The sequence below is a fragment of the Dermacentor albipictus genome, unplaced genomic scaffold, assembly GCF_038994185.2.
Source record: "Dermacentor albipictus isolate Rhodes 1998 colony unplaced genomic scaffold, USDA_Dalb.pri_finalv2 scaffold_52, whole genome shotgun sequence".
Taxonomy (NCBI): Eukaryota; Metazoa; Arthropoda; class Arachnida; order Ixodida; family Ixodidae; genus Dermacentor; species Dermacentor albipictus.
The window spans coordinates 105,823-250,001 of NW_027225606.1; the positions used below are offsets into that span (position 1 = coordinate 105,823).

General features: G+C 47.3%; 3 protein-coding genes and 1 pseudogene across 3 annotated transcripts; 2 read left to right on the plus strand and 2 right to left on the minus strand.

The window, feature by feature from the left end:
- The first annotated feature begins 292 nt into the window (after positions 1-292).
- LOC135912226 (uncharacterized) lies at positions 293-67,827 on the plus strand. Its single transcript, XM_065444603.2, has 12 exons — positions 293-452; positions 18,323-18,425; positions 22,791-22,917; positions 32,449-32,502; positions 32,706-32,760; positions 41,230-41,283; positions 41,492-41,546; positions 45,569-45,622; positions 45,835-45,930; positions 48,515-48,622; positions 49,535-49,722; positions 67,624-67,827. The coding sequence occupies exons 1-7, from the start codon at positions 293-295 to the stop codon at positions 41,494-41,496; spliced, it is 558 nt and encodes a 185-aa protein (XP_065300675.1). The 3' UTR covers positions 41,497-41,546; positions 45,569-45,622; positions 45,835-45,930; positions 48,515-48,622; positions 49,535-49,722; positions 67,624-67,827.
- LOC135912199 (ribosome biogenesis protein NSA2 homolog) lies at positions 30,117-31,697 on the plus strand (annotated as a pseudogene).
- LOC135912200 (tigger transposable element-derived protein 6-like) lies at positions 38,333-39,342 on the minus strand. The gene has a single exon (XM_065444579.2). The coding sequence runs from the start codon at positions 39,340-39,342 to the stop codon at positions 38,359-38,361; it is 984 nt and encodes a 327-aa protein (XP_065300651.2). The 3' UTR covers positions 38,333-38,358.
- LOC139053003 (tigger transposable element-derived protein 6-like) lies at positions 59,461-61,783 on the minus strand. The gene has a single exon (XM_070530139.1). It carries the CDS (start codon positions 61,132-61,134, stop codon positions 59,578-59,580), a length of 1,557 nt encoding a protein of 518 aa, XP_070386240.1. The 5' UTR covers positions 61,135-61,783; the 3' UTR covers positions 59,461-59,577.
- Positions 67,828-144,179: the final 76,352 nt, after the last annotated feature.

The window sequence follows — 144,179 nt, forward strand, 5'->3', positions numbered from 1 at the left end:
CAGACCGAGATCATCCGGGCAACCAGTCAAAACTTATGCAAATGGGGTCTCTGGCCCCCAACCCTTCGCAAAGGACCACATTACATGCGCTAGTTACTGCCCAAACAGGTTACAAGAAATATTGCTTCCGAGTGCTTTCTAATGTTTGTCCACAATGTCACTCAAGCTGGAAGTTCTAGTAGGCTGAAGTTTCGTTATTTCCAATAGCGATGTTCAAAATGCAGATACAGGACACCATACAGTCCATTGTCATTTCCTGGTGCTGAGCGCTCGTTTTGCGTCGCCTCGGAAGATGGCGCCACGCTGCGCGGTGCCCTATGGTGCCTCCTTCAGGCGCTTCTGCCCACAGCGGTGGCAAAGGGGTTATGGTGTCGGGGCGCTGCTAAGCACGAGGTCGCGGGATGAAATCCCAAATCCCGGCAGCGGCGGCCGCATCTCCATGGAGATGAAATGTAGAAACGCCTGTGTCCCGTGCATTGGGGGCACGTCCAAGATGCCCTGGTGGTCAAAATTAAGCCGGAGTCTTCCCCACCACGGCGTTCCTCATAATCAAATCACGGTTTTGGAAAACCCCAGAATTCAATGCATTCTTCTTCTAGCTGGGCAGTACGCTATGCTTCCCGGCGTCTTTCGCTGCCTGTCATGCAGCCTTCAGCCGGCTTTCTTCTTGTAGCTGGGCAACGTCCATGTGTGCCAGTGCGCAGTATGTCGTGGTGCAGTGTGGCGTGGTGGGGTGTGCCGTTGAGAACATGCACTACACCCATTTTAAAATTGTGGCTAGTATCATCTCCAACCAATCTGCTTTGCCGGTTGCCATTTCATGCTTACATGCATTCTCGATTACGGGAGAGCCGGCATTCTTTTTTAAAGTTAAGCTTTTTTTGCCTTTTCCTTCGCCTTTCCCACTGCTGCTGCTGGTGCTGCTGCTGCTGCTGTCACGCACACCGCGTCGGGGGATGTTCAGAGCGTGTATATAGATGACAGGCGCGAGTAAGAGAGGAAAGGCGACGGGAGAAACTCGTTTCCACCCCACCGCGTCAAATGTGCACAATCTCCTCTGGAGCTCCCTGGCCGTCGCCAATTAGCCGCTTGACAGCTGTAATTAGCAGTGACTCCCCTCAGAAGCATTGCAGAAACTGCGGCGCTTCCCTTTCTACTAACGTGCAAGGCCAGCGGGGCCGCAGATAGAACTGTAGAGAGGAGAAGAGGAGAAAGAGAGGGAGAAGAAGAGGCAGTTCCGATATAAGAGAGCGGGGGGGAGGTGACGTGAGAAGGCAAGGAAACCCCACTACTATACGACAGCGGTTGCGGGGAAGCAGGTTAAGCTTAAAGTTCAAGGTATAGTACAGTACGTTGCTGCTGTTTCTTAACAATAAACGCCATGCCAATATGTCAAGCGGACAAATTACGCAGGGCATGCAGAAGCAGAGTCGCATTAATTAAAGCGCACCGCAGGGTCCAGGAGACACTACGGGAGCGGTCGACCATCAAATCAACATTTATCTGCCCGCCACGTTAGCTTTGCGGCTTTGGCATTGCTAGAGGTTGTGGATTGATTCCGATCGCGGCAGCCGCATTTTGACGGAGGCCAAATAGAAAACGCACGTGCACATAGATTTTGGAACACGTTACAGAATATCACGGTGTCAAAATTAATCCGGAGTCCGCCACTACGGCTTGCCTCATAATACGAGTATGGTTTTGGCACGTACAGCTCCATAACCCAATGCAAGTTTAATACTTCTGCCACAATGCGATGTGCCATCTGAGGAAACCACAACGCTCAACCCTCTCAGAGGTTATAAAATATGGCGCACAACAATGCCTCAAGCAAACACCTCTGCCTGTGTGTTCTGTGTACTACGCAGACAAACAGCAGTGGTGCAGGCAAGGTGTAACGTTTAACAACAACTCACCACTCTCGTGTTAGCCTAGACGTTGAAGAAATTAGGCTTTAGCAGTCAACGTTGCCGCTAACTATAGTCAATCAAAGCATCCAGCACGGAAAGCTTCGCTTACATCGATTCCCACAGTGCGCGGGATTTTCATATTTCTTTTCTGCTTGCTACATTGGCAGTGCAGAAAACAATCATTCGCTTACTTTTTCAATAGTATAGTTGATAACGACATTGCAGTGCGGTAGTATGCGGCGAAGAAAAGCGGAGAGCGAGATTACTGCAAGGGGAATGCAGTGCCGGATTGAACTGGCAAATACTACAGTTTCATCTCAGAAATACGCCGGTTCGCTCACGTTCTAGTGTTTGTGCGTTATGTGCTTGCTGGGCGCGTACGTGCCTACATGTGCATGCATATAGGTGCGTTTGTGCGCTTTGTATTTTATTTCCTAGTAGAAGTATGTGGGGGTAACTGAGTTGTGCGTATTCAACAAAGCGTAGTCGTTATCTGTGCTTCAATACTGACAACCGTAATGTGTTGCTGTCTGATGCGGTGAACCGACCAAGCAACTACACCATCACATATAGGCTGCAGAAAAGAGCCGTAAGGGCAGTTTGTAGCCTACCTGTTCTTGCACATACTGAACCGTTTTTTTGTAAGCTTGGCATACTCCATATAGACCACCTGTTTTTGCATAAGCTATCGCTCGAGGCGTTCGGTCTCCCTCAAGCTGATCACATGCAGTTTAATCAGACCTTCGCCACCAAAGAAACTCCTTATAATCTCAGACATGACCCGATCTCTATACCGCTTCCTCGCACGAACTATGGGAAACAGGCGTTAGACTTTCAAATATCAACGCTACTAAACAATTATCCCACAATCTTGGAACAATTGCAAACCTCGAAATCAAGCTTGATGTTCAAGAAATCTGTTAAAACGTATTTTCTTCGCTGCTTTATTGTATAACTTGTGTATTATTGTATTGTACATTATGTATTGTATATTATTGTATTTTATTGTATAACTGCTTTATTGTATAACTTCCTTATGTACCTCAAGGTTATTGTTTTGTTTTCCTTTTTTAAGATGATTAAGATTCGAATCCTTTATTGTTTTGATATGTTACCATATTTTGAAAATTGTAACACTTGTTGTGCTGTTGTTTGCTGCAGAGTGTCAACACGCTCTGGGTGCTGCGGCCTTTGTCAGGCAAGAATGCTGCCTTTTGCTGCAGCACCTGAGACAGCTGCATGTCTCAAACAACAAATAAATTACAAATGAAAATGCTAACGGGAATAAAAGAGATCGCTATGTCGAGCCCAGGCCGTCATCAAAAGAACGTTGAAGAATGCTAGCTCAGCGTTTGCTTCCTCGCAAAGCCTGCAAACATTTACCATAGTAAATCTCATAATACTCAATCAGGTGCCATCTCTTTCTTTGCATTGTTCCTTCAGCTGCGCTTGACAGAGCCGATCCAAGTTTCTGTGATCTTTCTCTTCTTTAGTCATGAAGCATTTTCTTTAGCCACTTTTCTCAACTCCCGCTAATCATTAGTCATCTTCGCATTTTGTTGCGAAAGCGATGATATGGACACTCCAAGCGCATTTTTGTCGTCGCCGTTGCCGTGCTGTTCCGCGTAAAGTCCTAAAGAGATAATACCGTCGCCGCGTGTCGTATTCCGTATGTTCGAGTTTACACGGCCGATAAAACTACTATCCTTCCTTCGTATAGCTGAGCACTAATTTCCTATCGCAATCGATACTTCGCCTTGCGGACGAAATTGCGCCTTTTTTTTCTAAAGAACACTCATCAGCTTCAGCTTTTCATTCTCTGCTTGAATATACTTTACTGGACTTCTGCCATTAGGAACACAGCCTATCATTTTTCTCCAGTAGGTTTCCTAAGATTCATTTTCCCGGCTTCTCGAAGTCGTTAAGAAGAGCCCATGCTCGGATAACGCGCTGTAATTTGATAAATTTCACGGCCGGTGACACACCGCCCTCATGGTCATCTGCTTCATAAATTTTGTCAACTTCTGCAGTTTTCCTCTAGGCGAGCTCATTATGCCAGATTGTCGTTTACCTATTCACATTCATGTATCACGAACGCAAAGCACTAAAGCTTCGTTTCATTTTAACCTCTTTCTTTGCATAAAAAAGCATCTTGTTCAGTGCAGTATTTTTTTTTCCCTGAGAGCGAACAAGGACTAAAACACCGACACATGTTCCCTAATTGAATTTTCAAGCAATGAGGCTTAGAGTGATCGATCTTTGTAGATTTTGGTAGGAGATTTTTTTTTTTCTTTTCCGTTACGAACGCGGTATACACTTAACCTATGTGTTTGCCCCGTGCGGTGGGCTTTAGGTCGCAGCATATGGGCATTGGACAGGACAAAAAATGGCCAGGCTTAGCTTGGTTAAGCCAAGAATGCGTTGCATATTGCGCGAGTTGGGGCCCAGCTTTTCCTCCGGCTGTCGTGACGTCACGTCACGTGGTTGCGCTAAAGGTCAATAGTGGCTGCCCGGCCGCGCCCAAGGGCAGAACTGAGTGATTGCAATATGCAACGCATAAAAACAGAAGCAACATAATAACAAACATAGCAAACTTAAAAGAGAATAGACCCACATATGAGACGCGCAGCAATGAACAATGGCTCATACCCTCAATGGTGGCTGCCCGGCCGCGCCCAAGGGCTGAACTGAGTGATTGCAATATGCAACGCATGAAAACAATTAACGAGCATTGTAGGAATGCTTCCGCAGCTGTGCGAAATCTTTTTCGCCCTGCAGGCATTCGTCACCCACGTGAACATGCGACAGCGGTTCGCAATGGCTAAATTTTTTTTTCTCTGAATTTTTTTATGTTTCGTTATTTATCACAGCTGAGATCAGAATCACAGCGCGGATAACGCTTTCCGGCCACTGCTAAGGAGTTCGTGCTCAGCCCGATCATCTGCTTCCGACGCGGCCGGCGCGTGCCCACGTGATCCCTCATGCTACGTCACGCCGACTGTAGCGACAGCATTCCCAGTGGTGGAACTCCTCCCCATTAGGAATGAGCGCAAGAAACCATGCACTGAGCCCGTATAAGAGCTATGGAAGACACTGTACCAATATAACATGTCCGGGACCTAAAGTACTGAAAATGACTTCCTAGATCATCATCATCATCATCAGCCTGGTTACGCCCACTGCAGGGCAAAGGCCTCTCCCATACTTCTCCAACAACCCCGGTCATGTACTAATTGTGGCCATGCCGTTCCTGCAAACTTCTTAATCCCATCCGCCCACCTAACTTTCAGCCGCCTCCTGCTACGCTTCCCTTCCCTTGGGATCCAGCCCGTAACCCTTAATGACCATCGGTTATCTTCCCTCCTCATTACATGTCCTGCCCATGCCCATTTCTTTTTCTTGATTTCAACTAAGATGTCATTAACTCGCGTTTGTTCTCTCACCCAATCTGCTCTTTTCTTATCCCTTAACGTTACACCTAACATTTTTCTTTCCATAGCTGGTTGCGTCGTCCTCAATTTGAGTAGAACCCTTTTCGTAAGCCTCCAGGTTTCTGCCCCGTACGTGAGTACTGGTAAGACACAGCTGTTATATACTTCCTATACCGCCTGTTTTTCATCTGCCCTAAAATCTCAATCGTAGATCGTAGGGGTGTGCGAATACTCGAAACTGTCTAATAGCGAGTCGAATAATGTCCTAATCGATTTGCTGCTCGACTCGAACAGTCCAATGTCTGAAAGTACGAATACTATTTTCTGAATACTTTACCTCCCGTCATAGACTGTGTGCGATCAAACATGAAACTTAAGCAAGACATTCTACATCTTTCGTACCATCCACAGTGGACACAACACAGTATACGCGCGCTGCGTCGCTCGGTCGGCCAGACTTCTCCGGATAAATGCAATCACTCGCAATAAGATGTTGTTTAGACACGGCATTCGGCAGTGAGTATTCTTTGGTACTATTTACACATACAGCAGGTGTGCCTTCTCATCGGATTAAATGAGAATGCGTTTCGTCGCAAGATCATACAATAGTGTCGCCCACTGCCGCTATTATTCGAACAAGAAAAAAGGGTGCTTTACGCTCTGCCAGTCACCGTTTTTTGTTTGTTTTTTTCGCTCTGCCGGTCACCGCCAATGACACGCTTGTCTTCACGCGGTGGTACACACACACACACACACACACACACATATACACACACACATATATATATATATATATATATATATATAGGTATATATGTGTGTGTGTGTGTGTGTGTGTGTGTGTGTGTGTGTGTGTGTGTGTGTGTGTGTGTGTGTGTGTGTGTGTGTGTGTGTGTGTGTGTGTGTGTGTGTGTGTGTGTGTGTGTAACATTATTTGGTCCACAGATTGCGTTTCCAAACTTTATATGATAATTCATGATAGCGTATTGTGCTAACAGTCCCGAGTTCGCTGTTCCTAATGCTCCCTTTGTATCGCAATCAGGCCTGCAAGCGACAGCACCATATGCGACAGCAACACGGAGGACCGGATTTCCTTATTTTACTCCCGAATAAAACGAGGAGCAAACCCAATAAGGCAACGCCGTCTCTAAGCCGATTTCGGCGCATTTACAAATGGCGGACGTGGGTGGACGCGAGCCACCACATTCTCATTTAGGCCTGCCGTTTCCGATTCAAGCAGCTCCGCCTGGATCTAGGTTACCTAAACAAACACCGCTCCTGTTTATTTTTCCTGTTTTTTGTGTGCCTGTGTATTATAGGTTATCCGACGTGAACACATCTTGTTGCCGGTCGGTTGCACATTTGTATAGCCAGTAAAAAAAAGAACGAAAGCAGACGACACCTCCTTTCTTTTCTCTCTCTCTCGCCCCCCCCCCCCTTTTTTTTGTGCTTTGCGATGACATGTCAGCAGCACGCGACTGTGTAGGAGGAACGGCAAAGTGAAGCCTACTTTATCGGGAGGAAACACGCCGCATTATTCTTTGTCATTATAGTTTCTGCGCTATCTTCTTCCCTCGGAGGACCGGCTCACTGTTGGGCATCTGGCCAAGCTTCCGGCATTCCGTACTCGATCAAAAGCAGCGCGAGAAAGAGACGAGAACGAAAAGAAGACAGCTACAACGGACGGGCATTCCTTGAATAAGCACTGCGGACAAGCCTTCTTCGAGACAACTATTTTTTTAAGCGCAGAGGATTGCGCACCGTCGTAGAGTCACTGCAAAAGCAAAAAGACAAATTCTGGAGCAGTTACTGTAGGACGGCTTTATGATAACGCTTCCCAAGAACGGTAGTTATGCGCGGCACTGCTGGTTAAGACCTTCTCCTTGTCTTACCTAACCACAAAGAACTATTCACTTTTTTGTCACGCAAATATGTGAAGACTAGCCTAAACTGAGCGGATAGGTTTAGCACAGTACAGTGGTAATGTAGTGATGATTACATGCAACGCAGGAGCGGTGATGAAACTGTGATGAAACATTGTCGCGTCTGGCTGAGCTGAATATTTACGTTTGCTCAGTCATTTTTATTGAACTGACTCGTGCATATATGTATGCTTTGCATGGGTGTGAGAAGGCAGTGTGATACCTCCCGTGTCTTTATCATTGTTACGTTGTCCAGGGAGACCTTCTCTAGACTGTGTTGCACAGGACTGATTCCAGAACAGTTTAAGAGAACGAGATTTGCATATCGCACATAGCTTTATGAGTCGCACGATCACAAAGCGATTTTTCAGCCTTCCTACAGTTGGAGCGACCAGCTGGTTGCTAGGGCTAATAACAAATTTGGTGTACGGGAGTTAGCGCTCGAGAACCAAGTTTGGTCGGTCGCAAGGTTTTATCGAATTCCTCGGCGCCATTTTCAACTCTCAAACAGCGCATCTCGGCGCTCAAAATTTCTACTTCCAATCTTTTTTTATTGAGATAGCAATTATATGGGCACTCCTGGCGCATTTCCGCCGTCGGCGTTGCCGTAAGGTTCCGTATCACTATCGCGCAAAACTTCAGATCATTAAACTGCTTTAAAAGTGCCATGAAAAAATATTTGCTTTCCCTTTCGGATTGACATTGTGCTAATTAGTTTTTTGTGTGTTTTATGTACAATTATTTTAAGTGCGTTTCATTTTGTGCTTATATACATATATATACAGTGAAAGCTCGTTAATTCGAACTTCAATAATTCAAATTTATGGATAATTCGAACTGTACGATTTGGTCCGGCCAAGCTCCACAGAAGTCTATGTATAAAAAAGTCCGTTAATTCGAACGCGAGAAGGTTCCCTCACGGATAATTCGAACTACGCTCACCTGGCACACGGCCAGAGAAACGCGCCTACTGCCTACGCACAAGGCTGTATTGCCTCCTAAACGGAGAGAACGGCGAGTGAAGGCAAAATAGGAAAAAAATCTAACCGACGCGGGGTCAGCCAGAAGGCAGCGGCGGCTGCCGCCTCTCCGTTCTATGTAACCTCCGAGACTTTTTGCCCGTTGCGAATCTCGGAGGCTTTGCAAACCTTGTACAGCTGCTAATGTTGTGCGGAGATGGCACGGCAAGCGCCAAAACACAGCGAATCAAGTACGTCGCAGCTGCGCTTGCAATCAAGAACCAACGAATCAGGGCCTTCGCCACCTTCAGATGTTCGGCGTCTTGGTCTCGGCAGTCTTCATCGGTTGTGCACGTCTGTTTTCAGCTTAGGAGGTATCGGCCGTCGCGATTCATTGTGATGGTGTTAAGCCTTGGCTAACGTTCTTTTCGGTGGACATCGGTGGTGTGGCACAGTCGGACCCAGAGCTTTGACTTGAAGATGTCGTGTGCCTGCGGCACACGCCATCACTTTCTGACACGCCAAATTTCTGACATTCCCTACTGCTTCCAAATCGCAGTGTACTGTTGCTCTCCTTCACTTTCGTTAGTTCGAACTTTCGTTAATTCGAACTGAAGCGGCTTCCCCTTGCGGTTCGAATTAACGAGCTTTTACTGTATATATATATATATATATATATATATATATATATATATATATATATATAAAGTTTTTTTTCGTGTTCATATTACTCTGTTGATCCTAAACTGTTTCTACTTAGAAAGTTGTACAGTGATTGTTGTAATTAGTGCACATATGTTTGCAATGTATGCTATGTACGTCTAATCCACGCTATTGATATGTTTGTAAACTATCTGTATGTTATATGCTACCGCACTGTTGAGCAATGTATGGGTGACAGGGCCTTAGTCAGGCAGACAATGTACTGCCTTTAGCTTTGCCATCCAAGACCTTCACTGTGTCTAAATCAATGCTGAATAAAATAAAAACAAAAAATAAAGTCCAAGGGCGATAAAACCGTCGCCGCGCGCCGTATGCTGTATGTGCGAGTGAAAGCGTGTGAGCGTGAGGCCGGCGATCGCGGCTCGATAATCTCGCGCATGCAACGAAGGAAAGCAGGGAGGACGCGCGCCGTCTTCTGTCGCGCGCAAGCCTACGGGCGGACCGTAGCAGGGGTGCGCGTTCTACTCCGTGCAGCCGCGCGCGGCCTCCCCGGCCGCTGTATCTCTGAAGCCATCTGTGCCGGGGGACGGAGTCCGCCGCGCGTTGTGTTTTCGCGGCTTAGTTCGCGTTGGTGCCACCACCCGCCCCGAGAGGTAGCACGAAGATCAATTCACTCTCTGCTTCCTCCGCGCTTCCTCACTCCAGCGTCTTGATAGCGAGTTTCCGCAGTCATCGGGTGAGATGCGATCATGTTTGCCTGTGAGCGCGTGACACCATGCTTGTTAATTTTTTTCCCTTCATGTACATTGATGCATGAATAAATTGATTGATTGATTGATTGATTGATTGATTGATTGATTGATTGATTGATTGATTGATTGATTGATTGATTGATATCGCATTTTTATGTTTACAGCTTGATACGACCGATATAACTACTATCCTTACTTCGTAGAGCTGTCTACTAATTTGCTATCGCAATCGACGCTTCGCCTTACGGGCAGAACTGTGACTTTTTAACGCTGCGGTGGTTAAGAACACCAAACTGGGTTCGCTGTGACCTGAGCGTGCACTATAAGACAAAGCAAAACAAACCTTTTTTTCCACTCCCCCTGTGGCATTTTGTCCTTGGGGGCCAGACACGCTCACAAATTAGCTATCGCGCAAGATTTGTGCTTGGCAGATTGCGCGGTGTCTTGAGTACCACGCAGGTTGTCAAAGTAGCGCCGCCTGTTCCTGCGTGCGGAGGCTACGGCGGGCAATTTAGTAGTGGACGGGGACTATCAGGTACAGCCGTAAGCAAAAGTATACGGACCACACGATTTCGGAAAAAACTAAATTTCTTTGTAATTATCATGCATAAACGGAAATTAAAGACTGCCGTAGAAAGTTCGCAATGCCAGATTTGGACTGCAGTCCTCAATTTCAAGTTGCTTTCGCAGGCACAGGAAAAAATAGGTTTTATCGCGCGATCCCCGGTCCGTATACTTTTCCTCACGGGTGCACATCGCGAAGAAGTCGTTTCTGAAAACACGGCGCTGTCCATTTTGAGATGCACGCTCCTGTTCATATTAGCAAGTTCCTATAGACGCGGGAATTCCCAAAGTCTGTGAATTTTCTTCTTTATGCCACAATCTTAAAACGATAGGCTCAGAAGTAAAGTTCCGCTCATCAGACGAAGTTCCACTTCAGTTTGCAGCTAAAGGTGTGCGATCATCGCTAGTTGAACTCACTGATGAGGCGAACGCAAGCTCGCTCTTTCAATTCCCATCGCGCAGCGAGTCATCTTTCTGTCGCGTGCTCAGTTCTCCGCACTGACAAGCGCGGTGGCGTACTTCGCTGTTCACGTCCTCCTCTTAAGAGTTTCTAATTATATGGATGTATTCTACGAGCGCACCTTGGAAGCGGGGTGGTACTAGTGCTGCCAACTCTTCACTGCGAAGCTGTGAGCCTCTCGCAGATCGGCATTTTTCGTGTAGTCGTCCGTGGACAGAAAATGTGGGCCGATCCCAGAGGTAGTGCAGGTCAGGAGCAGTGGCTCACACCCACGTAAGTCAGATGCTTCAAAGCACTCACCAAAGCGGAATGAAAAGTGCATACATTCTTTGTAGTCACGCATAGACATACAGAACAGCATTCGTTTCAGTGAAGAACAGGCCCAAAACAACCATCCGAACAACTAATGATAAGGCGCTTCCAATAACAACCCAAGGACGTGGGGAGTGACGTCACTAGCCTTTCGCATATAAAAGAAGCATCCTAGCAACTGATTTCATTGTTGTTGCAGCACCGCTATGGGTAGACAACGCACAGTTAGGGCTACCGAGGCGCAGCGTGAATACAAGAGGCGACAGAGGGAAAAAGAAACGGCAGTACGACTAGCGGTGGCGTGATGTCAAAATTACCATTACTCCCATTACTACCATTACTCTATATTACCATTACTACCTTTACTCTAGAGCAATAAAGCATTGCGTATACCCCCCTCAACAGTTGCAGTGGGGGTTTTGAACAGCTTCGCTGGCCATCCGCTTTCGCAGGGCCGGGAGGGAGAGCCAATGTTTCTCCATCATCATCATCATCAGCCTGGTTCTGCCCACGGCAGGGCAAACGCCACTCCCAAACTTCTCCAACAACCCCGGTCATGTACTAATTGTGGCCATGTGGTCCCTGCACACTTCTTAATCTCATCCGCCCACCTAACTTTTCTGCCGCCCTCTGCTACGCTTCCCTTCCCTTGGAATCGATCCAGTCCGTAACCCTTAATGACCATCGGTTATCTTCCCTCCGCATTACATGTCCTCCTGCCCATGCCCATTTCTTTTTCTTGATTTCAACTAAGATGTCATTAACTCGCGTTTGTTCCCTCACCCGATCTGCTCTTTTCTTATCCCTTAAAGTTACACCCATCATTCCTCTTTCCATAGCTCGTTGCGTCGTCCTCAATTTAAGTAGAACCCTTTTCGTAAGCCTCCAGGTTTCTGCCACGTAGGTGAGTACTTGTAAGACACAGCTTCATGCTGCGTTTATTCTGGTCACCTTCAACGGGACACAAAGGGAGATACTATTTAGGGTATAATAATAAACTACGTTTCCGAAATTCAGAAAAGGCCCCTCTTACATCGACAAGAGGCTCGGTAAGTCAGAAAAGACGCAGGAAGGACAGACGTGTGGTGATTCCGCTTTGAGGTTTCTGCACTATAGCTCGCCGCGCTGCCATGTATGTTGAAGCTGTCTGCTCAGGGCTACGTAATGTTTAATCAGTAAATATGGCGCCCAATAACGCAACGCTATTCCCAACTGTTTCTATATTCCAATTGTGCAGTCGGCCCACTACGATTGCCAAAAAAAATTTTGGGCCACCCTCCTTCGGCTATCACGCGACGTCACGGAAACCGTGAAAGCTCCCCACCTGATGTGACGTGTACACGCCGATTACGCGTGGTTCTACCAAACAAAAGAAAAATAAATATTTATGATCCGATGCCTCTTTTCGCCGTTAGTAACTGTGCTATTGTTCGAAAGGGTTCGGCTGCACCCACTTCACCTGTCTGTCACGTGACATCCAGAGACCGCGAAAACCAACAGCGTCAAAGTGACGTGCAACACGTTAAAGAGGCCGAACTAAACTGATTTTTTTTTCTGAATAGCGGGAAAGTGCCCCGTTCGGAAATGAATAGAATATGGCTGCTCGGCGATCGCTCTGGCACTGGCTACTCGGAGCTGCCGGGGAGCACGGATTTATTTGCGTATAATAAAATGTTTTGCCTGGAAGCATATTGAGCTCTTTCGGCACGTATAACGCCGTCAACTCTGCCAACTCTTCACCGAGGACACGGTTTAGCTGCAAGCTTAGCCTTCCGTTGCACGCCGCCGCAACTTTCGACCAACCACCGCAAGCTATATAAGCAAGGAGAAGCGGGCCAATCGCAGACGCTGGTACTATCCTCCTCGTCACGTTATCTACTTTTACTGCGCTGGCTCGGCCCCAGCGTAACCCTCTCCACTAGAGCGTACTTCTCGCCTCTTCTCAGTCACGTGGATAATAAAAGCCGCTTTATCTAAGTAAATCGATTCGCTTTGAAAGAAAACAAAAGTGACCTCCTTTAGCCGAGGAGAGCGTTTGATTGGACTCTAGTAACAACTCTGCGGGTTACTGCCCAATGTTTGCGTCGGTGTTATGTAAACTTGACGTCGGGAGATTGGAATAAAAACAGATTGAAATATGATTTAACAAAACTTGTTGCTGAGCTAAATCGTTCGGGAATTAAAAACAAAGGTTACGGACGAGGACGAAATGAGACCGTGTATGTCGTTTGTGTCTCACTTTGTCCTCGTCGGCTTAGCGCCGTAAGCTTTGTTCTTAAGAGTGGAATAGCTTTACCTTGTGGGGCCCCTGTACTACTGAGTTTTCTAAAGACGCTTAAGAGTGAACTTATTGAGCTTCGAGAGCTTTTACTGCGCCACTGCGACTCCAAAACCACAGAGAGTGAGAGAGAAAAAAAATCGGCAGCGTGTTAAACTACTGTAACTCGTGAAGGTTAAATACTGCTGCACACGTAGTAATGCATTAAGTTACCTGATCGGAGGAGTCGGACTTCCTACAGGGCATAAGGAGCTGCAGTTTGAAGTAAATGTATTGGGCTGTAATTCTATTTCTTCGTCGGCACATGCGAGCAGCTAATGCACTATCTAAAGGTTATTTCGTTCTTTCTTTCGTTCTTTGTTTTCTCTTTATTTGTTCTTTCATTCTTTCGTTCTTTCTTTATTTCGTTCTTTATTTCGTTCCTTCTTTCGTTCTATTTTTCTCGTTTCTTCTTTCACATTCAGACATTGCATATTTGCTTGCCTACGGAGATATGAGCCATCCCTAATGTTGATGTTTCCTTTCTTTCCTTCTTTCTTCTTTTCTTTCGTGTCTTCATTCGTATTCAGCCATTGCATCTTTGCTTGCTTACGGGGATATGAGCCATTCCAGACTGTTTTGTTCGGGTATGAGCCATTGCTGCTGATGATATTTTTCTATCACTCGCCAGCTTTTTCTAACGTCTTGACTTAATTATGATATTTTTGAACCACTCGACTAGACGCCGCCTTTTTCGCGTATGAGCCATTGCAACGAGCCACTTACGGCTTTCGCCAGAATAAATGAATGACAGGGAGGTATACCATTACTCAGCCCGGTTAGCTGCCCTGCACAGGTGGAAGGGTAAATATTGTCACGTGGTAGTGACGGTGAAGAGAGAACACAGTAGCAGTACTGTGAAAGGCAAAACTAGCTTTTATTGGGCGAACCTGTGCCCACAAAACAGGCTACACTTAAAGCACAACGATAGCGGCGAACACAGTCGGCGATCGTCGAAAAATCTGATCAGCGGTTCAAGCGCGTCGGCTTTTATAGAGCAGTCGTCGAATGTTCCAGATTAATCGTTCGGACCCGTGTGCCTTCCACAAAGTTCTACACCATTCGCGTTACGCGATGAAATCAGATAACACAAGGTTCGGCGACAACAGACAGCCGGGTAGAAGCGTCGATAACTTTCCAGAAACATCGGATACATTCAGGCGCGTCCCTCGCTGTGCGATTACAGTTGTCAAGCGGCGAAACGTGGTCGCCCGATAAAGATAAGTACACGTGTCAATACCCCCCTCTTAAAAAGCATCGACCCGATGCTACATACAAGCGTAATAAAAACATCCGTAGCAAAGAAAACAACAACAAAAAATAAAGAATTTCGTCAGCGTGCGTAAAAGGGTTTAAGGCGCACCACGTGGACCACTTCAGATCGTGCGCGGCGCCGCTGTGAAAGCGAAATGCCGTCTGGCACGACCTCATAGTCCAGAGCGCCAATACGTCGGATGACCTTGTAGGGTCCGAAATAGCGTCGGAGTAGTTTCTCACTGAGTCCTCGTCGGCGTATCGGTGTCCAAACCCAAACACGGTCGCCGGGCTGGTACTCAACAAAGCGTCGTCGGAGGTTGTAGTGTCGGCTGTCGGTCCTCTGTTGGTTCTTTATCCGTAGGCGGGCGAGCTGTCGGGCTTCTTCGGCGCGCTGGAGGTAGCTAGCGACGTCAACATTCTCTTCGTCAGTTCGACGAACAGCAACCGCACCTCTATCGGTTGCTGCTTTTAGTTTTCCGGATATGGGCTCGCTGACCGGCCCCGGGCTGGGCCAGTGTATGGTCGGCGCTGCGGCGACAGGTAGCGGCCTGGTGATGGCGAACGGGACGGCCGTCGAGGGCTCCACTGAGTAGCGGCGAGGTAATCGGCGATGTCACGTGGGCGCTCGCCAAGCTGTGGACGCGGCGCGTTGACGGCGAAACCTCGCAGTCCCATCTCCCGGTACGGACATCGTCGGTAGACGTGACCCGCTTCTCCGCAGTGGTAGCAGAGCGGGCGGTGGTCAGGAGCACGCCAGATGTCCGTCTTCCTCGCGTAGGTGCGCTGGGCGACGGGTGATCGTGCTGGCGGCGGCGGCGGCGGACGGCGAAACTGTGGCGTGACAGGGCCCTGGCGCGGTCGCGGAGGGGGGCCTTGACAACGTGCGACGGCGGCGTAGGTCATTGCTTGCGGCTCGGGCTGCGGCGATTCAGGGGCTACTCCAAGTTGTTGTTGGAGTTCCTCACGTACGACATCGGCAATCGAAGCCACCTGAGGCTGTGATGATGGGAACAGCTTTTGTAGCTCCTCCCGCACGACAGCTCGGATAGTCTCGCGCAGGTCGTCGGTGGCCAGTGACTGAAGTCCGGCGTAGTTTGTCGCGTTCGTGCGGCGGTCGAATTGCCGGTTTCGCATCTCGAGTGTCTTCTCGATGCTGGTTGCCTCGCGAAGGAACTCTTCTACGGTCTTCGGTGGGATTCGTACCATTGCGCCGAAAAGTTCTTCCTTCACACCACGCATGAGAAGGCGGACTTTCTTCTCCTCGGGCATATCCGGGTCGGCGTGGCGGAAGAGACGCTTCATTTCCTCCGTGAAGATGGCAACGTTCTCGTTCGGTAGTTGCACTCGGGCGTCCAGCATGGCTTCGGCCCTTTCCTTGCGCACGACGCTTGTAAAGGTGCGCATGAAGCCGGTACGGAACAGGTCCCATGTTGTCAATGTCGACTCCCTGTTCTCGAACCACGTTCTGGCGGCGTCTTCTAGGGCGAAGTATACGTGCCGCAACTTGTCGTCGGAGTCCCAGTTGTTGAAAGTCGCGATTCGCTCGTACGTCTCCAGCCAGTATTCCGGGTCCTCAGTTGCTGCTCCATGGAAAGTTGGTGGGTTCCGAGGTTGCTGTAGGATAACGGGGGACGCTGGGGCAGCCATTGGAGTTGTTTTGACCACGATCTTCTTTGTCGACTCAGTTAGAAGTCCGTGCTCTGGGGGCAGTCCTTGCAGTCTGCGGCTAGCACGCTGGTCTTCGGCGATGTTAGTTTGGTCCTCGGGCTTCGATCGCGGCTTTGCGGGGGCGTTCGGTACATGAACGCACTAGCACCTCCACCAGATGTCACGTGGTAGTGACGGTGAAGAGAGAACACAGTAGCAGTACTGTGAAAGGCAAAACTAGCTTTTATTGGGCGAACCTGTGCCCACAAAACAGGCTACACTTAAAGCACAACGATAGCGGCGAACACAGTCGGCGATCGTCGAAAAATCTGATCAGCGGTTCAAGCGCGTCGGCTTTTATAGAGCAGTCGTCGAATGTTCCAGATTAATCGTTCGGACCCGTGTGCCTTCCACAAAGTTCTACACCATTCGCGTTACGCGATGAAATCAGATAACACAAGGTTCGGCGACAACAGACAGCCGGGTAGAAGCGTCGATAACTTTCCAGAAACATCGGATACATTCAGGCGCGTCCCTCGCTGTGCGATTACAGTTGTCAAGCGGCGAAACGTGGTCGCCCGATAAAGATAAGTACACGTGTCAATATGAAGAAAAGATTAGGAGAACGAGATGAATCCAAAAATTGGGCACCGCCGTAGTGAAATTTCTCTGCTCTGTATCGCAGGTGGTCGTCCTATCCGATTGGCTTCAGGAATCGTAGCGAGTGCCTTTGCGACCTTCTAAAGTTGTGATATGCGAGACCATGATCCCCAGATATTGTGCATCGAGGCATGTTTTGTGTCTGGCTGTTTAAGGCGACGCCGGGGCCAAGCGTTTTGTTTTCGAATGACGGGCAGTAACAGAGCAGGTGTTACTACAGTTCTTTCACCACTACGGGAGTTGCATTCGGCGCTATCGGTCATTCCAGTCGAAACGTATACATCGGTAATGTAACACCCAGGGGTAAGCGACACAATACTGCTCCTTCACTTCAAAGAAGACCAGGTAACAGAAGCAGTCGCATAGAAGGGTCGGGGGAATTCAACCCATAAATAAATACATTACAAACCATTTCGTTGCACTAAAGTACTGGCACGGGTGTTTCTGGGCGAAATGTTAAAACACTTGAAGTTTTATTTTTATTTTTTATTTGAGTAATCGACATCGTATCACGAAATTAACGGTAGTGCCTTCAAAAAATGACTGTGGCTTAGGTAAGGTTAAGCCCAGGATGCGAAGCATACTAGCCTTTATTTTAGTTGTTGAACCACTGTTTAGCCTGGTGAACTGCTGTTGCTTGGCTATATTTGGTTCGGCTAGACGAAGAAACAACTCATGCGTTACTCTGCTTCGCCTTCAAGAGTGGAACGCGACAGCGTTCCCGTCGACCCGCCATTACAATGGGCTACGGCGCAGCGACTACGCGCCCCGCATTAGACGCGGTGAGCGTCGAGCAACGCAGCGTTCGGCGCGGCAACGAAATGTGCGCCTGAGCAAGCGACGCACGCCTGAGCCTTAGAAACACCTAGTTTCTAAGGCAACACCGCATTCACTAGAGGCGCTTTTGTACCGCTTTGAAGCATCGTACTCGTGGCTCAGTGGTAGCGTCTCCGTCTCACACTCCGGAGACCCTGGTTCGATTCCCACCCAGCCCATCTTGCAAGAGTTGAGCCAAAGCCACTTCTCCTCTGTCGTGACGTCACGGTGTCACGTGGTATTCAAGGCGACACCGCCGCGCCTGAGGAGCTGGGTTGAGCTCTCGTAATATGCTTCGCATAAAAACAATCCATTATCAGTCTATTGAGATTTAGTTCTCCTTTTTAGAGTACCTTTAAGATACGTGGTTCGAGTAAACAAACAAATCATTCAATATGAAAAAAAAATTGCCCTGAAGAGTCATGCTTCTTCCTAAATGTCAGTGCGCACCGCATACAGGCCAAGAGTTGTACTTTCCACTACCAACTACCATGCCTGCTAACTTGACCCAAGAGCTCCAATGTGCAAGTGGAAAACGAAACCTCTCATTCGTTCACTTAGCTTAAATGTACGCTGAACAAAAATGTCAAGTGAAACTCGAACTGATGCATCACACTTTTTGGTGAAAGAGATGAATTTTCTTCTCATGTAGGCAATTCCACAACTCTTACTAAGACGAGAACTTCCGTGTGCCAAAAGACAAACAAGCATCGGCCTTCAACCAAGAACGCAAAAGTGTACCATGCTGCCTTCCCGTGAGTAGTAATAACTGTCCTCGACATCGGCGTTGAGAGACGGAGAATATCGCCGTTCTTTAACCCAGTCTTCAATCACCAGTTGCGGCCTTCATAAATGACGCTACAAAACATAAGCGCAACGAATAATAGCCAATTACGTTAAGTAACGCCATGTACAAAAATCCATTCACCTAGGAGCGTCGATGCAATCTGGCTGCCAAACAAGCCGTGTTGAAGGCGCTGAGTATAGGAAATTCCAGGTTACAGCGTAAGTAGAGAGACAGATGCGATATATCCCCAGGGAAGCAATAACAGTGTATTGCTCCCAACCGAACTCAATCGTAGGTGCCGTATCACTTGACGCGTCATCAGGCTGGAAGCGTTGCGAATGCACCCGGACGAGAGATAAGTGCAATCTAGCTGTCGAACGATCCGTTTCCTGGTTACTGCAAACGTAGAGCGACAGGTACGATACATCCCTGGGGAAAATGGGAAAATGGCAAATTAAACCCTAACGCCACAGGATCATCAGCACAATATCACCTGATGCGTCAGGCCGGAAGAATTGTGAATGTACCTGGAAGGGACATAACGCCATTTTCTCGGGTTGACGACGTGCGGGAATAACGGGACAGCGAATGGAAAACGACAAGTGTGTGCGAACCCCGTGTATAGCTAGGCCTCTCCGACAAAATAATACTGCGAGGGATAAATGGGAAACGGAGCGCAATATCCCTCTGCAAACGTAAGCCGAACGCAAGCATAGACGTTTCTGGCACCGAGTGGCGAGCTGTTTCTCAAATAGGATTTGCGAGGATGATGGAAATTCTTGTATTGAATCAGGCAACTATAGTAGAGGCAGTGAGGAACACTCCTTTCATTCCCGTTCAAGGCACATGGCCATGGCATTGCTGGGACTAGCATCGGCCGTGCGAGCAATGTTTGCACGCGGATAATGATAAAAAATTATTATTATTATTATTATTATTATTATTATTATTATTATTATTATTATTATTATTATTATTATTATTATTATAACGTTTATTGTGCATTTCTTTGTAGCTTCTTGCTTGATTGTACATATGCGTTACGTTGCGGACTTTACGTACCGAAAGGCGTCTCATAGCCATGCCCTAGCTTTGTCACGCAAAACACCAGAGTATAAATTTTACGTGCTGAAACAAGTCGGCAAAAGGCTGTGCGCGGCATAGAACTGGTGGATAGCGAAACACACGTGGTTGAATCTGCATGGCAGATTACCAGATAATTTTTTCTTTCTGTCATCCGCTTACACTGCCTTTCTTTTTAGTTATGTCAGCTGGCAAAGACGATCGCACCTCAGCGGACGCCATGAGTGTGGAAGAAATATCCCTGATTCTGCAATACTGTTCCGAGAGAGAGAGAGAGAGAGAGAGGGCTCTTTATTAGAAAAACAGAGAATTTTGCCGGCACGTATGTAACCGCTGGCATGCTACTCTGTGTAGGGATGGGGAATGGGATTAAAAGATTCCAGAAGAGAGTGGGAGAAAAAGAGGATAAAAATAAATATGAAATGTCCGAGTGGACCTGATACTAATATTTACAGGTGACATGGCGGGTAAATTTAGGCTTTTGTATAGGAAGGATGTAATTTTTGAAGCTTTCCTATTTTACCAATTTCTGTCAGGTATTTGAACAATAAATCCAAAACCCGTCGCTGTTTTGAAGGGCCGGGCACTGGACCTACGATTCTCGGTAACGTTAACGGTTCGCGGCAAATCATGTCCATTTGGTGCTCAAAAAATTGTCTCTCGTCGCGGTACGTGGGGCATTCTAGTAATATGTGCTCAATTGTCTCTAAGTTGCGACAATTATCACAGTATGGGTTAGTGGTGAGTCCTATGCGGTACAGATAATTGTTCGTGCATGCCACGTTCCCGAGTTCTCGTGGTATGATAATCGCCTCGCATCAAGAAAGACGGCGTCTCGAGTTTTCGCGGTAAAGGCTGAATAACACAATTTCTTCAGCTCTCCCACCATAAGCAGCAGCGCCTTTAGCGAATTACTCGTGATGAAGTTGGAGTTAGGGCGACGGTTGCAATTAAGTAGTTTGGCAAGCTGGTCATTGGCTGCCTTTCCGAAGTTTTTGCCCGCCGGGGCACTGCGATCGCATAACCTGTAGACACGCACGACAGCTAACGTGTGGCGTTCTAACGCGCTTGCATAAGAAAGACAACGCACGTTGGTCACGCACAACAAATGCTACGCATAGCAGACGACTGAACATGCCAAGTGTGGGCCCAGTCGAGAACGTTGTATTTTTGTTGACGAGACAACTTTGTTGAAGATAGTTACAACAACTAAGAAAAACGAGCTGAATAAACTTATCTTAAATATCTTTTTGCCTGGAGTTCAGAAAAGTAAACTTGTCAAGCTGTGTCTGCGAAAGTGGCCGTCTGCAGTGGATAACCAGAACTGCGTTACTGTGTCACTGCCGCTGACATGTGTGCAGTGCATACTCACGTAGCAGCACCACCGCTTGCGCGCTTAAACCTCACTGTCATCGAAGTGTGCCGAGAAGTGGCCAATTTGGTTTTGCGACATGGCCCCCACGCTCGTTTACCGAAAGCACAGTGCACGAACGTTTTGTCATCCCTCCCCCGTCAGGACGCGGCCGCCGGGCAGGGAGTCGATCCGGCGATCTCGTGGTCAGTAGCTACCGCGACAGGTATAGTCTCTAAAAGTAAGTGCAGAAGTATCAATATAAACCTAGTGGACAAACGAAGCGCTGCTTCTCTGCGCAGCTAACTTTTTTTCGGCGTGTCTCACAAGGCCAACAGGCGTTCAACTTTGCCGCGACGCTCAAGTGAAACCCTGAGGCCTTCTGCGAAGTAATAAAACCTGCTCTCGCGAGGCCGGCCTGGCGGGCAAGCAAACAACGCTGCTGCTTAAGGTTAACTGCGACCAGACTGGTGGCAGTCCTAAACGGCGAAAACTTAGCGAAAGCAAAACAAATGTGCGACGCATAACATGGCTGCCAATATGGCGGTCAGACAACTAACATTCAAGTCCCTCGATGGGAGCTTCAGGGTTGGACGGAAAAGCAGAACGGTGGCGCCGATACACTTCCAGGAAGGCTCGAACAGGGTGCTAAGCCTGTCGAAACTCAACGATCGGCGTAATATCACCTGAAGCGTCAGGCCGGCATTTTCGTGGGCGTACACCCAGTGGCGTAGCAACGAGGGGGGCCGGGGGGCCATGGGCCCCGGCTGCACGGGGCCAGTAGAGGGGGGGGGGGGGGGGTGACACATACGTCTGAAGACACGCAAAAATTGGCGAGGAAGGCGAGGATATCGACTGCACCCGGGATGAGGGGGGGGAGGTGTGACAGAAGAGCTGAGGGCCCCGGGTGCCAGACGACCTAGCTACGCCACTGCGTATACCTGCAAGAAATACAACCCCTGTTTGCAGAGTTTGCAGTATTTGCAAGCACGTCGGGAACGGTTGCGCAGAATCGGGCAGGTGGTAGGCGCCGTGATGGGTATGCAGTATGTTTCACAGAACGCGTCGCTCTTGCCGCGGTGTGCTGAAATGGCATCGCACTGGAAAAGTGAGGAGGAAGGGTGAGTGAGCGGTAGGTTGATTGCCTATTTTGCTCCCATTTCCATTGTCGCCTACGAGCTCATCTGAATCGATCCCCCGGGGTTGATCCCTGTCTGCTTCACATTATTGTTTGTAGACTACTTTTTTTTTTCAGCCATGTTTCTCCGTACTCTCTCAGTCCCCTTTCTGACGTGCAGACAGGCCTTGCCGTAGTTTGAAGTGGTAGTTCGAAAACTATTCTTTCGTGTTTTATTCTGGTCGTCTGTTTGCTGTATTAGTGTGACGCCTACAAATCATAGAACTGCGCTTGTCCTGTGTTTCTCGCAAACCTGCTGGCCTTTTTTTTTTCTGCGATGGAAAACAAACGAACGCTCCAGGCAATTTCTTGCCGTCGCCATGGTGTTTCGTATAGCGTCCAAGAGCGATAACGCCCCGCGCCCGTATGCTGTAGGTGTGTGATGATACAGGTTAGTTTTACGGGTTTTTTTTGTTTTTGCTTTTTCAGCGGGCAACTGACGCACAGTCTCAGAGTACCCAACTAAGGACAAAACCGTTTGTTAAAGCTGACACACGCAACATTTCATGCGCACACAAGAAACTAGAAGTACCAAAGATACACTTATCAACACAGTTTTTGTATCAACGTGCATATTTTTGTACGTCCTGTACCTCATGCTATGAACACTGTATTCTAACCTTCATTAGGACGCTTATTTTTTTTTTACAGTGATCTTTGTTTTTTTACTGTATATGGCTAAAGAGAGAGAGAGAATAAACATTTTTATTGGGTGAATGCAGCTTCGGAAAGGCGTCCTCATTCCAGAATGCCTTGAGCTTGGGCCGCGTCCTGGGCCCTCGCAATCAGCCGTTGCTGATCCTCGAGGTCGGAGCTGGCCAAGGCTCTCTCCCAAAGCTCGTTGGTATGGTAAGGGCTCGGACGATTGAATGGTGCCGCTCTGCAACCCCCTACTATGTGCTTGAGGGACCCGGGCTCTGCAGAAGCGGCATTGCGGAGAGAATTGTGTAGGGTCTATGAGGTGATTTCTGGTTGGGTGGGGGAATGTATTAACCTGTAGAGCTCGGAGGAATCGCTCCTGCTCTCTAGGTAGTGACTTGTGCGGGGGTGCATATGTTCTGCGGGTTAGCTTGTAGTGTTGTGTGATGTCTTGGTACGAGACTAGAGGGTTCCATGCATTTTTGCTCTCCGTGAACAGAAAGTATCGTCATCAGTGGCTCATACCCCCGTAAGCAAGCAAAAATGCCATGGCTCATAGACTCGTAAGGCAGAGGCAACAAGCACTCAGCGTAGTGAAGCGACCCGGGCTTAAATTCTTTCTAATCACGCATACAACATACAGAACACCAAATTGAAAACCGTCATCATCGATGACTCATAGTCCCGTGAGATTGATGGCTACTCACTTCGCGTGAATTAGCTGCGATGGCACTATACCCCTGTTGTCGTTGTCGGTCAATGTGGATGTGTCGGTACCGAAAAGGGAGTGGTTTACGCGTTCCGTGTTGCAGACATATCCCTTGTGATGCCACTCCGATCCGGCCCGACCGACCTCCCCGCGGCGTATGTGCATCGATTTGATATTACCAAAAAAAGTGATTGCAGTTGCGAGTGAAATAATGACCAGTGATGAAGACAGTAAATGAGTTCGTACCTTTGTTCAAATTTATGTACTGCCTACGTGTCATGTGCTTTACCGCTTCGCTGGTCAACCACTTTAACAGTGAGGAATGGCTCATTTTTTAGATCAAACTTCTATTTGTCATTGCTTGCAAATTTCTGTATGGTTGTCTTACTTATTGTGCTAGACAGTAATCACGATTTTGTAAGCCCATTGTTATTGCATGCGTACTGCAAATGCGTAATTTCTTTAGTTCGACCGCGCTATTCTTGCTGCGGAAAAACCTGCGGCCTTTTACATGTATACGCAATGTCTCATGGATTCAAGTGTAGCAGGCAGCTAAAAGAATGCAAACATTATAATCATTTATAAGAAGGGAGGCATGAAATAAGTGAAGAATTATGTGCCGATTAGCTGGCTTTCAGTATCGCATAAAATATTCACCGAGACAATATCCAACAGAATCAGGGCAACGCTTGACTTCAAGCAACCAGGAGAACAGGCTGGATTCAGGAAAGAATATTCTGCGAAGGCGAATCAGAAAGTCTTTACCCCTATCTCTTAGCCAAAATACGGCTGCGAATGGGAAGTCAATGCATCCACTCCCAGCGGTGGACCTTTCTTGGACCCAGCTCGGCCTTATCTGCCGGTAGCTCCGCGGCATGGCGCTGCTACCACTTGTTAATAACTAAGCGGAGGCTATCTGATTGGTGGACAATATCAACGCAAAAGTAAAGGAGTAAATACATAGGTATGCATGCATATAGAACGATTAAAGGCTAGGTGGCGCACGTCGCCGCCGCCCGATTCAAAGGGTTGAGCCACAATCATCCATCCATCATCCATCGAAGATGACGGTTGTGCTTCACTCGTCTACAGCGTACGAGCAACTAAGTGTTATTCGTTTGCTACGGCGCAAGGGACGAGCACCCATATAAATACACAGGTAAATGCATCCCACGTACGGGGAAAGGTGTCTCGCGTTGTGAAGTGTGAGGTGGTGATGTTGTGAGTTCGCAAAAGGGCGGTGAAGACTGGCATGAAGGTTAGCGTTCGGTGAGGCCAAGTGCGTCTCGGACTGACCACACAGGAGCATCTCAAGTTTAGTGCTGCGATGGGACAAACGTCTGAACCGGTTTCGAGACTGTGTGGAAAAATAGTGTAAAGTATGTGGAATAGTACGTATATTTGTGATTACCTGTTTGTACCATATTTTGGCTAATAAAAAATAGGGGCAATGACTTTCTGATTCACCCTCGTACATTAATGGATCACATGTCCGCGTAATCAGTCAGGTAATCGAGAAATTTGCGGAATACAATGAACCTCTCTATATGGCTTTCATAGGTTATGAAAAGTCATTTGATTCAGTAAAGATACCAAAAGTTGTAAAGACATGGCGTAATCAATGAGTACAGGAAGCATACGTGAATATCTTAGGAAATATCTACAAGATTCCTCCTTCCTTTTCGCTTCTCTTCTTGCCGCCCGCTCCTCACGTGCTCGCGCTTCTTGATCCGCGTACCATGCTTTAACTCCACTCCCCTCAGGTCCATGCGTACAGTAAATGACAATAGCTTTCGCGCGTTCATCCTTCCTAGTATTTAGAAAGATCATAGCGTAACAAATGAATTTATCCTGTCATTACGGATGCCAACTTGTGGTGATGCAAGATGCGAGGGAAAGCGTGTGAGGGTGAGTCGACAAGAATCGTGCCTTGATGCGCGCTGTGTTCTGGCGCGCCCAAAGTTTAGCAGAAACGTGATCAAGCGCTCGTTATGGGAGTAGAGCACAAGTCTTCTCATCTAGCCCAGTCATGGCTGCGCAGGCTGCCCGCGCGCCTGAGTGCACACGTGACCCGCACGCTGTTTCTTGGAGGTAATGTGTGCCGGGTGCAAAGACTAAGGGCGAGCCGAGACGGGCTGATCGGGCTGTCCTTCCGTGCGCCTAGTGTTGGAGGTCATTTAATGTTAAGTTTCGGCAACATGGTGAATCCAGAGGCAGTATGAAGCTTTCGCTCCCCGATGCCGGCGCTTTCATCACGCCAACCTTGCGACAGCTAGTGCTCACGAAAAAATAGTGAGATCGGTTCATGTTTGCCTGTGTTTGCCTGACATTATGACAAGTAATTTAGGCAGTAAGTGAATGTTTATTGCAATTTATACGGCCGATAAAGCTACAAGCCTTGCTTCGTGTAGTTGTTTAACCCTTTCCTATTGCTATGAATGCTTCACCTCTTTGACGAAACGGCGACTTTTCCTGTGCCAAATCTGTGATGGTGGATATCCACCATCACACTACGTTAACGTAAGAAATTTTTCATGCTCTATGACAGTGAAAGTGATACTGCGAACTCAGACACAGGCTGAAGACCAACACGAGCGTTAATTTCCAGCTTACTTCTTTTTCTTCTTTTTTCGGAAAAGTCAATGTGTGCATATTCGTTCATTCATCGCGTGAATCGGCGTCACCAGTTGAATTAGCAAGGGGAGTAATGTATCCGTCAAACCATCGCTTTCCGGAAGAGCGAGTGGACCTGGCTGCACTCACATTGTATTGTAATGTAACCTTCTCACACCGTAGCTGTATACCTCTACCGTCCCAGGGAATTTTCGTGTCGTAAGCAAAAAATCAGTGCCCTTCCACTCTGTGAAGAAGGATGACCAGCGAAGCCATGTGTGTGGGCCCCTTAATGGCGAACTGCACCTCCGGCGCGGCTCGGTCCGGCGTTTTACTATCTTCGGGATTGGCCCACGTATGGGGAATGCTAAACGCCTGCTTCCCCTCCGCCGCGGATCGGGCCGGTATTTCACTATCTTCGGGATCGGCCCACGTATGGGGAGTGCTTAACGCCAACACGAAGCAAAAGCAAGTATCCGCAGAACTCCAAGTATCCGCAACACATGCTGTGTTGTGTGTGTGCAGCAGCACACACACACACAGCACAGCATGTGCTGACTGTTGTGGATGTGCATGCACTGCAGTTATTGCTTGCTTTCATGTATTTCCATCATTTTTGGAAATCAAGCACTGGTTAATTGGTAGTCTAGTGTTAGCTAGTTCTGTCGTATTCTGTTCCTGTTTATACCTTTAGTCCTTCTGCTAAAAGAATGCAGTCGCACAATCTTACATCTACTTGGCCGGCTGGACTTCCAGTACTGTAATAATGTAAGCTGGATTCAATGTTTTCGCTGTTTCTGGCTGCCATTCATTGTTTCTGTTGGTTGTGTTGTAATGCATGCAAGATATGTGCCACTATCTAGATCTCTTATTAAACCACTAAAAACGCGTTTGTCTTTCGTGGCCTGTGATGCGCCCAGTTAAACATGGGTTATAAGGTGAGATGATGTTAGCATATGCTTTGGTTACATGTTCGGTGAAGCAATTCAGGTATCGCTTGGCCTCTGTCAAGCCAGTCTTGGACTTGCTGATGTTAGCCCCTGTCAGGGGGTGTTCCTCCAGAAACTGTTTCAGCTTGCTTACACCAATGAAGGAACTGGCCATGGCCTCTGCGCGACAGCGGTTTGCAGTTTAGAAGTGTAGGCTGCCCAGGATCGATACAATATCTTGAATTTAATCCTGGGGTTTTACGTGCAGAAACTACGATTTGGTTATGAGGCACGCCGTAGCGGGGGATTCTGGATTGATTTTGACCACGCACCAATGAACCTTTAACGGGCCCCCAATACAGGGGCCTTTTTGCATTTCGCCATGATCGAAAGGCGGCCGCCGCGGTCGGGATATTTACCCGCGACCTCGTGAGTCGACATCTTGAGCACGTTTCTATCATTAGCAACTCATCAACACGATGCAAAGGCTCCTTCAAGAATGAACTGCAGTACAGTTGCGTGCTGGACGCGATTGTTAAAAGTTTAGTCGATGGTAACCTAGGATGCTGTGTAAAATACACTTTTGTTCAACTTAAAGTGAATCTGTATATATGCACTAGCTATTGCGTGGGAAGGTGAAGAGGGCGTGACCTCAAGTGGTTCAATTTTATTCAATTCAGATAAGAATCGCCGGAACAGGTGTCATTGTAATCATTCCATGTTAGATCACATAACACATGTAAGCCATTCAAAACGCCGCTACGTACGATAGTGTGTGGCAATTTTTCTTTATCTTCAACGGGATTTTATTAACACCAAAAGCGCAAAGGCGCTGAGCAACTTCACGCTACACGGAATGGCATCCCAAGTTTCGCTTTGGGTCGCCGTTGAGAAAGCGAACGTCGATCCCGCGGCCCTGCGCGGCTGTGCCAACTTACCAAAAGAGCAGGCCAGAAAAAAAAAATTGGATAAAAATGAGGCTCATAAACTTGCAAAAATAATCGCAAATACAGGCCGAACTATTAAAATTTAGTTTCTCACGTCCTAATAATATTTTTAATTGTTTATCAAATGTTTGCAATGTCATTTTGTCTCGCCTTTTCTTTTAGCTGTTTCTGCGATCACATGTTTTCCATGTGTTTTCTTCCTTTTCTCTACGACCTGCTCCACGCTGCCAATCTCATCCGGCGGACCGGCAAGTTTCTCCTTGTGTTCTCACAAAATGTGTAGTTTTTCTGAACTTGAACCCTCGCGAGCACTTATGATTGCATAGCGTTTTTAAAGCTAATTGCGCCGCTCTTAGCCTGCGTTGTTGTTAATTTTGTGACGCTCGTTAAAACTACGCGGAACGCTTGGACTAGCGCGGTGGAAAGCTCTCCGTGTTTTTCACTGGCTATCCCGTTTGAACAATTCTAATCGTAAATGTAAGTTTACACAGATGGTTAGGCAATTCATGCGCGTTGATAAACGCGTGTTAGTTGAAGTTAATAAAAATGTGTGTGTGCGAAAGCGCGAAGTGTCAACGTGGTCGATCGTCGCATGTGAACATTTACTAGTTTGGGTGCCACTTGAGTGTTCTCGTGTGTTCCGTGTTATTTCCGCGTGTACTTTGCCTTGGCTGGATCGTTAAATGGTAGGTAGGGCGCGCCGCTTTGCTGCCAAGTTTTAAGACTCCGTTGTTCAGACCTTGACGTGCGGTCTGGTAATCCTGGGAATTTAATGTCGCGCTTTTTAAATACTCGACGCGCGTTACCCCTAGACGAGATTAACTGATCGAATTTTTCGACAGTTTGTCGACGATCGCTGCGGCACCGTTCTCAGATTGGCATTGCGTAGGTGTCAGTTGCACTTGAAATGCGAACAGATCGCAAAACGATTGCATCGTCGAAACCCGCTGTCTTGAAAATTCACCGAAACGCGGCATTAAGTAGAGGTAGCCCCAGTTTGTTTCGTCGACAAGCCTAAGAGCGTCTTGTGCTTGCGGCTAAGTTTAACGTGTGCAGGATTGGCTGGATGGATGGATGTTATAAGCGTCCCCTTTGGAACGGGCGGTGGGTTGGGTCATTAAACTCTTGCTATTATACTGCCTAATGTCCTACCTAGGTTAAAAAAGGGGGGGGGGGGGACTCTCGATGAATTCCCATAACCGACTTTTCTGACCCCCTATTGTGAACTTTGTTTTTGTATGTCTCCGTTTTTTGTCGTTTCCATACTTTTGTTCCACCAATCTTCCAATCGCCTCTTACTAATCTCTGTTGCGGACGTGTCTACTTTCCCCATACTTAGCACTTGTCTGTACGCCATCTGCCAATAGTGTCAGGCCATTTTGACCTGAAGCAATTCTTGCGACGTAAGTGATAACGTTACATGTGATATTCTGTTTCAGTATCCAGTTTCGGTATCCTCACAGAGGGGCTACCTTACATTTCTTGCAGTGTAAATCTGCAGTACACACATCATGTTGACTATGGTAATGACCATCATACGAATTAGTCTTCTTATGCCAATAGTCTTTTCTATGTTACTCAGGACTTATTTTTTCCTCACAGGGGGGATTCCTTGCCTTCTTGCAGTGTCAGCATGCGCTACACACGTTCTTCAATCCTTGACGGCCACAGAGCTGTCTTGACTCGAGCTCAGGGCGAATGAGCTACCCATCCGTGTTATCCAAGGGGGTACATGGATGTTTGCATTGTCTGTACCCTTTGTGCCCCGGCTATTAGGCCTCCTGCCATAGGTCTCTCGTCTGGCCGCCCCGTCGAAGCAATACCACACTACTGCTTATTTTCTTCACCTCTTCAGCATTTTCCATCGGATCCACCTTCGGGCAGCGGCATATTTCTAGCAGATTTGTTTTAAGCCTCGCAAGTAGCGCAGTGGTCGTAACCAGGCACAATCTTCTGCTGAAAATAATCCACCGCCTAATGCCACCTGTGTACTCAGTTTGGATAAAACGAGCGACTGGTTTAGGCAACAGACATGTTCATGTCTGTCCTCGAGAGTTGTGAGCATGGCCGGTTTCGAATGCATGGCAATAGGGGGCACGTGCCGTCCGAACGTTATACAAGTTCTGCCTCCTTACTGACCCCAGCCAAGAGGACAGCAAAAGGCACTGGTCACTAGAGGTGTGAGCTGGAGTACAGGAAGCGGAGACGTCAATGTGGCAAGCCGCTACGGACCAAAAATCTAGCCCGGCCCTGTATAGAGCCCACAAGACAACCATCTCTGTGGAGTGGCTGTACGACAACAGTGTTGGCAGTGCCCTTTTGTTTGAGACCCTTGTGGGAACACTGCACACTAAGGTGTATAAACGCCGCTTCGACCAGTCAGTGTACGACGGTGCAGTGCAGGGCATGCGAGGATGACGAGGACAGCATTGAAAACATTGTGCTTTCGTCAACCAGATGGCACCACACTTCCCAAGGCACTTGGTTTTGTGGAAGCGCGTTATAGCTATGACGAAAACACGCACCCCCTAGTAGCGACTTCAATCATGAAGGCAAGACTTCTATAGTGGTGGTCAGGGGGGCAGTGAACAAGGTGCATACGTATTGCTCGAACAACTAATGTAGAGTTTCCTTTTTATCTTTTTTTGGTCAGGGCACCATGATGTGCCCACCTGATGCAAAGGGAAAGGCCACGATGATCATTTAGTTTAGCAATGTACTACAAAGCAGCCTGAGGGAACACCTGTTGTCCCCTCGCAGGTGACTCGGGATTTTGGGAACTCACCGCGGCCAGCAGCATCCCAAAACTTGGCAACCAAAAAGGGATTGTTAGCATGCGTGTCGCTGCTGCGTTGAGCAGACGGCGTCGACAACATGCTGCAGAACCAGCACATAAAGCTTCACTAGAAGTATTATGTCTATAGGCACGACCACCATGATAGCTTCACAAGTGGCTTGGGTGGAAGCCGCACGGGGATGCTGTTAAGGCCAAGATACTCACTAAGAAGTGCTGCTTGGAGAAAGTCCAGACAAAGAAAATGCTGAACACGCTTAAGGAGAAGCTGACAAAGCAGTGAGCACCTGAGGCAAGCGGCACAGGGTGCAGTTCCGGTCTACCTGCTGGACCGTGAGAACCAGTCGAGGGCTAAGGTCCTGTCAAACATGATCAAGCAGAAAAGGAAAGAATAGGCCGACTAGTGGGATATGCCCATTCTGAAATTTCATGGCATAGAAGACTGAGGCGTTCTGGGTGATAAGACAGGCAAAAGGAAGAAAGAAGGCATGGAGGCGCATGGAGCATGGAGAAGGCATGGAGCCTCTGAAGTTTGAGTGGTTCATCAGAATAATGGCACGATGTCTCAAGAACGCTCATGTGACGCACCCGGAGCTGAAAGTCACCTTCTGCCCGCCAATCAATTGGCGTCAAGAACCTGAGCTCGCCGCTCTACTCGCAGCTGGAGGGGGGGAATCACGAAGGGAACACTGTTCAAACTTATGTTGAATTCCAATGGCGGAGTCAGAGCAGCCGACGGACTCTGCGAGCGAGCACTCAAATCTGGCATAGAGTAACGCCTCCAAATCCGCGAGTGGAACACAACCTGCACCGCCGGAGCAAGGCGGAAGCGAAACTTCTTTCGCCGAGTTACCCAGGATACCTTGCGCGTTGTCATTTCCTTCCGCTGTTTGTTCCCAGCACCACCGCACCGGTTACTTGTCTCTTCAGCGCCGTTCAGCACCTGTTGTTTTTTTTTAAGTGCGGAATGGATATCTCGCTAAGCGTACAGCAGCTTTTGCTTCCTCGTGAGTCATGACCGGTGGCGCCCCCCAGCAGACAAACGTGGTAAAGGAAATACGTCAAACAGAGTTCCGGTCCACTCCGCTGATTTTGGCGGAGCAGCTTTTTCTGCTCCACGGAGTGACTCCCGCTCTGAATCCACTCCGACTCTCTCATTGGAACACCTTACTCCCGCCCTCACTCTGTCATTGGAACAAACTTGCTCCGAAAGAAGCAGAAAAACTTGCTCCGACTCCGCCATTGGAATTCAAAATAAGTGTCAGTGAACCAACTCTCGTTATGCAGGGTGGCAAAGTGATGTGGGGAAAGTGTGCGCAGGTGAGCAACAACACCGAGAATGATGGTTTTAGAAGGACATCAATGCTGCGCTTCTTGTGTGAATAAAACGAAGCTTTTTCTCTCCCTTTCCCTTTCAATTGTTTCCCTTTCATAGCTTGAAGCCGTCCAGTTGTTCCTTTTGTAGGACTTCCATTGTTTGTGGGAACACTCCCAGCTTCAACGTTTCAAGGCCACTGTGTACATGACCAGAGCTCATTCAAGGCTGTGCAGAAAGGGTGCTTGAGTGCCCTCCCAGCAGAGGATGCTTGTCCTCCAAAGCATTGCAGCACCGTGAATTTTAACTGGCGCCCCACCGTGTGACAGCAGCTCCGGTAATATGCAGTGACCTGATAACATTGAAGGTTGCTATTAGATCTCTTGCAATGACTTTGCACTGTCTTAGCATTATTATTTTTTTCCTTGTCGCAGGTTGTCATGCAGATCTCCGTGAAAACTCTCACCGGCAAGAGCATCACCCTAGAGGTGCGTGTACCTGCCATTGGTTCCTGCAAAAGTTCTAATCATCTTGTCTGTGATGAATCATGTCCCACTCATACACACTTACATGGTGATAAGCACAAAACACCGAATCACTATATGCAACTTCTGATCGCTTGTCAGCAGTGTTCGATAACCTGTAAAAGACTGCGTAGTCTTTGACCCCCTGTGCTTTTTCCCCCACCTAGGTCGAGCCAAGTGATACCCTCGAAAATGTAAAGGCGAAAACCCAGAACAAGGAAGGTGAGTTCTGGATGTAAATAGGTTGACATGCTACTTCCACAACGAGGCTGTTAATGAGACTAGAGGTGCTCACAAACGATATGACATTTCTCGCTGTTTTCTAGTAAGACGGTGCTGTCGTCCATGGTCACATATTAAGGGAATGTGGGGTATGTTAGGCACAATGGGCAGACAAATTGTGAACTGTGTGTGTTTCGCTTACGGCTTCAGTGAAAATTGCTAAGCCGTAGCCTTTGGTCTGTTTAAAGGAGTTATGAGAAACCCTTAAGAATGTGCTCTATATGTGACATTTGCTGAAAATTTGAATTGTGTTATGTGCGTTTCAAAATAATTGCTAAGTATTGATCTTCACTAATTAGAAACATTGCAAACATTTGCCGAACCCTTGGGTTTACCCTTATTTTCATGTGGCGTTAAGGGTTTATGGGTGGTTTCTCCGATGTCTTCAGTGAATTAAACAAGGCAACTTGTTTATGTTTGCTGAATGTAATGATCAGTTAATGGGTGATGTGTAGGCAAATTTGGGGCCTTTGCAATTAAGTACATATGCAAGGGCTCTGGTTTGTTGCGAGTCTGTCTTAAAAGAGGCACAGAATTTAGCTGGTTCCCCTGGCAGAAATACAAATGCCACCGATACCATATATTGAGAAAATGGGGAGAATGCTACGGCAAACCACTTTGCAAAGTTAGGTGGTGCCTGTGGATCAAGTGCAGCTTTCACGGGGAAAAAAAAGATCTGGTACAAGCGTTCATAAGTGTCATACTGCCGTGTTCAGCTAAGCTTGCCCGTGTCCCCTCTTTTACTCCAAGTTTGTATTTCATGAAAATGGGGGCTTTGTTGATGAAACTTCAGCGTTCCTGGCCAAATTACGAGCATTGCAAGTAACTGCTGAACGCTGTTCTTTTTTTCTTGTCTTAATGCAATATACAATGTACGTAGTAGGCTTCCATGGTTTCTTTGGTGCACTAAACAAAGCACCATTTCTTTTTCTTTAGTTAGAGACATCTTGGGTAATGTGCAGGCAGGCCTGGTTCAAAATTAGTTCACTAATTATGACATAAGCAGTAAATTATTGTATGCGAGCAATTTGGTGTTGCAGGTGTGTTTTACGAATGCGAAGGAGCCGACCTGTTACAGCGTCCAGCACAACTCGTATTCATTGATAGATATTGAAATTGGCTGTGCTTCTCTTCTGCCTCACCTGGAATGGAACGTCATCAATGAACTTTGTGGAAGTGAACACATCCCTGTAACTTATTAACACCGTATACAACCCTCCCAATGTTCCTCAATGGAAATTAGCATGGGCTTACAAGGGAGCATGTTAAAGAATTAACTTATTTAACACACAATGTTATAAATGATTTTAGTATAGATAATGATCATCATCATCAGCCTGGTTACGCCCACTGCAGGGCAAAGGCCTCTCCTGTACTTCTCGAACTTGCCCGGTCATGTACTAATTGCGGCCATGTTGTCCCAGCAAACTGCTTAATCACATCCGCCCATAAAACTTTCCGCCGCCCCCTGCTACGCTTCCCTTCCCTTGGAATCCAGTCCGTAACCCTTAATGACCATCGGTCATCTTCCCTCTTCATTACATGTCCTACCCATGCCCGTTTCATTTTCTTGATTTCAACTAAGATGTCATTAACTCGCATTTGTTCCCTCACCCAATCTGCTCTTTTCTTATCCCTTAACGTTACACCCATCATTCTTCTTTCCATAGCTCATTGCGTCGTCCTCAATTTAAGCAGAACCCTTTTCGTAAGCCTCCAGGTTTCTACCCGATACGTGAGTACTGGTAAGACATAGCTGTTATGCACTTTTCTCTTGAGGGATAGTGGCAACCTGCTGTTCATTATCTGAGAATGCCTGCCAAACGCACCCCAGCCCATTCTTATTCTTCGGATTATTTCAGTCTCATGATCCGGATTTGGGGTCACTACCTGCCCTAAGTAGACGTATTTCCTTACCACTTCCAGTGCCTCGCTAGCTATCATAAACTGCTGTTCTGAGACTGTTAAACATTACTTTTTCTGCAGATTAATTTCCAGACCCACCCTTCTGCTTTGCCTCTCCAGGTCAATGAGCATGCATTGCATTTGGTCCCATGAGTTACTAAGCAAAGCAATATCATCAGCAAATCACAAGTTACTAAGGTTTCTCCGTTAATTCTAATCCCCAATTCTTCCCAATCCAGGTCTCTGAATACCTCCTGTAAACACGCTGTGAATAGCATTTGAGAGATCGTATCTCCCTGCCTGACGCCTTTCTTTATTGGGATTTTGTTGCTTTCTTTATGGAGCACTACGGTGGCTGTGGAGCCGCTATAAATATCTTTCAGTATTTTTACATACGGCTCATCTACACCCTGATTCCGTAATGCCTCCATGACTGCTGAGGTTTCAACTGAATCAAACGCTTTCTCGTAATCAATGAAAGCTATATATAAGCTTTGGTTATATTCCGCACATTTCTCTATCACCTGATTGATAGCGTGAATATGGTCTATTGTTGAGTAGCCTTTACGAAATCCGGCCTGGTCCTTTGGTTGAGAGAAGTCTAAGGTGTTCCTGATTCTATTTGCTATTACCTTAGTAAATATTTTGTACGCAACGGACAGTAAGCTGATCGGTCTATAATTTTTCAAGTCTTTGGCGTTCCCTTTCTTATGGATTAGGATTATGTTAGCGTTCATACAAGATTCCGGTATGCTCGAAGTCATGAGCCTTTGCGTATACAGGGTGGCCAGTTTTTCTAGAACAATCTGGCCACCATCCTTCAACAAATCTGCTGTTACCTGATCCTCCCCAGTTGCCTTCCCCCTTTGCATAGCTCCCAAGGCTTTCTTTACTTCTTCCGGCATTACTTGTGGGATTTCAAATTCCTCTAGACTATTCTCTCTTGCATTATCGTCGTGGGTGCCACTGGTACTGTATAAATCTCTATAGAACTCCACAACCACTTGAACGATCTCATCCATATTAGTAATGATATTGCCGGCTTTGTCTCTTAACGCATACATTTGTTTCTTGCCTATTCCTAGTTTCTTCTTCACTGCTTTTAGGCTTCCTCCATTCCTGAGAGCATGTTCAATTCCATCCATATTATACTTCCTTATGTCAGCTGTCTTACGCTTGTTGATTAACTTCGAAAGTTTTGCCAGTTCTGTTCTAGCTCTAGGGTTAGAGGCTTTCATACATTGGCGTTTGTTGATCAGATCTTTCGTCTCCTGCGATAGCTTACTGGCATCCTGTCTAACGGAGTTACCACTGACTTCTATTGCACATTCCTTAATGATGCCTATAAAATTGTCGTTCATATCTTCAACACTAAGGTCCTCTTTGTGAGTTAAGGCTGAATACCTGTTCTGTAGCTTGATCCGGAATTCCTCTATTTGCCCTCTTACCGCTAACTCATTGATCTGCTTTTAATGTACCAGTTTCTTCCGTTCCCTCCTCAAGTCCAGGCTAATTCGAGTTCTTACCATCCTATGGTCACTGCAGCGCACATTGCCAAATAAGCACGTCCACATCTTGTATGATGCCAGAGTTAGTGCAGAGTATAAAGTCTGTTTCATTTCTAGTCTCGCCATTCGGGCTCCTCTACATCCACTTTCGCCTATCCCGCTTGCAGAAGTAGGTATTCATTATCTGCATATTATTCTGTTCTGGAAACTCCACTAATAACTCTCCCCTGCTATTCCTAGTGCCTGTGCCATATTCCCCCACTGCCTTGTCTCCAGCCTGCTTCTTGCCTACCGTGGCATTGAAGTCGCCCATAAGTATAGTGTATTTTGTTTTGACTTTACCCATCGCCGATTCCACGTCGTCATAGAAGCTTTCGACTCCCTGGTCATCATGACTGAATGCAGGGGCGCAGACCTGTACAACCTTCAATTTGTACCTCTTATTAAGTTTCACAACAAGGCCTGCCACCCTCTCGTTAATGCTACAGAATTCCTGTACGTTACCAGCTATATCTTTATTAATCAGAAATCCGACTCCTAGTTCTCGTCTCTCCGCTAAGCCCCGGTAGCACAGGTCTACCCGCTTTTCAGCACTGTATATGCTTCTTTCATCCTCTTAACTTCACTGAGTCCTACTATATCACATTTACTGCCCTCTAATTCCTCCACTAGCACTGCTAGACTCGCCTCACTAGATAACGTTCTAGCGTTAAACATTGCCAGGTTCAGATTCCAATGGTGGCCTGTCCGGAACCAGGGATTCTTAGCATCGTCGGCTGCGTCACAGATCTGACCGCCGCCGTGGTCAGTTGCTTCGCAGCTGCTGTGGACTGAGGGCCGGGGTTTGATGTTTTCATATAGGAGGTTGTGGCCAAGTACTGCGCCAGGGTGGCCAATCCTGCTCTGGTGCAGGAGTGCATTACCGGTTCTGGTCACCGGGATCAGGCCACACTCCAGGCATGTTTATGCAATTTTATCAACATGCGGATTTTTCTTTTTTTTTAATCCGGTGGAAAATTGCGCGGCACTGGGATTTGAACCACAATCCTCTTGCACGCGAGGCGGATGTTCTACCTCTACGCCACCGCTGCCCTCCCTTCTTACTTTATGTACAAAAGTGCAAAGCCACTGGCAGTGCTTGTGGGACACATAAATAAACTCCACTTGATTAAGCCAGTTAGGTTTTGGCCCTCCGCTTCGAAAACACAACAAACTGATGTCCTATTTTGTCATCTTAGAATAGGACACATATGGTACTCACAATTTTCTATTGACTGGTAATGAACCTCCAACCTGTGGTAGATGTTGTGGGAAGCTCACCGTCCTCCACGTCCTTGTGGAGTGTCGGGAAGCCAAAAGAGAGACAAAGGAACTTTTTCCTCTAGCACACAACTATTGTGTCCCTCTCCACCCCGCTATGTTTTTTGGTGAAGAACTGCTTCATAATATCAAAGCTGCCCCAGGTTTCTTGAACGATATGGTCTTTCATGCTAATAGACCAATAGTTTCGTAGCGCATTCTCTCTCCAGAGGATGCCACTGTAATAGTAGTCTGTATAGCACATGCCTTCAGGTCCTTGTGCTTCAAGGGCTGTGTTAGGGCAGTAATGCTTTTTGAAAATTTTTTGCCTCTGACAAATTTTAGTATGTCGTACTTCTTTGACAATGTCTTTTTCGTGTCCTTGGCACACTTCATAGTCGTCGCCATAATTTTATTACATGTAGCCTTTATGCACATTACAACGATAGTCTTTTAGGCCCCTTTACAGACCAGTCACATCATTGCTTGTACCGTATATACTCGAATCTAGGCCGGGCCCAATTCAAAGCCGACCCCCAAATGTCCGAAGCCAGCAAAAAATTAAACTTACCTCTAATTTAGGTCGAACAAAAAAGTGAGGAGAGTGTTCACAAAATGAAAATGGCATTTATTTAATATGAACATGCCAAGCTCACTCTACGTTATCATCGCTGCTAGCCTCATAGCTATAGCTCAGACCACATACAGTCCAGCCCACATATAACGAACTTGATCGTCACGTGGCATTTGTTCGTTGTATCCAAAGTTCGTACTAAGGGACCACCTATAATACGGGAAAAAAGAGCAAGCGAGACGAAAGTTCACTTTATTTTTGAAAGAAGTCCGTGATGCATGTCTGATTCTTCAAAGCTGATCGCATCACTGCCGTTTCTAATTTTTCCAGTGCGGTAATATGTTCATCGCCAAGGCCTCTGCTGCACACGAGTTCCTTAAGCGACGCGATGTAACCGATCGCGGTTGAAGCGTTCACAGCAACCGGCGGTAGAGCAGCATCCTCGTCATCGTCCTCGTCGGTCTCTGGGCAGTCAGGAAGGGCTCGCACTTCACGCACAATAGCTTCGTCAATGCATGGCTCCGCAATGTCGGCATTGACATCAGCAGAAATGAAATCGTCCCAGGCAACGTCAAGTCCGGCCAGCTGCGTGTCAACGACGCGTTGCCACAAGTCCTCGTGCGACCGGCCTTCCGGTGGGTGATCTATGGCGTCCTCGGTGCCTGGGCCCATAAAACCCGCCTTGCGGAAGCAATTTTCTATGCACTCCGCGGTGAGTTCCATCCACGCCGCTTTAAACATGTCCACGGCGGCAAGCAAGCTGATGCGAACTGGCATGGCAGCATCAATCGCGATCAACAAGCGTTGGATGACGCGCCGCCGGTAGCACACCTTGAACGCATGAATGATGCCCATATCCAGCGGCTGAATTTTGCAGGTTGCATTGGGAAGCAAGAAGAGCACTGTCATCGCACTCAAGGAAGGCTGCACATGGTGCGCCGCACAGTTATCCAGCACGAGCAGGACCTTACTGTTTTTTCGTGCCATGTCGCGGTCGAACTCGACAAGCCACTCGGCAAATAAGTCACGACTCATCCAGGCTTTTGTATTGTTCCTGTAGCGTACGGGCACGTAGCTTCCAAAGCATCGCGGCTTACGTGACTTGCCAATGACAAAAGGCAGCCGCCGGTCACTGCCGTCCATATTGACACACAGAAGAACGGTTATGCACAACTTGCTGTTCTTCCCTCCTGTGCACTTGTCGCCTTTCAAGGCATGCGCTTTAGATGGCAACATCTGATAAAACAACGCAGTCTCGTCGGCATTGTAAACGTCCCGTGGAGCATAGCTCGTGATTGTTGGGAGGTTGTCGGAAAGCCACGCATCGACGTCCTCGTTGTTCACAGACGCGGCCCCGCCGACGACCGCCTTGAAAACAATTCCGTGGCGAGCCTTAAACCGGTGGAGCCATCCATTGCCTGGGCTGAAATCGGGAAAGTCCAAAAGGAAGGCGAAGTCTTAGCCTTGGAGAGCATCAGTGGTCCACTGATCGGAACGTTGCGAGACCGCGCGTCAGCGAACCACTTCAGCAGTGCGTCCTCAACGTCCGCGTAGGTCGCCTTCCGAAAGTGCTTTCTAGTCGTCGGGTCGGCATTCACGGTAGCACCAAGAATCTTTTCCTTGCCCTTATCAATGGTTGAAATGGTCGATTTCAACAGTCCATATTTCTTGACCAGTTCGCAGTTTTTTTGCACCTTGAGCAAGTTCATTAACAATGGCCATCTTCGTTGCGATGTCGACAGCTTTCCTTTTAGCACCTGAAGAGGTCGGCGTACAGTCCTCCATCGCGCCAGGCGCAAGTCATGCCCTTGGGCTCGCGCGCTGAGGCAGCCTTCAACTCCCCGATCTGGGAAAGGCACGGATGCGGCAACGATGTCAATGCAGTGCCATCGCACAGAAAGAATTGACGGCGCAATGCCCTCAGCGCGAGGTGGCAACAGAGCAACAAATGGAGAACCGGTTTGAGCCGGTAGAGCAGACGCCTGACTTTTCGGATTGGCCGACGCAGATCACGTGGATGCATCACAGCGACGCGGGTGGCGCCACTTTCTCTTTGGTCACCGCGCGCGCGCGCTTTTTCGTTTTCATTTTTCAACGCGCGCTTTTTCTTTTTTTACTTTATTTTACCCGCAAAGGAGCGCTGGGAGACGCTTTGTGCGCTCTTTGTTCGCGTCACGTCAGGGAACACAAAGTGCGCGAAATTCACCTGCCGCGGGTTCGCAGTCCAGCGAAACCGCACCAAACACCGCCGGCTCGGTCAACTGCAGGGGCGCGACAGCTTCGCGTTCGCTCTAACCGAGTGTTGAGGCCACAACAGTTCGTTCTATGTGAGACACTGTGCCATTGCCCCAATATATATTTTGACGGTAGCACCGCCCTCGTTCGTACTAAGCGAGCGTTCGTTATATCTGCGGCTGTTATAAGTGGGCTGGACTGTACACAGTTGGGGATGCGCGCAAGCTCACATCTGCGCGCCCATGCATGCGCAGACTGCGAGGTGCGGCTCGCATGCATAGAAATGCAGCGCAATCTTGAACAGCTCCTCTCTGTTATCGCATGCTTATTTTCCTTATCATTGTCATTTCCTCGCCCCAGCACACGAAACAAATCCCCTGTTGCCCCTTCCAACGACGGACGTTTTTTTTCATCAATGCCTCTGCGGCTAGCACAAGTTTTTATTTGAAAGCGACACTATGGGCCACGCCGCACGTCAATAACGACGCAGGTCAAAATAGCAACTTCGCTCGTGTACTTCAGTTGGCTACTGGTGCAGCTAATAGTGGCTGCGATACTGACTTTTCTAGATAGCACCAGCTATGCACCATATTTATCATTTTCAATTACAAACTGGCACATTTCTTAAAATCCTCGAATCTAAGCTGACCCTGGAGTTTGATGTATGATTATTTGAAAAAAACCTGTTGGCTTAGATTCAAATAAATACAGTAATTCATCCCTTTACTTCGAACTCTTTACCACTAACCTGGCGCTCTTTGGTAAATACTAGGCCCTTGTGCCACGAAACACTGTATTCATCATCAACATTAAAGGTTGCTATTGGATCTTTTGTTTTGAGTTTCCACTGTCTTATCATTATTATTCTATTTTTTTTCCTTGTCGCAGGTTGCCGAGCGGATCTTTGCGAAAACTATCACTGGCAAGACCATCACCTTAGAGGTGTGTGTACCTGCCGTTGCTCCCTGCAAAAGTTCATCTTGTCTGTGGTGAATCATGTACCACACATACGCACTTACCTGGTGATAAATGCAAAACACCGAATCACTATATGCAACTTCTGATCGCTTGTCGGCAGTGCTCCATAACCTGTAAAAGTCTATGTAGTCTTGTGACCTCCTGTGCTTTTTTTTTCCCACCTCATTCCTAGGTTGAGCCAAGTGATACCATCAAAAATGTGAAGGCGAAAAGGCGGGACAAGGAGGGTGAGTTCTGCATGTAAAGAAGTTGACATGCTACTTTCACAACGACCCGCCGTGGTTGCTCAGTGGCTATGGTGTTGGGCTGCTGAGCACGAGGTCGCGGGATCGTATCCCGGCCACGGCGGCCGCATTTCGATGGGGGCGAAATGCGAAAACACCCGTGTGCTTAGATTTAGGTGCACGTTAAAGAACCCCAGGTGGTCAAAATTTCCGGAGTCCTCCACTACGGCGTGCCTCATAATCAGAAAGTGGTTTTGGCACGTAAAACCCCAAATATTATTATTATTATTACTTTCACAACGAGGCTGTTAATGAGACTAGAGGTGCTCACAAACGATATGACAGTGCTTGCTGTTTTCTAGTAAGACTGTGCCATTGACCATAGTCACATATTAAGAGAATGTGTGGTATGTTGGGGACTATGGGCAGACAAATTATTAACTGTATATGTTTCACTTACGGCTTCAGTGAAAATTTCTAAGCCGTAGCCTTTGGTCTGTTTTTAAAGGAGTTATGAGAAACCTTTAAGAATGTGCTCTATATGTGACATTTCCTAAAAGTTTGAAGTATGTCGTGTGTGTTTCAAAATAATTGCTAATTACTGAACTTTACTAATTAGAAGCATTGCAAACATTTACTGAACCCTTGGTTTTTCCTTATTTTCATGTGGCGTTAAGGGTTTATAGGTGGTTCCTCCGATGTCCTCAGTGAATTAAACAAGGCAACTTGTTTATGTTTGCTGAATGTAATGATCAGTTAATGGGTGATGTGTAGGCAAATTTGGGGCCTTTGCAATTAAGTACATATGCAGGTGCTCTGGTTTGTTGCGAGTCTGTCTTACAAGAGGCACAGAATTAAGCTGGTTCCCCTGGCAGAAATACAATTGCCATCGATACCGTATATTGAGAAAATGGGGGAGAATGCTACGGCAAACCACTTTGCAAAGTTTGGTGCCTGTGGATCAAGTGCAGCTTTCACGGGGAAAAAAAAATCTGATACAAGTGTTGAAAAGAGTCATCCACTGTTTTCAGCTAAGCTTGCCCGTGTCCCCTCTTCTACTCCAAGTTTGTATTTCATGAAAATGGGGGCTTTGTTGATGAAACTTCAGCGTTCCTGGCCAAATTACGAGCATTGCAAGTAACTGCTGAACGCTGTTCTTTTTTTCTTGTCTTAATGCAATATACAATGTACGTAATAGGCTTCCATGGTTTCTTTGGTGCACTAAACAAAGCACCATTCTTTTTCTTTAGTTAGAGACATCTTGGGTAATGTGCAGGCAGGCCTGGTTCAAAATTAGTTCGCTAATTACGACATAAGCAGTAAATTATTGTATGCGAGCAATTTGGTGTTGCAGGTATGTTGTACTAATGCGAAGGAGCCAACCTGCTACTGCGTCCAGCAAAACTAGTGTTCATTGATAGATATAGAAATTGGCCGTGCTTCTCATCTGCCTCGCCTGGAATGGAACATCATCAATGAACTTTGTGGAAGTGAACACGGCCGTGTAACACGGCATGACAACCCTCCTGATATTCCTAGATGGAAATTAGCATCGGCTTACAGGGAGCATTTTAAAGAATTAAGTTATTTAACATGCAATTTTACAAATGATCTTAGTGTAGATGATGCTGTCGCCTAATTTACCACTTTTATTTTTGATGCAGCTAAAAAGCTTATCCCAAAAACAAATGGTGGTTTACTTAAAAGACGTGTTCCCTGGTGGAATGTATATTGTAATGAAGGATGAAAGAGGCAGACTAAGGCATGGGGTTTATCGTGTAGATCGCCAAATGCAGAAAAATCTCATTCAATTTAAATACATAAAATCGCAGCTAAGGCAGATGCATGTCGGGCAAAGAAAGAAAGCTGGGTGAGGTTCCTCTCGGGTATAAGTTCATGCACACAGGTGGCGAAAGCGTGGAATGGCCTAAGGCTAAAAGGTCAGCAAATCCATCCATTCCTTCTGTTTAACGACCAAGGGAATTCTTAGAAGAGCAAGTAGACTCCCTAGGGGAGCAATTTGAGCATGTGTCAAGGTCAGTCTACTACTTGCAGTCCTTCATGAAGTACAGACAAATAGAAGAATGTAAGGTATTTGTGTGTAAATCACCACAAAATGCACCATATAACTGTCCTTTCAGTATTGCCAAGCTGAAAGCTGCCTTGATCACATGCAAGTGCTCTGTACTGGGACCTGATATAATAATGTATGACATGATTAAAAAAAGTACACACTGATACACAACGGATGCTACTCACACTTTTCAACACTATTTGGGCTGCTGGTTATCTTCCATCCGCATGGAAAGAAGCTATTGTGGTCCCCGTTTTGGAACAAGCTAAAGATCCTTCGGCGGCGGCGACAAGTTACCACTCAATAGCTCTCGCAAGTTGCCGTTGTAAGATCTTTGAGAAAACTATGAATCGGCGACTCGTACATTTCCCTGAACTGAACAAAATGCTTGATCCCTATTGGTGTGGGTTCAGAGAAGGGCACCCTAAAACTGATTATCTTGGTGGGCATTGAAGGAAATATCCGTGACGTATTTGTACACAAACGATCTTACTTATCCGTATTCCTTGATACGGAGAAGGTGTACGACACAACGTCGCGCTACGGAATATTGAGAGACTTGTCGAGAATGGGCATCAGTGTCAATATGCTAAACCTGATAGAAAGCAGTTCGTCCAATCGTACCTTCTGCATCAAAATCGTCAATGTATTGTTAAGTCTATTTATACAGGAAACTGGTGTACCCAAGAAAGGCATGCTCAGCCGCACACTCTTTATCGTTGAGATGACCACGCTTTGTGCTTCATTAACACCGACCATTCTTTATTCCGTCTACTTGGACAACATTCAAATAGGCTTCAAATCCTGTAACCTCGCAGTGTGTAAGACACAGGTACAGCAGTGCTTGAACAGCGTGTCTAAGTGAGCAAACAAAAATGGATTTAAAGTAAACCCCCACAAGAGTTCTTGTGCTCTTTGTACAAGAGAGTCCTGGTTCCAGATCCTTTTGTAAAACTGTGTGGAGAACAAATACCTGTCAACAAAGAGCACAAATTTCTAGGTATCATACTTGACTTTAAGCTTACTTCCATTCCACACAAAATATCTCAAAGTGAAATGTCTAAAAAGAACGAACTTACTGAAGATATTATCTTCCACATCCTACGGAATCAACAGGAAGTGTTTAATGAATCTTTATAAGAGCCTCCTTCGATCACGATTAGACTATGGCACCGTAGCATACAACTCTGCCTCCCTCCCTGATCGCACTAAAGATGCTGGACCCCATCCATCATCTAGGTGTCTGCCTGGCCACTGGCGCTTTCAGAACAAGCCCTACTGAAAGCTTACATGTAGAATCGAATGAGTGGTCACTCCATCTGCAGAGATAATCCATCAGCATCACATATTTTCTCAAGGTGCGCCCTCTGTTATTGAATATCCGTGTTCTAAAACTGTTCCCAATCTGACGTGCAGTGCACTTTTCGATAATCGACCCTCTGTGAGACAGCCTTTTTCACTGTGTGTGAGGGAGCTTAGCATGGAAATAGATGTCCCACTCTTCGAGCCACACTATGGGCCATGCCGCACGCCAATAACGGCACAGGTCAATATAGCAACATCGCTCGTGTACTTCAGTTGGCTACTGGCGCAGCTAATAGTGGCTGTGATATTGACTTTTCTAGATAGCACTAGCTATGCACTATCTTTGTCATTTTCAATTACAAACTGGCACATTATTTAAAATCCTCGAATCTAAGCCGACCTGGAGTTCGGTGTATGACTAGGTAGAAAAAAAAAATCTATTGGCCTAGATTCGAATAAGTACGGTAATTCATTGTTTCACTTAGAACTCATTACCACTGACCTGGCGCTCTTTAATTATAGTACTTGGCCCTTGCACCACAAAACACTATATCATCATCATCAACATTGAAGGTTGCTATTGGATCTGTTGTTTTGACTTTGCACCGTCTTAGCATTATCATTCTTTTTTTTTTCCTTGTCGCAGGTTGCCAGGCGGATCTTTGTGAGAACTCTCACTGGCAAGACTATCACCCTAGAGGTGCGTGTACCTGCCGTTGCTCCCTGCAAAAGTTCTAATCATCTTGTCTGTGATGAATCATGTACCACACATACGCACTTAGCTGGTGATAAATGCAAAACACCGAATCACTATATGCAACTTCTGAGCACTTGTCGGCAGTGTTCTATAACCTGCAAAAAACTGGATAGTCTTGTGACCCCTGTGCTTTTTTCTCCCCACCTCATTCCTAGGTCGAGCCAAGTGATACCATCGAAAATGTAAAGGCGAAAATCCAGAACAAGGAAGTTGAGTTCTGCATGTAAAGAAGTGGACATGCTACCTTCACAGTGAGGCTGTTAATGATACTAGGGGTGCTCACAAATGTTACATTTCTTGCTATTTTCTGGTAAGAGTATGCCATCGACCATAGTCAGATGATTAGCGAATGTGGGGTATGTTCGGGACAATACGCAGACAAATTTTGAATGGTGTATGTCTCAATTACGGGTTCAGTGAAAATTGCTAAGCCATAGCCATTGGCCTGTTTAAAGAAGTTAGAAGAAACCCTTAAAGATGTGTTCTATATTCTTGAGAGGGTCATAAACTCAAACATTTAGTATTTTCAAGAAATGGTTACTGTATATGTGACATTTAGTGAAAGCTTGAAGTGTGGTATGTGTGTTTCAACATAATTGCTAAATACTGGTCTTCACTAATTAGAAGCATTGCAAACGTTTACCGAATCCTTGGTTTTCCCCTATTATCATGTGGCATAAAGGGTGCATAGGTGGTTTCTCCGATGTCCTCAGTGAATTAAACAAGGCACCTTGTTTATGTTTGCTGAATGTAATGATCAGGTAATGGATGATGTGTAGGCAAAATTTGAAGTGTGTGGGTTAATTTGCGGCATTTGCAATGAATTGCATATGCAGGTGGTCTGGTTTCTTATGGGTGTGTCTTACAAGCGGCGAAGAATTTAGCTGGTTCCCCTGGCAGAACGACAAGATCATTTCTTGCGAAAATGGGGGGAAGGCTACTGCAGATCTCTGCACAAAGTTAGATGCATGTGGGTTAAAGTGCAGGTTTTGTGGGAAAAAAAAATCTGATCAAGGGTTCGAGAGTGTCATACAGCATACGACCGCTTTCACATAGGCTTGCCATTGTCCCCCTTATTTTTTACTCTCAGTTTATATTTTGTGAATATGGGGGCATTGTTAAGTGCATTGTGTTCCTGGCCTGATTAGTGTTCCTGGCCTAATTAGGAGTATTGCAAGTAACTACTGCACCCTCTCTTTTTTTTCTTGTCCTAAAAGGGGTATGACACCCAATTTTAATCATAATCTGCATTGTGTGAGGCAATCCTTGTGTGTTCCAATAACATGTTGCTAAAATTTTAGCGCATTCGAGCTAGCATGTAATTTGTCATTGAATTTTTTTTTTTATTACACTCGAACTGCATACCAGTCAAGCAACACTAGCACGCTCGCGAGCCTTGATGTCACAGGCTGCATGCTTGCCGAGCAAGCATGTATGTTCCTGTGAAGAATTGGCGTTTCAACTGTGCGTGCATGCAGGAAGCTTCTGCTTTGTTCGGCCTGCCATTGGAATTTTTCGACTTGCAGCGGCTGAAACAATGCCACTGCAGCACCTATGCAACGCTGCGGCGGCATTGTTTCAAAAAGCAAGCGAAGCAAGGAGTGCTCCGTATCGTTGTTCAGTTTCCCCAAGAAGCCCGCCAAGCGTAAAGCTTGGGTGATGAATGTAGGCAGGAAGGACTGGCGCTCATCTGACACTTTTTTGTTCTCGTAACGCTTCACACTAGACAGCTACAGTGATGGTTTGCAACTGCTCGCTGAGTTTCGGATACCCGTGAAAAAGCTGAGGTTGCGGCCAGGTGCGATGCCGACCGTGTTCGCGCACGGAGCCATCCGGCAGCCAGTGCCCCGGATTATTTTATCGATATTGGGTGAAGTAAAGGAAGTTCAAATAATGTTCATCAAAGCATACATCGCGCTAAATCCTTGCGCTGCACACACGTGTGCTGGATATTGTTTACGTATGCTGCACAGAACAACAGAGGGGGAAAAAAGAACTGGTGGGAACACACGGCAGCTTAACGAAATCGTAGTTTTGTTGAATACAGGTCGGAGAGACATGATTGCATGGAATTTGGGCTAGCAAACAATGTATGTGCGTAACAATTTGCATTGTGCGAAGTAGCACCAGACTTCGTCTTCCGTGAACGGCTGGCTAAGCAGTGCTGCACACATGAACTAACAACAGTGCAGAAAGGCGTCGGCAGCATTTCGTGCACCACCAATGTCGCCATCTTATGTTGACCACGTTTACTACGCTGTCTTCGTCCATGGCCTCCAAGATAAAGGCACGCCAGCTGGTGCGTGCACATCTCCGAGGCCATGTTTCGACACTGAGCTGGTAGCGATGAGGTCAAAGTCAGAATGAGTAGCACCATCGCTGCTTCTGCTGCTCAATGATTCGTCGCTTGCTTCGTTACGCAAAGTTGGCGTTGTAGGAGACGTTGCGCATGATATCTCGAGCAAATACAGCAACAAACGGCAATTATGCTCCGACCTCACGTGGTGCGGTGGCCAATTTTGTAGCAGGCGATGGCTCGGTTGCATGCAGCGCATGACATTACACATGGCTTGGCAATATGGCGGTGGGTGCCGGAGGGCGAGGCTTAGAGCCGGCAAGTTCTAGCTCATATTCCAGCTCACATGTGTAGCCATAATAGACTCCCTACAACAATTTCTCACAAAATATTGCAAAATGGTGGGTGACCGTGTCATACCCCCTTTAATGCATCATACAAGGTTCGTAGTGGGTTTCCGTGGTGCCCTTGGTGAACTAAACTAAGCACCATTTTAAAAAAAAATTTTTAATTAGAGACTGATTTTGGATAATGTGCAGGCCAAGTTCAAGATGCGTTCACTAAGTACAGCATAAACAGTAAATTGATCCTGCTGCCCTGGTTGAACTGCAACAGGAACCACGTATGGCAAGAAAAAAAAGGGGCAGGTGTGTACACAGTGGCCAGTTTTCTGGTGTATGGACAAAGTACTGCTTTTCTAAGCATTAATTTAAGTTATGAATTTCTCTTACCATTCATATAATGGCACCATTTAAATATATGTGATTTAATTACATGCAACTTAACTTCTTATTGCAACTGTACAAAAGAAACATCTTTGCTGAAAATACGGTTATTCGGCAAGGTCGCAAAAGCCTTGTTTTGTGAGACGTTGCCAGTACACTGCATGTGAACAGAGTTGTTGGGCAGTGGTCGACTAAAGCAAAGGCAAATGAGCTCCCTGCGTCCTACCAGTAATTTGGAATGCTGAGGATACAATATAGGTTCATTTTGTCTGCGTTCTGCTCTGATCACAGTACTCTGGCCTTGCGAATGCATGGGCAATTAACAAACGCAGTTAGTTGTACAAAGGACAAAAGAACTCTGATTTAAAATTGTACTCAACTGAAACGATTAATGTAAAATATGTGCTTGAAAGGCAACCAGTATGTATGCAATGCTGTTCTACAGTTCTTGAGGCTCAGCCACATTTCGAGGCCTTTGCCAGCATTGCATTACAAATTAATGTTCGATCATATGGACTGTGAATTACACCTTATGCAGGTAAGTGTGCTGGTTCACGCATGACCACCACCTTAGAGCCTTTCGTCTTGTGTTTGAGGTATGATAAAACGGTACAGGCGGACATTGGTGTTTCACTGGTGGCATATTAGCTTTGTGTCGAAAACTTCCAATAGGTCCACTGAGGTTAAAAGTAGTCCTTGTAGAAGGAATTTCAGCTATTGGCTTTTGACTATTCCTTTGTGGTTCCTTTTTTCACCCAGCAGCAGGGGTAATTCCCGAATTGTGATGAATGGAGCTTGAGATGTGAAGTCTGCAGCCCATCCGATTTCGCGCAGGCATCCCGCCCGACCAGCAGCGTCTGATCTTCACTGGCAAGCAGCTTGAGGACAGCCGCATGCTGTCTGACTACAACGTCCAGAAAGAGTAGACACCTCACTTGGTGCTGTTGCTGTGCAGTGGAGCAAAGCACAAGAACAAGAAGCTCGTGACGAAAGTCTAGTTGGCTGTGCTGAAATTATGCAAGGTGAGCATGTCGCAGCATCTTGCATGAATGCTACGTTTGTGCTAAGAGAACAAGTCTTCTGGAGTGCCCATCGAAGTATGTCGGGAGGGAGAAACCATTCACACATTCCTCTGTGGCTTGCCAACTTTTAAAGGAAAATCTAAAATCTGCCAACTGTTGGGATGAGCTGTTTGATACGTGTTCAGGTGTGTCCCAAAACTTGGAAAAGACGAATGCTATGTTCATGCTAAGAGAACAAGTCTTCTGGAGTGCCCATCAAAGTATTTCGGGGGGGGAGAAACCATTCACAAATTCCTTTGTGGCTTGCCGACTTTTAAAGGACAACCTAAAATCTGTCAACTGTTGGGATGAGCTGTTTGATATGTATTCGGGTGTGTTCCAAAATTTGGAAAAGCCAATAAGGAGAGAAGGCATAGAAATGCCAGAATCCTGATAGGAACCATATTCTGGGTAAACTACTTTTATCAGACACTGATTGGCTGAGCCCACTTGGCAAAACACTGGTTCCTCCAGGTGGCACAGTATTACAAACCGCATTAACTCCTTCCATCAACATTGAATTCAAACCAAGCTTATCCAAATTTCTTTTACCACACTATTACGAAGAAAGTTTCTCTCGCCATCTGTTTGCGGTGGCAAAACAGCATCTGCACTTGGTCAGGATTGTGGGCAGATGTTGCTAGATACCATAGATTTCCTCACTATATTATTGCCTAGAAGGAAATCTGGCGTGACAGTCTACGGGAGTTTTCTAACAGACGCTGTGCCGTCATGGAAAATAATAGTACATGGGTGTGCGAGGCTTATGTTGGCTGGTGTTGCATGAGGCTTCGTCTAAAACGTGGATATGGCTACACTGATAATGGCATTCTTGTAATAAAATCTTCACAAAAGGTTTTCATTCACCCGTATTACCTCTTTCAGTGACATTTACTCACCTGCAGTGCATAATCAAGTGAATAAAAATAAAAACAGATCACAAACTGTTGCAGAGCGAGCGCGAATCTTGTCTGTTCTCCAACTTTAGCAGCCTGCTAATACTTTTTATGTTGATATAATTTTGCATGCACTCTCAAGTCTTCATAACTAAACAAAACATTTTTTATAATAAACTTAAAACCAATTTTTTTACATGCTGTTTTAGTTGGAAACGAATCATTGTGGCAGATGGAACGGTGCTAGCCAGGCACTTCAAGACGTGCTGCTCTCCAAAAACGATGTCAATCAGAGGTCACAATATGCCGGCGTTTAAATGCATACCACAGAGCGGCAACGTCAGATTTCCCTCCAGGTTATAGAGCCAGAAGCTCTATGCTAGGTACGATTGGGTTGCAGTCTTTAGGCTGTGTGCATGCTCTGTAAGGCACTCATTCACACGTCTCCTCATTTGGGCAACGTATATGCGTCCACAGGTGTAGGGAATCCTGTACACTACCACACAGGTGCGTGGAAAGTACGCCGACCGTTTATTCGGACCTCACAGGGACTGCGAAAATGTCCGAATAAACAGGTGTCCGTAAAAACAGATTAAGAAAAAAAAATTAATCCTTTATTTCCACGCACTTATTCAGGCTCGGCAGTAGGCTTGGAAGAAATCGTGAATGCGCCGTTGCACGCTGTTCCGTTTACGCGCAATCAGATAAGCCTGAATCTCGGAGAGGGTCGTACGGTCACTATTGGCGGCTGAAAGCACAGTCACTGCTTGTACACGCTCCGCATGCGACGGCAGCGTAGCACATGGTGCGTCATCTTCAGACTCGGAGTCATCGTCCGGCGGTGCAGCAGAAACCTGACGAATGATCTTGCCGTCGTCAAGTTCTGCGCATGTCCATACAGCAGTGTCAGCACCTATGAAACTGTCAAATGAGACGGTGTCCGGAATCGATATGCAACCACTGCGCAGGTCTCGGAAAAACATTTTCCGCGTCAGTAGGGAGCACATCGGAAGGCGACAAGTCTTAGGCCTCCCGGAACCCGCTTGCCGGCATTCCCCAGCACAGTCTGCGTGGGCACTGTTGGCGCCATTAGACCCTTGACGCAATGTTTACGTATGCCGCGTTGGATCACCGAAACCTCGACACAGCACACAAAGCAAACACCACCGTGCCGACACCAGTCGCACAAACGAAAAACGCGGCCTGCTCACAGCGTCTTGGCCGAAGAAACAAATCAGCTGCTGGATTGTCTTGACATGGCTTACTAAGCTGAAACCGGAACTGCTGCTGAGCCACTCTATCTAACCAGGCAGAAACGATGATGATGAGCGGGGATTTCCAGTAGCGCCACTTCGTGGGGCAGCAAGGAAGCTCCGTTCAAAACAAAAATGGCGTTCAGCAAGTCAAACCATGCACCGGTCAGAGTCGGTGCATGGTGCTCTCGACTGAGTTGGCTCAAGGGGTGTCATGAGAAAATCAGACGAGAGGTTGCAAGGTGTCCGAACTTTCGGCAGTTGTTATACATTATGGTCTATGGGGAGAATGGCGGTGCCGCGAGGATGACCGAATAATCGGGCATGTCCGAATTTTTGGAGTCCGGAAAATCGGTCGGCGACTGTACTTGGTGTGCCCGTGCGGGCCACGTGTGTACTGTTGCCACCTTGTAGACACCTGTCTACGTTTGCTCACACCTGGTCTAGCTTGTTCTTTCTCTGTAAAAAATAATTACAAATAAGACAACTTCGCTGTCGTACTACCTTTAGTATCTTGAATCCACAGGTTTCGGCTGCCTCCTTTTTCATTCTACTTTCATGTCTTTGAAAAGCTGCTGTGAGTTCACTGTTACCCACTGGGGATACCCTACTTTCTCGAGCCTCTGTACCTGTTCCGTCATGCTTAAATTCATCTGGTGCACGCATGAATTGGTCAAAGCAGCTAGAAGGCACAAGCCAATTGTGCCGTTCTTCACGAGGTTCGTGTGCACAGAACGGTGGGTTAACAATGTTTTCTTAGATGTGGGAATTGCAGATGTGGGAATTGCAGCTGGCCATCATCGGAAATGTTGTGGGGGAACTTCAGGACCATGGGGTCCTTGCTCCCCGAAGTCTTCGCAGACTTCTCGCATAGCAGCTGCTGTGTGTTTTTTGTCAGTGACCGCTGGGCAGTCATTAGTGCACCTGAATATTTTTTTGACGACTCCATTGAGAGAGCTTTCAATGCCTCATTCTACTCCGGCCCACCAAATGCTGTTGAGGACAGGGGTGACTATAGAGACTATGGAGACTCCCGACTGCTGTATACAGCGTTTGGACCCATCCTGTATTTGTTGATTGAAGCCAGCACTCTAGAAGTTCTATAAAATCCTCCATTGGAATACGGAATTTAATTGCAAAGGTAGATTCATCGTCTTTCACTCTTTGCATGAGCTAGGTGTGAGAAAGGGAGGGAGTAGTAAAGGTCCTCAACATCGTTGCTGAAAGCCAGGCAGTCCTTATCCTCCTTGAACCGAAGCCATTAACTCGGTCATTAATGTTCACGTATTCAAGATGCTTCCGCAAATAATTTGCCATGATTCTTTGCCACGTCCTGTCCTGCGAAACTATTGTATGAAGAGGCATAGATGTGTTGGGAGGTGAGTACGCGCAGAGGAGAGAGACGTTTGGTGGCATGAATCCCAACTGTCAACTGGTTTTATTTTTCTTTTGCTTCAGCCCGCCTTGACACTGGTCACCCTTCCCTCTCATTATCAGTGGAGCGTGGCGGGGTGTGGGAGAGAGAAGAACTGGTTCCTAGGTGCACTTGCAGCTCACTCTTGCCTGCATGTTGTGGCCTGCTCGCGGCTGCTACAGCACTCCCCCCCCTAGTGAGTTGCCAAACGGAGGGATAAAAGGTCCAGGCATGTAGGGGCTCTTGAGCATCGTCTGCTTTGCGTACTGTAAAAAGCCACGCATAATACAAACCTGTGTATAGTACGAGGTGAAATTTTAGGGACGCGACGTGGAAAAAAAAAAAGTTTTATGCGCATATAATACGAGTTAGGAAAACGCGAGGAAAACATTTATTTAAATTGCACTCCGCACTTCAATCGCTGTCTTCCTCAGCAGTACTCTCTTCGGATAGTTCCTTGTCGGACATATCTTCCCAGAGGTAGTCATGCTCTGTGCCATTGAGCGTGTTCGAGATGCCGCACTTCAATGCACAATGCACAAGGTCCTCTGGTATGCTGGCCCATGCGTCCACAATCCACTTGCATAGCGTGGCTGGAGAAGCCCGCTTCAGCCGCCCGGTCAGTGTCACTGCGGGCTCACCTGAGCGCATTCAGCCTGCATAACACCGCTTGACCGCATCCTTGAACGGCTTGTTCATGCAACCACCTAGAGGCTGCAGCTAAGATGTCATCCCACCCGGGATAACGAGTTCAGAGCTCGATTCGCACAACAGCTTCTTCACTCAGTCGGCCAAATGGCAACGAAATGCGTCCAGCACGAGAATGGGCGGGAACGACAACAGTGCACCGGGCCGCGTACACCAGATGGACTTTATCCAGTCAAGCACAAGATTCTCGTTCATCCAGCCTTTCTTATGTCATCTCATGACCACATTTTTTGGCAGCTCCTCACCTTTCGGCACTGTCTTGTGCTTGAAGATGACATAGGGCGGGAGCTTGCATCCATCTGCCGTGCATGACATGACAGTAACTCGCGTTTTCTTGCCAATTGACTGGACATAAAACTTGTTTAGAGCCCTTTTCGTGCACGGTGAGGGGTGATGGCATGGCCAGATAAACCGGTGTTTCGTCATCATTGCCAATTTGCCCTAGCTGGAAGTTCTTGGACTTATGCAGTGAAATAACGTGGCGCTAGAAAGCCATGAGCAGCCATTTGAACGATTCGGGCAGCTTTTGCGAAATCGAAGTTTGACGACATAAGGAAAATGCAGCACAGCACAGGTAGCGATAAATCCAGTGCTTGCTCACTTTGAAGGCGGAGCTCGGTAGCCCTTCTAATCTTGCAAGCTCCTTAGCTTTTGCCTCCATAAGCTCCACGCTCGCAGCTAGATGCATGGCTCGCTATGTTTTGTTCGGATCTGCATATAGTACGAGGCGGAAATTCAGGACGCTAATTACAGAAAAAAAACCTCGTCTTATACACGGGTTTTTACGGTATGTTGTGTGAGCACCTCTGGAGCTGACTCTGCAGCTGGAGACACTGGTGAAGGCAGGGGCTTCTTTTGTGGGGACACCGCATTGTTGTCACTGTCCGTGTGTGCTGGCTTGATGCGGTGAATTGACACAACCTCTTGGGGGCTGCATCTATCGATGGTGACATGCTTGTCCCCATGGCAGAGGACCTTAAATGGCCCATATGTGGGGGTTGAAAAGGCCGCTACATGGCATCATGTCACACGGCGTCGTGTTGCACAAATACATATGGGCATGATGTAAGCCACGGGGGCGCAGCACGAAGTTTGCTCATAATATATCGCATAAACGAAGTGCGTAACCACTGGAAGTCATGGGTGTCTCGTGTGAGCCATGCACAAAGAACTTCCCTGGCAGCCTGAGTGTCGTGCGATAGACCGACTCGGCGGCACTGCAGCCAATGATTTCTTTTAGATGGACCATCTGCCCAAAAGGATGAGCGGTAGTGCCTCCACCCAGTTGTGTTCTTCGGTTGCTATGAGCGTTGCCTTAAGCTGGCAGTGAAAGCGCTCCACCATGCCATTGCTCATGGGGTGGTATGCTGTTTTACATATGGGAGAGGCACCAATGAGCCGAGCGATGCCAGTGAGGAGAGCATATTCGAACTGCTGGCCGCCATCCATTGTGATTGGGGAAGGCACCCTGAAGCAGGCAACCCAATAGTACAGAAGGGACTGGCAACCATTTCAGTGGTGATGTCCGCTTTAGGGATGGCCTCCGCCCAATGGGTGAATCTATCCACTCATGTCAGCAGATAAGTCTGGCAGGGGCAGGGTGGTAGTAAGCCAACAATGGCCAGATGAGCATGATCCAATCGAGAGTCCGGGGTTAGGAGTGCTGCCAGTGCTGTCAGTGCTGTCAAGGTGTGTCACTGTATTTTGAAATGCTGGCAGGCTACGCATTCACGTGCCCAGCGCCAGACGTCGCGATTAATGCATGACCAGACAAACTTTGCTGTCACCAGTCTCTGTGTGGCTTCTAATCCCTAGATGAGAGAGCCTGTGGAGAGATTCAGAAACATGGCAACGGAGGCTGGAAAGCATAAGTAGGTGAGCTTTGCCGATACTTGTGTCACAGCACATTCTGTCTTGGGATCCGACAACTGACAGCCACTGCGGCTTCGGGCAGTTGTTGCGATCAACAAGTTCTTCAGCTCGTTGTCTTCACATTGAGCTGCTGCGAGAGTGGAGAAATCAACCTGCTGTGTGGGCACAAGGGCATTTATAGGGTTTCGGAAAAGGGCATCTGCCACCCCCTTGTCATGGCAGATGCATGTTGTGAATTTAGATATATATGACATTTGGCGCGATTCCCGCTCTGTGTGAATACCACCATCGGATCTTAGCGAGCACAGGGCATAGGTTGCATAGGTTAGTGGCTTGTGGATTGCATTTCAAGGGCATTTCTCAATTCACTAGAAATGCAAAATAAACACTTGCAAATTTCAGTGCAGTGTCCTTGCTACGTGTTTATAGTTAGAGGAATTCGCAATTTGACAAACATTGGAGCAAAATAGCATCACCTGCTAGATATATTCAATATGAACACAACTGTATAAAACTTCTTGCTGAGAATAAAAACCAACATTCGAGAAAGCTCCATAAGGCAATGTGCTATTCCAATAAAATGAAACACATATGCATTTAAATTTGTTTGGTGTTGCACTATAGCAATGTAGATAGCTTCATCATGTAGCCCAGTTCTTCAGCAACAAGTTCATGCCACATATGCTGGCACAACTCAAAAAGAACAATGAAAAATTTGATCTAGTATCATGCATGCTAGTCCTTGAGAACTGTGAAAAAGCCACTACCACCCGCTTCAGATTTCTTTTTCAATTTTTAGATGAACAGCAGTCTCTCACATAGTACCTTCATGCATTTTACCCCTCCTCTAGTAAAAGTTGCGTCCTGTGTTTGTGATCACAAAGCAAAAGGGGGTGGGGGGGCGGGGACGGAACAAAAAGTATGAGTGCTTTGAACCCCTACAGGCTCACAACACCTAGACCCCACAGCTGACCGGGACTCTAGCTAGTCTGTTGCTGGCCTGTGCCTCTTGGCAAGCTTACCTTTAGAGCGCAGCTCTCGGACGCCCATTCCTGGGTAGAACGTCGGCACAACCGCACGAACATGTGTTTGCCACTGCTCGCACGTTTGTTGTCTTCCACAACTGGCTCCGATGCCACTCATCATGATAATGTTGCCATACTGCCCCTTTTGCAAAGGCACAGACTGCACTGATCCAATGCCAGTAGGCGCTGTGATTTCGGTCTTGACATTCTTTGCCTCAGTATATTGCTCGCATCTTCATAGTTGCCATCTTCCACAGCTGGCTGTAATGTCGCTCATGATGCCAGCATTCCCATACCGCCCCTCCCTCTACGAAAGCACTGATGGCACTTGCCAACTGCCAGTCCGTGGAGTGATTTCGGTCTGAAATTCTTTGCCTCAATATACAGCAAAATGAAAGCATGTGTAAAGCTGTGTTCAAATTTTGCATTAGTGAGTATCGTAATCATCTCACTTTTTTTCCACACAGTATTTCTGTCGGCCGGTCCTTGTTAAACATGTGAAGCCTTCAGCAATCCTTTTTAGGGCGCCGGCTCAGCGAACAGGTGCTTGCACTGTAGCCAAGCTTCTCTGCCGTTGCTGTGTGGCTCCTGGTTCAACCGGTCAATAGCTTCTGCCACTGCCCAGGGCAAAATCGGATACAATATTGTCAACATGTGGCAGCTTGTGATGTTGCCATTCAAGCGCCTCACTGAGCACTTGTGGCTCGAATATTTGCATTCGACAGTTTTTTCTTTGTTGCAACAAGCATTCTTCTTTGCCATTGAGCTGGCTCTTATGCGTATCACAGTAGCTGTTTTCTGCAGGATTGCCGCTGTGATTTCTACTTGTGGCTTAATACTGACAGGCACTACATCTGGGTTAGTCGCCGAGTGAACTTGTGCTGAGAGGGCTCCCAGAGTGAATCCATAAAAGATATCGATATTTCTCCACTGTGACAAGTTCAGCTTTCTGCTGATATTTTATCACTTACTTTAGCAAGGTTGTGGACAGTGATTATTTGATCCAGTTCTTAGTTCCATAATTGTGATCGGAGGAGTGAGGTCAGTATTAATCACTACAATTTTTACAGAACATTGTCGTCTTTCTGTTGCGACTTCTAGTTAAGGTTCTTGTGACAGTGGCATCCTTGTTTCAGTCAGTGAGGCAGATTAGAATTATATTGGCACACAAAATATAGTGCTGCAGTAAAACAAATTACCGTATGTACTATCATAATGATGACACTGTTTATTTTTATTGTTTTTTTTTTCGGAACTGATTGGCACAAATTTAGGGGTGTGATCGTTACGCAAGGTAAATTCTCCGAAAAAAAAAATCGTCCCGCATTTGCTGCAGGGTGACAACAGGTCTACAAACAGGTGGCTGCCGCTGTAACAGTGCAGGACATCAAAACAAAAATGGCAGCCAACGGAGCGAGCCGAACACACCGAATGTGATATTTTTTTCTTGTGAGTACATAACCTGCATCGAAACAGTTTCTGCTGTATCGGTAATGAATAATGTCGTTAATATCGGCAAATTTGCGGCAATAACGTAGCCATGTCGACTTTGACAGGACAGAAACGGAGATGGGCACGCGTAGCTATTCGTGACGGAAACACATGACAGGCACGCTGCGAAAACTGCGGCATTTGTCTTCACTACAGTCCTAATATGGCACATTTCCGCTAAGGTTGGGCGAATGTCTTAGCCATGTTACAAGCGTCGGCGTATGAATAGGGTACACTTCTAACTTTATGCAAATGTGGCTACCATCCTTGCCACTTGCGATTTGTTGCGCTCCCACGAGTGCAGACGAGAGGAATTGAAAGCCGCCTTTTTTGTTGTTGTTGTTGACCACAACCATTATAAAGCCTACAAATAATAAAACCAAGGCAAGTTTGGTTGTAGATTCTTTTTTTTTCTTGGAAGTGCAGAAAGTGATGAAAGGAATGAAATGGGGCACCTGCTTAAGAATCTGTTTGGTGCATGCAGACCACTTGGTAAGTCTTGGAGTCGTTCGTGCAGCATTCGACAGATGGTAAGCACTATCATCAGCTAGACTTGGCACACGACATATCGCTATGCCACGTTTGGGGTGCGATCATTACGCAGGAAAGGAAAAATAAAACGAAAATCGAAATGCAGCTGCCGTGGCCAGGATTCGATCCTGCAACCTTGTGCTTAGCCATGCAACACCATAGCCAAGAGAACCATGGCAGGTACTTTTATTTACTTGCATAATGATCGCCAGCAATTACACTAGAACCTTCGACGAGTCACGTATAAAAGCTGACTCTGCTACTTGTCTCTCTCAAATTCTTTGCCTTAGGTAGTATCGTAATTGTCGGTGAATTTTTTAATTTAGTAAAACAAATTGCCAAGAAAAAAACTTAATCTGAAAAGTAGCCTGTGTTTCTCTATTCGAACATATATATATATGTATATATATATATATGTATGTATACATATATATATATATATATATATATATATATATATATATATATATATATATATATATATATATATATATATATATACAGTTGAACCTCGCTACAACGAAACTGACGGGGCGCGCGAAAAATTTCGTTAAAGCGAAATTTCGTTGAGGCGAAAACAGGCCAAAAACACTGTCAGGTTGGACCACATAGTCCCAAAACATCATTTATTTCCAAAGAAGTCGGTCAGCTTCTTCTGCTTCTTTTTTTTTTGCCACGAGTGCAGTGGCGCGGCTTTCGCACTCGGTGAACAGTTGCATCGCGACGTCGTCATCGTGAGCACCGAAAAATCTGCGGATCACATCAAAAGCATCCATCACTTTTATTGCAGGTGGTGGCGCTAAGTCCTCCGCGTCGCTGTCATCATCCGATGATGCGTCGTTGTGGCAAACGCCCTCAATTATAGCTTCGTCACTCAGCTCCTCGTGAGCTAGCACTTCACTGTCAACAGCGATGTAGTCGCCGATGTGAACATCGGCCGGCACATCTCCGGAGTCCTGAAGGGCTGCCCATGCCGCATTGGCCTCTGTGGAGGGTGGAGCAATTGTACTGCAGCCTTCCTCGTCCGACGTGGAGTTCGCTGCCAGTTGAGCATCGGAGTGAAAGCCGGCGTGCACAAAACAGTTGTAGATGATACTGCGACTGGTTGCCGTCCACGCTGCTGAGACCATCTGTACAGCCATGTACAAATCCACTTCGATTGCCCGACCGGTGTCGATGTTTAACACCAGCCGCTGAATCAGTCGCTGTCGATAAGCGCTTTTAACGCTATTGATGATACCTTGATCCAGCGGCTGGATTAAAGCCGTGCAATTCGGCGGGAAGAATCTTACTTCCACGCTTTGAAGCTGAACGTCTTCAACGTTATGCGCTGAGCAATTGTCGATGAGCAAACAAACCTTACGTTTCTTTGCCGTCATGTCACGGTCGAAAGCGGTTAGCCACTCTTTGAAAACGGCCCGTGTCATCCAAGACTTCTTATTGGCAACATATTTGACGGGCAGGCTCTTGCCACCTTTGAAGCACCGCGGCTTCGCACTTTTGCCTATCACCGGTGGGCAGCGCTTGTCAGACCCGTCCATGTTGCAGCACAGGAGCACAGTCACACGCTTTTTGCTATGCTTCCCTCCGCTGCATGGCTGGCCCTTCATGTGAAGCGTCTTGGAGGGGAGGAGCTCGAAGAAAAGTCCCGTTTCATCGGCATTGTATATGTCTGATGTGGCATATTTCTCCATTAATTCCGGCACAGTAGCTGATGCCCAAGCAGATGCAGCGTCGGCGTCTGATGAGGCCGACTCCTCACACAGCACTTTAGCGACGATTTCATGCCTGGCCTTAAAACGGGTCAGCCACCCTGAGCTGGCTTTGAAATCATTGATGCCCAGCATACAGGCATAGCCAAGTGCCTTTTGCTGCAACATGTTTCCGCTGACCGGCATCTTCTTTGCGCGCACGTCGAGGAACCACGTGTACAGAGCCTTCTCAAGGTCCTCATGAGCCGCTTGCGTCAGCTTTTTCCGCTTCGCGGATGTCCCCGAAGAAAGAGCTTGCGCTATCGCGTCTTTCGACTTCAAGATCGTTGACAGCGTGCTCTGTGAGATGCCGAAGTCCGCTGCAACATCTCCCTTTTTCCTGCCACTGGATGCCGCGCTGATAATCCGTGCCTTCTCTTCAAGCGAGAGGAACTTCCGCTTTCTAGATGAAGTCGCCATGCTCGCATTCATTACAGCGCACTAGCAGCACAAGCACGAGTGAAAAAAACTAGGGCAAACGCGCTGCTGTTGCCAGGCTGCTGCGTCCTTTGGCAACGGATTGGTTGCGGCTCTGAATTGGATTGGAAGAAAACGGGAGCTTGCCCCCGCGCCTTGTCGCAAGGCAGCCAGCCCGATAGTCATCAACACCAAGCTATGGCGGTGATCATGTGCGTTTCAGTGAGTGGATTAGTTTGGTCCAGCGAATGTTTAGCGAAACAAAGCAGCGTGGGCCTATGGAAGTACATAGATGGGCGGCGATATGCTTGTTTTATTGTAAGATATATTTTTAAATCGAGCTTCGCATAGCAAAAATTTCGTTGAAGCGGAAACGCGCCCCAAAAATGGTTCGTTGTGATGAGAAATTTGTTCCATTACTTTGTATAGCGAGCTGACGGGGAATTGGAAATATTTCGTTGAAGCGAAAATTTCGTTGAAGCGACGTTCGTTGTAGCGGGGTTCGACTGTATATATATATATATATATTCTATGCTCCACATGTGAAGCATCCACAAGGTGTTGGCACACCACACAGATGCTCGCACTAGCTCAGCTGTTGCAGTGTTGCTCCTGGTTAAATCTGTTGATCGCTTCCGTCACTGTGCTGGACACTGGGCAGTGAGGCCTGTTTATTCTTCGGAACATGATCGCAGACTGTGGCCAGTCTGTGCACTGCTACTCATTTGCACCGTCATGCTCATATGGCCCTGGCAGGTTCTGTGGTGTAAGCTGCAGTGTGAAACAGTCGTTGCAAAAAAATCGGAAAAGGATGTTGCTGCCTCACCTGTGCCAGAGTCCTTCCATGTTTTTTCTGGTCACGAAACTGCCGCCTCAGTTTCATATAGCGCCAGCGCCCGCCGCTAGAGGCGCAACCGTGCATGAGAGGGCATGCGAACGCTGCTACCACTGTGGTTGTGTGTGGGGCAGCCTCGGTATTCTAGCTTTCTCAACTTCCTCAACGATCGCTTTAATCTCACGTAACTATTTTTAACATTGAATATAATTAAATTACTGCCTGAGCGTGTCTTCTGCGATGATATGAGCGCACGGGACGAAAAAAAAAAAGCCGCTCATAACATGGAGCTTGCGGCGGTCTCAGACCGAAAAAAATAAAGATCTGGAATTTTAAGAGCCAGAACCGCGATACGATTATGAGGCACGCCGTAGTGGGGGACTCGGGATTAGTTTTGATCACCTGGGATCCTTTAAAATGCACCTAAATTTAAATAAACGGGTGTTTTGCATTTCGCCCCCGTCGAAATGCGTCAGCTGTACACGGCCGGGCGGTCTCGGTCCGGATTGCTTCGTCATCACCGTTCGCCTCAACGCTTCGGTGGGCTCCGCTTTTTAATATTGGCCTTAAATTAAACACCGCGCATTCGCACCAAAACGCCAGTGGTCCCACTTATCACCAGATGAGTAAGCGCCAATTCTCCGTTGCGCATAGCGCCAGATTGTTCGCCGAGCACAGCTGTTCAGTTTCTGTTAAACTGTGGCAGAGAAGGACTCTGTGGGCAGATTCTTATAACGAGATCAAAAGAATGAAATTGCTATTGCAAAGTGCTGCTACCGTAGAATACTTAATGACAAAGAAAAGGGAACTGAGCTGCTCCATGCGCTTAAGATTTCTTGCGAAGCGATGCCATTTCTGAATAAGATTTAGGTAGGATTAATGCAAGACGAACTTCGCTACTAAATGTCTTTGGTGCGGCTTTTAACAACGGAATAAGGCGAACCTGAAGTGTTAGGACCTGCACAGTTGAAACTAGCTGTAATTAGGCAATTGCCTTAGCAAGCAGTCGTTTAGAAGCGTCAGTAAGCCCAGCACTTATTCACGCTGCTCAACGAACACAAGTAGCCACATCACAAATACAGCAATTTTTTTTAAAATGGCTTGTAGAGATACAGTGAAACCTCGTTAAACCGTAGTCGGCCGGAGCTCGGAAAAAGTACGTACTAAACGGTAGTACTGTTTAAGCGAAATAGCATGAGATCGCCCACTTACCTGTCGATAACGGAACTCAGAGAGAGTGCGATGAAAGGGGAAAAAACATGCAGTATTTATTCACTTCGCGGGACGTAAGTGTTATTTTCGTTTGATGTCGCGGCGGCCTAGCACGACGACAGCGGCCTCAAACTTACTGAAGCTGCGTGCCAGCTTCTCAGCCAGCCCCCCTCTTCTCGGCAAACACTCGCACGGCACGACAGATTCCTCGTTGGCGTTACGTATTCTCCGTGCACGCGCGCAGTAGTGCTGCATAAGTCCCGTGGCGCCTTTTTCATTGCCGGGTGCCGGAGTTTGGAAAACTTTTCGTTTGGAATAGTTACATTATCGCGCCCCTGTTCTTGCGACGATCGCATTCACGAGGCTGACGTAACGCGCAGCTTCTGCCACTGTCGGGCCTGAATAGCCCGTGCTGTCGATTTCCGTGTCGTCCTCATCACTGTCGCTAGTTGACACTTCGGCAACAACAGCGGCAACGATGGTGAATAGTCGAACCTCGTAGCCAACATCTCTTCGCGGTCGCAGCAGCGCTGCCGAGCAACTTCGCATTCCAAATGCCACACACTGTAGTCAACAGCAGATCCATGTCGCAGGCCAGCGCCGACTTCTTCGTGTCACGTTTGGTAGTACGGATGATGTCTAATTTTTCTTCTATGCTGAGCACCCGGCGTCTTTTTTATCCTAGCTTTGACATGACGCGAGTCCTCGCTTGCACGACGCCACAACGCTCTCTGGCATGGCGTCCATGCGGCGTCGAAATGATGTTGATGTTGATGCGGCTTCACATGCAAACGCACAGGGCGCTTGGAGGCCGTTGTACCGATCTCTGAGGCTTGTTGTTCTGCCGGGCCGCCCGATGGAGACGACGCACCGCCATGTTTGCGCGACGAAAAGTGGAAACGCTACGTTTTAACCGATGCGTACGCAATAAGCTGGTACGGTTTATGCGGATACAAAATACATTATGTTCAATGGCCGCTGAGTCGGGAAATTGACTTTACTACTTTTAAACCGAAACTACTGTTTAAGCGGGTACGGTTTAACGAGGTTTTACTGTACCACCTTTCTACTTCTTCAGCTGTTACTTAAACATGCAAACAAAACTTGCTCAGCAAATCACAATACAAATGTAGCTAACAGTGTGCTAATAACCTTCTTACTCATAGCAGCTTATAGACTTAAAAGTACGTGCAATTGAAGAATTGTACCCCACCAATAGCCAAGACTAAAGGACAATGGAAAATAAAACAATGCATATTATTCTGTTTTAACACTTGCATTTAAAGGAATTCTAATGCTATACCTTTCATAGATGGCCGGGGTAAGGGCGCTATTGCTGTGAACTACTCTATCCTGGTATAACACAAATTGAGGTTGCAACAAAGCATAAAGCAAATGTGTTTTGTCATCAATGCCCTGATCAGATCTCACAACACCGTTATTCTCCTTCATCATCAGCATCGCAATTTTTTGTAAGTAGTCACCTTTATACGATAATCGTGATACCTACTGCGTCCCTTTAACTGGTACCGCTTCAACTGGTTGGGTTCCTACCACCCCCTGCTGGACATGAAGCTCGCCCCTTTGCTGTGACGATGTCCGAGGCGTCAAAGTGTTTCGCGCACACACGTGTATACTTCGATTCGAAATTAAAACCGCCACTTCCCTGCCGCGGTATGGCCCGCTTCCATTTCTCGCGCTGATCCTTGTTATTTGGTAAACAGAACAACGACACGTTTTCAGTCGTGCCCTTGTTGCCGGAACGGCACCCAGGCACGCAACACGTGTTCGGCATCGTTGTCCCACCCCACCACTTCAACCAAACAGCCCAACACTCGAAAAATAGCACAGCACACGCACAGAACGCACCCGATCAGTCAGCTCGCCTCGCACTGCGCACGCATTTCGGTACGCGAACGATGCCCTCTGTGGCACAGTGGCGCCGCGTCGCGGCACCTTTGGGCAGTATATGAACCTCTCCCATAGAGTGACGGCGGAGTTTCGTGACCAGAAAAACATGGAAGGACTCTGCCTATGCTTAGAAATGGCCTTCATTGCTGAGACATCCGCCTCAAATGGCGTCATTGAGGTATCGCTAGTCACCCTCAGCAAAATAAATTCGCTCTTAGCGCATGCTGCATGCGAACATGTGAATGGAAGCTCAGCGCAGAGCGTATACTCCCTGCCTTGGTCCATAGCGTCACTGCCCAGCAGATTGAGCTTGCGTTTTGTTGTTCACTGCGATGCCAAGCACTTGTTCACTTTGCTGGGCACATGCTTTGTGATCACTACTTCCTCAGCTGAAAAGAAAACAGATCTGGTGTGATGCAGCGATTCCTGTTCCTTGATTTTATGCTCTTATTATCATTCCCTGCTCATGGCCAGCTGATCCCATTGCTAACAGGCGGAACGCCACTCTGACCGCTGACGAAGCTTGAAAAGGAACAGCATCAGAAACGGTATCACTACAAAATCTTAACCCAGTATTGATGCAGTCTGTTCAGCACTCGAGAGATGGGTCGACGGGGTGTCCTCCCTTTTGTGCTAGGTTGCAGGTCCATGCTCCGATCTAGTGGATAATGCTGGGAGTGTAGCATGCCTTGCCTCCCTATGCATTCCATGGTCACCTTTATTGCTTGCCAAATGCAGGAGCCTTGTTGAGACAATCTCCAGAGATTTGGGCAGTAAAAAAAATTAAATTATGGGGTTTTACGTGCCAAAACCACTTTCTGATTATGAGGCACGGCGTAGTGGAGGACTCCGGAAATTTTGACCACCTGGGGTTCTTTAACGTGCACCTAAAGCTAAGTACACGGGTGTTTTCGCATTTCGCCCCCATCGAAATGCGGCCGCCACGGCCGGGATTCGATCCCGCGACCTCGTGCTCAGCAGCCTAACACCATAGCCACTGAGCAACCGCGGTGGGTGCTGCTTCGTGTAGTGAAAGGAAGTCGTTCAGTCAAACAATGTAGTCGTGAAGCAAGGGGCTGGATGAACATGAAACAGCGTAGCAATCAAACAGATGCCAAGAAGCTCAGCTGGCAATGTGAGTGGTAAGAAAAACAAAGGTGCCAGGCCAGTATGGTGCACTCTGCTCAATCACCTGCTTGAAAATGACCTTCAGAAAAGGCACGACAGCGTCCGTTCATCTTCACGGCAAAGTGCACACAATGAAAACAGCATCAAAAGAAGTCTAATATGGTGCCCGCCATTCACAGCATTTGTATGTTGCGAGTGCGCGAATATCAAACATATTGGCCCATTTTCAATCATTGCGCATCCACCCAGGCATGCATAATGGCAGATTCAAAAAAATTTGTTTCAGTTTCGCAGAAAGTCTTCCATGGATAAATTTTCAGCTGTAAACATGCCCTAGACTGTCCCTTACGTTCTTGCAATGTCTCCTGTGTTTATTCATTTATTCAAATACCCTAAAGGCCCCTGCGGGCATTACATATCGTTGTTACTATAAATCAAGATTACAGTTCACATTCAAACAGATAATGCATGTTAACATAAAACAGAAACCAAAAATCTGAAGAGCAGCACAAGGAACGCTGTGCTAGCCTAAAACAAACCCATCTGCACAAAGAACATCAAAATAGGGTACCCCCTGGAGCAGCTGACGGGCTGCTGCACCCTGTCATTAGTTTGAGCTGCGCAACAGTGGCACCCTCGGACCCATGCCATCGTTTCAAAAGGTGCAGGGCTGGTTCAGAAGTTTTCTGCACCCTCTCAGCTGTCGGAACTTGGTGCAGATGTACTGTGGAGAGCAAAGGTCTTGAGACCACAGCATCAGCAAAAAAAAATTTATTTCGTCTTGGATAGTGCAGTGTGAAATTGTCTTAATGCATGACGCAGGTCAAATGGGCGCGCGTAGGCAGTACCACTTAATTTCAGCCTTTATGCTTAGGTCGCGAAAAAAAATTTTAGCGGCACCTCTGGTGCCCAGACTTTTGCTCTCGGCTGTACAGGATTGTATCTGCAGGCACAGCACATGTGCACAAGTGCCGGTGAAGTACGCTTGCTGTGCCTAAGTAAGTTCGGGGTATTTTTGCCGCAGAAGCCGTTCATAGCTGCGGTTTGAGAACTCTCAAGCTTGTGTACTTTGCTTGCACAAAGCATAAGAGCTGCGCCACGTCTGCTCGTCGGCATTTGTTTTAGACTCTTATTGTACCGGCACCTCTAAATTAAGCTGCACAATTTAACTTCTCGTGCACCATTGTGAACTGGCTCAGAGGGTGCAGGTGAATTGATTGTACCTAGTGTGGTTTAAAAAAAGAAGTAAAATGCAACACACTGGTGTCACGTAGAAAAGAAAAAGAAATTGTAGGTGTGTACATAGAAAGCATTTTGAGAGATGATTAGTGCAGATTGAGGCAGTGTACGTATTTCAGTGCTCTATTGTTTTGCCTTTTGGACTGTGTAACCAGTGGTTTTTATTGACAATTTTGCAGGTGAACGAGAATGGCAAGATCACTCGCCTGAGGCGTGAGTGTCCCAGCGAGGACTGTGGAGTGGGTGTCATCATGGCCGTGCACTTTGACAGGCAGTACTGTGGCAAGTTGTGCTTGACCTATGTCTACAACAAGGCCAGTGAGGAGTATACAACGTTGGGGCCACCTGTTGCTGCTTCGTGTAAAATAAAAACCCACGCCAAAGACCTTGTGTCGACTTTTTCTGTGCAGTGGCATTCCCTAAGCCATTGTACGGGGGATCTGCAATGAGTGAGCATTCTGTAACCCACTCAGTCACTTAATGCTTCATTGGGGCTAGTTTCAATAGCATAGTTAGAATACATCACAGCAGAGGTAAGACCAATGATAGAGCTCATGATTGGCATAGTTCACATTCTCTTGGCAGTCATACTTTTGTGTATGAGCTGTTGTGTATTTTATTTACCCATCTTTCGTTTACTGTGCATAGTTGTTTGTGTGCTACTTCACTTACCTTGTGTTGTAATAAATTGGTCGGAAGCAGTTTGTCTCTGCTCATGTGAGCTCTGCTGTGCTGTATTCTATCAGTCGCACGTACTGTGCCATACCTGCAAGAATTATTAGCTTAAGTGCAAAGTGAGGCAGTGTTAAAGCACTGTTCCTTGTCCACACTTTGCCTTCATCTTGTGTTGTTGGATCCCCTTCAGCTTGCACCATGTGAATGCGGTAAGTATACTCAACTGAGCTTGTGGCTGTGGCCTTTGTAACGGGTGAGTATTATGTTCAAATTGAAGGGGAATTTTTTTCAATACAGAAAAAAAGAATGTAAAGCTGTTCACCACTCTGAAAGGCATCTTCTCATCACCATAGTCTCCGGCAGCTTAGTCGGCAGCACACACCTTCAAGGAGCTTGTCTCCATGGCCCCCAGTAGGAACAGTAGCCACCCGACTCGCGGTGGCATTGACCAGAACATGCGCTATGTTGATCGTGCAAGGTGGATGTATAGCATAAACTGGTCAGCAGCCGAGATAAGCAACAGACGTTTAGGATGTGGGCGGAAAAAAAAAAGGGAGAAGAGACATAGGATCGCATCCTTCACATGCATACGTAACTACAGTTAAGGTAGATTAGAAGTGTTGAAGAAACAATAACGATACGTACAGTCGCGGACAGAATAGAATGGACCACGGGATCTCTGAAAACGTTCAATTCCCGAGCAGCCTGTAGCAGTAACCAGTACAACTGCCCACGACAACGTTAGTATATTCTAGTCGAGGTCCAAAATGCAAATACCAGATTGCGCTGTGAGGTTGCGAAGATATTCAGCTTTTTCTTAGATTTCATGGTCCATAATATTCTGTCCGCGACTGTACGTAAAATGCGAGACTGAAAGCACGTGTGGCATGCCTGATTAGCTCGGGCAGAGTAGGTGCACGAGTATTTGTCGCCGCCCTGTTTCAAAGGGGATCCCAATAAACAACCGCATCAATAACGGCTTTATACGCTCTTTGCTCACGCTTGATAAGCGGTTGATAAGAGATAAAACGCCCCAAATCCTCAGTCCATTCGATTCGCTGCACTTGCTTGCTGACCAGATGCATGGTGCCATGCAGACGAGGCTCGAGCGTAGCTCTCGGTGATGTTTGCCGACGTAGCGAACGTTTTCGGTGAATGTGGAAGCGTTCCCTAACCTCTTCGACAAGGTTTCAACACAGCCGGAATAGAGTGGCACATTCTTTCACATCTGTCGCATGTGCTTCGTTATGCCCGCTGCCAAACGTGGCCTTCGTTCACCTTCCAAAAGACGACCTGGAGGAAGCGTTCAGTGAAGTAGCAAAATGAAAGCTTGCGGAGTCGGTCGGCAACCCGCCTGAGATTCAATCATTGGTATTTCTGGCAGAGAACGCAGATGAACCCACTGCGAGACCAACGGCGGAGTACGCGAAACGGGCACAGAATGGACACAGTGGGAGAAAAGGATTCAAAGCCCATTGTTTCAGGACCAACTAAGGGCAGTCCAGAGGGCCCATGATGTCGCTGAAAGGCTTGGCCTGACAGTGCCAACGTGGGAGCGGCCTGCCTTGGCTTGAGAAGTCGAGCCTCTGGACCTCATTACAATAAAAGTTTTCACACACACACACACCGGCAGGTTGAAACTTTGATTGCATCGACAACGGTGCATAGACCATTCCTTCCTATAGTTGCCGTTCGATCGCCATTCTTGACCCTGGGCGGTGTTGTCGGCTTGAGGTATACTGAAAGTACCGCTGCATGCTTCCTCATCGATGAAATTGCGACCCTGTGTTCGGTTCGGCAAACAAAAACCGTACCCAGAAACTTTTGTAACGTTGCCCCTGCGGTTATCTGTCTAACTACTCGGCAGTGTTCCGGCGCATCGCAGTGCACCAGCGTAACTCACTCAACGGTCAACATTCCAAAACGTGATATTTCAAAAGGCCGCCCGCATTTCAGCAACTTTCAGTTAGCAACGTCGAGTGGTTACGCACTTCTAATAATCTGCATACTTACTGCACTTATTCTAAACGTTCTTGTTGCGTTACAGCAATGTTTTAATCCTGACCAAAACACTGCTATAACGCAGCAAAGACGGTGCGCTTAGGTGCCGTAAGTACGTTTGTTAATAAAAGGGCCTTACCCCTTCGACCTTGCTAACTGAAAGTTGTTGAAATTCGGAAGGCCTTCTGAAATATTATGTTTTGAAATGCTGCCCCTTGAGTTACGCTGCTGCACTGTGGTGCTTTATTGCATTGCGGCGAAGTTCGATTGATGGCCGCAGGGGCAATGTCCAAAATTCATGCACATGTGTTCTCCTCAGGGCCTTAACTGGAGAAGGGTGGGGGGGGAGGGAGTTCTTCACAGGGGCCACCAGTTGCCAAATTTTTGCATACACTGTATCTTTCCTGATATTGCTTATCTCGTCTTCCTTTGCTCAAGACTTCCCTTCTACAAGACCACCTCAACTATCCCTGTGCAGCCCGCCCGCTTTGTCGGTCGCAAGATCTTGTTGCGAACGAACATGTTTACGATCGAACGCTTGCATCCCGTCCTCCAGCAATCCCTCAATAATCCGCGCCGTCCTTACCAGGTGAATCAGCGGCGCGTATCAGCTATGACGCTCAAAGGCTTGCAGAGGGAATGAGCGATTGCTACTCTGAAGGTTCGAAAGAGTATTACAAGCTACAGGCCGCCAACGTGCGTGCTTGCCAATCTTCTAAGTACGCGAAAAGGATGGCAGATTCGCACTGGTGCTATTATGTCCCTCGGGCCTTGAAGTCGACAGAAATAAGCGCGGCCGATCATCGAGTCTGGACTCCGCGTATACATGGAAAACGAAATCAGCTTTTTAGCACTCATTCGCGAAGCGGGAACGCGGTAACATCGCTTCACTCATGCTCAAACAAGAGCATATATGGTGTGCTTACCTTGAGTAAATTATTTTTAGTCTTTCAGGTTAGTGTCTGATCACGAGTAACATTTCATCATGCGTTAGCTGGTTGATTCACGAAGTGACGAACATATATGTCGTCGCAGACAGAGTTGCACCAATAGAAATTTAGAGGCGGATGCATTGAGGACGGTTGCTCTCGCTTCGAAATAACATTTGCAAGACATGACTGCATGTCCGAGCGAAACAGACGACAAAGCGAGCCAGCGAACGAAGCGGGGCGGCCGCACGTTTTCTTTGCGAGTGCGCCACTGCCGCATCCAAGGTCTAAACCTTCGCACTTTTAAAGCTCACGCGAATTAGCACGCACGCCTCAAAGACCCATGGTGCTGTCGTTCGCCTAAAAACGCGCCCCGTAGCTCGCTTTAGCGAGAGTAAGCACGTTTGTTATCGCTGACTTTGTATCGCAAATCCTCCGGCCGTCCGTCAACGACGAATGCGAACGAAAGAGGCAGACGAAGCTATCCGCTCTAAAGAAGGCTATAGCAAGTAACCACAAGCGGCAGAGAGTTGCTTTAAAGTCCGTTATCAAGAGCAAGCGCTCCAAACCGCGTGGCAGTGCCCCCGCCATTCTTTCTCGTTCGTGATTCTTGTCCAGGAACGTGCCGAGTGTTGCCATTATGCAAAAAGGTGAGGCGTGCAGACAGGACACAAGAGAAGAGAAGTGGACAACACGAGCGTTCGCCTTGTCCACTTCTCTTGTGTCCTGTCTGCACGCCTCGGCTTTTTGCATAATGAATCCTCACCAACTAGCTCAGCTTTCTGTCGTTCTAAGAGCGTTATCAGCCCGATTCTCTTTCGATTTTGTCAATCCGGGCTTTGCGGATCATCCTGGAGCACTTTCGCGTTGTAAAGGAAGGGAACCTATAACCACGAGCACGCAAGGAAGCCATATAACGTGTCCCTCAGCTAACGTTGGCCACGCCGTTAAAATAAAATAAATTGGTAAAAAAAAAGAACGAAGCGAAGGCGGAATTCGCAGAGGGGAAGGAGGAGGAGGCCGACAGGGCGCCTCGATGGGGACCACGGAACGGAGACGTCGACCTAACAGGGACTCCTTAGCCATCTTGATGACGCTTCGTCGTCATAGGGACGCTTGATCGTCGGTTCGTTCGCCTTACTACCGGCGCGCCCAATGCGTTTAGATAGCAGAGCAGTGTGTTCTGGGAAATCCAAGAATCACGCCACCCTTGTCTTGTCGGCTCCGACAACGGCCTGTCTAGGGACAACTGGGGCGGCCGGCCGTTTGAAATTCGAAGAGGCTGGCTGCCGGCCTCCTCGGGTGCCATCTTTAAACCGTTGGCATGTTTGCGAATAAATGCGCGTAGTCGCGCAGTACTTTGCACGCCACTGAATCGCGTGCGCCTCATTCGAAGTTGTTCGAATGGTGCGTTTGAAGACGTTTAGGCGGCGAGGTCGCTCGCCACGCTCGCGGAGAAATTGGGTGCGATCTTCGGCGCGCCTGAGACTCCTCGCTTGTAATTAATTGAATGGAGTCCGCTCGCTGTCAGCGTATAGAGAAGCGCTCGGCTGCTGCGCTGCGCGCGAAATCTACCGACCATGGGCCATCATGACCTTGCCAGATCGAGGGCGGACAATGCGATGGCGAGATCGATGCCGTGGTGGAGTGACAAACACCCGAAATCGCAAGAAAAAGACGAACAGCATTTTTGGCGGGAAGAAGCAGGCCGGCCGAGCAACGGAATTCGACGCTGTGAGATCTTGCGCGTCGTCTGGAATTTGAGTGGCCTCTTCGGGTCGTTTTTTTTTTTTTCATAAGCTTGGACTCGCGGACAAGGACAGACGTGGAGACGTGGGCCCAGCTGTACGAGCGAGGAGTTTCAACGCAGCCTAACGCAGGTGAGAGTTAGTTGCGTTCAAATTTGACGCACCTGCTATTTTACCTGGTATCGCGAAGACGCTTTGCTCGCACACTGGACGTGCCTGCTGTATGCGTCGAGTTAATTACGTGCAAAAGCGGCATTTCGCGGTGCGTGTAAAAAAAATTAAACTGTGCACAAGGCCTAGCCTATGACAAAAGCGATGCGAGTCGCAAAAATATATGTTATTATTAGCGGTTCAGTGGTTCGTAGCTGTTTGCCGTTATCAGCTGTTGTGTACAGTCGCGATCAAAAGCTTGGGGACCAAAGTTGCTGCGATTGTCTTGTTTTTCTTCGCAGCCTGGGCATTCCGTATAAAATCAAGAGCGCACGCGTACGTGTTTGTTAAACGAAGTCGAGGCCACGGGGCTGGCTTGAATATATTAACACTTTCTTGCTGGTGCCGCGGTCCGCAACGTTTTTATCGCTGCTCTAAGCTCGTTACGTATTAATTGGTGTCTCCGCTAGTGTATCGTTTGTTTGCCGTCTGTTTTGCGTCGGCGCTTCGTGAAATCTGCTGCATTGTGCGTTGCGGTCCAAGATGGCGGACCTTCGCCGACGGTCGCTTGAACAATGGCGTCCGCCTTGTCCGCGGCGGCGGCTTTTCGGGCATGGCGCGCCTTCGTGCCTAGTACGTTCGGACATGGATGTGCCGGAACGCGTTCGCTTTGGTTCGAACAACGCTTGTCGTTGAGTGAAGGTGTGCGCATCGGTCTCGTCGTCAGTAACGTCTGAACATTTCGAGCTGTTTCACAGTTACGTGTACCGAGATTTCAAATAATGGCGGTTGGCCGCTTCGGCTCTGTCGGCTTTCGCCATCTTCGTTTACCTGCCGAGGATTCTGCTTCTTCATGGTTAACGTAACCTTGCTGCGTCTGTCCGTGTGAAATGCAATCGGTTGCGGGCGTATAATTTGCGCTGCTGCTTTGGGTGCGAATATATGCGGGAGAATTTGTAAGTGCTTCATCTGTGATCAGTCACGACTGCTTGTCGTTCATTAACGAACGATCACGTCTTTTCACCCGTAATAACTGCAAGTCTGCGTCATTCTCGTAAAAGCTTGCCATCGTACAAGCTCCGGGAGAAAGTTTATTTCGTTTGATTGCTCGGAAAAAATTCCGCTGCCCGCCAAGTCACGAACAGGCGCGTTTATCGCCCTAGGGATTTGTCTGGCGTCAAACGCTCCTGGCCCGGGCACAAACGTGCCCCAGGCCCTCCGATTCGAATCCGCGCCCAGCCTTGGCAGTTCAAATTCTGTGGTACCTATAACGGTCTGACCTAGGGGAGACCTGGCTAAAACCAGGGCGCCCTGGAGTCGGACCGGTAGTTGACCGCTGGCTTCCGAGGTGTGCAGACGTCGAGATCGCAGGACCGACCGAACTTTCCTTTGTGTTGGTGCGAGCCGGCCCCGGTCAACGGACTTTGTTTGAGACACCGTGATCGTGCGCGTGGTCTGGAACTGTGCCGGGCCCGTTCGCTGCCCAGGTTGGGGAGAGACTTGGGACCTGCGGACAAGGACCGACTAGGAGCAGCTTCGACGCAGCGTAACGCAGGTGAGTGGGCGATTGGCTGAACCTTGCAGCGGAAGCCGGTTTGCGTTCCGGGAAGCCCTTTGTCTAAACTCGCCGCAGTTGGGCGGCCATTGATTCGGTATATTCTAAGGCACTCGATTGTTAGCGTGCTTGCATATTTCTCGGCGCAAGCACGATGTTTTTTTCTGAGATCTTTATTTCGGTTGATAGGTGACCGCGCGTTGCTGCGCGCACCAAAGCCGGTCTGCGGCGGGTTTAACGAGAGAGGGCGGACTGAGATGGCCGGTGGCTTCGTAGGGGCTTTTGTTCTGCCGTTGTTGCGAGCGGCGGCGCGACTCGTTGGCGTTGCGCCGGCCGGCCATCTTGATCATCGCGCCGGCGTTGTGAGATCGAGTGGTCATCGAGTGAGATGTTCGAGGAGATTGATTGCAGTGCGGGCGCGCGACACCGTGCTTGTTTAATTTAATTGTTTAGTTAATGGTTTATTTGAATGCTTATTGTTTATTTAAACTATTTAAATTAAATGCTTGTTTAATTTAATTAGTAATAGCGAATTTTTACTGCAATTTAAGTTTTGCAAAGAAAGTTTGTGAATACTTAACGAAATTATAATAACCATTACTTGCATATATCTGTCTACTTGGCTAACGTTATAGCGATGCTTCGCCTTCCCTGCTTTTCAAGTGCGAAACATTCACCGAATGAAGACAGCTTTCGTATTTTTTTCATTTGTCAAAATTATTTGATATTATTTAAAAAGTTTTTTACATTTTTTATTTTTAGAATTTTTTTTGCGGTGCAGCTCGCGCTGTGATGTTGCGGTTAGAGAGCTTCGAGTGCTTGTAGATCGATTACAAAAAAAAAAAAATTTGAGGCGACTACTCGTAACTGATGTTTAAGGCACGTGTAAAAAAAAACATTTATAGAAAATAGATGCATCGCGCATTTCAAGACGAGGTACTAAAACAAGAGTGCATCCAAGACACGTGTTAGCGTCGATTAATAAAACGAAATTGTTTGTCGTGCAGTAATAAGCACGGCCGACTTGCACACAGTGCGGCGTGCTCGGTGATATGATAGGCTTCCGAGATTTCCCCTGTGGTTTGGCTAGGGTGACAGAAAAAAATGATCGCGTTTTCTAAGATTGATTTACACGGACAAGGTTTGCAATGCGAGGTAAGATGGAGAGGAGGATGGCGCGCCGTCTAATGAATTTCTGCGCTCCCTGAGGCGCACGTTGAGACATCGGCTTGTTTGGCCAATGTACATGTGGCCACAGCTTAGGGGAATTTTGCATACTGCTCTTGAGACAAAAGAGACAAAACGATTAGCACGTTTCTGGCTGCATTTTCTCAAGCAAGAAAAAAATGCGGGCGTCGTCTTTCTGCTCAAGATGAAGCAAACAAAAAATTGCCAGTTATTCCCTTCGTACCGCCTCACGGAGCGCAGGAATTCATTGAAGTCGCGCCATCCTCTCCATCTTGCCTCGCATTGTAAATCGCGTCCGTGCGAATTCATCTTCGAAAACACGGTCATTTTGTTCCGTCACCCTAGCCAAACCACACGAGAATTCTCGGAAGCTTATCGTATCACCAAGGACGCCGCACTGTGTGCAAGTCAGCCGTCCTTATTTTACTGCACGACAAAGAATTCAGTTTCATTAATCGATGTTTACGCGAACCTTAAATGTATGCTTGTTATTGTAACTCGCCTTGACATGCGCGATGGGTCTATTTTCTTCATACGTATTTTTCTGGTACGTGTATCTAAAGTTCAGTTGTGCGAGCGAGCACCTGTGGTGTGTGTTGCTTCTCTACGTCCTGTGTGTTCATAGCGCTGTAAGATTTTATACCAATGCTTTACCAACCGGCGCACCTGTCCATCCTTTTACTTGTGTGTGGGCCGATTAATATTCGTTACCGAGTAACGAATTCCGAGATATTGGGATAGCCGGCCGCGGCTCCGTTTCCCAGACTCGCCGACGCGCAATACACCTTTCCGCTGGCGGCTCTCAACGTCAGGTCACTGCGTCTGCAAGCGGCGGACGTGGTCCACGACGTCCTATACTTAAAAACGGGTATCCCTCTTGTGTCTCTCCGATACGTGATCCGATTTCTTCGTTCAAGTCGACGGCTACGCCGGCGTCGCGCCCGTCGATTCGACTCGGGAGCTGGCGGAGTCGCCGTGTACGTGAAGAACGACGTAGCCCCCGCCACCATCGTGCTGTATGACTTTTCGTCCACCACTGAAACGAAGAACGAGAATTCATCTTGCTTACCAGGCGCGAACACACACAGAAACAAGAACGGAGACGGGACAGAGTGCCACTGACAACTGCTTTATTTGAAGCAGTTGTAAATGGCGCTCTGTCCCGTCTCCTTTGTTGTTTCTGTGTGTGTTCGCGTCTAGTAACCAAGACGAATTGTGACCAAGTCGCCCAACAAGACGTCCTTTTACAAAGAACGAGAAAGTGGGGAGTTTTCTGCCGAGAGCGTGCGCCGCTAAGACCGCCGGCGAGACGGTCGTTGCACGCCGTGTACGTTCGACCTGCCTCTTCCAAGCGCGACGCGTAGAGGACACTGTGAACGACCACTTCGAATGGCTGCTCTACCATCCGGCCGATCGACGATCAAACTGCAGGCCTCGTCGTTGGCGACTTCGACGTGGACGCGTCGGAACCAGACGGCGACTGGCCGCCCTCGTCCTTGCTCGAACGGTTTGGACGCTACCGTGGTACACCGATCCCAAGGTGCCAACGACCACGAGGCGCTCGCGTTTGGACCTAGCCTTCGCCAAGAACCTGACCGTCGCCCTCGCCGAACCCCTGGCCGTCTACCGGGGCGACCACAAAGCTGTAATTACTTGCGTGAAATAATAAACACCAAAATATTTGTGTCTGTGTTGTACATTATAACATGTATACAGCTTGGCTGGTCCTCCGTCTTCACATAGTGGAATGGCTGCCGAGCTTTTGAGTTTTTTTTTTCAGTACAGCAATTTACGCCATGTGTTTGTAGCTTCCTGCAGCTCCAGCGTAACAGCTTCACCCTATTGCACTTTTGTAGAGTGTGCCGTGATTTTAGGACTCGCTGATGGCCCGGCCCGACTGCTCCAACACGCCCGCGTTTGCCGCTACGTAGGTGGTGGCTGCATACCTCATTGCTCTGGCGGTACTCGTGCGAAATTTTCCTGTGCCATCGCTCTCAAAGGCTGATTTTGCTTTCTTAGTTCTTCTGTCTGTTGTAGTCCGCCGTGTTGTGGCCATTTTGTTCTCGCCCGTACTTTTTCGGTACCTGTCGCTGTCCTCTGACCTTCAATGTTCTGCGCGGCTTTCCTTGAGTCGATGCACGGCATGGCTTTCTTTCGAATCTAGCCATTACTGTGATTAGCGTACTTTCTTGCCTAGTTTAGCGGTTTTGGGCCTCCCTCTCTTCTGTGTGTCGTGATTAATTTCCTTGTCCAATTAACCGGTTCTCTGCCTCTCTTTTGTGTATTACTGTGATAAATTCATTTGCCTGATTAAGCAGTTCCATGCCTCCCTCTTCGGTCTGTTGTGATTTGCAGGATTAGCGACATTCTTTAGCGTCGATATTCCAGGCGGGCCGATGCCACAGATAGGGCAGGCTATGGTGCAGTGTTGCTAATTTTCGAATATATTGGCACTAAATATTACCGTAAGATCAGTTTGATCTGCTTAGCAACTAATTTTCCTTTCTGATGGGCGCCGGTGAAGCAGCATCCTAGACGCGTGGCGGAGCGTACTCTCAAATGAACTTGCTTAATTTTCCAAATGTGTGCCGTAAGCCGGCTTTGCCTCATTGTTGCCCTATCTGCAGCGGTGCACCCTTTACAGGCACATTGTGCCATACGTTTAAGGGGAAGCGCGTCCTTGGTACAAAATATCGTTTTTCTTTTGCGTTTTTTGATACTGCATGTTTCTAGGTTGAGCATGAGTATGCGCCATATTAAAAATACTTATTCCATTTTATTAGTCGCGTCGACAGGAAAGTCCGCATGGCCCTTTAAGCCTTCATTTGGCTATGTAGCTGTCATCAAAGTAACTTCTGTTAGATGGAAGTTCTCGTTTTGATTTTGCAACTTCCTGCATGCAGGGCATCTTACATTCATCGTTGAGGCCTCTGTAGCTCTCGTGCACTTTCGTTTATTTCTGGTGGAACGTGCTCTTAAGAAATAACTCGCGATATGAGATAACAGATATCGTCACTGGTTTTATTGCGATTAGCATTCTTTGCATACTTCAAGCAGCTTTTAGCCTTGTCTGTCTGTCTGTCTTTTGCGTCCGTCCGGTTGTATGTCTTTTCCATCCATCTGTCTGTACTTCCGTCTGTCCATTTCATGTCTGTCTTTCAGTCTGTCTGTTCGTCCGCCCATATCTATTTCTGTTTGTTTGCCTTGTCTGTCTGACGGACCATCTGTCCATCTGTGTGTTTGTTTGTCTGTTTATCTGTTCCTGGTCTGTCCGTTCGTCTGTCTTTTCCGTCCATCTATTTGTCGGTACTTCTGTCTCTCCACATGTATGTACGTCTCTTCATGTCAGTCCGTTTGTCAGTCTAGTACAGCTGTATATCTGTTTGTCTTGTCCCTCTGTCCGTCTCCGTCCGTCTGTGTTTTGGTACTATGAATGTGTTTTTCGGTATGCCTGTCTGTCCTGTAAATCCTTATTTGTCTGTCAATCTGTCTGTCCGTCTTGTCCGTCCGTTTGTCTTTTTGTCTGTACTTCTGTCTGTCCGTATGTGTGTACGTCTGTTCATGTCTGTCCGTTTGTCAGTATAGTACAGCTGTATATCTGTTTGTCTTGTCCCTCTGTCTGTCTCTATCCGTCTGTCTTTTGGTCCTATAAATGTGTTTTTTGTTTGTCCGCATGTCTGTCGTTCCTGTCCATCTTTGTCACTCTGTCTGTCTGTCTGTGTCTTCCGTCCGTCCGTTTGTATGTCTTTTCCATCCACTTGTCTGTACTTCTGTCTGTCCGTTTCATGTTTGTCTTTCAGTCTGTCTGTTCGTCCGCCCATATCTATTTCTGTTTGTTTGCCTTGTCTGTCTGTATGTCTGTTTGACGGACTTTCTGTTCATCTGCGTGTTTGTCTGTTTATCTGTTCCTGGTCTGTCCGTTCGTCTGTCTTTTCCGTCCATCTATTTGTCGGTACTTCTGTCTGTCCACATGTATGTACGTCTCTTCATGTCAGTCCGTTTGCCAGTCTAGTACAGCTGTATATCTGTTTGTCTTGTCCCTCTGTCCGTCTCCGTCCGTCCGTCTTTTGGTCCTATGAATGTTTTTTGTCCGTATGCCTGTCTGTCCTGTACATCTTTGTTTGTCAATCTGTCTTGTCCGTCCGTTTGTATGTCTTTTTGTCTGTACTTCTGTCTGTCCGTATGTATGTACGTCTGTCATGTCTGTCCGTTTGTCAGTATAGTACAGGGGTATATCTGTTTGTCTTGTCCCTCTGTCTGACTCCATCCGTCTGTCTTTTGGTCCTATAAATGTGTTTTTTTGTTGGTCCGTATGTATGTCGTTCCTGTCTATCTTTGTCTGTCTGTCTGTCTGTCTGTCTGTCTGTCTGTCTGTCTGTCTGTCTGTCTGTCTGTCTGTCCCGTCCGTCCGTTTGTATGTGTCTTTTCCATCCATCTGTCTGTACTTCTGTCTGTCCGTTTCATGTCTGTCTTTCAGTCTATCTGTTTGTCCGCCCATACCTATTTCCTTTGTTTGCCTTGTCTGTCTGTATGTCCGTCTGACGGACCGTCTGTCTATCTGTGTTTGTTTGTCTGTTTATCTGTTCCTGGTCTGTCCGTTTGTCTGTCTTTACCGTCCATCTATTTGTCGGTACTTCTGTCTGTCCACATGTGTGTACGTCTCTTCATGTCAGTCCGTTTGCCAGTCTAGTACAGCTATATATCTGTTTGTCTTGACCCTCTGTCCGTCTCCGTCCGTCTGTCTTGGTCCTATGAATGCTTTTTTGTCCGTATGCCTGTCTGTCCTGTACATCTTTGTTTGTCTGTCAATCTGTCTGTCTCGTCCGTCCGTTTGTATGTCTTTTTGTCTGTACTTCTGTCTGCCCGTATGTGTGTATGTCTTTTGATGTCTGTCCGTTTGTCAGTATAGTACAGCTGTATATCTGTTTGTCTTGTCCCTCTGTCTGTCTCCGGCCGCCTGTCTTTTGGTCCTATAAATGTGTTTTTTGTTTGTCCGTATGTCTGTCGTTCCTGTCCATCTTTGTCACTCACTCTCTGTCTGTCTGTCTGTCTGTCTGTCTGTCTGTCTGTCTGTCTGTCTGTCTGTCTGTCTGTCTGTCTGTCTGTCTGTCTGTCTGTCTGTCTGTCTTTTCCGTCCGTCCGTTTGTATGTCTTTTCCATCCATCTGTCTGTACTTGTCTGTCCGTTTCATGTCTGTCTTTCAGTGTATCTGTTTGTCCGCCCATATCTATTTCTCTTTGTTTGCCTTGTCTGTCTGTATGTCCGTCTGACGGACCGTCTGTCCATCTGTGTTTGTCTGTTTATCTGTTCCTGGCCTGTCCGTTTGTCTGTCTTTTCCGTCCATCTATTCGTCGGTACTTCTGTCTGTCCACATGTATGTGCGTCTCTTCATGTCAGTCCGTTTGCCAGTCTAGTACAGATGTATATCTGTTTGTCTTGTCCCTCTGTCCGTCTCCGTCCGTCTGTCTTTTCGTCCTATGAATGCTTTTTGTCCGTATGCCTGTCCGTCCTGTACATCTTTGTTTGTCTGTCAATCTGTCTGTCTCTCTTGTCCGTCCGTTTGTATGTCTTTTTGTCTGTGTATCTGTCTGCCCGTATGTATATGTACGTCTGTTCATGTCTGTCCGTTTGTCAGTATAGTACAGCTGTATATCTGTCTTGTCCCTCTGTCTGTCTCCGTCCGTCTGTCTTTTGGTCCCACAAATGTGTTTTTTGTTTGTCGGTATGTCTGTCGTTCCTGTCCATCTTAGTCACTCTGTCTGTCTCTCTTTTCCGTCCGTCCGTTTGTATGTGTCTTTTCCATCCACCTGTCTACTTCTGTCTGTCCGTTTCATGTCTGTCTTTCAGTCTGTCTGTTCGTCCGCCCATATCTATTTCTGTTCGTTTGCCTTCTCCGTCTGACGGACCGTCTGTCCATCTGTGTGTTTATTTGTCTGTTTATCTGTTCCTGGTCTGTCCGTTCGTCTGTCTTTTCCGTTTGTCAGTCTAGTACAGCTGTATATCTGTTTGTCTTGTCCCTCTGTCCGTCTCCGTCCGTCTGTGTTTTGGTACTATGAATGTGTTTTTCGGTATGCCTGTCTGTCCTGTAAATCCTTATTTGTCTGTCAATCTGTCTGTCCGTCTTGTCCGTCCGTTTGTCTTTTTGTCTGTACTTCTGTCTGTCCGTATGTGTGTACGTCTGTTCATGTCTGTCCGTTTGTCAGTATAGTACAGCTGTATATCTGTTTGTCTTGTCCCTCTGTCTGTCTCCATCCGTCTGTCTTTTGGTCCTATAAATGTGTTTTTTTGTTTGTCTATATTTCTGTCGTTCCTGTCCATCTTTGTCACTCTGTCTGTCTTCCGTCCGTCCGTTTGTATGTGTCTTTTCCATCCATCTGTCTGTACTTCTGTCTGTCCGTTTCATGTCTGTCTTTCAGTCTGTCTGTTCGTCCGCCCATATCTGTTTCTGTTTGTTTGCCTTGTCTGTCTATATGTCCGTCTGACGGACCGTCTGTCCATCTGTGTGTTTGTTTGTCTGTTTATGTGTTCCTGGCCTGTCCGTTCGTCTGTCTTTTCCGTCCATCTATTTGTCGGTACTTCTGTCTGTCCACATGCATGTACGTCTCTTCATGTCAGTCCGTTTGTCAGTCTGGCACAGCTGTATATCTGTTTGTCTTGTCCCTCTGTCTTTTGGTCCTATGAATGCTTTTTTGTCCGTATGCCTGTCTGTCCTGTACATCTTTGTTTGTCTGTCAATCTGTTTGTCTGTCTTGTCCGTCCGTTTGTATGTCTTTTTGTCTGTACTTCTCTCTGTCCGTATGTATGTACGTCTGTTCATGTCTGTCCGTTTGTCAGTATAGTACAGCTGTATATCTGTTTGTCTTGTCCCTCTGTCTGTCTCCATCCGTCTGTCTTTTGGTCCTATAAATGTGTTTCTTGTTTGTCCGTATGTCTGTCGTTCCTGTCCATCTTTGTCACTCTGTCTGTCTGTCTGTCTTTTCCGTCCGTCCGTTTGTATGTCTTTTCCATCCACCTGTCTGTACTTCTGTCTGTCCGTTTCATGTCTGTCTTTCAGTCTGTCTGTTCATCCGCCGATATCTATTTCTGTTCGTTTGCCTTGTCTGTCTGACGGACTGTCTGTCCGTCTGTGTGTTTGTCTGTTTATCTGTTCTTGGTCTGTACGTTCGTCTGTCTTTTCCGTCCATCTACTCGTCGGTACTTCTGTCTGTCCACATGCTTGTACGTCTCTTCATGTCAGTCCGTTTGTCAGTCTAGTACAGCTGTATATCTGTTTGTCTTGTCCCTCTGTCTGTCTCCGTCCGTCTGTCTTTTGGTCCTATGAATGTGGTTTTTTTGTTTGTCCGTATGCGTCTGTCCTGCCCATCTTTGTTTGTCAATCTGTCTGTCTGTCTTTCCCGTCCGTCCGTTCGTATGTGTCTTTTCCATCCATCTGTCTACTTCTGGCTGTCCGTATGTATGTACGTCTATTCGGTCTGTCAGTCGTTTGTGTCTGTCTTGTCCGTCTGTATATCTGTCCTGTCCGTCCGTTGTCGTCTGCCCTTGTCTGACCGTCTGTTTGTATATCCATCTGCAAGTTCGTATGTTGGCCTTTCCGTCCATCTGTCATGTCGATCTGTTAGTGTAACTTGTTCGTATGTATGTCATTCAGTTTGTTCTGTCGGTCTGTTTGTTTTTTTCTTTATGGCTGCTTGGCCCACAGTTCGTCTTCTGTCTTTGTCCATCTGTCCCTCTGTTCGTCCGCCCATCACTTTTTCTGTTTGTTTGTCTTGTCTGTCTGTATGTCTGACTGTCAGTGTCCTTCCGTCCGTCTGTCCATTAGTCTTTTCTGACCATCTGTTTGTCGCTGCTTCTGTCTGTCCACATGTATGTACGTCTATTCGGTCTGTCAGTCCCTTTGTTAGTCTTGTCTATCGGTTTATCTGTTTATCTTGTCCCTCTGTGTATCTCCGTCCGTCTGTCTGTATTTTCGTCCATGTGTTTGTGCGTCTATCTGCCGGTACATCTGTGAGTACGCATGTATGTATGTATGTATGTATGTATGTATGTATGTATGTATGTATGTATGTATGTATGTATGTATGTATGTATGTATGTATGTATGTATGTATGTATGTATGTATGTATCGGTCCGTATGTCCTTATATCTGTCTGTTCTGTCCATGTCAGTGCATTCCCATGCAACTTACTCGGTTGTCCTTATAGATCTCCCTGCACAGCTTCTCAAAATCGTCGTCTGTGGCCTCGTGCTGTGAGAATATTCCACAGCAGTTCTCTGTCTACGTTGTCGTGGGCTTCGTTAACATCCACCAATTCTGTCTTTTAAGGTCTGGTCTTACCCATAAATTTTTTTTGCGATTCATTAGTAGAAAAGTATCGTGGTGTCTGCCTTGCCGGCACCCATTCTGTGGTGCCCCCAATATATTTTTCCTCACCCACTTCGACAACTCCAATTTTGCGGCTTGCATTGCTATTCGTTTTGCCTCTGACGTCATTGTAACTGGTATTTAGGCGCTCAATTTATTTTAACCGCATTTGCCGTTGTAGATAACTTTTATCTTTCGCGCACCCCAATCGTAATTTTTTTAGCCTCTGTAGTCTACGGTACTAGTCAGCTGTACCTTGCTCTTTGGATCCAGGTCTTTAATTAGCTGTACGGGAATTTCATCTGGTTCAGCTGCCTTGTTCTTAAGGGCTTGTTAAATTAAAACGCCTGTTAAATTTCACTACAAGTTTGCGTATGCTTCACCGCCTAACATTGCAGTACTGAGGCGAAGCTGACTTTTGAAAACCGGCATTGCGCAACACGTTGTGTTTTCCGAGGTTCAAAGCCCGTGAGAATTCCCGGTTTTTCCGGGTGGTAGATACCCTAACGATATTACTTTCAATGTCGGCGCGCGCGACTCCCAGACTCGCTCCCAGGTCCTGCCCTTTGACAACACTCGCTTGGAATTCTGGGTGAACGTGCTGTTCCGGGAAGAGACCGTACCCCCCACCAGGAAAGAATCTTGCAATCTGTAACTTCAGTGTATTATATTCTGCAATGACATTCTCTACCGCACCGATTTTACCAAGTGGGTTTCACTCCGGCTTTTACAGGCGGCCTCTTCCAGTAACTCGAGAATTTTCTCCTCCGAGCGCAAATTTGTCTACGTCAATTTATTGAAAAATTGAACTCAATTTGATGCAAACTGATTAAATATTTAGTGAAACGCAATCAAATTGAAGCATCATGTACATAACACGAAACGGTTTTTGAAGCCCAGTTTCGATATGGCTATAATGGACTCAGTGATTCCTGTCACGAGACCCCATTCGCGCAGTGTATTTTTTTTCTCCACGGTCACGATGCATATCAGACTGGGGTCTGAAAGCCCTGCTTGGATATGAGCATTACAAGTTCACGTCACGAAGTCAGTGAATGGGGTCATCTGACCACCTTCTGACATGTCGCCCTATTTTGTGCCCTGGCTTGATGCATATCGAACGAAATGCTTTACCTAGCCTACTTTCTAAAACTAGTTTACGCCCTTTGGGCTGTATTGTGTTCGCAAACAATTATCGTAATCTGTCTTGCCCGCAATTCCTTTCTTTAACGCTGTGAGCCCGGTACTTCCTTGTCACGAACGGCTTGCGCATTATCAGCTTGACACAGCATTCTCCACAGGAAAGTAGCGAGCGCGAAGTTTTCAAGAGAGGAAACGCAAGCAAGGCAGATGACGATTATTGTTTAGGGACAAGATAAGCCCACCAAAGGGTGGGAACGTTTTAGAGTGTAGTGTGGCTATCAGTAAATGAGTTCACGTTGGATTATCACTAGTGATTATGGTCACGTGACCAAAGTTCTATAGAGTGCACTGCTCTTCTACCCAAGGATGATGTATATTAAACGAAATGGTTTTTGAAGCCCTGCTCCGCTACTACCATGATGACGTCAAAGGACCAAGTCACTAGTAAATAGTGAGGCACGACCATCGTAAAGAGCGCCGGAAACATTATACAGGCATGGGGCATATCAAATAACGCGGATGCGGAAGCTCTCTTCGAATATCAGCGTGACGAGTTCACACAGCCTAGGCACAAGTGATTCAGGACACGTGACCAACCTACTATTGTACTATGTACTATTGACCACCAAGTCAATAGTACATAGTGACGAACGACCATCGTAAATAGCACTGTAAGCTTTACATAGGCATGACGCGTATCAAACGGCGCGGATGTGGAAGCTTTCTTCGAATATCAGGCGTGGCGTGTTAACAGCCTAGGCACAATCGATTCAGGTCACGTGACCACCTTCTGGGATGATCACTAGTGATTATGGTCCCATGACCAAAGTTCAGTCGAGTGCACTGCCCGATTTTGTAGCCTGGCTTCATGCATATCAAACGGAATGGTTTTTGTAGCTTTCTGGGTATCGCTAAATGAGTTCGCACGGGACGATCACTAGTGATTAGGTGAAATCACCAAAGTTCAGTCGAGTGCACTGCTGTTCTCTCCAGGGGTGATGCATATCAAACGAAATTATTTTTGACGAAGCCCTGCTCCGCTACCACCATGATGAGGTTACATGACCAAGTCACTAGTACAGAGTGACACACGACCTTCGTAAAGAGCGCTGGAAATTTTATATAGGCATGATGCATATCAAACGACGCAGATGTAGAAGCTTTCTTCGAATATCAGGCGTGGCGATTTAACACAGCTTAGGCGGAATCGATTCAGATCACGTGACCACCTTCTGACAAGCTGCCCAATTTTGTAGCCTGGCTTCATGCATATCAAATGATAGTTTTTATAGCTTTCTGGCTATCGATAAATGAGTTCGCATGGAACGATCACTAGTGATTATGGTCACGTGACCAAAATTGAGTGCGCTGCTCTTCTACCCAGGGATGATGCATATCAAACGAAATGGTTTTTGAAGCCCTGCTCCGCTACCACCATGAGGTCACATGACCAAGTCACTAGTGAATAGTGATGCACGACCATCATTAAGAGCACTGGAAACTTTCTCTATATAGGCATGACGCATATCAAACGGCGCGGACGTAGCTCTCCTAATATCAGCGTGACGAGTTCACGCGGCCTAGTCACTAGTGATTCACGTCACGTGACCACCTTCGGACACGCTGCCCTATTTTGTACCCTGCCTTCGTGCATATCAAAAGAAATGGTTTTTGCAGTTCAGTCTGGCTATCACTAAAATGTGGCTACATCATGTCAGTAGTGACTTATCACGTGACCGCCTTCGAAAGCATTGTACTTGTTTGTCTCCTGCATATAAGCGAAATTGTGTAGGGAGGCCGGTTCAGCTGTCACTGTTGTGACCTCAGATTAGGTAAAAACTAGTGACTTATAATCGCGGCTGTTGCCAGAGTAGAAGGCTCGAGCTCCGTTCTTCCCGACGCCGCCCCGGATGCGGGAGCCGCCGGGGACCCTCTCCGTAGGCGTCGCCGCCGCTGGGAGGCGGCTATCAGAAGTTCAGAGCTGGCAGACCAGCTCTGGGACGTCCGGCAAGCCGAATATGCCGCTCGAGTCCAAGAACTTCGAGCCGTCACCTGAGGCCACCACATCAAGAACTGCCGGACTATTCTTTACTAAAGTTTCTTCTTCTTCTTCTTCTTATAAAGTTGTAACATTGCAACGGAGTGCACCATTCTTTTACCCAGGTCATGATGGATCTCAAACGAAACTGCTTGTAAAGCCCTGGTCAGCTATTATTATGTCGAGCTCACATGACGCAATCACTAGTGGTTAGTGTTATGTGACCATGGCAGCATGATGCACTCCTTTTCTGTTCAGTCTAGATAACCATTAATCTGAATGGTCCTTAAAGGCCTGTTCAATTAGCCCTGAAATGAGCTCACATCAGGAAACGTTAGCTACTGGAGTTATGCGATAGCATGTCTAAACGTAGTGCGCTCTTCTATCCACGTATTAAAGATAGCAAACCAGTTGGTCCTTAATTCTCTTTGGCTATCATTACATAAAGCTCACTTTGCAAATTTGCCAACCTTTGCCTGCCCACTGTACGTGGTTTAACGTCTCAAACCTGACTCGGGATATGAAGGACACTGTAGCGGAGGGCTCCGGAATATATAGACCACGTGGGATCCTATGACATGCACCGACATCGCACTGTAAACGGGCCTCTAGCAGAAATGCAACCGCTGCCATCGGGATCGAACTCGCGTCTTTTCATGCCACCAGCCGAACACCGTAACCATAGAGCCACCGCGGCGGCGCAGGTTGGCCAGCCAATCCAGTAGCGCGACCATGTTTGATAGTAGTGCATCCTTTTAGTGACTCCGAAATCCGCGACTGCGCCACTGGCCGTAGTCATGGATTTCGCCGGGGTTTGTCCGAAGCCGGAGCGGAGCACCGAGCTAGTGTTCCAGGAGGCTGGGTAGTATCCAGAGTGCGGTGCGTGTCGATGGGAGGCGCTCGGTGAACAATGCATTGGTGGGCCGCGCTTGCGCTGCCGTCGAATACCGGAGGAGACATGCTGGCCGTCTGCTTCACCGCCTGGCTGCATCGAGCACGTTTCAGCGCTGCCGTTGGAAAAGAGGGGGTGATTTCAGCTCGTTGGAGTAGTGGGGGCTAAGGAAAAGCAGAAAAAGTATGCCTGAGGAAATGCAAAAGTACGCAAAATACGACAAAACGGGGAGCGGTCACCTGTCACATGCGGACATTGTACAAATTGCCGGCCGCGAAGGCGCAGCTTTAAATGGACATTCCGAGGAAGCATAAAGAATGAAAACCCACCAACCGCAAGACAACTAAGTGAGCCCTATATCTCCCGGTGGTTACGTACCTCTAACGCCAAACTCGAGCCTTCGGGGGTTCTCGACTCCTACCAGGAGTTGCTGGGGGCCCATCTCGTGAACCAATACACGCGGCTCGTGCAGACGGCCCCCGGGCGCCGCCTGCTCAACCGTTTACACATCCAACACGATTTTACTCCAGAAAAGGTGAAGCGCATCCCGAATCTGTGGCGTCATATGCTCTAGGTCTCTCCGCTGCCCCGTAACACCGACATGCACGGAAGCAGACAACCGCGGGCTTGGGCCCCTGAAAAACATGGCTGCTGACACGGCGTAGCAGACGTAGCAGGGCCGTCACCCACGGGATCTTACACGGCCGCTGTCGTTCACCTGGAAAAGCACGTTGATGGACTCTCTTTCCAAACTTAAATTCAGCGCGAGCTGTGTAAGTAGTGATAGGGCTTGCTGTTGCGGACCCCAGTTTGAGAATCATCATCATGGACTCCCGTAAAGCATGTGATCATTGCCTGGCGGGGAAGATCTCCCCTTTAGCCAGTCAAATTCTAATACGGGCTGCCGCTGATCCAACACCGAAACGTATCATTTGGGCTCCTGGTTCACCAGGGCTTACGAGGTGATGAGGCCGTTGATCTGCCCGAGCGCTTACCCACCGGGCTGCTTCTCACACCGTATCGCCTGGCTCGGAGGCAAACCAACCGCTGCTGCGGTTAAGGCAAATCATAACACAGTGGCAACAACCGCTTTTCCGGGCTCCTACAAAGGGGCTGAGTAAGGCGTAGGAGCGAACCTTAAGGCGCCTGCAGACATGCACGCTACTCTGTCTCGCAATCATCAAACATTTCGATCCTAACACGGATAGGTGGTTAGGATAGATAGGTGGATATACTGCTAAAGGTGAAGTGGTCACAACTACATAGTTATGCCCTGGGGATTTTTCCTCAGTCTGTAGATATTTTCGGAGGGCCAATTTAGGGATAAAATGTTGACTTCAGTTGGCATCCATGCGGTACAGTGTGGGTTATGGTCCCTAGAATATTGCCAGTAACACGGATAGGTGGTGCCCGCACTGTGTCGAGACCTGTGATATCTTCCACATCGTGTGGGTATGCACTCAAAATCCCTACCTCTCACCTTCACCTAACCCTTCCCTAGAGGCAGGGGAGACTGGCCTCCTAAACTGGCTCCTCGCTGGATTCCCAGAGGGCTCTGGTGAGAAGGCGTGTGACAGGGCCTCGACATGCGCGTTTCGATGGGAGGCGCGCAGGCAAACAAACATGCGGTGTGCCGTGCCTTGCGCTGCCGTCGAATACCGGAGGAGAAATGCTGGCCGTTTGCTTCGGCTCTTTGCTGCATCGAGCACGTTTCGCAATTGGTCTATGAAAATATAGGTTGTGCGCGGATCTATAATACGCACCTGTTCCTCGTTCAGCACCCGTAACATGACGGCCACACCGACACAAGCAACAGTAGACGTTTACCCAAGTGTGTCATGTATTCCACGTGTGCAATAAGTGCCACGCGGCTGTTACAGACTGCCGCGTTATGCACCGACATCCGGCTCACATCATATAGATATTGAAAAAGTTTTTACATAATATGTATTTCTTTTTCTTCAAGGTAAAAAATGGCTGCGGCATAGCTCGGCTAGGCCCCGTTATTCAAGTGAAAGCTTGTTATACTTAGTTATGCTTGTTGCTAAGCCGGGTTAGGCCCATATGGACAACCATATGGTTTGCATTGTTTGCATCGCTTATTCACTGTTTGGTTTTGATGACGGCAAATACTGTTCGATGTCTCGTGAAGTAGTTTGTCGCCGTTTCAACCTTGGCCACAAACTAAACAAAGTTTACGACATTTGGGCCTTATCTTGTCCCACAACAATAATAGTCATCTGCTTTGCTTGCGCTTCCTCTCTTTAAAACTCGGCGCTTGCTACTTTCCTGTCGAGAATACTGTGTCAAGCTGATAACGCGCAAGCCGCTCGTGACTGGGAAGTACCGGGCTCGCAGCGTTAAAGAAAGGAAATGCGGGCAAGACAGATGACGATTATCGCTTGGGGACAAAATACAACTCGGGGTGTAAACTTTTTCAAAAGAGCAAGACGAGCCCAACGACTCTCTTTGGAACACCAGGGCCGCTATCTTGTACGCGTTCGAAAAGCCGACGTTCGATTTCGCCTCGCGTGACTTGTGTTTATGTCTGGATAAATAGCGCGAATTAGTATCGGTCTCTTGTAGGATTTGGTTTGTAGTTGTCGCCACTGGACAGCTTCCGATCTAGTGAGTTGTGGATGGGGTGGCGGATAAGTGCATCTTTGCATCTCGTAATGGTTAGTGATGTCGTTGAACCTGGTCATTATGTCTTCCCATCCCCATACTTCGGAGGGCCCTGTCGAGGGGTCTACGTTCGTCGCACCTCGGAAAGTCAGTCCTCGAGCTACGTTGTGTACCGCGGCGTTAGGGTTGCCCTCTCCCGTTGAGTCGGGGGTGTGGGCTGGTATCCATAAGATTTGGACCCACCTGTCTTCCCTTGTTGGTTTGCCTTTTATGTATTTATTTTGATTTTTTATTTACAGAATACTGCAGGCCAACTTGTGACCCAGGCAGGAGGGAATTCGTTCATACAGTAATGCAATTAAATATGTTCAAAGAAAAAGTGCATATGAAATATGAAATACATTGAATCATATGAGGTACATTGAAGGAGGAGTATGTTTAGCGCCTCAGCTGATATCCGGCCGTTCGCGAAGTTGCGTACTGCCGTCTGGGGATCTATGGCTAACGCTATAGCTGCTTCATCCGCCGTTTCGATGCGTGTGGTGTTTATAGTCAAGTTTGTGCAGCATTGTCTGTCATGATTAAGTGCTGCTGCGACAAAGCTGCGTTTGTGTTTGTAACGTGCAGCGTCTACAAAGACCGCGTCCTCTTTCCTTCCGTAGTTCTTCGCCATGTTCTTTGCCCTGCTTTTTCTCCTGCCCTCGTGGTACACAGGATGGATATTCTTGGGTAAGGGGGGTACCGTGAGTTTGGCCCCTATTTCCTTGGGTATGTCCCGTTTGTCTCCGTGTTGTGTGTGGTAGCGGATTCCTAATTTATCTACGATGTGTCTGCCCGCCGTCGTCTTAGAGGGGCGTTCGTATTGCGCTATACGCTGCGCTTCTATTAGCCCCTCTAGCCTGCTGTGCAGTCCCAGCTCTAGGAGTTTCACCGCGCGCGTGCTTGGCATAAATCCAATCGCTTGTTTATATATCTTCCTAATCAGCCCGTCTCGCTTCTTCTCTTGTGCGGTGCCCCATCTGTGATATGCGGGTACATAAGTGGTCTGAGTTATGAGAACGCCTGGATGATTATCATGACGCTTGCTTCTTTCATTCCCTCGTGCCTTTTGGTGATACTCTTGATCAATCGCATCGTCTGAGAAACTTTGGCTTCGATTTTGCGAGTAGTTTCTCCGTTAGTGCCCTTGGTTTCTATGATCATTCCCAACGCCCTTATCTTCTCGACTTTGGGTATGGGTTGTCCATCTTGCGTCATAAGTTGTATGTCTTTGTAGGTTTGGGAGGTCTCCCCTTTAGCGTTGGTCTGTACAGCAACAGCTCAGATTTTTCGGCCTAGCATGTTAGACCGGTGCCTTCTAGGTATTTTTCCACTGTTCGAACAACTTCTTGTAGTCTCTGTTCAATCGAGCCATCACTGCCATCGTTTATTCATAGTGATGTCGTCTGCATAGAGTGTGTGGTTAAGTCATTCGATTCTTTGTAATTTTCTAGGAAGGCCAATCAGAGCCAGGTTAAAAAGCATAGGCGATATAGCCGATCTCTGCGGTGTGCCTGCACTGCCAATAGGCACTTTTTCGGACGTCAGGTCTCCTACCGTGATTTTTGCCCTCTGTATCCGTTAAGAAGTTTCGTATATAGTTGTACGTCCGCTCGCCCGAGCCAAAGTTGCTGATCTGGCGCATTATGGCTTGGTGTGTCACATTGTCGAATGCCTTCTTGAGATCTAGCCCGAGGATGGCTCGAGTCGATCTCCCAGGTTCGTCTATTACTTAGTGCTTCAGTTGCAGCATGGCGTCTTGCGTAGACAAGTTTCTTCGGAATCCTATCACCGTGTTTGGGAGTAAGTCATTGTTTTCTATGTAGTTAATGAGCCTCGCGAGGAGCGCACGCTACATTAGTTTGCCCACGCAGGAAGTTAAAGGTATGTTTCTTAGATTCCCGAGTTTTAGTTTGCCAGGCTTTAGTATTAGGATGACTTGTGCCGTCTTGCACTGCTGCGGTATTTTTCCTTGTTTCCAGCACTCGTTGATATATTCTGTTCTTTTGCCAATGGACGCGTCGTCCAGGTTTCCGAGTGTCTTGTTTGTAACGGCGTCTGGGCCCGGTGCCGATTTGGTGTTGAGTTTGTGCAGGACTGCTGTTATTTCTGCTTTGCTAAACTTTTCGTCGAGGTCGGAGTTCTGTTTTCCCTTGCATTCGGGATGAATACACGGCGATGCCTGTGGTATCTATTTGAGTTCGACCGTTTTCAAAAATTCTTGATCTGTTCCTTTATACGCGTATAGGACCTTGTGCATGTTCTGCCTGTGCACCGTTTTTGTTTCCTCTGGGTTAAGGAGATATTTGAGTAACGTCCACGTCTTGCTCGTGCTAAGTTGCTGATCCATCTCTGTGCATAGTTCCTCCCATTGTCGTCCTTGGAGCCGTTGTGCATATTGTTCTATTTCTTTGTTTAGTAAGGCTATCTTCTTCCTTAATCTCTTATTATATTTCTGCGTTCTCCATCGTTTCTGCAGCCCTTGTTTGGCCCCCCACGTGTGCGAGAGCCTGCTGTCGATTTTAGTTGAGATTTTTATGGGATAACCTTCATTGATTTGGAGATGTCTTCCTTTAGGTTGACTGCACTGGTCAATGTCTGTCTGTAATGGTTTCCATGTTCCTCTCTTCCCTTATTTTCTTGAATTTCACCCAATCAACTCATTTGAGGTGATTACCGGTGCGTTTGTTGGGGCCTTCAACGAGCTGGATTTCGATTATGGAGTGGTCGCTCCCCAGGTCTTCCTGTGTATTTAGCCATATTATGGATTGTATATTCTTCGCGAAGGTTAGGTCTGGTGTGGAGTCGTCACAGACGCTGTTGCCTTGCCTTGTGGGCGATGCAGGGTCCGTGACGAGGGTTAGGCCTTCCTGTTGGGAGTCGAGTCATAGATTTTTGCCTTTGGTGTGGACATATGTACTTGTACCCCCATGTGGTGTGGGCGGCGTTAAAGTCTCCACCCATTATCACCTTCCGGTCATCTGCTATGTTGAGCGTATGTTTGAATAGTGTTAAGAATCTGTGCCTCGTTAATTTTGGACTGCTGTATACGCTTAGATTAAATATTCTATTTGGCATTTTTGATGGTATAATTTCAATTGGTATCTTGTCTATGTCTGTGACTCATGTATCATGTACAACCGTATGGTCTCTTCTGACTAGGGTGGTAAGGGCCTTGGTTTCTTCTACGGCATTGCCTGTGGATTGGTACCCTGGCAGTCTGGCGAGACCATTTGTTTCTTGTAGAATTATTACGAATGGTTTGTCTTTTGTTTTGAGGTACTGACACAGATTCAATTTTTTATTTCGGTAACTTCTGTAATTTCATTGCCATACGGTATATCTGCTTTTTCTTTGCCTGGCCATGATTATGCTAGGATATTAGAGGCCGTCGGGTCTAGTATCAACTGCCCGAGCAGTAAGGAAGACTTAGGAGTTGCCTGGACTGTTTCTATTTCCTTTGGCGGGGCTACAGCGTCCATTCTTTCTTCTAACCTCGTTACTCTTGCGTTTGCATTCTCAAGATGTTACTGTACGGGTTGTAGTAGTTGTGCGAATATGCTGACCGTGGCCGCCTTAATTGATTCTTCCGTCTGGCTCATGCGCTCTTCTATCTTTTTCTCAAGTCTGGGTTGAAATTCTTCTAAACGTTCCTTTCTTATCCTTGCGGTTTTAGTTCTCTTTGGTTTGGTCCCGTTGTTCTCAATAATCTCTGCGGTCTTGCGTTTAAGTTGTAGAGTATCGCTGTTTTCTTCCATATTCACATTCTCAGTCTTTATTGTGTTCGTTGAACTGTCGCTCTGTTTTCGTTTTTCAACTTGGTGTTTGTGAACTTTTAATCTCTCATTCTCCTCACTCAAGACTGCCATTTTTTGTTTCATTGCTGCAACGACTTGTTTCAGCTGTACCAACTCTTCCTCTAATTTATGATTAGCTACAGCGTCCGCCTCGGCGCACTTCGCCTTGACCGCGCTTGCCCAGCTCACCGTTGGCGTTGGCGTGGTGCGTCTAGAACTCAGGGGTTCCTTGGCCTTGGACCTGGCTCTGCTAGACCTGGTTGTGTACCTCGACCTGCCTCTGCTCCTGGATCTGCTACGCCCTTCTTTCGAAGGGGGTTCAGGCCGATTCTTCAGGATGCTTAGGCCATGAGGCTCGTTTAGCGTCGTGTAGTTTTCTTCGTCTGTTTCTTGTTTAATTCTTTCCCTGCGACGTTTCTTCACCAGGAAGAGGATCTTGCCTTGCATTCTCGATCTGCTGTAGGGTGATCCATGTAGCATAGCTGACGCTTAGCTTTGCATTCATGGTTTTCGGGAGGGTCCGCCAACCCGCATCTTTGGCAAATCTTGTCGCCGGGGTTAGGACACACGTCCGCTCTGTGTCCCAATCGTACGCATTGGCAGCACATGTCCAGTCATTTCTTGTATAGCGCGCACGGCAACAAGACAGCACCATATCTCACGTAGCTTGGGACCTTGTATCCGTCGAACAGTGCAATCACGTTTGTTGTGTTGCCCATTCTCTTGGCGGCGATTGCTGCATGGATTTCTTGGAGTTATTACTTCTCTCACGATGTCTTGTGCGCTGTCTTCCAGTCCTGTGTTGCGGATCAATCCTTTGGATGTATTGTCCAGGGCCGCTTCGTAAGCGCTGGCTTCATATTCCTGGGTATTCGTCCTGATGCATACGATCTTGTACTTGTCGGCGTGTTCTTCTGCAGGAGTATACTGCTCACTGTTATATTCTGTTGATAGTTGATACACATCGTGTCTTGGTCTTGTGCCTCTTCGGTTAGGCTAGCCGCCTTGACGATGCTTTGCACAATGTGGGTGCTCATGTAGTCAGAGACTTGAAAACCCCCTCTTCGCCTTACTATTATCTTGTTATCCTCCTTGGGTAGATACGGCATTCTGCCCGCCTTGGTGATCTGTCGTATTCGCCGCTCTGTTTCTTGCCTTCTCCAGTCGATGCGGTGGCACGTGTTGTCGCTGTGGCGTTGATTCCTTGGATTTACGTCGTATAACTGGACGCCAGCCTGTACTGTCCTCGTAGTCTTCCTGCGTAACGTCTTCTCCTTCGACTGATACTTCCAGCTTTATTCTCGCCTGTCTCATTTTCTTGTCGTACTCGCGATGCATGTTTCTGGGAATGGTACTTATGTGTAGCTTGTCTCTGACCTCATGTGGTATACGCTAAGGTAGGTGCCTTTCATCCTCGACTTGGTAGCCCAGATCTTGGAGCAGGGCTCTTCCCGTCTTTGTCAGCGTTAGTCTCTCCAGTTGGTTGACGTTGTGCGCTTCCACGAGCTCTTCCCACGTGTTGTGGACTCCCATTTTGAGTAGTTTCGCTGTGGACGTGAAGGGGGACAGGCCCAAGGCAATTTTGTAGGATTTTCTGATGAGGGCGTTTGTCTCGTTGACTGTTCATGTCAACGTATGGGGTCCCGTACGCGACGATTCTCGTGAGCAGCGCTTGTATAATTCTCGTGCAATCTTCTTCCTTGAGTCCGTGACTTTTGCTCGTAACTCTTTTGATAAGATGGGTTACTTGTTGCACTGTTCTCTGAATTTTTTCCAACTCTGCTCCCCCGGCCCCGTCTTTTTGAATCAGGAGTCTGAGGATGCGGAGCGTCCGGAATCGTGATGCATCCCACCTTTACTACCAGGTCTGGTATCTGCTGCGGTTGTCGGCCTCTTGTGCGCCTTCTTAGCACCAAGAGCTCCGACTTTTCTGGTGCGCACGTCAGTCCACATGCTTCGAGGTACTGTTCCGTAGTGTCAACCGCTTCTTGCAGAGCGCCTTGCTGTTTACCTGTCGACCCTCCCGTAGTCCAGATGGGGAGGTCGTCAGCGTATATTGCGTGACCAATCCCTTCTATTTGCTTCAGCTGCTTGGGTAGCGAGCTCATCGCCAGATTGAATAGCATCGGCGAAATGATGGAGCCTTGTGGCGTTGTTGAGGCGTTGATTACGTTGAGGTGTTGCAGTATGGCTTCATGTGACATGTTGTCCAAAGCCCCATTTACGTCAAGTGCGAGGATGGCGCTTTTGCTGTGCGTGTCCAGTTTGTCGATGACTTTTTCCTTGATCTGCAGCAACACGTGTTGCGTGGACAGGTGAGCTCTAAATCCGAACATGGTGTTTGGGACGTGTCCCTTGTCTTCGAGGTATTCGATCATGCGGTGCTCCATGTGCTCGTAGAGTTTTCCAGCACACGAGGTGAGGGATATAGGTCGAAAGTTCTGCACGCTGATGGGCATGATGTGTTTAGGTATCATGGTTACTTCGGCATGTTTCCATTCCGGTGGTACTTTACCGTGTTCCCAGCACACGGTGATGCATTTTAAGAGCACGTCCGAAGTGTCTTTTTATTGTGTCGTACCCCAGCGCCGTGTTGCAGGTGAGCTTGCTCAAGGCCCTCTGGATTTCTGCTTCTGTGTAGGGCCGATCCAGTTTTATATTTGGTTTGCCTCGATACTCGTCAAAGTGCGAATCTCCAGTTATGTTCCGCTCCGTACCGAGGAACTTCTCCTTCACTTCTTTGATGATGTCTTACTCTTTCCCCGGGTGGTTGTGTATAAGTCTCTGCACTTTCTGTTTTGCGGCGTTCTTGTTCTCCTTCTTTGATAGGGGTGTCTTGAGTACCGCCCAAGTGCACTTGTTGCTTAAGGTCCCTTCAAGCTTGTTACATGTTTCGCGCCAGTTCTGCTTTTCAAGTTGTTCAGAGTACTCTTGCGTTTCCTTGATCCACTTTGAGATTCGAATTTTGAGTTTTCGGTTGCGTTTGTTACGCTGCCAGCGTTTCTCTAGTCCCTTCCCACGGGTAAAGTAAGTGGGGGTCAACCACGGGGGTGACTTGCGACAGCTGGATTGTCTTCGTATGCTTCTCGGCTCTTTCCACGACTCCTCTCATCCATATTTCTATGTCGTCTATCGTCGCATTAATGGCACTCTCGTCTTTGCGAAAGGCCTGGCAGTCCGTGATCTTGGCTTTTCCAATCTTCATCGTCGCTTTGTCGTGCGGGATGGTCGTTTGCACTATATAATGGTCGCTACCCAGATTCTCGTCCATGCAGCTCCACTCATACTGCTTGAGTCCGTGTACGAATGTGAGGTCGGGGCTGGTGTTTCTAGATACACTGTTGCCGATGCGCGTGGGTGTGTGCGGGTCGTTGAGTAGCGTGAGGAGGTGTTGTTGGGCTACGTTGTGTACATCTTTTTTCTTTGAGTCTTCATATCCCCAGGCCGCATGGGGAGCATTAAAATCACCAACGACTATTAGTACGTCACCCACGCTAAGCTTCTTCCCTTCTCGCATTGGCTTGTCTAGATTCTTTAGGTGGTCCTTTGGCGGGCTGTACACGTTTTACACAAACAGGCTTTGCTGCTGTTTTTTCTCGGGTACGATTTCGACGAGGGTGTGTTCGATCCGGTCTTGGATGTCGTGTCGTTGAGCGTTGATGGCCTTCTTAGTCAGGATTGCTGTCCTCGTTTTACCGTCAGTGGCGTTAGTGAGGTAACCACTGACTTTGAAGTCTTCAGCTTCGGTATCGTGTAAGGCGTGTATGTGCGTTAAACTGCGTGCAGAATTGTACAAGGTTGCTTCTCTTCGGATAGAATGACAGTTCCATTGCCAAATTTTTAGCCGTGGGTGTTGCTTGTAGTCATCTTTCTCTTTAGTTAGCCTCGCCATCTTCGCTTAGGGTCTGCATTATTTTGCCGTCTCTCGCAGGGTACTTAGGTTTCTTGCCAGCACTCTTTCTTCTAGCATGTGGATGCGTTGACTGAAAATTTCACCGGATTGTGTCATTTTGGTCTGTAGAGCCTGAATCTGGTTCTCTATTTCGCTCTTAAGAGATCTGAACCCAGTCTGTATCATCTGTGTTACCGTGGTTTGCATAACCTGCGTTACTGTGGACAGTGGGGTTTCCATCATGACGATTACGATGGCGTTGATGCTGTCTTCAAGTGTCTTGAGGTCGTTCTGGGTTATCACCGCTCGGTTCGACAGTGTTGATGGCTCTGGTCGTGTTGGTGACGATGGTGGTGGTGGGGATGAAGGCCCAGGCAGTGGTGTTTGCGATGGCTGGGTCTGTTCTCTCCATAGTTCTGTTTTTCTGTGCTAGCTGGCTTCCTTCTCTTGTGTCTTACTCTTTCGCTGCTTTAGCTCTCGCTTCAATTCATCGTTCTGTCTTCGTAGAATCATTATCGTGTCCTCGTACCTCGAGCGTATTGTGGTTTGAACGCCATTATTTTCCCTCGACGTTTGATTGTGCCCTGCGATGACGCTGGCCCAGCTTACCTTGCGCTGGGTGTTGTCGTGTTCCACGCCCGTTGCCGTTGTCCGGGAAACGCTGTTTTCTTTCCCTCGATCTCGATCCCGACTTGGATCTGAATCTTTTTGTCTACTCGGTCTCATTCAGTGACTGTGGCGATGTTGACATGGTCATCATGTGCTCGTTGTCATTGGTAGTTACTACGCTGGCCTGGTATCAGAAGCTTCTCTGTCTCGATCTTGACCGCTCCCTGACTCTCAACGGTGGCGGGGCCGGCAAAGTCCTATTCTAAACCTCTTCACTCCTGCGTGCCCCAAAGCTAGCACCCGCAAAGCTCTCGGGGCCCCTTTACTAAAACTCCCTATTGACAATATTCTAGGGACCATAACCCACACTGTACCGCATGGACGCCAACTGAAGTCAACGTTTTATCCCTAGATTGGCCCTCAAAAATATCTATGGACTGAGGAAAAATCCCCAAAGTGTAACTATGTAGTTGCGACCACTTCACCTTTAGCAGTCTATCCACTTATCCTATCCACCTATCTATCCTAACCACCTATCCGTGTTAGGATCGAAATGTTTGATGATTGCAAGACAGAGTAGCGTGCATGTCTGCAAGCGCCATAAAGTTCGCTCCTACGCCTTACTCAGCCCCTTTGTAGGAGCCCGGAAAAAGCGGTTGTTGCCACTGCGTTACAATTTTCCTGAACCGCAGCAGCGGTTGGTTTGCCTCCGAGCCAGGCGATACGGTGCGAGGAGCCCGGTGGGTAAGCGTTCGGGCAGCCGCGTCAACGGCCTCATCCCCTCGTAAGCCCTCGTGGGCCAGGAGCCCAAATGATACGTTTCGGTGTTAGATCAGTGGCAGCCCGTCTTAGAATTTGACTGGCTAAAGGGGAGATCTTCCCCGCCAGGCAATGATCACATGCTTTACGGGAGTCCATGATGGTGATTCTCAAATTGGGGTCCGCAACAGCAAGCCCTATCACTACTTCCACAGCTCGCGCTAAATTTGGGCTCAGGAGAGTCCATCAACGTGCTTTTCCAGGTGAACGACATCGGCCGTGTAAAATCCCGTGGGTGACGGCCCTGTTACGTCTGCTACACCGGGTCGGCAGCCATGTCTTTCAGGCGCCCAAGCCCGCGGTTGTCTGCTTTCGTGCATGTCGGTGTTACAAGGTAGCGGAGAGACCTAGAATATGACGCCACAGATTCGGGATGCGCTTCACCTTCTCTGGAGTACAATCGTCTTGGATGTGTAAACGGTTGAGCAGGCGCCGCCCGGGGGCCGTCTGCACGAGCCGCTTGTACTGGTTCACGAAGTGGGCCCCCCGCAACTCCTGGTAGGAGTCGAGAACCCCCGAAGGCTCGAGTTTGGCGTTAGAGGTACGTAGCCACCGGGATATATAGGGCTCACTTAATTGTCTTGCGGTTGGTGGGTTTTCATCCTCTATGCTTCCTAGGGATGTCCAGTTGAAGCTGCGTCTTCGCAGCCGGCAATTTGTACAATGTCCGCATGTGATAGGCGATCTCCCCGTTTTCTCGTATTTTGTGTGCTTTTGCATTTCCTCAGGCATACTTTTTCTGCTTTTCTTAGCCCCCACTACTCCAACGAGCTGAAATCGCCCCCTCTTTTTCAACGGCAGGGCTGAAACGTGCTCAATGCAGCAAGGTGGCGAAGCAGACGGCCAGCATTTCTCCGGTATTCGACGGCAGCGCAAGGCGCGGCCCACCGCATTTTTCCCCGAGCGCCTCCCATCGAAACGCGCCGCACTCTGGATACTACCCAGCCTCCTGGAACACTAGCTCCGTGCTCCGCTCCGGCTTCGGACAAACCCCGGCAAAATCCGCGACTACGGCCAGTGGCGCAGTCACGGATTTCGGAGTCACTAAAAGGATGCACTACTATCGAACATGGTCGCGTTACTGGAATCGCTAGCGAACCTGCGCCGCCGCGGTGGCTCAATGGTTACGGTGTTCGGCTGGTGGCATGAAAATACGCGAGTTCGATCCCGACGGCAGCGGTTGCATTTCTGCTAGAGGCCCGTTTACAGTGCGATGTCGGTGCATGTCAAAGGATCCCACGTGGTCTATATAGTCCGGAGCCCTCCTCTGCGGTGTCCCTCATATCCCGAGTCGGGTTTGAGACGTTAAACCACGTAAAGTGAGCAAGCAAATGCTGGCGAATTTGCAAATGGAGCTTTATGTAATGATAGCCAAAGAGAATTAAGGACCAACTAGTCTGCTATCTTTAATACGTGGATAGAAGAGTGCACTACGTTTAGACATGCTATCGCATAACCAACGCCCATAACCAACTATCGCCAGTAGCTCACGTTTCCTCATGTGAGCTCATTGCAGGGCTAATTGAACAGGGCTTTAAAAACCCTTCAGATTAATGCGTATCAAGACTGAATAGAAAAGGAGTGCATCATGCCGTTATGGTCACATAACCGCATTCGACTGCGTCATGTGAACTCAATATAGTAATAGCTCACCAGGGTTTTAAAAGCAGTTTCGTTTGACATGCGTCATGGCCTGGAAAAAAAGAATGGTGCACTCAGTTGCAATGTGACGATTTTATCACAGTCGCTAGTTTTTCCGCATGTGAGGTCGTAACAGTGATAGCTGAACCGGCCTCCCTACACAATTTCGTTTATATGGAGGATACAAACAAGTGCAATGCTTTCGAAGACGGTCACGTGATAAGTCACTACTGACATGGTGTAGCCATATTGTGATAGCCAGACTGAGCTACAAAAATCATTTCTTTTATTATGCATGAAGGCAGGGTACAAAATAGGGCAGCATGTCCGAAGGTGGTCACATGACCTGAATCACTAGTGATTAGGCCTTGTGAACTCGTCACGCTGATATTTGGAGAGCTAACTCCGCGCCGTTTGATATGCGTAATGCTTATATAGAGAGTTTCCAATGATCTTTATGATGGTCGTGCATCACTATTCACTAGTGACTTGGTCATGGGACCTCATCATGGTGTTAGCAGAGCAGGGCTTTAAAAGCCATTTCGTTTGCTATGCATCATCCCTGAGTAGAACAGTGCGCCCTACTGAACTTTCGTCCCGTGCCCATAATCACTAGTGATCATCCCATGAGGACTCGTTTAGGGATAGCCATACTGAGCTGTTAAAATAATTTAGTTTGATACACATGAAGCCAGCATACAAAATAGGGCAGCTCGTCAGGAGGTGGTCACGTATCGTGAATCACTTGCGCCTAGGCCGTGTGAACTCGCCACGCTGACATTCGAAGAGAGCTTCTAAATCCACGTCGTTTCATATGCGGCATGCTTCTAGCGTTTCCAGCGCTCTTTATGATGGTCGTGTGTCACTGTTCACCAGTTACTTAGTCAGATGACCTCATCATGGTGGTAGCAGACCAGGGCTTCAAACCAGATTTCGTTCGATATGCATCATCCCTGGCTAGAAGAGCAGTGCACTCGACCGAACTTTGGTCACGTGACCATAATCACTAGTGATACATGCGTACTCGTTTAATACTAGCCAGACTGAGCTAAAAAAATAGGTTCGTTTGATATGCAATAAGCCAGCAAACAAAATAGGGCAGCAAGTCAGGTGTTCACGTGACCTGAATCACCTTTGCCTAGGCCGTGGGAACACATCACACTGATATTGGAAGACAGCTTCTAAATAGGCGTCGTTTGATATGCGTCATGTCAATATAAAGTTTCCAGCGCTCTTTATGATGGCCACTCGTCACTATTCACTAGCGACTACGTCATGTGACCTCATCATGGTGGTAGCAAAGCAGGGCTTCAAAAACCATTTCGTTTGATATGCGTCATGCCTGGGTAGAAAGCAGAGCACTCGACTGAACTTTGGTCACGTGACCATAATCACTAGTGATACATGCGTACTCGTTTAATACTAGCCAGACTGAGCTAAAAAAAATAGGTTCGTTTGATATGCAATAAGCCAGCAAACAAAATAGGGCAGCAAGTCAGGTGTTCACGTGACCTGAATCACCTTTGCCTAGGCCGTGGGAACACATCACACTGATATTGGAAGACAGCTTCTAAATAGGCGTCGTTTGATATGCGTCATGTCAATATAAAGTTTCCAGCGCTCTTTATGATGGCCACTCGTCACTATTCACTAGCGACTACGTCATGTGACCTCATCATGGTGGTAGCAAAGCAGGGCTTCAAAAACCATTTCGTTTGATATGCGTCATGCCTGGGTAGAAAGCAGAGCACTCGACTGAACTTTGGTCACGTGACCATATTCACTAGTGATCATCCCATGTTAACTCATTTTGTGATAGCCAGACCGAGCTACGAAAACCGTTTCGTTTGACATGCATGAAGCCACGGTACAAGATAGGGTAGCATGTCAGAAGGTGGTCTCGTGACCCGAATTACCAGGCACCAGGCCATGTCGACTCGTCACGCTGATGTTCGGAGAGCTACATCTGTGTCGTTTGATATGCATCATGCCTATACAGAAAGTTTCCGGCTCTCTTTGCGATGGTCGTGCGTCGCTAGCTACTTAGTCGTGTGACCTCATAGTGGTAGCGGACAAGCGCTTCAAAACCATTTCGTTTGATATGCATAAGCCCTGTGTAGAACACTGGTTTGGCCACGTGACCATAATCACTAGTAATCATCCCTTGTGAGCTTATTTAGTGATAGCCAGACTGAGCTACGAAAACCATTTCGGTTGATATGCATGAAGCCAGGGTACAAAATAGGGCAGCATGTCATAAGGTGGTCACGTGTCCAGAAGCACTTGTGCCTATGCCATGCGGGCTCGTCACGCGGATATTCGAGGACAGCTTTTCAATTCGCTTCGTTGGGTATGCGTCAAGCCAATATAGCTTCAAGCGCTATTTATGATGGCCGTGCCTCACTATTCACTAGCTACTTGGTCATGTGACCTCATCATGGTGGTAGCAGAGCTGGGCTTCAAAAATCATTTTCGTTTGATATGCATCACCCCTGGGTAGAAGAGCAGTGCACTTGACTGAACTTTGGTCACGTGACCGTAATCATAATCATCATCCCATGTGAACTCATTTAGTGATAGCCAGACTGAGCAACGAAAAATGTCGTTTGATATGAATGATGCCAGGGTACAAAATAGGGCAGCATGTCAGAAGGTGGTCACGTGACCAGAATCGCTAGTGACGGTCATGTGAACTTGTGCTCCTAGCCAAGCAGGGCTTTCAGGCCGATATATCCTCTATCGTTTGATATGCGTCATGTCTTCGAAAGAAAAAAAGATGCACTGCGCGAATGTAGTCTCGTGACTGGAATCACTATACTCCATGCGAGGTCATTGTAGTCATAGCGAAACTAGGCTTCAAAAACAGTTTCGTGTTATGTGCATGGCCTTTGAATGGGATTGCGTTTCACTACATTTTTAATTCGCTTGCATCCGTTCAATTTTGCAATAAATTGACGCAGAGAAATTTTGGGCTCCGAGCACTAACTTTTTAAGCTACTGAAATAAGCCGCCTGTAATAGCCAGGGTGAAACCCACGTTGTAAAATCGGTGCGGTGTCATTGCCGAATATAATGCATTGGAGTGACAGATTGGAAGCTTTTTTCCTGACGGGGGGGGGGGGGGGGGGGGGTGTACGGTCGCTTCTCGGAAAAGCACTTTCTCCCAGGATTCCTAGCGAGTATTGTCAAAGGACAAGCCAGGGAGCGAGCTCCGGTTGCTGCTCGGACTTTGCAACTTACATTGAACGCTATAGTAGATCCGTTATGCCAGCCTGTTCCCAAGTCGTGCAGTCACGCGCGCAGACAACGAAATTGTCATTTTCTACCGTATTCCAGCGCGTGATCATGCAGCATGATCGCGAGCTGGAATACGGTACAAAATGACATACGTTCGTCAGGGCATCTACCAATCGGGAATTCTCAGGTGATTTGAATAGTCTGAAAATCCCTAGGGGAAACTCAGGGAATTTGTACTTCTATCAGGGAAGATTACATGTAATTTTCTGCAAAGCGAACGAAAGTCGCGCTAATGTTGGCTCCAGTAACAGAGCAATCGCAACAAATCGTATTTGACCGCCTGTCGTCGGCTAGAAGAGTTCAGAGTTCAGTCAACGACCAATTTTCCAGACGCCCGATTTTTCCGACATGCCCGATAATTCGCACGGCTTCGCGTCCCCACAACGTACCCCATAGAGTCAATGTATAAGAGCTTCTGAAATTTCGGACGCGAGAACCCTTCGCCGTCCGATTTTCCGGACTTTTTGCCGTGACTACCGGTCTGAAACGGCATTAAAGCCACCACCATCGCCGCCATTTTGATTACCTTACCGCTTCGAACCGGCGCTCTCACACGCACATCTGTTGGGAGCCGTAGCCACCACCGCCACAACGCTAGGCCTATAGTCGGATACAACTTTAGAAAAAAGGGGAGGCCCCGCCCAGATGACCGAAGCGGCGAAGTCACCGGCCGTACGGCGCATGACGTCGGTCCAGAATGCGCGCCCATTGGTGCACCCGCCTCGGAGGAGTAAACGCCCCCTTTTTTCTAAAGTTGTATCCGACTATAGCTGCCTCGACGTTCGCTATTAAGTTCCTTGCCGTTCTGTGCCGTGTTTTTCAATGAAAGGATTCGCCGCTGTCAGCAACGGCACTGACACCCGCCTTTGAGGTCATCGCGATTTGCTTCGGAGCTCGAGAAGCACGGCGCGTAGCATAATGCCGGTTTCTGGAAGTTGACGTCGCCTCAATACAGCAATGTTACGCGGTGAAGCATACGCGAAAGTATTGCGGTGAAGCATAAGCGTGGGAAGGGGCGATTGTCATGGGACACAGTATGTATTCCTTATTTATAAGAACTGCATAGCGGGGCCCACGGCCACCTCTGCCTGTGCATGCATCGAGGACGGTAACGGCGCCTACTGCTAAATCAAGGTGGATAGGAGCACGCGGCGAACAATCACCTCCGCCGGCTGATACAGACACCGAATGGCGCTTGCTGCCCTCTAGGCCCATGGCCTGCCAGTGGGCCCTAGTGGTCTTCTGCGCCATGAAGCCTAGAATGATAGGGTCAATGAAACCGGTGACACTACGGGCAAGCAAGGAGATGGACAGAACGAGAAAGCGTTCAGGAAAGGCTGAAGCACCTGGTAGAGTCAATGCGCGTGGTTCTCGATAGTCTCCAGAATCCGGCCGCTAAATGTGCCGTGCAGGTGCTCGCCATGCTGGAGCCGCTTACCGTAGCTCTTTAAATATTGTAAAGCTTTCCTTTGGCGCTGGTGCTGCTCACGCAGGGGAGGCCCTCACACCAGCTTCGTCTTAGCGCCTTTATCTTTAGGTTCGCTTGAATTGGTGCCTATAAACTAGATACGGAACCCGATAGTGGCTTCATGGATAAGATATCTTAATGTTTATTATCAAAATTTCGAACTTGTTTTCACTGTTGTGCATCCCTCATCACACCTTTCTGTCCTCGTTCCTCCTTCCCCTGTGTAGAATAGCCTAGGCTAGAGCGCGTTAACTCAGGCCGACCTCTCTGCCTTACTTCAAATAAATTAGCTCTATTGTGCACGCATGCACCCGCCATATCCTGTGACAGTACGAACACCGATATGCATAAGTGTAGTGGCAGTCCTTCAGAGCTTTTTCGGATGTGCTTGTGGCGATTTGAGCCCTTAGAAGGCACCTTACCAGGTCTGGCCATGTTGAGCTGACAAGCGTCGTGCATACTCTGCTGATAGCGATCGTGTCTGCGTCTGCTAAGTATTACATCGCTACGTGCTGCGGATAGAGCTAAAATTTCAAACCGAACGCCGTCTGGCGTTCTCCTCGCAGGCGCCACGCTCCCAGCTGTAGAGTCGCACAAGTACGCCACGCACATCGCACTGCTGTGACGTTGCTCGTAGTAACACGTGACTTTGAATTATTGAAGGCAACATTTGTTATTTGTGCAGTTTGTTGCTTCAATAGACGAATTAAAGTTTTTGAAAAATAAAACAAACCAAATGTCTGCGTCTTCGCACGTGTATTACTTCGCACCGCAGCAAGAGTTGTATTGCGTTTCGCATTCTCTACCGTGTTCCACCGCGCGATCATTCTGCGATACCCTTGTATCTGCCTCAGTATTCACGTACCACGCTTATGCCGCTAGTCGGGTTACCTCGCGCACAGCGCGCAAAACCGTGTGCTGCGCGAAACGAGACAAACGCAACAGGCCGCAGGCGACGCCGTTGCAGCGCAGGTGCCCCGCGCAGCAAAAAAGCGAGAAAAAAAAAGGCGGGGCCCGTGACGTACGAGTCACGTGATCCTGGAGCTCCGTCCCGCGGCGTATGCGTCATGGGCCTCCGGTATGGGAGAACGCAGTGAAGGAGAGAGAGCAGTGGTTCTCGTGGGGAAGGAGGAAAGGCTAGCACTATCTTCTGCAACCCACGCGGAAGCGCTTGCGGAGGCTAGACGGGGCAAGTGGAGTCTCTCTCTCTCTCTTGGCAGTGGCCCTCGCCTCCTTAAATCATGGGTTCGCGGCACTGGAATATTTCCATTTCGGCTATGAATGAACCAATTGGAAAAATTCTTGCCACAGAACGCCCCCTAGAGGCCATGCAAAAACTTCCAGTGTACAACTGGTGAGGGGCCCGTTATGGGCAGTCAAAGACGTGCATTTCCGATATTTTCGCGGCCCTTAGGGAATTCGAAAAATCGGACGTTGACTGTACAAATAAGAGGATGCTTCAAATGGTCCATGGGGTGAGCGCATGGCGGGAGGAGGACGAGAACAGAAAGGACTTGCAGATTGAGGAATGAACGGGAAAGGAAGCATGCCACCGATTGTTTGAAGGAGCTGGAGCTCAAGAAACAGTTGACTGATGCCGAGAGACAGGTGTCCTTCATCCAAACCAAAACAAACTCTTTAAAGCAGTGAACCAACACTGAGGCGTTGTGCACAGGCTGAGAGCATGTCAGGACAGTTGAAGTTGACTTACCAACTTTTCAGAGGGAATCTCACTTGACAAAGTTCAGGCCTCATGCCATTGAGCTTGCCATCAGTTGATAGAAATAGCTCATAGTCGATAACATTTGCTTCTGTATGCCTCTCCTCTTTATTCATATTTGAGAATGTCCGACTCGATTTGAAATAGTTCTTACCAATTCTTTAAGAGATATTTTATCTGCTATGCATCTTATAAAAGAAACGCTACTCCTACTATTCAAACTGGGTGAAGTCCCTTTTTAAATTTTTTTAACATGCTTACTAGAGAGTGACAGCATCAGGTGACATGGTGTGAACCTGTCTTGACATAAAATGAAGTTCTGTGTCACTCAGGGAATTTCGCAAAGGTATTCTGGGACAACCTGGAACATACAGGCAATTTGGAAACGTCTACTTGGTAGGCACCCTGGGTTTTATCCTCAGAATCCCTTTAAAGGGAATATGTTTACAGCCTCACCGACTGCAATTTGTAAAATGCAATGCTTGCAGTAAGGCAGTTAGTTAAAATCCTAATGAGTAATTTGTTAATTAGTCAATTTTTTTATTTCTCGTGCTAGTGATGTTGGCCTCTTCGAGTAGACCAGCTCAAGCACAAGAATATGGCTGTGTGCCTCTGGACGTTTAAAAAAAATTGTGTTCAGCTTTCGCAGGAACACATGGTTCGCTACTGATCTACAAGCGACTCAGCCTAAGTAAGACTTCGTCCCATCTGAAATTTAAATGGGACATAAGGTTCTATTGTGTTTCAAACCTACTAGTTCGGTGAAGTGATCTCGATGCCGCAAGGTAGGAGAGAGTGGTAGTCAGTTACAGCTGTCTAGAGCTGCATGTGTGCTTGCAAAAGTCTGCCGCAGGCACCCGGATGTAGATATCTTGTGGACAACTGAACTGCTGAGCTGCATTCCTTGGTTTCTGGCGCGACTGCTGAATCCAAGAATCGGCTGCACAATATTTGGTATGCCACCTAGGAGAACAAAGCGCGAATTCGCGTTGCGTTCTCCTGCGCAGCGAGTTTCGTTTGACATTACGTTGTCCCCCAATCTACATAGAGGATACGCTTCGCCTGTAGCAGTTGGCATCGCGAAATATCAGCCACCAAGGCCTAAGCATGATCACATTGCGAGTGACGTCCTCGCACGTATACCTTCGACATAAATGAATGAGATAGTGAAGGAGTGCCTATAGGTTCTTGTTTCACTTAGGGTATTCGGGGTACACTACAGTGTGGTTGAGCTAAGTCGGGCCAAACCTCTCAATCAATCAGGCCAACAATGGCCGTGTTTCACCATCATTGTTCCTCGATATTAGAAGAGATCACCCTGTTGATTGTTGAGGCAGAGCATATCGACGTACAGCCATCAATAGAATTGTCTCGCAAGAAGTTAGATTTCCTGCGTAAGCGGTGACAATTTGTTCCGGTCATGAATATGGCTAAATAGTGTGACTTTCATAGCGCATGTCTCAGTGCTTCCATGTGATCTATGAGCTTCCGTGTGCTTTGCTTGGCACTGATGGTGTATAACTTATAGAAACAGTCTGGTTTTGAGAATAATTGTTGGTAGTAGCGCTGTGTGTTGTCTTTTTTATGTGCCACCTAGTGTCCGTGTTACGTTTCGCTCTGCATGGCAAGTATTCCTGTAAAATTTGCACTGGGTGTGAGTTTCATATACACAAATACATTTATTTGATACAGCAGGTGAAGAAAAGAAAAAAAATATCACACCAAGCGCGTCCTCGTTGCTTCATTTGTAGAAATCTCGGCATCAAGTTCTTCAAGTGCGTCATGTCCTCAAGTTTTTGGACCACATTCTTTGCAGGGCCAACTGTCAAAGCGCCACTCCGTTGCTGCTGCGTAATGACATCAAGATGGCACCCTTGGTGTTCAACCCTCATTAAAATGGTATGCAACATCTTCAAAACTTAGTGCTCAATATCTACAAAGGTTGAGGTAACAATAAAAACTGATTTATAAAAATGTGAATCTGCAGCTTACCAACATATCCAAAAAGAAATGTATGTAATCATTGTTTGACGTAATAGTTCTGCAGAAACCTGCAAAGTGGAGAGAGGTAAAAAATAAGGGGAAAATCAGACATCCATTCTTAGCAATTGCTACAAGGAAACCCACCGGGGTTCCTTTGTAGCAATTGCTACGAACGGGTGGATGTCCGATTTCCCGTATATTACGTAATCATTGTATTTTGCTAGAACTAGCCTATGGAGCTAGAACTTTGGTAACTGACTTGAAAAGAAGCCAACCATGCAATCAGCGATGAAACAAAAAAATTTATGTGTAACTATTAGGTTAGGTAAAAGGTAGACAAATGATATTCTAGTTTAGAATAAGGGGAAGGGAAACAGGAAAGGCTGTCTCAAATATCTAATGGGTAGACGAGATAAATGGTGATCAATAAAAGAAACAGTAGGCGGTTGAGGGCAGCCGAGGATTATGCAGACAGAGTAACGAGATAAAGTAATCCACAGGCATAGGTTAGGCTTGGCAGGTGGAGCGTCGAGGCAATTTGAGATGTGAGGTAGAGGCCATCCACCTGTAACAGACAAGTCAAGCTGACAATGAAAACTCAGATGCTGGACAGATTATTGTCTACTTCACATTAACAGTAAAAATCCATGTGCACAAAAGTTCATTTTTCTCCAGGGTATCGCACTGAACTGTCACACGTCTAGTTCAGGTGACTAAACAAACAGCGACCTCATTCATTAACCTGTGCGTCATTCAATTTCAGAAATTTTTGGACAGAGCTTAGCTTCTCGCTTGGAACTACTAAAAAGGCTGCCAAAAGACAAGGAGACACGTCTGCCTTACGTCCTTGTTTGCTGGCGCTAAATATGCTTTCAATTTACCAACACGCCCAACAAATGGAAATGCATAATTATTCGTTTGGATTAGGGCAGACGTCTTGTCTGTGTCCTACCTCCCCGCAAGAGATGTCTCCTAGCTCTCATATTTGCGAACGTGCTCGTTTACTAGTCATCGTCACGTAAAATAAAACTTTACCTTGCATGCAACATTGCATCAAATCAACGGCAGCCATGATTGTGTTCGGTTGTTCTTGCTGAGTATTGACATGGCTAGGCGAGGTGACTGGAACACCTGCACCCTCCAGTCACTAACCTGTGTTTTGTTCAATTTCAGGAATCTCGGCTCAGCTTGGCTGCTGGCTCAATCCTACTAAAATGACCGCCAAAAAAAGAAAGGGAGCGCTGCAAGATTGAAAAGGTGGCTTCTGGCACAACGATTTGACAGTGGAACTGCATCGGCACGTTATCCAGATCTGCACATTTATTAGGAATATAGTGGCACTTTCTAACCGCTGAAGTACCGCAGCGCACCTTTTTATGAATATTTCGCGAGATCGGCATAATTTGGCATTTCTTGACCTCTCGCTGCAACGATGTCGGGAACTCTGCTCGCGCAGATTTTCGCGCCTGCCTGGATGAAAGTTTTGTGGTAAGTGAGAATTATATGCACATATGTTGGGGTTTCCTTTAAAGCGTACCGTGTTAACAGCTAGTGTTATGAAAGGCGAAGCTGTGCAGCCTTTAGCTTTATATCGGCTTAAATACTGATTGCTGTGTTTGCTGCTTTTTCTTATAGTTGTAAATATACATTGTTGAAATGGACCTTACAAGTGTTTAGAGTATTGTTGCATCTTGTGGGGCAAAATATTTCTTGTGTGTTTTGGCACGTACTCGATGAAACCAGACCATATTCTGGGTTTTCTCGTGCCGAAACTGCCATTCGATAACGAAGCATCGCATAGTGCAGTAGGCGTGACTGTTTGCCACGTACTCGATGAAACCAGAGCAGATTCTGGGTTTTCTCTTGCCAGAACTACCAAACGATAATGAGCCGCAGAGTCGTGAGATAGCTCTCATGTTTGCGAACGTGCTCGTTTGTAGTGGTTCTCACGTAAAATTAAAGCTTTCCCTTGCATGCAACATTGCATCAAATCAACAGCAGCCATCATTGTGCTCGGTTCTTGCTAAGTATTGAAATGGTTGGCTGAGGTGACTGAAACACCTGCACCCTCCTGTCACTAACCTGTATATTGCCCAATTTCAGAAATCTCTCGGATCAGCTTGGCTGCTGGCTCGCTCCTACTAAAATGACCGCCAAAGAAAAGGGAGCGCTGCGAGACTGAAAAGGTTGCTTCTGGCACAACGGTTTGACAGTGGAACAGCATCGGCACGTTATCCAGATCTGCACATTTATTAGGAATATAGGGGCACTTTCTAACCGCTGAAGTACCGCAGCGCACCTTTTTATGAATATTTCGCGAGATCGGCATAATTTGGCCTTTCTTGACCTCCCGCTGCAACGATGTCGGGAACTCTGCTCGCGCAGATTTTCGCGCCTGCCTGGATGAAAGTGTTGTGGTAAGTGAGAATTATATGCACATATGTTGGGGTTTCCTTTAAAGCGTACCGTGTTAAAAGCTAGTGTTATGAAAAGCGAAGCTGTGCAGCCTTTAGCTTTATGCTGCAAATGTAATCGACTCAAATACTGATTACTGTGTTTGCTGCTTTTTCTTATAGTTGTAAATATGCATTGTTCAAATGGACCTTATAAGTGTTTAGAGTATTGTTGCATCTTGTGTGGTAAAATATTTCTTGTGTGTTTCGGCACGTACTCGATGAAACCAGACCATATTCTGGGTTTTCTCGTGCCGAAACTGCCATTCGATAACGAAGCATCGCATAGTGTAGAAGTCATGACTGTTTGGCACGTACTCGTTGAAACCAGAGCAGAGTCTGGGTTTTCTCGTGCCAGAACTACCAAACGATAATCAGCCTATAAGACCAGCCGCCTGCATAGGGTATATATACCCTGTATAGGGTATACACAGTGAATGGGAAGTGAGACACTGGTAGCTGTAATATCAGTCATTCCTCAATGTATGCTGCCGACAATCCGTCCACAGGAACCTCCGGAGAAACGTTCCCCTTTGAGAATTGATGCAGATTTGACTGCTCATGTCCGAACCTGAGAAATCCGAGCACGACTACCCGCCTCTTGGAGCAGCAGTGAGGTCTAAGCTGTGGCTTTCGGACACATCGTCTTTTGGGCCAAGCGAATACATCGCCACGAAAAGCGGCGTTGGAGTAAGGGCCTTTGTGACGGGGGTCTTCAGTGGCCTCGATTGGCTGTTCCCATCGACGTCAACGAATGAAGGTGAGCTGCAACACTATAATAATTCTTCTGATTAAGAGCCATCCTTTATGAGAACTAGATGGCACGCCGGAAGGAACGGTATAGGGCTTACAAAGTTAACGGGAAGTGAGACACTAGTAGCTGTAATATCAGTCATTCCTCAATGTATGCTGCCGACAATCCGTCCACAGGAACCTCCGGAGAAACGTTCCCCTTTGAGAATTGATGCAGATTTGACTGCTCATGTCCGAACCTGGGATATCCGAGCCCGACTACCCGCCTCTTGGAGCAGCAGTAAGGTCTAAGCTGTGGCTTTCGGACACATCGTCTTTTGCGCCAAGCGAATACATCGCCACGAAAAGCGGAGTTGGAGTAAGGGCCTTTGTGACGAGGGTCTTCAGTGGCCTTGATTGGCTGTTCCCATCGATATCAACGAATGAAGGTGAGCTGCAAGACTAATAATTCTTCTGATTAAGAGGCATCCCTTATGAGAATTAGATCGCCCGCTGCAAGAAACGGTATAGGGTATACACAGTGAATGGATAGTGAAAGATTGGTAGCTATCAAGTGTCTTCTTGTTAGGGGAAGTCTGAAGCTACCAGGGACGTAGACAAAATGCAAGAGGCAGTTGGTGCGACTCAAGTGCATAGTCTGTGAAGGGCAGAGGTTGCATATGAACAATACAGCAGAAGGCTGACCCAGTGCCCAGCTTTCAAAATTGAAGGCGAGGAAATTCATTGCAAGTGTTCAAAAGTTGTGCACTTTTTGGGTTGTATACAGGTGCTCTGAAAACAACGATGCAAACCTGCCCTGCATGGCCTCCCGCAGGGGCGTCTGCCTGGGCAGGCGTTTGGTGTGTTGCGACACCACGGACCCGAGCACGTGGGAGATGGACCACATCGCAAATGACTGTGCTGCTAAGCCGTGTACGGGGAGAAAGGGATGGTGAAGGTTGAGCTGATGCTCAGTTTTTGGACACAGGCAGATGCAAAGAATCCCTTTGACCTCGCCTTCACATACAGGGACTCTCTGCAGTGACCCATCAAGGGGATATCGGTTGTTTTTTCCTGTCCTCCGGTTTGCCTTTTGTCTTCCTGGCTTTCAATCTCTCCGTTCTTTTACTCACCTTTGGGTCACTTCCATTCTTTAGGGCAGTGAGAATTAATTTGACTATAATTACCAACCAAGCTAAAATTCTTTTGGGCTGCAGTGGCTGTGGCACAGTTGGCATTGGAAGGCTTTGAAATACAGAAATCTCGTGCCCGATTGTTGGGCATAGTGTTGGTAGGTACCCACCTGCCGAAATCAGATAGACCTTTTTTTACTTAAGTCCAAATCCTTAGACTTGATGGCCCAGCAGTTTCATACGCAAGAAGGAGCCTCCCTCCTTGTCACCGTCAAAACCGCACTGTTCTGTTTCAAGAAGGACTGCTGCAACATCCCTGTGTGACGTGCCTGATGGCTCTTTCCAAAAGTGGGTGCACCGATGGCTTTGTGTTTTTTCGCCTGACCACAGAAACACTTGCATGTGTTCCAAGTCAGCCACAGTGCAATGACCGAAAGGACCGTCAGAAGTCTACCACGCCTTCTAGTTGTGAAATGCACAACCAACACCATTAGTCCTCGATGTGAAGTTACAAAAAAGTCAGTGGCGACTTCCGTGCTGAAATCTGACAAACTGAAAGTTGAAAAACTCAACTTGTTTCATTTGAATACTCCCTTAAATTGGCATACTGGCATTGCTCCACGAACAATATATGTGCACTTGTAGAAGTACCACACCTCGAAAAATTGACTGATCCAAGTCGACCGGCTCATCGGCAGCACCGTCCTTCGAAACAACCCAGCCAATTACTCACGTGCGGCATTAAAAAGCAGGCTTGGAGATCGTGACTTCTTGGTGGAAAGACCCTGACTGTTTCGAGGAACCAGAGATTGGTCAAGCGCACCATTAATGGTATCGCCACGTGGACTTGCGCTTTTTTCAAAACAAGAAATCAAGACGCAAAGATTACAGGACCGATAACTTGGCCCCCTACTAGCTTGCCACCTGTCACCCTGTAGATCAATGCATTCAGCATGCCTCTGAAATGCTGTCAATTCCTTGCCTGCACGCAATTAGCCTCCTATTGGTGCTTTCACCAACTTTGAATCACTTTCTATTGCATTGTGATTAAACACTAACACGCATCGTGGTTCCTCTTCCTTCCGCCTGCTTGCATCTAGTCTAAGGCATGGTGTTCCACGCTTGCTGCTCTCTTGGTGCCATGCCGCTAGTAAGCTACTCCGTGCTTCCTAGCTGCTTGCTTGCTGTTTGCTGCCAAGCGTGCCGCCTGTCTTTGCCTAGATGCTGGCATGGTGCTTTTCTCTGGCCAGCCACTAATTTCTTGCCTGCCTGTAACTAGGTTTCCACTGGTGATTCCAGCATCTTTGAATCACTTTCTATTGCATTGTGATTAAACACTAACACGCATCGTGGTTCCTCTTCCTTCCGCCTGCTTGCATCTAGTCTAAGGCATGGTGTTCCACGCTTGCTGCTCTCTTGGTGCCATGCCGCTAGTAAGCTACTCCGTGCTTCCTAGCTGCTTGCTTGCTGTTTGCTGCCAAGCGTGCCGCCTGTCTTTGCCTAGATGCTGGCATGGTGCTTTCCTCTGGCCAGCCACTAATTTCTTGCCTGCCTGTAACTAGGTTTCCACTGGTGATTCCAGCATCTTTGAATCACTTTCTATTGCATTGTGATTAAACACTAACACGCATCGTGGTTCCTCTTCCTTCCGCCTGCTTTCATCTAGTCTAAGGCATGGTGTTCCACGCTTGCTGCTCTCTTGGTGCCATGCCGCTAGTAAGCTACTCCGTGCTTCCTAGCTGCTTGCTTGCTGTTTGCTGCCAAGCGTGCCGCCTGTCTTTGCCTAGATGCTGGCATGGTGCTTTCCTCTGGCCAGCCACTAATTTCTTGCCTGCCTGTAACTAGGTTTCCACTGGTGATTCCAGCATCTTTGAATCACTTTCTATTGCATTGTGATTAAACACTAACACGCATCGTGGTTCCTCTTCCTTCCGCCTGCTTGCATCTAGTCTAAGGCATGGTGTTCCACGCTTGCTGCTCTCTTGGTGCCATGCCGCTAGTAAGCTACTCCGTGCTTCCTAGCTGCTTGCTTGCTGTTTGCTGCCAAGCGTGCCGCCTGTCTTTGCCTAGATGCTGGCATGGTGCTTTCCTCTGGCCAGCCACTAATTTCTTGCCTGCCTGTAACTAGGTTTCCACTGGTGATTCCAGCATCTTTGAATCACTTTCTATTGCATTGTGATTAAACACTAACACGCATCGTGGTTCCTCTTCCTTCCGCCTGCTTGCATCTAGTCTAAGGCATGGTGTTCCACGCTTGCTGCTCTCTTGGTGCCATGCCGCTAGTAAGCTACTCCGTGCTTCCTAGCTGCTTGCTTGCTGTTTGCCGCCAAGCGTGCCGCCTGTCTTTGCCTAGATGCTGGCATGGTGCTTTTCTCTGGCCAGCCACTAATTTCTTGCCTGCCTGTAACTAGGTTTCCACTGGTGATTCCAGCATCTTTGAATCACTTTCCATTGCATTGTGATTAAACACTAACACGCATCGCGGTTCCTCTTCCTTCCGCCTGCTTGCATCTAGTCTAAGGCATGGTGTTCCACGCTTGCTGCTCTCTTGGTGCCATGCCGCTAGTAAGCTACTCCGCGCTTCCTAGCTGCTTGCTTGCTGCTTGCTGCCAAGCGTGCCGCCTGTCTTTGCCTAGATGCTGGCATGGTGCTTTTCTCTGGTCAGCCACTAATTTCTTGCCTGCCTGTAACTAGGTTTCCACTGGTGATTCCAGCATCTTTGAATCACTTTCTATTGCATTGTGATTAAACAGTAACACGCATCTTGCTTTGTCTTTGTTCTTGGATATGTGTTTGTTTCCTTCTTGCACCCAGCATTGATCTTTCATAATTCACTACTGTTGTCCTGGTGCTGACAGCTACTGTGCTCCTTGGAGTTCCCTAACTGCTTGCTTGCTGTGTGCGCTAGTTCTTTGCCTGTAATTCTCTTGAAGCGTGAATGCTGTCTACTTGAGGCAGGTGGCTGCAGTGTGTACGAGTATAACAAATACCAAGTGCAGGAAAGCTATGAAACAGGTGGTGCAGAAGTATATCTTGTAGCTGTGATCGGGTCGCTTGGTTTATAACATGCAAGTGAGCTGAAGGTCGGTTTTGTCCGGCTTCTTGTGAATGAAAATAGCACAAGGCTGTTGTGGAACCTGGACGTAACTGAAGAAGCATTCCTTTGCCGTAACAACCGCTTTCTGATGTCTCGTGTCAAGGCAACACAGAGAAAAAGCACAACGAACTCTGCAACAACTTTACCAGCCTGGAGGGGTCAAAGTGCCCAGAACGCTGGTCGGAAGATGTTGTATAAGCAAACAAATTGAACATCACTTCTGAATGATTTTGACCAAGCATATTTTTCTTTGCTGACAGTGCTAAGAGTTCTGCAACATCCGTTATTCCTGAAAGCATGTTTCTGACAATCCGATCTCACAGGACGACAACCTAACCAAAGGAATCTCCGGAAAGATTTTTCCCTTTGAGAATTGATGCAGATTTGACCCCTCGTGTCGGAACCTGGGATTTCCGAGACCGACTACCCGTCTCTTTGAGCACTAGTTAGGCCTAAGCTGCTATCGTCTTTTGGGCAAAGCGAATACATCGCCACGAAAAGCGGCATTGCAGTAAGGGCCTTTGTGACGAGGGTCTTCGGTGGCCTGAATTGGCTGCTCTCATCGACGTCAACGAATGAAGGTGAGCTGCAACACTATAATAATTCTTGTGATTAAGAGCCATCCTTTATGAGAACTAGATGGCACGCCGGAAGGAACGGTATAGGGCATACAAACTTAATGGGAAGTGAGGCACTGGTAGCTGTAATATCAGTCATTCCTCAATGTATGCTGCCGACAACTAGTCCACAGGAACCTCCGGAGAAACGTTCCCCTTTGAGAATTGATGCAGATTTGACTGCTCATGTCCGAACCTGGGATATCCGAGCCCGACTACCCGCCTCTTGGAGCAGCAGTAAGGTCTAAGCTGTGGCTTTCGGACACATCGTCTTTTGCGCCAAGCGAATACATCGCCACGAAAAGCGGAGTTGGAGTAAGGGCCTTTGTGACGAGGGTCTTCAGTGGCCTTGATTGGCTGTTCCCATCGATATCAACGAATGAAGGTGAGCTGCAAGACTAATAATTCTTCTGATTAAGAGGCATCCCTTATGAGAATTAGATCGCACGCTGGAAGAAACGGTATAGGGTATACACAGTGAATGGATAGAGAAAAATTGGTAGCTATCAAGTGTCTTGTTAGGGGAAGTCTGAAGCTACCAGGGACGTAGACAAAATGCAACACGCAGTTGGTGCCACTCAAGTGCGTAGTCTGTGAAGGGAGAGGTTGCATATGAACAATACAGCGGAAGGCTGACCTAGTGTCCAGCTTTCAAAATTGAAGGCTTTTTGGGTTGTATACAAGTGCTCTGAAAACGATGCAAACCTGCCCTGCATGGCCTCCCGCAGGGGCGTCTGCCTGAGCAGGCGTTTGGTGCGTTGCGACACCACGGACCCGAGCACGTGGGGGGGGATTGACCACATCGCGAATGACTGTGTGCTGCTTAGCCGTGTACGGGGAGAAATTTCAGATATCACTCGGCTCAGCTTGGCTGCTGGCTCGCTGCAACTAAAATGACCGCCGAAGAAAAGGGAGCGCAGCAAGATTGAAAAGGTGGCTTCTGAAACAAAGGTGTGGCAGTGGAACTGCATGGGCACGTCATTCAGATCTGCACATTTATTACGAATATAGTGGCGCTTTCTAACCTCTGACGTACCGCAGCGCACCTTTTTATAAATATTTCGCGAGATTGGCATAATTTGGCATTTCTTGACCTCTCGCTGCAATGATGTCGGGAACTCTGCTCGCGCGGATTTTCGCGCCTGCCTGGATGAAAGTTTTGTGGTAAGTGATAATTATATGCACGTATCTTGGCGTTTCCTTTAAAGTGTACCGTGTTAAAACTACCACTATGAAAGGCGAAGCATTGCAGCCTTTACTGTACCGTGTTACCACTACCGTTATGAAAGGCGAAGCATTGCAGCCTTTAACTTTATGCTGCAAATGTAATCGACTTAAATACTGATTACTGCGTCTGCTGCTTTTTCTTATAGTTGTAGATACACATTGTTGAAATGGACCTCACAAGTCTGTAGAGTATAGTTTGCATCTTGTGGGGTAAATTATATCTTGCGTGTTTCGGCACGTACTCGATGAAACCAGAACATATTCTGGGTTTTCTCGTGCTGAAACTGCCATTCGGTAACAAAGCATCGCATAGTGCAGTAGGCATGACTGTTTGGCACGTACTCGATAAACCAGAGCAGATTCTGGGTTTTCTCGTGCCAAAAGTGCCATTCGATAACGAAGCATCGCATAGTGCAGTAGGAATGACTGTTTGGCACGTACTCGATGAAACCAGAGCAGATTCTGGGTTTTCTCGTGCCGAAACTGCCATCCGATAACAAAGCATCGCATAGTGCAGTAGGGCATGACTGTCTGGCACGTACTCGATGAAACCAGAGCAGATTCTGGGTTTTCTCGTGCCAGAACTACCAAACGATAATCAGCCGCAGAGTCGTGGGATAGTTCTCATGTTTGCTAACGTGCTCATTTATAGTGGTTCTCACTTAAAATTAAAACTTTCCCTTGCATGCAACATTGCATCAAATCAACGGCAGCCATGCTTGTGTTCGGTTGTTCTTGCTAAGTATTGACGTGGCTAGCTGAGGTGACTGAAACACCTGCACCCTCCTTTCACTAACCTGTGTTTCATTCAATTTCAGAAATTTCTCGGCTCAGCTTGGCTGCTGGCTCGCACCTACTAAAATGACCGCCAAAGAAAAGGGAGCGCTGCAAGATTGAAAACGTGGGTTCTGACACAACGGTTTGGCAGTGGAATTGTATGGGCACGTTATTCAGATCTGCACATTTATTAGGAATATAGTGGCGCTTTCTAACCGCTGAAAAACCGCAGCGCAACTTTTTATAGATATTTCGCGAGATCGGCATAATTTGGCATTTCTTGACCTCTCGCTGCAACGATGTCGGGAACTCTGCTCGCGCAGATTTTCGCGCCTGCCTGGATGAAAGTTTACTGGTAAGTGACAATTATATGCACATATCTTTCGGTTTCCTTTAAAGTGTACCGTGTTACCACTACCGCTATGAAAGGCGAAGCATTGCAGCCTTTACCTTTATGCTGCAAATGTAATCGACTTAAATACTGATTACTGCATCTGCTGCTTTTTCTTATAGTTGTAGATACACATTGTTGAAATGGACCTCACAAGTCTGTAGAGTATAGTTTGCATCTTGTGGGGTAAATTATATCTTGTGTGTTTCGGCACGTACTCGATGAAACCAGACCATATTCTGGGTTTTCTCGTGCCGAAACTGCCATTCGATAACAAAGCATCGCATAGTGCAGTAGGCATGACTGTTTGGCACGTACTCGATGAAACCAGAGCATATTCTGGGTTTTCTCGTGCCGAAACTGCCATTCGATAACGAAGCATCGCATAGTGCAGTAGGCATGACTGTTTGGCACGTACTCGATGAAACCAGAGCATATTCTGGGTTTTCTCGTGCCGAAACTGCCATTCGATAACGAAGCATCGCATAGTGCAGTAGGCATGACTGTTTGGCACGTACTCGATGAAACCAGAGCATATTCTGGGTTTTCTCGTGCCGAAACTGCCATTCGATAACGAAGCATCGCATAGTGCAGTAGGCATGACTGTTTGGCACGTACTCGATAAACCAGACCATATTCTGGGTTTTCTCGTGCCGAAACTGCCATTCGATAACGAAGCATTGCATAGTGCAGTAGGCATGACTGTTTGGCACGTACTCGATGAAACCAGAGCAGATTCTGGGTTTTCTCGTGCCGAAACTGCCATTCGATAACAAAGCATCGCATAGTGCAGTAGGGCATGACTGTCTGGCACGTACTCGATGAAACCAGAGCAGATTCTGGGTTTTCTCGTGCCAGAACTACCAAACGATAATCAGCCGCAGACTCGTGGGATAGTTCTCATGTTTGCTAACGTGCTCGTTTATAGTGGTTCTCACGTAAAATTAAAGCTTTCCCTCGCATGCAACATTGCATCAAATCAACGGCAGCCATGCTTGTGCTCGGTTGTTCTTGCTAAGTATTGACGTGGCTAGCTGAGGTGACTGAAACACCTGCACCCTCGTTTCACTAACCTGTGTTTCGTTCAATTTCAGAAATTTCTCGGCTCAGCATGGCTGCTGGCTCGCACCTGCTAAAATGACCGCCAAAGAAAAGGGAGCGCTGCAAGATTGAAAACGTGGGTTGTGACAACGGTTTGGCAGTGGAATTGTATGGGCACGTTATTCAGATCTGCACATTTATTAGAAATATAGTTGCGCTTTCTAACCACTGACGTACCACAGCGCAACCTTTTATACATATTTCGCGAGATCGGCATAATTTGGCATTTCTTCACCTCTCGCTGCAACGATGTCGGGAACTCTGCTCGCGCAGATTTTCGCGCCTGCCTGGATGAAAGTTTACTGGTAAGTGATAATTATATGCACATATCTTTCGGTTTCCTTTAAAGTGTACCGTGTTACCACTACCGCTATGAAAGGCGAAGCATTGCAGCCTTTACCTTTATGCTGCAAATGTAATCGACTTAAATACTGATTACTGCGTCTGCTGCTTTTTCTTATAGTTGTAGATACACATTGTTGAAATGGACCTCACAAGTCTGTAGAGTATAGTTTGCATCTTGTGGGGTAAATTATATCTTGTGTGTTTCGGCACGTACTCGATGAAACCAGACCATATTCTGGGTTTTCTCGTGCCGAAACTGCCATTCGATAACAAAGCATCGCATAGTGCAGTAGGCATGACTGTTTGGCACGTACTCGATGAAACCAGAGCATATTCTGGGTTTTCTCGTGCCGAAACTGCCATTCGATAACGAAGCATCGCATAGTGCAGTAGGCATGACTGTTTGGCACGTACTCGATGAAACCAGAGCATATTCTGGGTTTTCTCGTGCCGAAACTGCCATTCGATAACGAAGCATCGCATAGTGCAGTAGGCATGACTGTTTGGCACGTACTCGATGAAACCAGAGCATATTCTGGGTTTTCTCGTGCCGAAACTGCCATTCGATAACGAAGCATCGCATAGTGCAGTAGGCATGACTGTTTGGCACGTACTCGATAAACCAGACCATATTCTGGGTTTTCTCGTGCCGAAACTGCCATTCGATAACGAAGCATTGCATAGTGCAGTAGGCATGACTGTTTGGCACGTACTCGATGAAACCAGAGCAGATTCTGGGTTTTCTCATGCCGAAACTGCCATTCGATAACAAAGCATCGCATAGTGCAGTAGGGCATGACTGTCTGGCACGTACTCGATGAAACCAGAGCAGATTCTGGGTTTTCTCGTGCCAGAACTACCAAACGATAATCAGCCGCAGAGTCGTGGGATAGTTCTCATGTTTGCTAACGTGCTCGTTTATAGTGGTTCTCACGTAAAATTAAAGCTTTCCCTCGCATGCAACATTGCATCAAATCAACGGCAGCCATGCTTGTGCTCGGTTGTTCTTGCTAAGTATTGACGTGGCTAGCTGAGGTGACTGAAACACCTGCACCCTCGTTTCACTAACCTGTGTTTCGTTCAATTTCAGAAATTTCTCGGCTCAGCATGGCTGCTGGCTCGCACCTGCTAAAATGACCGCCAAAGAAAAGGGAGCGCTGCAAGATTGAAAACGTGGGTTGTGACAACGGTTTGGCAGTGGAATTGTATGGGCACGTTATTCAGATCTGCACATTTATTAGAAATATAGTTGCGCTTTCTAACCACTGACGTACCACAGCGCAACCTTTTATACATATTTCGCGAGATCGGCATAATTTGGCATTTCTTCACCTCTCGCTGCAACGATGTCGGGAACTCTGCTCGCGCAGATTTTCGCGCCTGCCTGGATGAAAGTTTACTGGTAAGTGATAATTATATGCACATATCTTTCGGTTTCCTTTAAAGTGTACCGTGTTACCACTACCGCTATGAAAGGCGAAGCATTGCAGCCTTTACCTTTATACTGCAAATGTAATCGACTTAAATACTGATTACTGCGTCTGCTGCTTTTTCTTATAGTTGTAGATACACATTGTTGAAATGGACCTCGCAAGTATGTAGAGTATAGTTTGCATCTTGTGGGGTAAATTATATCTTGTGTGTTTCGGCACGTACTCGATGAAACCAGAACATATTCTGGGTTTTCTCGTGCCGAAACTGCCATTCGATAACAAAGCATCGCATAGTGCAGTAGGCATGACTGTTTGGCACGTACTCGATAAAACAGACCATATTCTGGGTTTTCTCGTGCCGAAACTGCCATTCGATAACGAAGCATCGCATAGTGCAGTAGGAATGACTGTTTGGCACGTACTCGATGAAACCAGAGCAGATTCTGGGTTTTCTCGTGCCGAAACTGCCATTCGATAACAAAGCATCGCATAGTGCAGTAGGGCATGACTGTCTGGCACGTACTCGATGAAACCAGAGCAGATTCTGGGTTTTCTCGTGCCAGAACTACCAAACGATAATCGGCCGCAGAGTCGTGGGATAGTTCTCATGTTTGCTAACGTGCTCGTTTATAGTGGTTCTCACGTAAAATTAAAACTTTCCCTCGCATGCAACATTGCATCAAATCAACGGCAGCCATGCTTGTGTTCGGTTGTTCTTGCTAAGTATTGACTTGGCTAGCTGAGGTGACTGAAACACCTGCACCCTCCTTTCACTAACCTGTGTTTCGTGCAATTTCAGAAATTTCTCGGCTCAGCTTGGCTGCTGGCTCGCACCTGCTAAAATGACCGCCAAAGAAAAGGGAGCGCTGCAAGATTGAAAACGTGGGTTGTGACACAACGGTTTGGCAGTGGAATTGTATGGGCACGTTATTCAGATCTGCACATTTATTAGGAATATAGTGGCACTTTCTAACCGCTGACGTACCACAGCGCAACTTTTTATACATATTTCGCGAGATCGGCATAATTTGGCATTTCTTGACCTCTCGTTGCAACGATGTCGGAAACTCTGCTCGCGCAGATTTTCGCGCCTGCCTGGATGAAAGTTTACTGGTAAGTGATAATTATATGCACATATCTTTCGGTTTCCTTTAAAGTGTACCGTGTTACCACTACCGCTATGAAAGGCGAAGCATTGCAGCCTTTACCTTTATACTGCAAATGTAATCGACTTAAATACTGATTACTGCGTCTGCTGCTTTTTCTTATAGTTGTAGATACACATTGTTGAAATGGACCTCGCAAGTCTGTATAGTTTGCATCTTGTGGGGTAAATTATATCTTGTGTGTTTCGGCAGGTACTCGATGAAACCAGACCATATTCTGGGTTTTCTCGTGCCGAAACTGCCATTCGATAACGGAGCATCGCATAGTGCAGTAGGGCAAGACTGTTTGGCACGTACTCGATGAAACCAGAGCAGATTCTGGGTTTTCTCGTGCCAGAACTACCAAACGATAATCAGCCGCAGAGTCGTGGGATAGTTCTCATGTTTGCTAACGTGCTCGTTTATAGTGGTTTTCACGTAAAATTAAAACTTTCCCTCGCTTGCAACATTGCATCAAATCAACGGCAGCCATGCTTGTGTTCGGTTGTTCTTGCTAAGTATTGACGTGGCTAGCTGAGGTGACTGAAACACCTGCACCCTCCTTTCACTAACCTGTGTTTCGTTCAATTTCAGAAATTTCTTGGCTCAGCTTGGCTGCTGGCTCGCACCTACTAAAATGACCGCCAAAGAAAAGGGAGCGCTGCAAGATTGAAAACGTGGGTTCTGACACAACGGTTTGGCAGTGGAATTGTATGGGCACGTTATTCAGATCTGCACATTTATTAGGAATATAGTGGCGCTTTCTAACCGATGAAAAACCGCAGCGCAACTTTTTATAGATATTTCGCGAGATCGGCATAATTTGGCATTTCTTGTCCTCTCGCTGCAACGATGTCGGGAACTCTGCTCGCGCAGATTTTCGCGCCTGCCTGCATGAAAGTTTACTGGTAAGTGACAATTATATGCACATATCTTTCGGTTTCCTTTAAAGTGTACCGTGTTACCACTACCGCTATGAAAGGTGAAGCATTGCAGCCTTTACCTTTATGCTGCAAATGTAATCGACTTAAATACTGATTACTGCGTCTGCTGCTTTTTCTTATAGTTGTAGATACACATTGTTGAAATGGACCTCACAAGTCTGTAGAGTATAGTTTGCATCTTGTGGGGTAAATTATATCTTGTGTGTTTCGGCACGTACTCGATGAAACCAGACCATATTCTGGGTTTTCTCGTGCCGAAACTGCCATTCGATAACAAAGCATCGCATAGTGCAGTAGGCATGACTGTTTGGCACGTACTCGATGAAACCAGAGCATATTCTGGGTTTTCTCGTGCCGAAACTGCCATTCGATAACGAAGCATCGCATAGTGCAGTAGGCATGACTGTTTGGCACGTACTCGATGAAACCAGAGCATATTCTGGGTTTTCTCGTGCCGAAACTGCCATTCGATAACGAAGCATCGCATAGTGCAGTAGGCATGACTGTTTGGCACGTACTCGATGAAACCAGAGCATATTCTGGGTTTTCTCGTGCCGAAACTGCCATTCGATAACGAAGCATCGCATAGTGCAGTAGGCATGACTGTTTGGCACGTGCTCGATAAACCAGACCATATTCTGGGTTTTCTCGTGCCGAAACTGCCATTCGATAACGAAGCATTGCATAGTGCAGTAGGCATGACTGTTTGGCACGTACTCGATGAAACCAGAGCAGATTCTGGGTTTTCTCGTGCCGAAACTGCCATTCGATAACAGCATCGCATAGTGCAGTAGGGCATGACTGTCTGGCACGTACTCGATGAAACCAGAGCAGATTCTGGGTTTTCTCGTGCCAGAACTACCAAACGATAATCGGCCCCAGAGTCGTGGGATAGTTCTCATGTTTGCTAACGTGCTCGTTTATAGTGGTTCTCACTTAAAATTAAAACTTTCCCTTCCATGCAACATTGCATCAAATACGGCAGCCATGCTTGTGTTCGGTTGTTCTTGCTAAGTATTGACGTGGCTAGCTGAGGTGACTGAAACACCTGCACCCTCCTTTCACTAACCTGTGTTTCCTTCAATTTCAGAAATTTCTCGGCTCAGCTTGGCTGCTGGCTCGCACCTACTAAAATGACCGCCAAAGAAAAGGGAGCGCTGCAAGATTGAAAACGTGGGTTGTGACACAATGGTTTGGCAGTGGAATTGTATGGGCACGTTATTCAGATCTGCACATTTATTAGAAATATAGTTGCGCTTTCTAACCGCTGACGTACCACAGCGCAACTTTTTATACATATTTCGCGAGATCGGCATAATTTGGCATTTCTTCACCTCTCGCTGCAACGATGTCAGAAACTCTGCTCGCCCAGATTTTCGCGCCTGCCTGGATGAAAGTTTACTGGTAAGTGATAATTATATGCACGTATCTTGGCGTTTCCTTTAAAGTGTACCGTGTTACCACTACCGCTATGAAAGGCGAAGCATTGCAGCCTTTACCTTTATACTGCAAATGTAATCGACTTAAATACTGATTACTGCGTCTGCTGCTTTTTCTTATAGTTGTAGATACACATTGTTGAAATGGACCTCGCAAGTCTGTAGAGTATAGTTTGCATCTTGTGGGGTAAATTATATCTTGTGTGTTTCGGCACGTACTCGATGAAACCAGAACATATTCTGGGTTTTCTCGTGCCGAAACTGCCATTCGATAACAAAGCATCGCATAGTGCAGTAGGCATGAGTGTTTGGCACGTACTCGATGAAACCAGAGCATATTCTGGGTTTTCTCGTGCCGAAACTGCCATTCGATAACAAAGCATCACATAGTGCAGTAGGGCATGACTGTCTGGCACGTACTCGATGAAACCAGAGCAGATTCTGGGTTTTCTCGTGCCGAAACTGCCATCCGATAACAAAGCATCGCATAGTGCGGTAGGGCATGACTGTCTGGCACGTACTCGATGAAACCAGAGCAGATTCTGGGTTTTCTCGTGCCAGAACTACCAAACGATAATCAGCCCCAGAGTCGTGGGATAGTTCTCATGTTTGCTAACGTGCTCATTTATAGTGGTTCTCACTTAAAATTAAAACTTTCCCTTGCATGCAACATTGCATCAAATACGGCAGCCATGCTTGTGTTCGGTTGTTCTTGCTAAGTATTGACGTGGCTAGCTGAGGTGACTGAAACACCTGCACCCTCCTTTCACTAACCTGTGTTTCCTTCAATTTCAGAAATTTCTCGGCTCAGCTTGGCTGCTGGCTCGCACCTACTAAAATGACCGCCAAAGAAAAGGGAGCGCTGCAAGATTGAAAACGTGGGTTGTGACACAATGGTTTGGCAGTGGAATTGTATGGGCACGTTATTCAGATCTGCACATTTATTAGAAATATAGTTGCGCTTTCTAACCGCTGACGTACCACAGCGCAACTTTTTATACATATTTCGCGAGATCGGCATAATTTGGCATTTCTTCACCTCTCGCTGCAACGATGTCAGAAACTCTGCTCGCCCAGATTTTCGCGCCTGCCTGGATGAAAGTTTACTGGTAAGTGATAATTATATGCACGTATCTTGGCGTTTCCTTTAAAGTGTACCGTGTTACCACTACCGCTATGAAAGGCGAAGCATTGCAGCCTTTACCTTTATACTGCAAATGTAATCGACTTAAATACTGATTACTGCGTCTGCTGCTTTTTCTTATAGTTGTAGATACACATTGTTGAAATGGACCTCGCAAGTCTGTAGAGTATAGTTTGCATCTTGTGGGGTAAATTATATCTTGTGTGTTTCGGCACGTACTCGATGAAACCAGAACATATTCTGGGTTTTCTCGTGCCGAAACTGCCATTCGATAACAAAGCATCGCATAGTGCAGTAGGCATGAGTGTTTGGCACGTACTCGATGAAACCAGAGCATATTCTGGGTTTTCTCGTGCCGAAACTGCCATTCGATAACAAAGCATCACATAGTGCAGTAGGGCATGACTGTCTGGCACGTACTCGATGAAACCAGAGCAGATTCTGGGTTTTCTCGTGCCGAAACTGCCATCCGATAACAAAGCATCGCATAGTGCGGTAGGGCATGACTGTCTGGCACGTACTCGATGAAACCAGAGCAGATTCTGGGTTTTCTCGTGCCAGAACTACCAAACGATAATCAGCCCCAGAGTCGTGGGATAGTTCTCATGTTTGCTAACGTGCTCATTTATAGTGGTTCTCACTTAAAATTAAAACTTTCCCTTGCATGCAACATTGCATCAAATACGGCAGCCATGCTTGTGTTCGGTTGTTCTTGCTAAGTATTGACGTGGCTAGCTGAGGTGACTGAAACACCTGCACCCTCCTTTCACTAACCTGTGTTTCCTTCAATTTCAGAAATTTCTCGGCTCAGCTTGGCTGCTGGCTCGCACCTACTAAAATGACCGCCAAAGAAAAGGGAGCGCTGCAAGATTGAAAACGTGGGTTGTGACACAATGGTTTGGCAGTGGAATTGTATGGGCACGTTATTCAGATCTGCACATTTAGAAATATAGTTGCGCTTTCTAACCGCTGACGTACCACAGCGCAACTTTTTATACATATTTCGTGAGATCGGCATAATTTGGCATTTCTTCACCTCTCGCTGCAACGATGTCGGAAACTCTGCTCGCGCAGATTTTCGCGCCTGCCTGGATGAAAGTTTACTGGTAAGTGACAATTATATGCACATATCTTTCGGTTTCCTTTAAAGTGTACCGTGTTACCACTACCGCTATGAAAGGCGAAGCATTGCAGCCTTTACCTTTATACTGCAAATGTAATCGACTTAAATACTGATTACTGCGTCTGCTGCTTTTTCTTATAGTTGTAGATACACATTGTTGAAATGGACCTCGCAAGTCTGTAGAGTATAGTTTGCATCTTGTGGGGTAAATTATATCTTGTGTGTTTCGGCACGTACTCGATGAAACCAGAACATATTCTGGGTTTTCTCGTGCCGAAACTGCCATTCGATAACAAAGCATCGCATAGTGCAGTAGGCATGAGTGTTTGGCACGTACTCGATAAACCAGACCATATTCTGGGTTTTCTCGTGCCGAAACTGCCATTCGATAACGAAGCATCGCATAGTGCAGTAGGGCATGACTGTCTGGCACGTACTCGATGAAACCAGAGCATATTCTGGGTTTTCTCGTGCCGAAACTGCCATTCGATAACGAAGCATCGCATAGTGCAGTAGGCATGACTGTTTGGCACGTACTCGATAAACCAGACCATATTCTGGGTTTTCTCGTGCCGAAACTGCCATTCGATAACGAAGCATCGCATAGTGCATTAGGCATGACTGTTTGGCACGTACTCGATGAAACCAGAGCATATTCTGGGTTTTCTCGTGCCGAAACTGCCATTCGATAACAAAGCATCACATAGTGCAGTAGGGCATGACTGTCTGGCACGTACTCGATGAAACCAGAGCAGATTCTGGGTTTTCTCGTGCCAGAACTACCAAACGATAATCAGCCGCAGAGTCGTGGGATAGTTCTCATGTTTGCTAACGTGCTCGTTTATAGTGGTTCTCACGTAAAATTTAAACTTTCCCTCGCATGCAACATTGCATCAAATCAACGGCAGCCATGCTTGTGTTCGGTTGTTCTTGCTAAGTATTGACGTGGCTAGCTGAGGTGACTGAAACACCTGCACCCTCCTTTCACTAACCTGTGTTTCGTTCAATTTCAGAAATTTATCGGCTCAGCTTGGCTGCTGGCTCGCACCTACTAAAATGACCGCCAAAGAAAAGGGAGCGCTGCAAGATTGAAAACGTGGGTTGTGACACAACGGTTTGGCAGTGGAATTGTATGGGCACGTTATTCAGATCTCCACTTTTATTAGGAATATAGTGCCGCTTTCTAACCGCTGACGTACCACAGCGCAACTTTTTATACATATTTCGCGAGATCGGCATAATTTGGAATTTCTTGACCTCTCGTTGCAACGATGTCGGAAACTCTGCTCGCGCAGATTTTCGCGCCTGCCTGGATGAAAGTTTACTGGTAAGTGATAATTATATGCACATATCTTTGGGTTTCCTTTAAAGTGTACCGTGTTACCACCACCGCTATGAAAGGCGAAGCATTGCAGCCTTTACCTTTATGCTGCAAATGTAATCGACTTAAATACTGATTACTGCGTCTGGTGCTTTTTCTTATAGTTGTAGATACACATTGTTGAAATGGACCTCGCAAGTCTGTATAGTTTGCATCTTGTGGGGTAAATTATATCTTGTGTGTTTCGGCAGGTACTCGATGAAACCAGACCATATTCTGGGTTTTCTCGTGCCGAAACTGCCATTCGATAACGGAGCATCGCATAGTGCAGTAGGGCAAGACTGTTTGGCACGTACTCGATGAAACCAGAGCATATTCTGGGTTTTCTCGTGCCGAAACTGCCATTCGATAACGAAGCATCGCATAGTGCAGTAGGCATGACTGTTTGGCACGTACTCGATAAACCAGACCATATTCTGGGTTTTCTCGTGCCGAAACTGCCATTCGATAACGAAGCATCGCATAGTGCATTAGGCATGACTGTTTGGCACGTACTCGATGAAACCAGAGCATATTCTGGGTTTTCTCGTGCCGAAACTGCCATTCGATAACAAAGCATCACATAGTGCAGTAGGGCATGACTGTCTGGCACGTACTCGATGAAACCAGAGCAGATTCTGGGTTTTCTCGTGCCAGAACTACCAAACGATAATCAGCCGCAGAGTCGTGGGATAGTTCTCATGTTTGCTAACGTGCTCGTTTATAGTGGTTTTCACGTAAAATTAAAACTTTCCCTCGCTTGCAACATTGCATCAAATCAACGGCAGCCATGCTTGTGTTCGGTTGTTCTTGCTAAGTATTGACGTGGCTAGCTGAGGTGACTGAAACACCTGCACCCTCCTTTCACTAACCTGTGTTTCGTTCAATTTCAGAAATTTCTCGGCTCAGCTTGGCTGCTGGCTCGCACCTACTAAAATGACCGCCAAAGAAAAGGGAGCGCTGCAAGATTGAAAACGTGGGTTGTGACACAACGGTTTGGCAGTGGAATTGTATGGGCACGTTATTCAGATCTGCACATTTATTAGGAATATAGTGCCACTTTCTAACTGCTGACGTACCACAGCGCAACTTTTTATACATATTTCGCGAGATCGGCATAATTTGGAATTTCTTGACCTCTCGTTCCAACGATGTCGGAAACTCTGCTCGCGCAGATTTTCGCGCCTGCCTGGATGAAAGTTTACTGGTAAGTGATAATTATATGCACATATCTTTCGGTTTCCTTTAAAGTGTACGGTGTTACCACTACCGCTATGAAAGGCGAAACATTGCAGCCTTTACCTTGATGCTGCAAATGTAATCGACTTAAATACTGATTACTGCGTCTGCTGCTTTTTCTTATAGTTGTAGATACACATTGTTGAAATGGACCTCACAAGTCTGTAGAGTATAGTTTGCATCTTGTGGGGTAAATTATATCTTGCGTGTTTCGGCACGTACTCGATGAAACCAGAACATATTCTGGGTTTTCTCGTGCCGAAACTGCCATTCGATAACAAAGCATCGCATAGTGCAGTAGGCATGACTGTTTGGCACGTACTCGTTAAACCAGAGCAGATTCTGGGTTTTCTCGTGCCGAAACTGCCATTCGATAACGAAGCATCGCATAGTGCAGTAGGAATGACTGTTTGGCACGTACTCGATGAAACCAGAGCAGATTCTGGGTTTTCTCGTGCCGAAACTGCCATTCGATAACGAAGCATCGCATAGTGCAGTAGGCCAGTCTCGTGACAAGGCCACATAAAGAAAAAGCACAACGAACTCTGCAACAACTTTACCAGCCTGGAGGGGTCAAAGTGCCCAGAACGCTGGTCGGAAGATGTTGTATACGCAAACAAATTGAACATCACTTCTGAATGATTTTGACCAAGCATATTTTTCTTTGCTGACAGTGCTGAGAGCTCTGCAATATCCGTCATTCCTGAAAGTATGTTTCTGACAATCCGATCTCACAGGACGACAACCTAACCAAAGGAACCTCCGGAAAGATTTTTCCCTTTGAGAATTGATGCAGATTTGACCACTCGTGTCGGAACCTGGGATTTCCGAGAGCTACCCGTCTCTTCGAGCAGCAGTTACGCCTAAGCTGCTATCGTCTTTTGGGCCAAGTGAATACATCGCCACGAAAAGCGGCGTTGCAGTAAGGGCCTTTGTGACGAGGGTCTTCAGTGTTGTCAATTGGCTGCTCTCATCGACCTCAACGAAGGAAGGTGAGTGACAAACACTATAATAATTCTTCTGATTAAGAGCCATCCTTTATGAGAACTAGATGGCACGTCGGAAGGAACGGTATAGGGCATACAAACTTAATGGGAAGTGAGACACTGGTAGCTGTGTCTCACTTCCCATCAGTCATTCCTCAATGTATGCTGCCGACAACTAGTCCACAGGAACCTCCGGACAAACGTTCCTCCTTGAGAACTGATGCAGATTTGACTGCTCATATCCGAACGTGGGATATCCGAGCCCAACTATGCGCCTCTTGGAGCGGCAGTAAGGTCTAAGCTGTGGCTTCCGGACGCATCGTCTTTTGGAGCAAGCGAATACATCGCCACAAGAAGCGGCGTGCGGAAAGGGCCTTCATGACGAGGGTCTTCAGTGGCCTCGATAATTCTTCTGATTAAGAGGCATCCCTTATGAGAATTAGATCGCACGCTGGAAGAAACGGTATAGGGTATACACAGTGAATGGATAGAGAAAAATTGGCAGCTATCAAGTGTCTTGTTAGGGGAAGTCTGAAGCTACCAGGGACGTAGACAAAATGCAACACGCAGTTGGTGCCACTCAAGTGCGTAGTCTGTGGAGGGAGAGGTTGCATATGAACAATACAGCGGAAGGCTGACCTAGTGTCCAGCTTTCAAAATTGAAGGCTTTTTGGGTTGTATACAAGTGCTCTGAAAACGATGCAAACCTGCCCTGCATGGCCTCCCGCAGGGGCGTCTGCGTGGGCAGGCGTTTGGTGCGTTGCGACACCACGGACCCGAGCACGTGGGGGGGGGATTGACCACATCGCGAATGACTGTGTGCTGCTTAGCCGTGTACGGGGAAAATTTTCAGATATATCGCGGCTCAGCTTGGCTGCTGGCTCGCTGCTACTAAAATGACCGCCGAAGGAAAGGGAGCGCAGCAAGATTGAAAAGGTGGCTTCTGAAACAAAGGTGTGGCAGTGGAACTGCATGGGCACCTCATTCAGATCTGCACATTTATTACGAATATAGTGGCGCTTTCTAACCTCTGACGTGCCGCAGCGCACCTTTTTATAAATATTTCGCGAGATTGGCATAATTTGGCATTTCTTGACCTCTCGCTGCAACGATGTCGGGAACTCTGCTCGCGCGGATTTTCGCGCCTGCCTGGATGAAAGTTTTGTGGTAAGTGATAATTATATGCACGTATCGTGGGGTTTCTTTTAAAGCGTACCGTGTTAACAGGTAGTGTTATGAAAGGCGAAGCTGTGCAGCCTTTAACTTTATGCTGCAAATGTAATCGACTTAAAAGACTCCTTACTGAGTCTGCTGCTTTTTCTTATAGTTGTTAATTCACATTGTTCAAACGCATCTTACAAGTCTGTAGAGTATTGTTGCATCTTGTGGGGGCAAGATTTTTCTTGTGTGTTTAGGCACAGTGGTTGCTTCTCTTAATTCGGATACAATGAGAGTTCCATTGAGCCGTGGGTGTTGCTTGTAGCCATTTTTCCCTTTAGTTAGCCTCGCCAAGTTGTTCGCTTAGGTTCTGCGTGATCTTGGCTTCTCTCGCAGGGTACCTAGGCTTCTTGCGAGAATTATCTCTTCTAGCATGTGGATGCGATGACTGAATCTTTCTCCCGATTGAGTCATATTGTTCTGTAGGGCCTGAATCTCGTCTATTTCGCTCTTGAGAGATTAGAACCCAGTCTGTGTCATCTGGGTTACTGTGTTTTGCATAATCTGTGTTACCGTGGACATTGTGGTTTCCATCATGGCGGTCACGCTGGCGTTGATGTGGTCTTCAAGTGTCTTCATGTCGTTCTGGGTTATCACTGCTTGGTTCGACAGTGTTGCTGGCTTTGGTTGTGTTGCTGAGGATGGTGGTGATGGGGATGAAGGTTGCGGTAGTGGTGCCTGCGATTGCTAGCCCTTTTCTCTCGGTAGTTCTATTTCTCGCACGAGGTATTCGAGCTGTTTTTCAGTGCTAGCTTCCTTCTCTTGTGTCTTCTTCTTTTGCTGGTGTAGCTCTCGCTTCAATTCAGCGTTCTGTCTTCGTAGAATCATTATCGTGTCCTCGTACCTCGAGCGTATTTTGGTTTGAACGCCATTATTCTCCCTCGACGTTTGATTGTGCCCTGTGATGACGTTGGCCCAGCTTCCCTTGCGCTGGGTGTTGTCGTCTTCCACGCCTGTTGCCGGTATTCGGGGGATGCTCTGTTCTCTTTCCCTCGATCTCGATCCCGACTTGGATCTGAATCTTTTTATCTGTTCAGTCTCATTCGGTGACTGTGGCGATGGTGACATGGTCATCATGTGCTCGTTCTCGTTGGTAGTTACTACGCTGGCCTGGTACCAGAATCTTCTCTGTCTCGATCTTGTCTCGATCTTGTCTCGATCTTGACCGAGGTATTCGAGCTGTTTTTCAGTGCCAGCTTCCTTCTCTGGCTTCTTCTTTTGCTGGTATAGCTCTCGCTTTAATTCATCGTTCTGTCTTTGCAGAATCATTTTCGTGTCCTCGTACCTCGAGCGTATTGTGGTTTGAACGCCATCTATTTCCCTCGATGTTTGATTGTGCCCTGTGATGGCGTTGGCCCAGCTTACCTTGCGCTGGGTGTTGTCGTGTTCCACGCCTGTTGCCGGTATCCGGGGGTTGCTCTGTTCTCTTTCCCTCGATATCTATCCCGACTGGGATCTGAATCTTTTTGTCTGTTCCGTCTCATTCGGTGACTGTGGCGATGGTGACATGGTCATCATGTGCTCGTTGTCGTTGGTAGTTACTATGCTGGCCTGGTACCAGAATCTTCTCTGTCTCGATCTTGACCGAGGTATTCGAGCTGTTTTTCAGTGCTAGCTTCCTTCTCTTGTGTCTTCTTCTATTGCTGGTATAGCTCTCGCTTCAATTCATCGTTCTGTCTTCGCAGAATCATTGTCGTGTCCTCGTACCTTGAGCGTATAGTGGTTTGAACGCCATTATTTTCCCTCAACGTTTGATTGTGCCCTCTGACGACGTTGGCCCAGCTTACCTTGCGCTGGGTGTTGTCGTGTTCCACGCCTGTTGCCGGTATTCGGGGGATGCTCTGTTCTCTTTCCCTCGATCTCCATCCCGACTTGGATCTGAATCTTTTTATCTGTTCCGTCTCATTCGGTGACTGTGGCGATGGTGACATGGTCTTCATGTGCTCGTTGTCGTTGGTAGTTACTACGTTGGCCTGGTACCAGAATCTTCTTTGTCTCGATCTTGTCTCGATCTTGTCTCGATCTTGACTGAGGTATTCGAGCTGTTTTTCAGTGCTAGCTTCCTTCTCTTGTGTGTTCTTCTTTTGCTGGTATAGCTCTCGCTTCAATTCATCGTTCTGTCTTTGTAGAATCATTATCGTGTCCTCGTACCTCGAGCGTATTGTGGTTTCAATACCATTATTTTCCCTCGACGTTTGATTGTGCCCTGCGATGATGTTGGCCCAGCTTACCTCGCGCTGGATGTTGTCGTGTTCCACGTCCGTTGCCGGTACCCGGGGGATGCTTTGTTCTCTTTCCCTCGATCTCCATACCGACTTGGATCTGAATCATTTTATCTGTTCCGTCTCATTCGGTGACTGTGGCGATGGTGACATGGTCCTCATGTTCTCGTTGTCATTGGTAGTTACTACGTTGGCCTGGTACCAGAATCTTCTCTGTCTCGATCTTGTCTCGATCTTGTCTCGATCTTGTCTCGATCTTGACTGAGGTATTCGAGCTGTTTTTCAGTGCTAGCTTCCTTCTCTTGTGTGTTCTTCTTTTGCTGGTATAGCTCTCGCTTCAATTCATCGTTCTGTCCTTGTAGAATGATTATCGTGTCCTCGTACCTCGAGCGTATTGTGGTTTGAATACCATTATTTTCCCTCGACGTTTGATTGCGCCCTGCGATGATGTTGGCCCAGGTTACCTCGCGCTGGGTGTTGTCGTGTTCCACGCCCGTTGCCGGTATCCGGAGGATGCTCTGTTCTCTTTCCCGCGATCTCCATCCCGACTTGGATCTGAATCTTTTTATCTGTTCCGTCTCATTCGGTGACTGTGGCGATGGTGACATGGCCATCATGTGCTCGTTGTCGCTGGTAGTTACTACGTTGGCCTGGTACCAGAGTCTTCTCTGTCTCGATCTTGTCTCGATCTTGACTGAGGTATTCGAGCTGTTTTTCAGTGCTAGCTTCCTTCTCTTGTGTCTTCTTTTTTTGCTGGTATAGCTCTCGCTTCAATTCATCGTTCTGTCTTCGCAGAATCATTTTCGTGTCCTCGTACCTCGAGCGTATTGTGGTTTGACCGCCATTATTTTCCCTCGACGTTTGATTGTGCCCTCTGACCACGTTGGCCCAGGTTAACTCGCGCTGGGTGTTGTCGTGTTCCACGCCCGTTGCCGGTATCCGGGGATGCTCTGTTCTCTTTCCCTTGATCTCCATCCCGACTTGGATCTGGATCTTTTTGTCTGTTCCGTCTCATTCGGTGACTGTGGCGATGGTGACATGGTCATCTTGTGCTCGTTGTCGTTGGTAGTTACTACGTTGGCCTGGTACCAGAATCTTCTTTGTCTCGATCTTGTCTCGATCTTGACCGAGGTATTCGAGCTGTTCTTCAGTGCTAGCTTCCTTCTCTTGTGTCTTCTTCTTTTGCTGGTATAGCTCTCGCTTCAATTCATCGTTCTGTCTTTGTAGAATCATTATCGTGACCTCGTACCTCGAGCGTATTGTGGTTTGAACGCCATTATTTTCCCTCGACGTTTGATTGTGCCCTGTGATGGCGTTGGCCCACCTTACCTTGCGATGGGTGTTGTCGTGTTCCACGCCCGTTGCCGGTATCCGGGGATGCTCTGTTCTCTTTCCCTCGATCTCCATCCCGACTTGGATCTGGATCTTTTTGTCTGTTCCGTCTCATTCGGTGACTGTGGCGATGGTGACATGGTCATCATGTGCTCGTTGTCGTTGGTAGTTACTACGTTGGCCTGGTACCAGAATCTTCTCTCTCTCGATCTTGACCGAGGTATTCGAGCTGTTTTTCAGTGCTAGCTTCCTTCTCTTGTGTCTTCTTTTTTTGCTGGAATAGCTCTCGCTTCAATTCATCGTTCTGTCTTTGTAGAATCATTATCGTGTCCTCGTACCTCGACCGTATTGTGGTTTGAACGCCATCTATTTCCCTCGATGTTTGATTGTGCCCTGTGATGGCGTTGGCCCAGCTTACCTTGCGCTGGGTGTTGTCGTGTTCCACGCCTGTTGCCGGTATCCGGGGGTTGCTCTGTTCTCTTTCCCTCGATCTCTATCCCGACTGGGATCTGAATCTTTTTGTCTGTTCCGTCTCATTCGGTGACTGTGGCGATGGTGACATGGTCATCATGTGCTCGCTGTCGTTGGTAGTTACTACGTTGGCCTGGTACCAGAATCTTCTCTGTCTCGATCTTGACCGAGGTATTCGAGCTGTTTTTCAGTGCTAGCTTCCTTCTCTTGTGTCTTCTTCTTTCGCTGGTATAGCTCTCGCTTCAATTCATCGTTCTGTCTTTGTAGAATCATTATCGTGTCCTCGTACCTCGAGCGTATTGTGGTTTGAACGCCATTATTTTCCCTCGACGTTTGATTGTGCCCTGCGATGGCGTTGGCCCACCTTACCTTGCGCTGGATGTTGTCGTGTTCCACGCCCGTTGCCGGTATCCGGGGGATGCTCTGTTCTCTTTCCCTCGATCTCGATCCCGGCTTGGATCTGGATCTTTTTGTCTGTTCCGTCTCATTCGGTGACTGTGGCGATGGTGACATGGTCATCATGTGCTCGTTGTCGTTGGTAGTTACTACGTTGGTCTGGTACCAGAATCTTCTCTGTCTCGATCTTGACCGAGGTATTCGAGCTGTTTTTCAGTGCTAGCTTCCTTCTCTTGTGTCTTCTTCTTTTGCTGGTATAGCTCTCGCTTCAATTCATCGTTCTCTCTTCGCAGAATCATTATCGTGACCTCGTACCTCGAGCGTATTGTGGTATGAACGCCCTTATTTTCCCTCGACGTTTGATTGTGCCCTGTGATGGCGTTAGCCCAGCTTACCTTGCGCTGGGTGTTGTCGTGTTCCACGCCCGTTGCCGGTATCCGGGGGATGCTCTGTTCTCTTTCCCTCGATCTCGAACCCGACTTGGAGCTGAATCTTTTTATTTGTTCCGTCTCGTTCGGTGACTGTGGCGACGGTGACATGTTCATCATGTGCTCGTTGTCGTTGGTAGTTACTAGGTTGGCCTGGTACCAGAATCTTCTCTGTCTCGATCTTGTCTCGATCCTCACCGAGGTATTCGAGCTGTTCTTCAGTGCTAGCTTCCTTCTCTTGTGTCTTCTTCTTTTGCTGGTATAGCTCTCGCTTCAATTCATGGTTCTGTCTTTGTAGAATCATTATCGTGACCTCGTACCTCGAGCGTATTGTGGTTTGAATGCCATTATTTTCCCTCGACGTTTGATTGTGCCCTGTGATGGCGTTGGCTCAGCTTACCTTGCGCTGGGTGTTGTCGTGTTCCACGCCCGTTGCCGGTATCCGGGGGATGCTCTGTTCTCTTTCCCTCGATCTCGATCCCGGCTTGGATCTGGATCTTTTTGTCTGTTCCGTCTCATTCGGTGACTGTGGCGATGGTGACATGGTCATCATGTGCTCGTTGTCGTTGGTAGTTACTACGTTGGTCTGGTACCAGAATCTTCTCTGTCTCGATCTTGACCGAGGTATTAGAGCTGTTTTTCAGTGCTAGCTTCCTTCTCTTGTGTCTTCTTCTTTTGCTGGTATAGCTCTCGCTTCAATTCATCGTTCTCTCTTCGCAGAATCATTATCGTGACCTCGTACCTCGAGCGTATTGTGGTATGAACGCCATTATTTTCCCTCGACGTTTGATTGTGCCCTCTGACCACGTTGGCCCAGCTTACCTTGCGCTGGGTGTTGTCGTGTTCCACGCCTGTTGCCGGTATTCGGGGGATGCTCTGTTCTCTTTCCCTCGATCTCGATCCCGACTTGGATTTGAATCTTTTTATCTGTTCCGTCTCATTCGGTGACTGGCGATGGTGACATGGTCCTCATGTGCTCGTTGTCGCTGGTAGTTACTACGTTAGCCTGGTACCAGAAACTTCTCTGTCTCGATCTTGTATCGATCTTGACTGAGGTATTCGAGCTGTTTTTCAGTGCTAGCTTCCTTCTCTTGTGTCTTCTTTTTTTGCTGGTATAGCTCTCGCTTCAATTCATCGTTCTGTCTTCGCAGAATCATTTTCGTGTCCTCGTACCTCGAGCGTATTGTGGTTTGAACGCCATTATTTTCCCTCGACGTTTGATTGTGCCCTCTGACCACGTTGGCCCAGCTTACCTTGCGCTGGGTGTTGTCGTGTTCCACGCCTGTTGCCGGTATTCGGGGGATGCTCTGTTCTCTTTCCCTCGATCTCGATCCCGACTTGGATTTGAATCTTTTTATCTGTTCCGTCTCATTCGGTGACTGGCGATGGTGACATGGTCCTCATGTGCTCGTTGTCGCTGGTAGTTACTACGTTGGCCTGGTACCAGAAACTTCTCTGTCTCGATCTTGTATCGATCTTGACTGAGGTATTCGAGCTGTTTTTCAGTGCTAGCTTCCTTCTCTTGTGTCTTCTTTTTTTGCTGGTATAGCTCTCTCCAATTCATCGTTCTGTCTTCGCAGAATCATTATCCTGTCCTCGTACCTTGAGCGTATTGTGGTTTGAACGCCATTATTTTCCCTCGACGTTTGATTGTGCCCTCTGACGACGTTGGCCCAGCTTACCTTGCGCTGGGTGTTGTCGTGTTCCACGCCTGTTGCCGGTATCCGGGGGATGCTCTGTTCTCTTTCCCTCGATCTCGATCCCGGCTTGGATCTGGATCTTTTTGTCTGTTCCGTCTCATTCGGTGACTGTGGCGACGGCGACATGGTCATCATGTGCTCGTTGTCGTTGGTAGTTACTAGGTTGGCCCGGTACCAGAATCTTCTCTGTCTCGATCTTGTCTCGATCTTGACCGAGGTATTCGAGCTGTTTTTCAGTGCTAGCTTCCTTCTCTTGTGTCTTCTTCTTTTGCTGGTATAGCTCTCGCTTCAATTCATCGTTCTGTCTTTGTAGAATCATTATCGTGTCCTCGTACCTCGAGCGTATTGTGGTTTGAACGCCATTATTTTCCCTCGACGTTTGATTGTGCCCTGTGATGGCGTTGGCTCAGCTTACCTTGCGCTGGGTGTTGTCGTGTTCCACGCCCGTTGCCGGTATCCGGGGGTTGCTCCGTTCTTTTTCTCTCGATCTCGATCCCGACTTGGATCTGAATCTTTTTATCTGCTCCGTCTCATTCGTTGACTGTGGCGATGGTGACATGGTTATCATGTGCTCTTTGTCGTTGGTAGTTACTACGCTGGCCTGGTACCAGAATCTTCTCTGTCTCGATCTTGTCTCGATCTTGACCGAGGTATTCCAGCTGTTTTTCAGTGCTAGCTTCCTTCTCTTGTGTCTTCTTTTTTTGCTGGTATAGCTCTCGCTTCAATTCATCGTTCTGTCTTTGTAGAATCATTATCGTGTCCTCGTACCTCAACCGTATTGTGGTTTGAATGCCATTATTTTCCCTCGACGTTTGATTGTGCCCTGCGATGGCGTTGGCCCACCTTACCTTGCGCTGGGTGTTGTCGTGTTCCAAGCCCGTTGCCGGTATCCGGGGGATGCTCTGTTCTCTTTCCCTCGATCTCGATCCCGGCTTGGATCTGGATCTTTTTGTCTGTTCCGTCTCATTCGGTGACTGTAGCGATGGTGACATGGTCATCATGTGCTCTTTGTCGTTGGTAGTTACTACGCTGGCCTGGTACCAGAATCTTCTCTGTCTCGATCTTGTCTCGATCTTGACCGAGGTATTCCAGCTGTTTTTCAGTGCTAGCTTCCTTCTCTTGTGTCTTCTTCTTTTGCTGGTATAGCTCTCGCTTCAATTCATCGTTCTGTCTTCGCAGAATCATTATTGTGTCCTCGTACCTCGAGCGTATTGTGGTTTGAACGCCATTTATTTCCCTCGACGTTTGATTGTGCCCTGTGATGGCGTTGGCCCAGCTTACCTTGCGCTGGGTGTTGTCGTGTTCTATGCCTGTTGCTGGTATCCGGGGGTTGCTCTGTTCTCTTTCCCTCGATCTCGATCCCGACTTGGATCTGAATCTTTTTATCTGTTCCGTCTCATTCGGTGACTGTGGCGATGGTGACAGGGTCATCATGTGCTCGTTGTCGTTGGTAGTTACTACGCTGGCCGGGTACCAGAATCTTCTCTGTCTTGATCTTGACCGCTCCCCGACCATCAACGGTGGCGGGACCGGTTTCGGCTTCCTTCGACAGTCTCCACTCGCCGTTTCATGGGGCATTCCGCAGAGCTTTCATTTCTGCTCGCATTGGTGGTTGTTTGGATCAGCGTTGTGTTCTCCGCAGTTGTCACATAGTTAAGTCGTTTGGATTACGGCAGACGTCTTGTCTGTGTCCTACCTCCCAGCAAGAGCTGTGTCCTAGCTCTCATGTTTGCGAACGTGCTCATTTACTAGTCGTCCGCACGTAAAATAAAACTTTCCCTTGCATGCAACACTGCATCAAAGCAACGGCAGCCATGATTGTGCTCGGTTCTTGCTAAGTATTGACATGGTTGGCTGAGGTGACTGAAACACCTGCACCCTCCTGTCACTAACCTGTGTTTTGTTCAATTTCAGAAATCTCTCGGCTCAGCTTGGCTGCTGGCTCTATCCTACTAAAATGACTGCCAAAGAAAAGGGAGCGCTGCAAGATTGAAAAGGGGGCTTCTGGCACAACGATTTGACAGTGGAACTGCATCGGCACGTTATCCAGATCTGCACATTAATTAGGAATACAATGGCACTTTCTAACCGCTGACGTACCGCAGCGCACCTTTTTATGAATATTTCGCGAGATCGGCATAATTTACCATTTCTTGACCTCTCGCTGCAACGATGTCGGGAACTCTGCTCGCGCAGATTTTCGCGCCTGCCTGGATGAAAGTTTTGTGGTAAGTGAGAATTATATGCACATATGTTGGCGTTTCCTTTAAAGCGTACCGTGTTAACAGCTAGTGTTATGAAAGGCGAAGCTGTGCAGCCTTTAGCTTTATGCTGCAAATGTAATCGACTTAAATACTGATTACTGTGTTTGCTGCTTTTTCTTATAGTTGTAAATATACATTGTTCAAATGGACCTTACAAGTGTTTAGAGTATTGTTGCATCTTGTGGGGTAAAATATTTCTTGTGTGTTTTGGCACGTGCTCGATGAAACCAGACCATATTCTGGGTTTTCTCGTGCCGAAACTGCCATTCGATAACCAAGCATCGCATAGTGCAGTAGGCGTGACTGTTTGGCACGTACTCGATGAAACCAGAGAAGATTCTGGGTTTTCTCGTGCCAGAACTACCAAACGATAATCAGCCGCACAGTCGTGAGATAGCTCTCATGTTTGCGAACGTGCTCGTTTGTAGTGGTTCTCACGTAAAATTAAAAATTTTCCCTTGCATGCAACATTGCATCAAATCAACGTTAGGCATAATTGTGCTCGGTTGCTCTTGCTAAATATTGACATGGCTAGCTGAGGTGACTGAAACACCTGCACCCTGTTGTCACTAACCTGTGTTTTGTTCAATTTCAGAAATCTCTCGGATCAGCTTGGCTGCTGGCTCGCTCCTACTAAAATGACCGCCAAAGAAAAGGGAACGCTGCGAGACTGAAAAGGTGGCTTCTAGCACAACGGCTTGACAGTGGAACTGCATCGGCACGTTATCCAGATCTGCACATTTATTAGGAATATAGTGGCACTTTCTAACCGCTGACGTACCGCAGCGCACCTTTTTATGAATATTTCGCGAGATCGGCATAATTTGGCATTTCTTGACCTCCCGCTGCAACGATGTCGGGAAGTCTGCTCGCGCAGATTTTCGCGCCTGCCTGGATGAAAGTTTTGTGGTAAGTGAGAATTATATGCACATATCTTGGCGTTTCCTTTAAAGCGTACCGTGTTAACAGCTAGTGTTATGAAAGGCGAAGCTGTGCAGCCTTTAGCTTTATGCTGCAAATGTAATCGACTTAAATACTCCTTACCGAGTCTGCTGCTTTTTCTTATAGTTGTAAATTCACATTGTTCAATTGGACCTTACAAGTCTGTAGAGTATTGTTGCATCTTGTGGTGTAAAATATTTCTTGTGTGTTTCGGCACAGAGGTTGCTTCTCTTAATTCGGATACAATAACAGTTCAATTGAGCCGTGGGTGTTGCTTGTAGCCATTTTTCTCTTTACTTAGCCTCGCCAAGTTGTTCGCTTGGGGTCTGCGTGATCTTGGCTTCTCTCGCAGGGTACTTAGGCTTCTTGCGAGTATTATCTCTTTCTTCTACCGTGTGGATGCGATGACTGAATCTTTCTCCTGATTGAGTCATATTGTTGTGTAGGGCCTGAATCTGGTTGTCCATTTCGCTCTTGAGATTGAAACCCAGTCTGTATCATCTGG

What these genes read in the sequence shown, in the direction of transcription:
- LOC135912226 (XM_065444603.2), top strand. Translation starts at nt 293, where the DNA reads ATGGCGCCACGCTGCGCGGTGCCCTATGGTGCCTCCTTCAGGCGCTTC. An exon ending in GTGTACCATGCTGCCTTCCC is followed by an intron (nt 18,426 to 22,790) that starts GTGAGTAGTAAT and finishes GGGTGAATGCAG; the next exon opens with CTTCGGAAAGGCGTCCTCAT. An exon ending in GAAAACCCAGAACAAGGAAG is followed by an intron (nt 32,761 to 41,229) that starts GTGAGTTCTGGA and finishes TCCTTGTCGCAG; the next exon opens with GTTGCCGAGCGGATCTTTGC.
- LOC135912200 (XM_065444579.2), bottom strand. Translation starts at nt 39,342, where the DNA reads ATGTTGCCATCTAAAGCGCATGCCTTGAAAGGCGACAAGTGCACAGGA.
- LOC139053003 (XM_070530139.1), bottom strand. Translation starts at nt 61,134, where the DNA reads ATGAATGCGAGCATGGCGACTTCATCTAGAAAGCGGAAGTTCCTCTCG.